The sequence below is a fragment of the Schistosoma mansoni genome, chromosome 1, assembly GCF_000237925.1.
Source record: "Schistosoma mansoni strain Puerto Rico chromosome 1, complete genome".
In the NCBI taxonomy this organism is placed as follows: domain Eukaryota; kingdom Metazoa; phylum Platyhelminthes; class Trematoda; order Strigeidida; family Schistosomatidae; genus Schistosoma; species Schistosoma mansoni.
Window position 1 is genome coordinate 17,592,039 of NC_031495.1, and position 113,441 is coordinate 17,705,479.

At 34.2% G+C, this 113,441-nt stretch overlaps 2 protein-coding genes across 2 annotated transcripts; one reads left to right on the forward strand and one right to left on the reverse strand.

The window, feature by feature from the left end:
- Nucleotides 1-40,713: 40,713 nt before the first annotated feature.
- Smp_133040 (hypothetical protein) lies at nt 40,714-82,184 on the reverse strand (the record flags this gene model as incomplete). The annotated part of the gene is made up of 30 exons (XM_018793494.1): nt 40,714-41,028; nt 41,326-41,498; nt 41,687-41,749; nt 42,711-43,210; nt 44,040-44,109; nt 45,738-45,843; nt 46,139-46,156; nt 46,506-46,558; nt 47,915-48,076; nt 49,452-49,654; nt 49,879-50,023; nt 50,922-51,053; nt 52,429-52,539; nt 53,281-53,336; nt 56,070-56,111; nt 56,708-57,067; nt 58,062-58,433; nt 59,356-59,533; nt 61,163-61,569; nt 64,929-65,004; nt 66,323-66,448; nt 67,609-67,788; nt 68,835-69,052; nt 69,697-69,785; nt 75,570-75,768; nt 77,710-78,256; nt 79,947-80,114; nt 80,153-80,273; nt 81,580-81,702; nt 81,736-82,184. The coding sequence occupies 30 exons, from the start codon at nt 82,182-82,184 to the stop codon at nt 40,731-40,733; spliced, it is 5,745 nt and encodes a 1,914-aa protein (XP_018648000.1). The 3' UTR covers nt 40,714-40,730.
- A 20,217-nt stretch (nt 82,185-102,401) lies between these two features.
- Nucleotides 102,402-102,857, forward strand: Smp_172790 (hypothetical protein; the record flags this gene model as incomplete). The annotated part of the gene is made up of 2 exons (XM_018793495.1): nt 102,402-102,493; nt 102,527-102,857. The coding sequence occupies 2 exons, from the start codon at nt 102,402-102,404 to the stop codon at nt 102,855-102,857; spliced, it is 423 nt and encodes a 140-aa protein (XP_018648001.1).
- Between the last annotated feature and the right edge of the window lie 10,584 nt (nt 102,858-113,441).

Genomic DNA, 113,441 nt, shown 5'->3' on the forward strand with positions numbered 1-113,441 from the left:
AGATTTAGCATCAAGGAACACTAACTCGTACGATTGTGTTACATAATATCCTATCTTAAAAGGCTGCTAAAAACACCCAATCATCTATGAACTAACGTTTTTCATTATATATTTCTATATTCTGTAAATACATCACCCTACTTACAGTCCATTTTATTGCTGTCTTGATTGATAGCTTTGTATATTTTCGTTTTTCCAACAGTTGTTGCAGATATCTTACACAGTTCATATATGTAAACAAATGTGAATGATCAGAACAAACTAAAACGGCACTTGAATACTATGATTAAAATTAATCATGAACTGATTTAAGACAATTGATAGTGATAATTAGAAAGTTGATTTTCACATAACTTCTGATTTTATCATGCACCTTCATATGATCATTGGTGATTGTTTACTCGTTTCATATTAAAATACCACAAGATTTATCTATTACTTATATAGAATAGATAAATCTTCTACAAAAATATATACTCTACATGATGGTTTGGCTTATCATTTTTTTTCCAATTTTCACTATTGTTATCGAGATTATTTTTCTAAGTGGATGTAGATATGTACAAGTAGATATTTTGAATAAACTTTCACTTTAATTCTGAAAAGTTTGTCAAGTTTTCAAATCTTTTTATTTGTCCTAATGTTTCTTTTACTTCATATGTATGTATGTATGTAATTATTCTTTTTGGGGGGAGGGGGTTACGAAATATGGAATACTTTTGTAAACGCATTTTTAATTTCTTTTATAATGTTGTTTTTCTACGTTTTAAACACGAATGTAAATACCCGAAGGAACATTAGAAATATTATTGAATGATGATTTTCTTCTGAATATTCGACTCAATAATTTTATCACTATTGATTTTGGTGGTCTAAAAGTAACCTGCAATTGAATACCAAACAAAGAGCAGTGATGATTGTTAAGATTCAATACCTGAATGAAAGTATTTTAAGTTTTAGTACAGTAGTTAAATAACAAGTGTAGATAAACTTTGAATCTTTTGAAATTGTCCTATAATTTCCCATATAAAAGAGAGATTAGAGAACTCTAATTTATAAAAAATAGAGAATGATCCAGTTGAAGGTAATTATTTTAAATTCTGGCTTCAATAAAATTTCGTTAAAAAGTGTCACTTTACTTCTAAATAACCCAGATTATAAGTGAAGATAAGTTAGATAAACCTAGGAGAGAAAAATTTTATAGTAATCAATTTGTGTTACTTATTTACTTACCTACGTCTGTTACCCCTCATGGAAGATCATAGACCAACCACCAACTTTCTCCATCCAACCCTGTCCTGAGCGATCCCTTCCAGTTCTTTCCAGTCCCCATTCATCCTTTTCATATCTGCTTCTATTTCCCAACATAATGTGTTCTTTGGCCTTACACTTTTTTGTTTCCCTTCAGCATTCCAAGTTAGGGATTGCCTCGTGATGCAGTTTGGTGATTTCCTTAATGTATGTCCGATCCACTTCCAACATTGTTTCCTAATCTCCTCACAAGCTCGAAGCTGGTTTCTTCTCTCCCATAGTAGGTTGTTGCTGATGGTATCCGGTCAATGAATGTTAAGTATTTTGTGAAGACAACTATTTATAAATACTCTTACCTTCTTGAGGGTGGTTGTGGTAGTCCTCCACGTTTCAGATCCATGCAGTAGGACTGTATTGACGTTCATATTGAAGACTCTCACTTTGATATTGATTTCCGAACAGTTGTTTTGAGTCCCATACGTTCTTTAATTGTAGAAATGCTGCCCTTGCTTTGCTAATCCTCGCATTTACATCTGCATCCGATCCACCTTGTTCATCAATGATGCTTCTCAGGTACGTGAATATTTCTACATCTTCCAGAGTTAATACATCAAATGTGATTGTGTTGGTGTTCTGCGTGTTGTATGTACTTGAGGATCTTGCTTTTTCCGTTGTGTACGTTGAGGTTTACTGCTACAGAGATTGGTGCTACATTAGTTGTCTTCATCAGTATTTGTTTGTGTGTATGTGATAGGAGTGTTAGGTCATCTGCGAAGTCCAGATTGTCTGATTGGTTCTAAGATGTCCATTGTATTTCGTGCTTCCCCTTAGATGTCGCGGTCTTCATAATCCAGTTAATCACCAGACATTTTTGTATCATATAAAATTTTAGTCCATTATGTATGAATGTTTGTGTGTGTTTGCCTGTATATTATTATTAACCAAAGCTTAGTGAATAAATGAAATCTCTCTCTGCGCTAAAATTTATGTTAATCGTTTCGTTTATTTTTAAACCATTAGTATATAAGAGAAGAGTTTTGATCGTCCAAGCTTGTGTAGACAGAATGGGTATTTATATATCCGAATCTCCATCACTGTTTGTTTAATAACCATTAGTTCATTTTTTGTTGGGACCAAGCTACTGGTTGTATAAACATACAGGACAATAAGATCCGATTATCTGCTAATTATCAATTGAGGTTGAGTTGGCTAACTGTATTGTATCTATTCTGTTCAAACTATTCTGATTAGCACATATATAAGAATGCCTTTTTGCAGCAAATTAATACTTATTTTCCTCTTGCTTTAATCAGTTTTTTAGCTTGTTCCACTTTTGTGGAGAAATATCTCTAGATTGGTGTCATGTAAAGACTGCTTCACTTAAATGATTTTTTACATTATCTGCTGAAATCAGCTGGTCAATACAACCAAACAAGAATCAGATACTGTGTGTTGACTGAATTTTAGGGTCTATTCTCAAAAAATCTAGTGAAAAGTCATAATAGGTGGTCTACAGCCATGTGAAATAAACGGTTGATCCACAGTTATAAATGTATGTACAGCATATGAAGTAAGTACGCAAAAATTGGCTTCACAAAATTTTAAATATATAGTCTAGACACAGAAAGCTAATACTAGTAATATTGAAATATTAACTATAAAACATAGTAGCAACTGTTATGGCATATCAAAGTGAAAAATATATTTCTACTTAAAACTTATATATATATATAGTTTTTGTAACAATACATTATTCTAACGAAGACATTCGTAGAGAAAATATAGTTGTTCTCCAATGGAAGCCTGCCTTTTGGCATAATTCTCTCATTTTCGAACAACGAGAGGAGTACTACGCTCAATAACTTCGTCAAAATCGTCCACCTGAGCCACATCATTCTTAACAACCATTCATAAATGAGTGTTAATTTAATATTATTTTATTAACTCAATAATCAACTTAATTAATTAAAATTCATTATTGAAAGGTACTTCATACAAAGATTATACAGTGGATTTATAATCACAACAGTAATCATATGATTTGGTCTGATATTAAAGCGAAAAGATAAATTATTCAAAATAAAATGGAACGTTGTTATAGTACATGTCCATATTTAGGATATCTTTTTAGGAATTTCTTCAATGTTTTATTTAATAGATTATGCACTTCAAAGGTACTTTGCAGTATTTCTACAATTGAAGAACATATTGGACTCAAAATAACTGTTCGTAAATCAATATCAATGTGAGAATCTTCAATACGGACGTCAAAACTGTTCTACTGTACGGAGCTGAAACTTGGAGAAATACTACAACCACCGTCAAGAAGGTACAAGTATTTATAAACAGATGTATACGCAAAATATTCAACATTCACTGGTCGGATACTATCAGCAACAACCTACTATGGGAGAGAAGAAACCAGCTTCGAGCTGATGAGGAGATTACGAAAAGATGTTGGGAATGGATCGGATATACATTCAGGAAATCATCAAACTGCATCACGAGGCTAGCCCTTACTTGAAATGCTGAATGGAAGTGGAAAAGAGGAAGGCCAAATACCACATTACGTTAGGAAATAGAAGCAGATATGAAAGGGATAAATAGGGACTGGAATGAACTGGAAAGCATTGCTCAGGAAAGAGTTGGATGGAGAATGCTGGTGTGCGGCTTGTGCTCCTCTACGAGAGGTAACAGGCGTAAGTAAGTAAGTAAAGGTACTTTGAAATGTTTCTATATATTTTTATTAGATATCAATATTTTTAATTTGGGGGATTTTCAGGTATCAGATAATTTTACTATGCTTGTCAATAGGAATGATTATTGACTGTAAACGAATGAGAAATCACTCAAATATAATTTATGTATGTTGGAAAAATTATACATCCTTTCTGTTAATGTACTTATGAGCATTCGTTTCATCCGTCGTGGAGTTGTCGATGTATATGTTGGTTTTTTCAGAATCTCATATTGGCAAAAAAATATCTCCACCGTAAACTGTATTATTCAGTGATTCTTGAAATGAAGCCAGTCCGTGATGAAAATTAATTTCAAAGTGAGTGATCACTACAATCCCCATTACCTAATGTCCATTTGTATCTTCGTACCACAGAATATTATATTCACATTATTTGTATTCTCTATTTTCTGATTGCATCATTCTACTTACATTTTGTTCAACTATATTAACTATCAATATATTCCACTTTGATCTCTTGTAATCGAATAGTAATTATTACTCTAATAATTATCAAGATCAATTTAGAAGTAAGTACACAATAACGTACCATTTATAGAATGTATTTTTTTCCATTAAAAGTTGACAAAATTCATTTATTTTACCAGTATTTTTAATGCACTGAATATAAATTAGTCTTCAAATAAACTGTTAGTTTTATAGGCAAAGATGGATGGTGGCTAGCAGTGGAATCCAGGACGCACGTTTCGTCCTAATTGGGACTCGTCGGCTGGGTGTACAAACAAACAATACTAAGTGAATTTAAACTGTAAGTTAGCTATATTTATTTAAAAATAATTGTCTTCTTTTGTATAAAAAGTAACAATGTATTATTATTTCATTTATTTATATTGACTCTGTTAACAAATGTTTCATCTCCCTTAAATTTTATTTCCATTACTTTATTCAATAGTCATATTACAAACAAACATATCATTTGATAATAGGTTAAATTCTTTTGAATTAAAAACTTGAAATTCTCTTAAGATGATATCAGATTATATGGCATTTATAACTCCGCCTGTAGCTCCTCCGGGGGCTGCTGCTGGTCCCAAGCCCGGATAAAGGAGGAGGGTTGAGTATAGGGTTAGCGACCTAATACCGTAGAAAACCAACTCGCTAAAAAACGCTAACCAGAAAAGTAAGTATATGATATTTATACAAAAAATGAAGTTATAGGAACAATTAAAAGAATGAATACAAACTTTAGTTTATAAACTAAAGGAAAAATTATTTTTATTCATAAAAATAACACATCGAATGTACAAAATTTAATGAATATTTGATATTCTTCGGTTATTCAGCGATTACATGATTAACATCTCTTTTCTTGTAGCAATTCATTAATCTTGGTAAAAGAAGTAGCTAACCTTAAAGTTCTTGTTTAAAATTAAGACAATCTACTTAGTAAGGTTTACCTGAAAGTTATTGGCATAAATTTGTCTAGACATAACATCATACTAATGAGATGGTTGATAAATTCATTGAAGCATATTTTCATATCGTTATATGCGTTGATTAATTTATTATCAGTAAACCAATAGTTTGAAGCAACTATATCTAAATTTTATTATGAGTGACTTTACAGTTAAGGTTGAATTAAGTTAATTCTAAAACTTGAATGAGAGGTCACTGACACTGAGATGCTACAGTTACATTTTACCTCATCAGTTAACAGGTGATGCAATAGAATAAGTTATAGCATAAAGTGAAAAAATGTAGACGTAACTACGTTTTCATTATCAATAATGAAATTTCTCTTATTGGAAATGAGTTTCTTTGTTTTGAATTCTAAGAATGTTTTGCAGAGACATTTATCTATGAAGCTAAGAGCTATTGTAGGTGTGAACTACACTAAAGAGATTTCCAAAAAATTGTGAATAATGACTTCATGTTAATATTCTAATCTTCGAAGACACCTATAAACTATTCAGTCATCAGTGTAAACGATGGTGCCCGGATGAACACAGATTTTAGTTATAGGAATTAGATCATCCACTTCCTGAAAAGAGCTTATGTAAGAAATCTTATCCGAAATCCCAAAACACTACTGCAATTAGATAAAAGTTGAGCAGTCAGCCGACTTTTAACATCTTTACTTTGTTATATTTTCATTTTGAAGATATTCACTCACAAAAAAACTTGAATTACTCATCAATTGATCTATAGAGAGTGTTCTATCATATAAAACTGAAATTATTGTCATTTTAGATGTGACCATGAAATGCGAATATTGCAGATAGTTTGTTTGGAAATATGGTTTACATTAAACAGTACTTAAATAACCGGTTGAAATAGATTTTCCCAATCACCAAACAGAAATTCTGTCAAGTTACAAAAACTTTGATTAGTTTTAGATACACTTTCGGTATTCATAGTAGACCAATCAATAACCATGTGAAGTATTGAAGGATTAAAATTTATTTATTTCAAAGCTCAGAAAGTCGGCAAAAATTTTATGCACATAAACTATAATCATAAATGATGACTTTCTTGATGAAGAGTATCTCGTTATGATTAGATTGCAACGAACCCTATTTGACGGAGAATTTTGCAATTATTTTATCCATGATAACTTTTATTTTCGTTTTAATAAAACTATCATATGCGAATGAAACTGTTCATATAAATAATACATAACTATACAAGTGTCTGTTTGTCACTAACTGATCACTTTCAAAGCATTACTTGACAGAAGCATAATGATTATTTTGGTCCACTACTACATAATCATTTTGTGGGTAAAGATACTACGTTTCTCTTCACAGTAGTTGGCGGTAACAGAGTAACTCATGATGAAATAAACTTTAATTTCAGATCAATTGACGAAATGTATGATTTCAACCTCAAAATCTAAGTCTCTTACGTTTAATCCGAAGTGTTACTGTGGATTTGCTCTGCTGAATGATCCTAAACCTAAATAAATGATTGATTTCGGTGGTTTTATTTTTCGATGGTTGATTAAGCTGGTATAAGCCAGTATTAAAAATTATCAGATAATATCAAGTGGTCAAGTCAAGACACAAGATGTGTAAGTTAGAAAACGTCTAGCGGTTAATAGTCCAGTTGGTTTGTTATTCAACTGGATGAGCAAAAGTGTAACGTAATTAAAAATCTCATTGATATGTACTGACATAAGAAACGGGTTAACAGACAATCATAGGATAAATAAAATGCCCTGTTAACCGAAATGACCATGACATTTTTCGGAAATTTCAAAACTATGATTATGGTATTTTCGTAAAACTAGATCAGTTTCCACTTTTAAAGTTTGATTAGTGTCATTTGTTTAGACTAAAATGAAGAATTTAAAAAAAGCGTTTATCAATTTTTCAAAGATATATGTATTCTATAGTGGTTTATCTAATATAAAGCGGACCGTGTTAAAAAGCTGTAGCCAGTTGTTCAATAAACAATTAAGTATTTTCTACTTTTAAAGGACGTTTTTTATAGTTGTTATGACGATAAATTGCTAAACACTACTGATTCATTTGTGAAGTATTGTCAAAGTTAAGTACTTAACTTAGCGATGTATTATTTACACAGTAGTAGAATTTTTCATGCTTAATGTCACATATTTAATCAAATTTTGAAAAAAAAGCATATGGAGAAAGTAACAAGTACTCATTGTTCTGCTAAACATAGTCGGAGATACATATAGTAGTACAGAAAATTTTGTTTAGATCTTATTGTTCTAGGCAATGTTTTCTGGCTTAAATGGCATCGCGTTCGGCAACTTTATAAGTCACACGTGTCTGACAAACCAGTTCTATTAAGTATGCTAACGAGGTTTTGCTGTAATAACCAATGGTAATTCTTCAGAAATAGGCAGTTTAGAACCAAAAATGTTTTAGGATTGGTACAGATATGGTGGGGAGGATGGTTAATCTTTCTTGTAAAATTATCAATCCGAAATCGAATGATAATATGGTCATGGATTACTAAGTTGGTGCCTGGTAAATTGAAACGAATTTAATAGTTCTCCCTTGTTATTATCATCATACAATAATCTTTGTTCAAGAATATTTGTGAGTGGTATTTGTACACTGTAATGAGCATACGGTGATAAACTTATTAGTATATATTAAAATGGGATCCTTTGCATATTTTTGCACATGCCGTATGAAAGATATACATCATTAGGTTGTTGATTATGAGAAAAATGTAGAAAGATTACTATTTGAGTCGAACGTACGGAAAGTGATCATTTTATACGAGTACTAACTTCTTAAATAAGGTAATTTTTGTCCAATGCTTGATCTGAAAGAGACAAGGATAACTATCTGGAAAATTGTTATATTTATTTTGGAAGCCGTTAGATTTGATTTCTTTAGAAGGAACCAGATAAATTGAAACAGAAAGAACGGGTATCGTAAAGTTAATTAACATAGATATTTTTTGAAAGGTGAACTAATAAACTGAGATATTTATTTTGAATAGTGCTCATTTGTGATATGAATTCCTGAAGGTCAGAATTGAGCAGCAATCAGTATACTCTGAGTAAAATAGAATCTGAAAAGCAATTAAGTCGTTATTAGATGCCAACGACTATTGTATTTTTGCATTGATTTTCATACTGAATAATCGTAGCAACTGTAAACTTGGAAGCAAACTTTACTTAATAGATATTGATTTCAAACATTTATTAAACCTATACTTTTAATAAAAAAAGACTAGCGAACGGATAGTTTTAGACAATTTCTTCATCGGCCTCTACAGTTATAAATCCAGAGTTAACGGTTTGGGGTTTTGGAAATTGTTGAATTTCATTGAAACCATGAACTAATCAATGTTAAACCGCTTTTCAAAACGTGAACCAACTTGACAGTTGTTTCATCCCAGTATGAGACTCCTCCTCAGCAGTACGCATCTATGATCCCATACGCGGGACGTGAACCTAAAATCTTCAGTCTCGCGCGCGAACGCCCAACCTCTAGACCACTGAGCCCATATCCAACAGCATTATTGTTTAACCACACCCAGTTTCAAAAAGCTTCGAGAGGTTATTCTCGAATTTCTAGTGAGAAACCGTTATCGGTGGGTGTGAGGCAGTTACCCATCACAGACAATGTAAGATGGTCGCGCAATATCGTGGATTGATTGCAGTAAGACATTAGCACTGTCAGGAACCGGCTCAGTGATTTCCAGTTTGAGCGCTCGCGCGATACTGAAGGCCCCGAGCTTGAGTCCTTTGAACAGGATCGTCGATACACACTGCTCAGGAGTCTCATATTAGGACGAAACGGCTGTATAGAGCTTCTGGTTTCTCAACTACGTTCTAACATTGATCCGCTCATGATTTCATTGAAATCCAAAATTATCAATATTGTGACGCAATATACAAAGTATTAAAAACAGAATTATTCCATGTTATAAATTGAAAATGATAAACTATAAGTTGCCTGAATTTTAAATACTATAAATTATTAGCAAAACAAAATTAAGTGGTTTGTAAAGCCTGGTGAAAAAGTTATCGATCGTTCACTCTAATACTGTTGGTTGTCAAATATTCTAGGAGGATTTCAAAATATAATAGCTTATTAAGGTTTAGAATTGTGATGTAATCAGCAATATGTTAGTTGATTTGAATGTCAGTGATTTAGAAAATTGATTTTTCCAATCACTTTTGAAATGTAATCACATTAATTATATATGGTAAAATATACGCAAGTATGACGTAAAGCCGAAAACTGCATATTAATTGATAAAGACTTTTCATAACCTTATACAATGTTATGCTGTGAACATTTTCGTGTTATATATCATAATGTATGGCGATGTTATTTATGCATAACGGTAAAATATTCGAAAAAGGTCGTCTTTAGATAAGATAGTGGTTGGAAGTAGTCAACAGGAAACCCCTAGGTTTCGTGCTACTTGGTACTTGTGTGCAAATTGTACCTGCGATTTTGAGAGAACTGATGCTCTCTGACAGATTCGATTCCGTGTTACCCAGCTTACAGTCAGAGACGTTACCGCTTAGCTATCCAGGCTATTGAGTGCACTATGTTGAGATAAGATGTTGAGTCGCCTAAACTAGTGGCCACATTGTAACTTGATCGATAGGATTCGATCTGTACTAAGAAGGACCTGACATACATGACATTGATCACCACCCAGTGATCAATCAATTGTAAGGTTATCTACCACCATGATGAAACCATTTCCGAATAAAAAAAACATGACAAACATTGTAAAATTAACAGAACAAAAATAGTATCTTGAATTTAGTCTATGAAAACGTTTTAGCTTTTTTAAAAATACAGCATGATAGCTAGACTTCGGATGATTGGAAATAATTACAATGAACCCCAAAATTATATCTTGAAACATTAGTTAGTAGTTGGAATACACTAGGTGAGTCTTCTTTGTTTTTATTGTCTATAACACTGTTGATCAAAGATTCAAGTAGTTATTATTTCAGAAATTTGATATGATTGAGTCCTCACTAAAAATATATATAAATTAGTGAATGAAACAAAATCAAAGTAATAACTCTTATTCATTTTTTGTGTGTATTGATGTAAAGATTGAACTTGATAGTTTCAAATAAATTGGGCATTGGGTAAAGTGGTAATAATAAATATGTTTCTGGTACTACTCTTTGCAATATTGTAGTGGCTGACACCATGTCGAGCCATCTTTACTTATTCTAGTTTTCGGACAGACTAATTTATCCGTTCTTTATGAGTCATGTTTTGACTTTGTCAATTATTCGCTTATTAACCTTGACTGTTTTTATGTAAGCGTGTATGTTCATTTTTGTTCTTACTTATCACATGTCTGCAAGTTATTTTTGTCTGACTATAAATATCGATTCACTTCTTGAATAAATCTATTTGGTTTACCTGCTTTCTACACCACCCGCCACTTCGCTTCTCTTTCTTCTCTTCGCTTCCACTAAAATGTAACAAAACTTTTATTAACTATTATTATTTATTGCATCATTGATTCCCCTTTAGCGTTTCATAACTGACTATAATCAGATATAACAATTGAAACACATTTCATGAATAATGATTAAGTAGTAGTCAACTTTGATTTGTGTAGCAGGCATTTCAACTAGAATTAACCTATTTTACCAAACGAACGAAATCACTTAGTGAAATCATTTAAAAAAGTTTGGAACGTAAATAAGTTTCAAAGTGGTCTAAGAGTCACTACTTCTGCATGAAAAAAGGAAAAAAAACCTATCGTCATCGGATATCTTTCAGTTATCACTATCCAAAAATCTTATAAGAGTGTCATACATAGGAACAACGTGATTTGATTGAATAAACTCTGTTAGCAGTCCATCATCTCTAAATAACTTTGTCGCTCGTGTAAGTCATAAATAGAGCCTTCGCAAGCAATGCCAATATTGGCAAACTTTCAGGAAAAAAATGTGTGAAGTTTATTAAATTGTTGCTCCAAATAATGAATCTGCAAGTAGAGATTATTGACTTCTTAACTTTTTCTTGAAAAATCTTCACATTTTATCATTTCTGCTTGTACATTTTGTTAAAACGGTTGTTCATTCATTATGGAGCAATATCTGACGTATTCATCAACCAACATTTATTTTCACTTATTCTATTGAATTGAATATTCCTAACAAAATACTTGTGACATGACTTGGCTATTGTTTATGAACAATCGCCGCACTTTATAGTGCGGCTTCATTTTAACTAAGGGAAATTTACTTATCTGATTCTTACTTATTAACGGCGTTTGTGTATTGCGTAACCACTTATTTCTGAGAGTTCGGTCTTTGTTACTATCAGTGTTGTAGAATGTTCTACCATAAAAGACGTATATATTTATTTGCAATATTTTGTTTAGCCTATAAAGTTTTCCAGCCCCCTTACTATACTGCACTGACATGTCTTCGAAACGACTTCCAACGAAGCTCACTTATGCATCTTCAACTCATTTCGTATTTATGATTTTCAAATATTGCGAGTTTCAAATGGTTGACGAAAACTTTGAAATGAAACTATATCATATCACTCTACACAAAGCTTTGTTCTTGTTCTTTTTGCTAATCCTACGAAGGAAAATTGCATGCTTTAAAATGAAAAAAAGATTCTTAAAAATCTTAAAATCGAGAACAACTGAAATGTATCGATAGTGACTAACATTGAAATTAATTTCGTCTGAACGAAAGGAAATCAAAAACCACTTGGAATTTACACTACTGGAACCAACTAAGTAGGCAAGTGTGCAATTTGAACCAATCTGCCTCAAAAATATTAAACATATTCAATGATATGAATTAAATCAGTTGCTCACCAAAAAGCTCATATGTACATTGAGTGTATAATGTTTGTGATATTGTTAAAGTATAAATCGTGATTGACTTTCAAATGAAATGGTAATTTTATTGACTAAATGTTAAATAAACCTTTTTTTAAACAATTTGTATGTCACCTTGTATTAAAAACTATTTGTTTGACAACTAACAATTTTATTGTAAGTAGAAAGGTGTATGTTCACCTGACTTATGCGCATGAAAATTTGATTTATTGACCGAATTGTTAATTTTTTGTACAACGTTTCTCTTTCCATTTATAGTGTGAATAAGTAGTGATAGAAACACTTCATTCAGTATCTTTCAAAATGTTATTTACTAAAAACGTTTTACTTTATTGTTATTGGCTTTATTCAATATTATATTTTAGGTACAATATAGAATTCCCAGCACAAAGTATTTCAACAAATTTCCACTTCTTATTTCTTGGTCGATCCTGACGACGAATATTGAGTGGTCAACAGCTAAAAATTGGAAGTCCAGGAATCAAAATAAGGTTACCAGCAACCACAATTTCTCTGAGTGGGTTGTGCAATTAGTAAACATAATGTGTTAAAACAAGAGAAAAAGGATAACTTACTGAAATATCTAGAGTGCAGAAACAGGTAGTCCAGATGTTCAAGATGGCCGCTAATAAACGCTTGTGTCAGATTATTTTACGCTGCAGTATGCAATTTTGAAAATCAAATAATTAAATAATCTCAGTCTATTGTTAAGGAACTAAATATTAAAACGCAAATAAATGTGAAGTAATCAGGTCATAAATATTTGGAAAGGAAATCATATTAACATTTCTCCAATGAACGTCGGTATTAATGAAAACTGTTTTAACATACGATTTATATTTCAAATCCAATCGGTTGGCAAGTTGAATAAATAAACATTTGTAATGTTCTTGCTAAGTTCTTAAGTGTATGAAATAAATTGTCAACCATTTTATTGATGTTTACGAAATCCTAAGTAGGAATTACGGTATATAGTTTTATTAATTGTTCAATGTTAGGACAATAAAAGTTGACCTAACTCCCAATCTTGAAATCACGACATAAATTGTAATATGCCATTCTTATTTTGTTGCAGATATAACCTATCGATAAATTTTACTTTCGGTAAAGTTTGAACTTTTTAGTCTAGCTGACGAAAAAAGACTTAGAAAACGTAAAGGTTGACCAATTTAACCTGACATAATTCGTCCAGTAACTGTCCAGTAAACGACACCAATAACATTCAATTCCAAAAATATTAATTCTAGTTTATTACCGCATGAAATATTCGGAGAAGGTCAACATTCAAGCACCTTAACTATAGAAACCGTGTCAAGACCGTGCATTGTGTATAAAATTATAAAAAAATTGTTGAATTCCTTCACACCTCTTAGAAAAACTTGACCTTAACCAAGCAAAATAATGACTAGTGTTTCATACACTAAGTTTATTTTATCATTTTGAAAATAGTATGCATAATGTATAATACATATTCATATCTATCCAATTTCACTATTGTAGGTATGCTAACTCTGTGGTGATTATGACCTTAAGATGTTACAGGTTGTAAACAGCTGGTGTACACATCATTACGTAAAAGGAATTCATGTTATTCTGTTCAAGCTTTTGTTCTTGCTCTTTCCGAAAAATAAATAGTATCTTCATTCATTGACGGGTAAACTTTGACCGTAAATTGGTTTAATATAAAACAGTTTTGATTAATGACTGCTATCATTATGTTTAGTTTAATATAACTTTGATTGGCGAGTTGCAAACAAATATAAGTTGCTTCATTGCATTGAGAATTTTATAAATTTTGAAAATATGTTAGATTTCATCAACAAACTTTTTATTTGAATAAAGACACTCATTAGATTGTTAACTCATAGCCAGAATAAAACATGTGCTTTTTTAATTAGTGGATTGCTCAAAACCGTAACCTCATATCTATTTCTGCTGTCAGTTCGTGTTGAAGAAAACAAAAAATCAAATAGAATGCTTTATGATGATACATTTCGCAACGTTTTACAAGTTACTCCATTTTATGGTATGACTTGAGATAGATAATATTAATACCAAAGAGTTCATTTTATATTATTCCTATTTGATACTCTGTTGTGATATTGTTCAAGAAGAAACAAGTTCTAAGCACTAGTAAATCTGATAGAGAGAATGAATTGTGTAATTGTATCGTTTTATAGCAAAAATAGTTAAAGTAATTCTCTAAAACTTCTTGAACTGATATTATGTAAGTTCTAGTGGGATTCACTGTAGTACATCCAAAAAGTCAAGCTATTTATATGTGATTTTAAACCGCGATGAAAAGTAAAAAAAATTAAAATATTTACATTGTTATTGTTCCCATATACAACTACATGTATAAAGTCTATATGATAATTAGAGTTAGATATATCTCATTCGGTATAATTATATCTATTTGCTTAGGCATAATTTGATTTGTTCACTGATCAAATGGGCAAACATCTTTTAACTACTTACTGATGTTTATTTATGCACATTAAATGATCATATTTGATCACGATGTTTAGAAGTAAATCTTAAAAAGCAGTGAAATATTGTAATAGTCATTATGGGACGTATGGAGTATACTGTTCATAAATTAGAAATAAATACTTTATACTTTATAAAAAAGTATTTATTTCTAAGTATAACACGATATTGTAGCTGGAATCAATAGTGACCAGTGGAGTTCAAACCATGTCTGATGTAGAGATATCAACTCACTGAAGACAATTGGTAAACGGTTGCTCAAATTTCGTGAATTGGTTGAAGTTAGACATTAACACCGTTGGATGCAGGTCATCTCAGTGGTCTATCGGTTAAGTGCTCTGGCGAGAGACTGGTAGGTAATGGGTTCGGATCTCACGAGGCGAGGTCGTGGATGCGCACTGTTGAGGAGTCCCACAATAGGACGAAACGGCCTTCCAGTGCTCCCAAGTTTTCCATGGTGGTCTAGCTTCAATCGACTCATGATTTCAACTATGAAAATACTGAAATCTCAACAAAACCCCTTCTGATTATAATCATATGCTCACTAGTGACTGACATCAAGATACATGTCCTGGAGTCCTAGTGGGAAGCAGTGACCAGTGGAGTCCAACCACGTCTGTTGTGAGATAACAACTCACTGAAGACAATCGGTGAATGCTTGCTCAAATTTCGTGGATTGGTTGAAGTTAGACATTAACACCGTTGGATGCAGGTCATCTCAGTGGTCTATCGGTTAAGTGCTCTGGCGAGAGACTGGTAGGTAATGGGTTCGGATCTCACGAGGCGAGGTCGTGGATGCGCACTGTTGAGGAGTCCCACAATAGGACGAAACGGCCTTCCAGTGCTCCCAGGTTTTCCATGGTGGTCTAGCTTCAATCGACTCATGATTTCAACTATGGAACCACTAAATCCCCACAAAACACCACTTCTAAATACTTTATACTTTATAACAAGGTATTTATTTCTAATTATAACACCATATTGTAGCTGAAATCAACAGTCAAACAGCTCAATTTATATAAAAGATTTTTCTGTAAAATAAATGTATTTTATTGATGAAAAAACTTTATTCTAACTCATGTTGGTATTGAGAGAACATTTTAAAAAAGGATGAACTTTTAATACAAAACTATAAGTCGATTCAAATAAGTGAAATATAATATAATGATTCAGTGAATATTGACGATTAAAAACATTTACCATAACTTTCCATCAGAAACAAGGGATGAAATCTATTTCAATTGATCTTTCTTACCAAGATTCTCGTAAATTGCGTTATATTTTTAGGTGATATAGCTTGATATTGATTGAAGCAATTAATTTTATAATTGAACAGTTATTCCTCCTAATAAGCGACACTGCAAAACCAGGTATTGAACAGTCGAAACTTTAGGAATCGTCAGATTGGATTGAGAATAACAACAGTAAAACTAAAGTCTAGCAAATAAATCATTGCATTATAAGCAAAAGTTTTGATAGACAAAAGCTACTGACCTTAATTAACAATACACTTTTGTGATAAATTATAATTCATTAATACCTCACGCACTGTTGAAAGTAATCTACTTTTGACTGTATTATAAAGAGTGAATAGCTTAATAATTTTAAATTTTGATTTATGATGCTTAGGTTTACTTACGGAGATCATCTATATTAGTTGTATAAAAAGTGATGTAGATCCCCTTAGTTTGTTCCAATTTATTTAAAACTATAGATTTTTTTTAAAAATTCACTCTGCTTGGCCTTTGTACGTTTCCGTTTGAAAAACTCTTAGACCTTAAGGTGGATTTTTACTGGTTTATATTTCAACTGATTTCATTCAAAGAGACTCTTATTAAATCCGATCTTGTCTTTTTCTTTTTACTTTGTGACATAATTTGGCGATTCTCAGCACAATCTTTTTTGGGTTCAATGGCAATTTTTCAGTGTTGCTGTATAATGTTCCAATACCTTGGTTACTTCGAACTCAGTTCATTTTCGAAAGAATATCAGTTTTTTTCTATCACAGAAAGTCATTTTTTCATTGATATATATAGACCAGAATTTATATTTCAGTTATTGTTTTCTACGGCATTTTTATCACTCTATAAATCATTGTTTTCTTTCTTACGAATCAAATGAACTAATCTATAAGTATCATATGTTTGAATTAAAAATTTTATTCTCAGCGTGATATAAATACAATCCGAATCTTGGAAATGAAGTAAATTTCACCATTTTCTGTAGCATTGATTGTTCTAGATCGTGTTCAACTATATCACAGTCAATTTCACATAAAATTTGTGTCTCAGTACGTTGTCAATATCAATCATTAATGGTCTATAGTTCTATTTGTATATATACATATTTATGTCAATATTGAAATCTACCTTTGACTTAAAATTTGTAGTTTAATTTAGAAACAGTTAACTAAAACATATGTTGATGTACTAAATAATTAAAACAAAATAATTTTTAATAATATCATTCAAAATATAACATTTGTTTTAATGAAACAATGAACATGTTAATGAGCAGGCATCCCCAATATATGATATATATACCGTCAAAAAAAACTCATGTTTTAGAAAAAATAATTATAATTGATTTCATTAAATTCACTTCAAGATAGAATCGTTATGATGGCGGTAAATAATGAAAAGAGGTTGTTAATAATTTTTGGTGCATGATAAAAATGTTTTCGACAAATCATATAAGACTTTTGCTTGTGCAGAGCATAGTGCTTTGTTAACAAAGTATAGAAAACGATTCAAACAAACAATACTAAGTGAATTTAAACTTCACCCCATTGCACAAGCAAGTGTCTATCAGGACTCAGTAGCTGAGTGGATAACGCGATGGCGTTTGAAGCGTAAGGTACCGGGTTCAAGTCCCAGAGTGAACATCAACTCTGAGATGCAGGTAAATCCAGCTGACGAGTCTCGAATAAGACGAAACGCGCGTCCTGGATTCCACTGCTAGCCACTATCCATTGTTGCTTAAAATTATAAATGGTTTGTAAATTTCAAATATAATAATATACTTTGTAGGTAACTGTTGTATCCCGAAGAGAATTACGAATGGTAACTTTTGAGGACTATTTATTGGTCAATATAATATGTATATTTCCTATTGTAATTAACCTAATCATATTTGTTTCCTCTTATCACTAACTTTATTTTGACCTTTGAACTATTATTATACGATCCTTGAGTTATCATCAGTTTATTGATTACTATTCACAGCCACATTCGGCTAAATATTGTACAAATGTTATTATCTATTTTGTGGGTCGATATGGTCTGTTTGTTTGGTATATAAACTCAGTATGTTTGAAATACAATGATTCATACCACTGAGGCTGTTATTGGTGTTTTGGACTTAACTGGCTGGGCTAAGCAGATCGCAGGGCCGATACGTACTCTAGACTGCTCGTACGGGTTTCGTGTCACTGTTCCAATCGTCACACATTAACTAGTCATCCACTCGGCCACAAGATATAACAGTAACTTAGTTTGGTTTTAATAATTTTTTCTGGTTAGCGTTTTTTTTTAAGCGAGCCCACATATGTAATCCTGAAAGCCAAAAATAGAGGCACACTAAAGAACACATTTCACCGAAAAATGGATACAGAAATGAGAAGAATGAAGAAAAATTGGATAGAACTAGAAATGAAGGCTCAGGACAGAGTGGGTTGGAGAATGCTGGTCGGCAGCCTATGCTCCATTGGGAATAACAGGCGTATATACGTCAGTAAGTAAGTAGCTTAGTATGGAATTGATAAATATTTACAAGTATGTGAGTCTTTGTTATAACCGATCTAGTACATAGATAATGTTTTGCCATTATGGTGTTCGTTAGTTTCAGCTAAATAGATATGAAAGTTTAAAACTACTGTATTCAACCAGTATTCGAAGATCTCAACTACTGAGAGTTTTTATTATATTATATCAGAACTTTGCAAAATCTACTTTTTTCAGTTTTGTAAAACTTATTATAAGCTGAAAGATCGTATTTTTTTGTATCAATCCTGCGTATACAATAGGAGCTGCATTTGTCTATAAATTTCTAAAAACTATAATGAATAAGTTCGTTATGATTAAAATCATAAACGTCCCTGAAGGTAAAATAGTTTAAATGTATAACTTCAGGTTAGTTTCAATAATTGTGGTTTGCATGTTTCTTAAAAAACTAGTTCCGTAACATTTTCTATTTTAATCAAAAGTTTCCTTTAAAGTGATGATAAGCTAAAAGATATGATAAGTAGACTAAGAAGATTCATCAGAGAAAACCATAATAGAAATACTCTTTAAATAATCATTTTAAAGAGTGAAGCAAAGACAATTAACGTTCTAGTTTTATGGGTAATATAGATTAAAAAGCTACTACTACCAGCTCAAGAATACCTAGAAATAAATAGTAGTTTTAATAATCAAGTTCACTGGTTCAAATTCACTTCTATTAGTGAATAGTCTTAGTTTCCCATTCAAAAAAATGGTAGAGTGAAATGAAAGTGTAGAACCCTTTACCAAAATATACAATGATGTGCTGCAAGACGATAAAGACTTCATGGTTATGTATCCATTTAGTGATTATTTAAATAAACTACATTAAGGTGTTTTGATAAAATAGTAGTTAGCATAAATAAAATTATGTTCACGTTTATGATAAGATTTAATGGTCTGTATCATATAACGAATAATGTAAATCGATTGACTTCAAATTATTAGAAAATATCATTAAGAAGCTTACACACAATTTAGTAACATTTATGGACAAATAAAAATGTTTACGCCTTTCAATATGATCTGGTATGTAATCTATTGTCCAGGTTTGTGTGAAGTTTTTCAACATCATTTTCTTTCATTAGAAGTGATAAAGAAATGTATTTATGACAAACATATAAATAATTTATTTTTTGTGACTAGTTATATTGTTATACTATCAACTACTTACTAAAGCCTGTTACCTCTCATGGAGAAGCATGGGGCGCTCACCAGCATTCCTCACCCAACCCTGTCCTGGACAATCCTTTACAGTTCATTCCAGTCCCCATTCATCATTTTTATGTCTGTTTCCGATTCTCGAAGTAATGTGTTTTTTGGTCTTCCTCTTTTCCGTTTCCATTCATGATTCCAAGTTAGCGATTGCCTTGTGATACGGTTTGATGATTTCCTCAATGTGTGTCCTTTCCACTCCCAACATCTTTTCCTAATTTCCTCAACAGCTCGAAGCTGGTTTCTTCTCTTCCACAGTAGGTTGTTGCTGATGGTATCCGGTCAATGAATGTTAAGTATTTTGTGAAGACAACTATTTATAAATACTCTTACCTTCTTGAGGGTGGTTGTGGTAGTCCTCCACGTTTCAGATCCATGCAGTAGGACTGTATTGACGTTCATATTGAAGACTCTCACTTTGATATTGATTTCCGAACAGTTGTTTTGAGTCCCATACGTTCTTTAATTGTAGAAATGCTGCCCTTGCTTTGCTAATCCTCGCATTTACATCTGCATCCGATCCACCTTGTTCATCAATGATGCTTCTCAGGTACGTGAATATTTCTACATCTTCCAGAGTTAATACATCAAATGTGATTGTGTTGGTGTTCTGCGTGTTGTATGTACTTGAGGATCTTGCTTTTTTCGTCTTGTATGTTGATGTCTACTGCTACAGAGATTGGTGCTACATTAGTTGTCTTCACCTGTATTTGTTGGTGCGTATGAGATAGAAGGGTCACGTCATCTGCGAAGTCCAAATCGTCTTATTGATTTTGAAATGTTCATTGTATTCCGTGCTTCCCCTCAGATGTCAAAGTCTTCATAACCCAGTCAATCACCATAAGAAAGAGGAAGGTGGATAGTAGACAGCCTTGTCTGACTCCGGTCCCTACTGGAAATGCATCTGTCAGCTGTCCCCCATGCATGACTTTGCACTGTAGTTCATCGTATGAATTCTCGATGACATTGACGATCTTCTCAGCTACTCATTCCATAGTGTCGAAGAAGTTTCCATCATGTTCTCTTATCCACATTGTCAAACGCTTCTCATAGTCAAAGAAGGTGATGTATAGTGACTAGTTCCACTCAACTGATTGTTCGACGATGATCCGTAGTGTCACAATTCGGTCTGTGCATGATCGATCCTTACGGAATCCAGCCTGTTGATCTCGGAGTTGAGCGTCCACTGAATTTTTCATCAGGTTCAGCAATACTCTGTTGCAAACCTTTCTTGGTACTGACAGTAATGTGATGCCTCTGTGGTTCTCATTTTCTCAGATCTCCTTTCTTTGGTATCTTGATGAGGTATCCTCCTTTTCAGTTCGTCGGCACTTCTCAAATCTTCCTGAATAAAACATGAAGATTATTTACAGTTACTTCTATGTAAGTTTCGATAGGAAGTTACAGCAGAGACCTACATTAGCCGATTGAATTCTTGAAGAAGTGTCAATTATTACACTTGAGTAGTCTCAGAACTAATTGGCTTTTTTCAAAGCTTGTGCTTTGTTTCATTATGTTTCTATAACTTTGAAGTAGTTTAGTAATAGCATTAATCCTTATTTTACTGAAACTATGTTTCGAACATTTACACATTATTAGTTGACAGCTATTTGTGCTCATTAGCTTAATGTAAAACCATTAGCGTTTGAAATATCGTGTAATGGGTTCAAGTTCCACTGTGGACATCAATACTGAGATAAAGTATATATATATGATAAACCGCCAAACAGGACTAGAAGTGAGCGTTAGATTCCACTGCTAATCTCGACCCAAATATACTAATACGTGTAACTGAAAGAAAATATCGAAATATTTGCTTTATCTGTTCCAAAAATAAATAATTTAAGTGTTGACTATGAATTATGAGAAAATTTGAGCCCATACGATTACTAAAGATTATTGTTTAGAAAAAAGACTGTCTCGGCGGAAATGTTGTAAAATCAAAAAACATCCTTTACATTTTTCACATCATCATTACATAACAACATGGTTCAGTGTATGTACCTAGATTTTTATAATATAAATCACTACCCTAAATATAAGCAACGTTTCAAAAAGTATCTAAGATTAAATTCACTAATACAGTCATTGACAAAATCGAAAATTTCAATAGATTATGCTGTTTGAGACAAGTGACATTTCGTTTTTTTAAAGTAATCGAATTTCTCTGTCTCTCTGATCAGTTATGACTATCGTGCATCACTCACGATCTGTAAAACGAACCCCCAGAGAATGCATACTTTATAGTTAAAATCATGGATTGTCTGAGTTGAAGAACTATTGGGAACAGGAAAGCACTGGACTACTTTTTCTCCTGGATATGAAATTTCCTAGCAAATGCACTCACACGACCGCACTGTAGAGTGAGCCAAGGAGCTTCAGATGTAAAGTATGAGATGGTAATAACTGATGACGTAGGAAGACGGCTAAACAGTATCTTTAATTGAGTGAAGTTTAACATGTTGACTATTGGATGCCTGCTCAGTGGTCTTAAAGTTAGCCGTTCGCTGAAAGACTTAGAGGTCTTATTTCGTTTCCTAATGGGATTGTGGATGCTCACTACTGCTATTACCGCATACGTTGAAATTATTTTAATTGATCTTTGATTAAAAGTTGACGGATTGAACATTTTTATGTCATATGGTGGCTTCATTATTGTTCCCAAATGCTATGAATTCAATTTCAAAATGGCTTTTACATCATGAAGCCAAACAATATGTCACTTATGATGGGTATAATGTATCCATTAATACTCATATCAAGAGATTAAGTATTGTAGATTTGAAATCAAGATGATATATAGAATTTTTTTATGACCAAACTAGATATTCATTTGCTAGTAGGGAAGAATTTTATAATTTCACTTTGAGTTAATCTCTAGAGCGTTTTCCTTCTGAGTCTAGAACTTTCAATTATGTGCAAACTTCAGTGGTAGAGAAAAACACCAATCACTTAGGGAATGAGCATGTTCTATGATAGTTTTACTTCCAAAACAAAGTAAACTAGTATTGAATATTTAAATACATGGATTATACACTCTGACCATGAACTGCCAAAATTTATTTGATAAATCTATACAGTAAACTTTTGTCCATTGATGTACGTTTTTGAAAAGTAATAAGCTTTCTCATAAGCCAAATTAAAAGTTGGCAATTAACTCTTTCAAATTTTCAAACTGCTAACAGATGTAAGCATTGAGATTATGATAACTCAACAAAAATAACTGAATGGTCACAACACAACCTCATCATTGTGGCTTAAAAATAGATTTGTTTACAATTGGTTTTCGTTTGGTGAAATGATATTAGTTTTCATCGCCCAAAAAATATATTTTAAAAGACTTAATGATTTTAAAGGTATTGAATAATTTCATCGATACACATTTTATTGAGTATTTTGAAAATAACGCCATGATTTGAACTTTTAAACATCTAGTTTAAGTTGATATGAAACATATAACACCATGTTAACATAATATTGATGTGTTTGTTTAAATTTCATACTTAATATTTTAAATCTGAATTGTTTTCGATTGTTTACAGTTATTTATTGTATTTGTTTACCTGACTAATTGTACATAATAAAAATGGTACGTAGTCAAACCGAAGGGATGTTTAATAACTTATCACACTGAATTGATGTGTTTTGTACAAATTTCCGTTAAACGAACTTCGTAGTTAGTCCGAATCAGAAAAATATATGTACTAAAAATATTTGAAGTGAACTTTGTATGTCATTTAGGTCTTTTGCTCAATATTTTTGAAAAATTCATATGAAGAATGTTTAGTACATAAGAGTGTCATCGATAACAGTTAAACGAAGAACTGTTCTAACCAGTCAATTAGTGATGATTATTACATACATTGCTTTTTTTGTCCAATGGTGTTTATTTATTACCGACGTATGACGATAAATCTGGCAACAATATTTCATATGTTTAAAGATATTACTGATTAGATTTCTTAAGTGATAGAAGTAGAAAAATTTTAGTGAGTTACAAATCAAAGTAAAAATAGGTTACAAAGTTTTATTTTTTTTAAAAAAACTGTCATAAATTACAGATTATCATTTTTAATTTCGATGACTTTGTAAAAACCCTGTGTGCACACATTTGAATTAGTAAAGTTTACGCAGAATTCAACGTAACCTTCTATTGAAAGTATTTAGAATAAACCCTACACCGGTAAATAAATAGCTGTAAGTACTAATACACAAAATTTAAGCACCGTAAATATTCACCAACAGAACTGTTTAAACAATAATTATCTCTGTTAATATTTTGTCCAACAACAACACTTTGCTTAGATTCGCCAAATACAACCAAGATTGTACATACATTCTGTGATTTTACGTCCCGTTTGAAAACGTTGTGGTCGCTTGCGATAAGAAGGGTAGTGTAATAGGTACTTTGATAACAGGCAATGAAGTTTTCTAACTTAACTAGACATTTTCATTTCACCAAATACTCTCGTAAAGACAAGTTGTAGCATAATTAGTCATTTAATAAGAATTATATTCCCATTAAAATTCATATCATAATACTAGGCTAAATCAAAGTGTGATTGAAAACGTATGTGACTTATTTATATGTTATATGAAAATAAGCATGAAATAACTGAACTGTGGTCAAGATTATCCTGTATACTCTACGTCAAACGTTCAACTTTTTAAATGACTTTAATTGATAGGATTACAAACATGCTGACCCATTAGCATTGATAGGCATTTTCTTACTAAGTATAACAGGATCTATTTAACAAAACCCACTGGGATGACAATCGTATACAAACTAATATAGTGAGATTATATAGACGTTGATTTCATTCTAATGAAAACACACAAATAAGGCTAACCACATATTTGTTGAATTTTATCATACTTCAAACTGATATTTCCAGAATACACGGTTATTTATTTACTTTTTAAAATTATCTTATGGCGTAAATTGATAACATAATGAATATCAGTAAAAACATCCAAAATGTTTCATTAAATCATATACGAATTATTCCAGTTATATATTGTTATTTTCTATTGTTGTTAACAAGGTACGCAATAGCTTCCGAATTCAAACATTTTTACAGTAATGCTTAACAGTTGTATGGTACCTTGTGATTTTTAATGATTCTTTCGTCCATATCAGTATAGTTTAAAAACAATCTTCATATAAATCTCACACCACATGGATGCAAGGCAGCATTACAAAATAGATTTTTCTTTATTTCCTACAAGACATACTGTTTAACGATAAATAAGTGAAGAATAAAGAGAAAAAACTCATACTTGCACAGAGTTTTTTCGACTTGTTAGATATGAAAGTACTTAATACTGTTAATAAAAAGTTAGCGATATAAATGACTTCAAAAGTGATTAAAGCATATAAATATGCATGAAATCATAAACTAATTCTGTAAATTAGAAATTCAAACACTTCACTTCTACCCGAAGTTTGTGCTGATGATGTCTTCCAGAAAGATGGTGAAAGCTCCACGACCAAACCATCCATCTCAGAGAACAAAACTCCAGTAAAATAGTGTTTTTAATTCACTAGAGAGATGTTAATCAACAAGTAACTTGCTTTGTCATGTAATTTTAAAAATAATCAATGACATTTAAAGGCGTTTTATGCATCAGCGACCAAACTTTAATAATTCTTTTCATAAAATGAATGATGAGGTTGATTTCACAGATTTCTACAGAACAATCCAATCTAGAGGTGATATAACTCAATGACATTGTATGTGAAACTTTATACTTAATAATTCATTTTAGATTTCGAATAGTTATTATAGAATCTTGACTTGAAAAGACATTTACCACACAAAAGTGAAGATAATAAACTAAATTTTCATTAAATCAATCTAGTAACAAGGTTATCTCCCTTAAATAAGAAATTAAACTTTGTAGTGTTACTTAGAGTGAAATTTAGAACACAAAATAGATTTCTCTAATGATTGTACTACACGAAAACTCAGTAGTATTTTACATAGATGTTGGGTTTGAGCCCGAAACAAATAAAAATTCTTGTCTTAACCTTTAAAGTTCTTTTTTTATGTGAACATTAATGAATAGCTGATTTGTAATACTGGTCGGCGGCCTATTCTCCATTGGGAGTAACAGGCGTCAGTAAGTGATTTGTAATACAGTAATTCAGTCATTTTTGAAAGATAGCAGAATAATTGTTAGCATTTGTTTTAGTCATTATTAGATTTTAATTATACGATACATTTATCTAACATTTTTTCTAGACATTTCATGGAGCTAGTTCATACAATTAGTTTACTGTTTATCCTAGTCATTCATTCCTGCAACTATTAAAATATTGCATCATTTTGACTTATTGCTTACTCTCTGTATAATATTCAATTAGAATACATTTAGTAACCATACACTTTTAACTTATGTATTTAAACATTTTATATGGTTACAATTAGTTTAAAAATAACCAATTTCATTGGTTAATTTCGAAAATTGTTTTTTGTTACGACAAACTTGTCTACCATTTAAACCAAAATTGTTTACAAACTTCACAAATGTTGAATTAAGAATTTAGTAGTTTAAATGGTGTCTTCAATACATTTTAACAGACTATGTAACATGACCATATCAAAAATCTTATACCTAATACTTCACACCATTCAAAATAAGTTCAGACAATTAACTAAAACAACTCATATAAATTATTAAGTAAATATTAGCTTTTGAAAAGACAATTCTATCTTAAGAAAGAATTTCAAATAAACTCAATTTGCATAGTTTAAATCACGAGTCAATTGAAGCTAGACCACCATGGAAAACCTGGAAGCACTGGACGGCCGTTTCGTCTTATTGTGGGACCAGATTTGTTGTCAGATATCAACTCACTGAAGACAATTGGTGAACGGTTGCTCAACTTCGTGGATTGGTTGAAGTTAGACATTAACACAATCGGATGCCTACTCAGTGGTCTATCGTTTGAGTGCTCTGACGGGGGATCGTGGATGCGCACTGCTGAGGAGTCTCACAATAGGACGAAATGGCCGTCCAGTGCTCCCAGATTTCCCATAGTAGTCTAGCTTCAATTGACTCATGGTTTCAACTATGAAAATACTGAAATCTCCATAAAACCCCTTCTGATAAACTCAATTTGTTATAAAAAGGTCAAACTTTGTCGTTTAGACTTATTCTGTAGTAAACTTAGCATTTATCATGTAAGCTATGCATTGTGTTCTTCATGTGATCATGTTGAATATTCTATGGTGAAATATCAACACAATGATAATTTATTTACATAGATAAGATGGAATCTCATGAAATGTCCTTTAGTTTTTATCATACACAAACATAATTCATTATTAAATGTGGACTAATTAGAATGGATTTATGAAATTAATAATAATTTGTTTTCGAATTTTTTAAACGTGACCTTATTTTTTCAGATAAAGTTCAACTATGACAATCTGTTTGCTTTAGGAACTGTTACAGTAAACTTCATTGGTTATACTCATCTTAAAACAATGGTTTCTATACCCAAAAGATTCATGATTTATGAAGAAAGCGACTCTTCTAAGATTGTTACTAAAAGCTCCTGAAGGTTTATGCTGACTATATACTACACCACTATAATAATACCAAGAGAATTTGTATGACATCTGCTATAATAAATAGTAATGAAATATGTAGGAATGGAATATTTGTTATCAAAGAATGCTTGTGATGAACTAATCAAAGTTAATTCGTTATATTTATGTGCATAGTTACGGTTTAGGCTGAAATATACTAGGAAGCTCAATGAAAACATCATATTGTGTCAATGAGTAATAGATAGGATTTAATAAGTTTGATTAATAATCAGAATTCATCAATAAGCATTTACATCTTCTGTCGGCTTACTGTATCTTGGAAACCCTAGGTCGCCAACCTATTTATATCTGTGTTGTTTGGAGAGTACTTCAGTAATCTGCTGCATGATAATTGCATTTTACTACGTATTTTTTAGTGTCTAAATAGTATTTTTAACAAGAAATGTTTTGTGATAGGTAACCACTGGTAACTTGTATCATAATCAAGTGACGCCCTTATATCATTCAAATGATCAGCTGTTTTACGTGAGTTTAGAACGCTTCAAAGTTACATGTTCACAATTCCGTACGAAACTATGCCCACGCTGGATGAATCCAGTCATTAAGACAAATCTTGAGAACTTGGATGTGTCTTGGTGAATAGTCACAATTGCGTGAAAAGTCTTTTTTGGTTTTCTTTGCTTTTCAACAATTTCTTCACTAGTATCCATCTCAGATGAAAATCATTTTCACAACCTTTGGTTTCTGTCTTAACAAACCAACTATAATGCTATAACAAAATGAATTCATCTTAACTAACTGGATTTTCATTTACTTCATATAATCAGATATTTTCACCTTACATATAATATTTTCTTAAAATAAACACAAATTCCTCACTGTTTATCAGTGAATATTCTTTTTAATTCAACACAAATCAGGAAAATGTATGAAACTATTAAAGTAACCAACAAATGAATTAAAAACATTAGTATTTCATTGCATTATCAGTTTGCTGATAAACCAGATAAATGTCTCAAGAAAATTCTAGAATATACATCAAACTTGCATAGACTTAACAATCAATAAGAATTGTTCCTGGTATTCAACAATATGTTTACATTTTGATAAGTAAGAATTACACACGGTTAGTACAGAACTGTATTATCTGTTTTATAATTTATTTTGCATTATAATGTGACAAAAAATATAAACAAACTACCAGAATTTTTAAAGTAAAACTTATATGTTATGATAAAAGATACGGATATCTTTGTTTACTTTATACAATGAATAATTGTATTATAGTACTTACTGGATAACGTTTACAAATATAACCTAGTATTCCTAATCATAACAAATCAACCACATAATCTGACTTGGTTTCATATCGTTTATAGACAACTCTGTAAAGCAAATATACGAGATTTAATAACGTGACATAATCGAATGCTGAAGTTTATGGGACTCATTCAAACCATATTTAATAAAACCAGATCATTAATCGTATTCGATGGATAGTTTGGTTAGATAAAAACTAGTAATCTTTAGATCTTTTAGGATTTTAGAATAATGGAGATGATTTGTAAATTAAGTGAATACTTTGGGTTTTATTACGGTCGCTTAACTCAATGGTTTAATGGTGGAACTTTTATTATAATTCTGAATAATGTCACCAGAGTTTGCTTCACTGTTGAACTAAGGATAGGGAGTGAAGTAGTCAAACGCGTCGACAACTTCACTTATCTTGGAAGTCTGATCAGCCATAATGGGTTGGTGTCTGACGAAATCTCTCCACCGATTCAAAAAGCTTGTTTGGCTTTTGCCAACTTACGTCACGTATGGCGAAGACGAGATATCTGTCTATCAATTAAGGGAGGAGTATACTGCTCAGCAGTTCGTTCTGTTCTACTTTACGGCTGTGAAACGTGGCCATTGAGAGTAGAAGATACTCGTAAGTTACTAGTATTTGATCACAGATATCTTAGAAATATTACTCGCATCTGCTTGGATCACCGGGTAAGTAATAGTAACGTTAGACACAAGATATTAAGGAATGATGTTAAATCAGTTGATGAAGTCATGAATCTTCATCGACTGAGATGGTTGGGCCACGTGTTACGTATGCCTGAACACCGATTAACACGACGCGCTATTCTGACTAGTGTAGGGGATGGTTGGAAAAGAGTTAGGGGCGGCCAAAACCAAATCGTGGCATCAGTGCTTGAAGTCACTAACTTCTAGTCTGAGCGATGTTGGTAGATACAGACTACTTAGTTGGGATCCGCTTGACTATCGTAATCAATGGTTGTAGACTATGTGTAACATGGCTGATAATCGATCACAATGGAGTAGGTGTATACACTTTCAGTCTTCCCTTAAACCTTGAGATTAAAATTGCTTCATATCTGTCTTTCTTCTTGTACTATTTCCTTATATACAATCTTTCTTTTATATATTACCACCACTAACTTAACTACTCCCATGAATTCGGTGTTCATCCTGTTGTGTTAATGAGCTATGACAACTTGGACCCATGCATATGTGTGCCTGATCCTACGTTGTAGCTGACTGACTGCTTCACTGTTCGAGATTTAGTTTGAATAGTGAATATTGGAGATCAACGTAAAGAATATCCACTAATAAGAAAAGCATAATGAAGTTTAATTGCCAACTTCATTTATCAAAAATAGACCTAAACATTAAATGAACTAAGAATAGCTATCTAATTAAGAAGAAAAAAGTTTTACCTATAGACTTGACTGATAAAAGATGTAAGTGATAATGCCTAAATTTTGAGACTTAATAAGGGATTATATAAGCCGTTCAGAAATACCGCCCATTGTTTAACATCTTCAAATGCTCATTTTCCAATGGGCGTTTCTATTACCTAATTTTTAAAATCCATTTTATCCACATTAACTACTCTACCATTAAAACTAATGTCCAGCTTAAAATCAGATCCATTATTCTCATTTTCTTCACTTACTAACTACTACGATTCAACTATGATTTCTAAATGAATAATGATCAACTTACGACAAATCTCTTTATTACGATTTTTTTAAAGGTGACGATTCCGTACACTATGGAGTAAATGAGGTTGATATAGATCATAGAAACATTTAAGTAAGACTTTCATTTTCGATTTTGTAACTCTTGTTTGTGTAAGGCCTCTAAATCCTTCAAAACTGTATACATTGGATCAGTGATTCGATTACGTACTTGTCGGTCTTTCAAAGATAAAAAGCACAAGATAGTAGTTTTATTCTGCCTTTATATAACAATTAATATTTCATTACAAATTAAAAGATCTACCTAACTTTACATCACTAAGGCTCACTAGCACTTCATGTTTTTCAGATCATGAAATTTCGTTCATTTCCATCAATATGTAATCATTAACGAACAGATCAATGTTGGAATTACCAAATCTTTGCTTGTCAGACATCCGTAACTTTTAAAGTCAACATACGAAGCTGTTGATAATCACGAATTCACGCTTTAGTATGACTGTAAACGGTCGGTTTTATATTTGGAAACTATAACTAAAATTCCAGGCATATGAAAACGGCATTTTTCATAACTGTATAAACAGCTATATTAACTATAAGGCATAGTACTGATTCGATATTATTATAAGTAACTGGCATTACTTCTTCAGTACTTATAAAAACTTTCGGGTTACAAATTTGATTTTCCATGGATTCATATTCCTCTAATTTTTAAATCTATACTTAGAACGGTAAATATAAACTTCGGAATAAGTTAGCTTCATTTCATTCGGATTAACATTTTTACCAGAAATTAGACCTACTCATGATTAAATTAATAACTTTCAATCTAATCATTTTATAAAACAAGCGAAACTGCAATTTATTTGTTTAAAGAAAATTAGTGGACATCTGAAAACCAAGGTAGTGTTCATACAAGAATAGAAAATGTCGGTTTCTTCATAATCGGATGACATTGATAACAAGCTTCAATCATTATATTCTATTTACGCCCAATCGAAATGACATAGAAATGATAAAGTATTTCAAACCATTGATTTTTCAATAGATAATCCTTTATTGCTTTAAGTGGATGAATAAATACTGGTCTGGATCGAGCAGTATGTTTATTCAAGAACAGAAGTAAGTGATAGTAGCAAGGTTTTGTTTGACAAAAGGAAAATGAAAAGATGTACGAAATTCATGTTGATATACCATAAAGGGTTGGTTGTAGTTTAACTTCTTAAAATTAACGAGGTTTGTTGTCTGTTGAATAACTAATGCATTATTTATTTGGGTCACTGTGCACTTCTGGAACTCGATAAGTGCCAATATATATTATATCATTTCAGCATTTCGAAGCTGAGTTACTTTAAGTTATTACTTTAAAGTTAATTCATCTACCCCAGAGTGAGCCAGGTTGGCGTTGAATGATTGATCATCTACACAACCCTTATTTTACAAAATTAGTGACAATCACCTACAAACAATATATTTTCAAATGTCTAAATTATATCCTAATTTATAGTAGGTGGTTGGTCAAATCCAAAGAGGTAAGTACAAGACGAGAAGTTAATCATGAAATATAACATCAGTTTGATAGTAAGCATTTTTTCAGTTGCTTGGATACTAAAGTGTTTTTCACAGACAAAAATTAATTAAATATTTTTAAAAGTATCTATGGGACATTGTGAAAATGATTTAGTGAGTGATGATGCCTATAAAACTTAGTTTCACGTTGCCCAGACTTGAAATTTCAGTTAAATGATATTGGTCAGATTATTAAAACCATTCGGTCGTGGTATGTTGATCTACATATCAGAAATTAGAAATATAAGTATCACTCGGACTGCAGTACACCAGTTTTTCTTTTACTTAAAATAGATGTCGGCTTATCCTTCTATTAGCTAATATTCCGATTAGAAAAACTATGACAATTTATTTACTTAACCTTGTTTTCGAGCATAATGTAACAAAGTTAATTATCACACCTCGCAACAAAAAAGTATTCGCTTATTAAATATAAAGTGAGATGGTGTTCATACATCTTTAAATTTAACTATTTCAAATATCTTAACAGAATTATTTACCTCTTCGAAATTAAATAAGTTCGTGTTATTCTGTTGCATTAATTTTTTTAGGCACTGTTTAAACTAGATAGACGCCTCTTATTAACAAATGTTTTCGTTAATTTTATGTACTCAACCCTAAATAAACGAGGTACTTACAAAAAAAAACAAGTTTCATGTTTTATTTCATGTGACTATGAACAAACTAAATGACATTTTTGTATTAGACTTAAATTTCAGTGTGTACATGATTTATTCTCACACTGAATATTTATTCAGCTGGAAATAAAATTTGTCAATAATTTAGACACTATCATGGAAGATTACAGTGGTTCTGTAACAAATAAATACATATATTGGATTCTTGTTGCGTGCCATCTTGGAATTGATAGACACGGTTAGTAAACTCTAGAAAAAGCTCGATTTATAGTCACAGAAACAAAGCTACACATCACTTATCTAAAATAAACCAGAATAAACAAGGACTATTCGCCCGAAATAGTTGTTTTCACCCGGAAAATATTTTAGTTTTTCAACATGAAATTCCTGTCATTAACTGTAAGGTAATGTTAGTTGTTAAAAAAAACGATACTTGAAGGTGAAGACACTGTTTCACTCTTCTTATTCAAGAGTTATATAATCAGATATATCCTTTGAATCAATTATTCAATACTCGAGTTAGCTGCTGGATGGTTGAAGGTATTTGGCAGGAAACCTTGTCATTTTGTAACTTGGCTATCGAAATTCAATCAGCGTTAAGAACTAGACAAACACGACATTCGTTACCATTCAATGATCAACCAATGCACTTCAGTTAACTGAGAGGGGTCGGTATTCACTGCCTATATTTAATTTAGTGTAATACAGATTTAACGAGGGTCAAAATAACCAACTTGTAAGAACCCTAGTTGTGATTCTAAACAACTCAAATGAATTACATGGGGGGCATTACGTTCAACTGGTTTGTATTTACACTTTCTCGACGATAGGGAGATAAATGGAGAGAACAAATACCAGTTGTTCAAGTGCTCTTAATATAATAAAAATGAAGTGATAAAAAATTATAATTTTTAGTATTCCAGTAGTTGATTTATGGCAGTTATAACGTTATCACAGAGAGACAACATATTGAAAGATTTTCACCAATAAACCTATCAAGATTGCATGGTAGGAACACAATATGTAATCTTCGTTCAAAATTGCTGGGCGTTCTTATCATCCTGATATAAGACTTGATATGTGCTCAAAACCTATACACGGACGGCTCTCAATGAAAAATTGTGCTACCCATCAAAACACTGATGATTATTAACACTGAGCATTAACTCATATTCATGCATAAGGTGTCTGTTGATCCACGTGGTAGGTTAATAGAAAAAAACTACAAGACTATTCCCGTTATATATAATATTTAACAGGCAGTCAATCAGTGATAATCAATGTGGGACCTAGAACAAATGTACTTCAGCTCAGGTCTTTTCATATGGAGTAATGCAGTTTGTCTTAGTTACCTACTTCAAATTAATCTATGATATATCGGCTTAAAGTAATCCACAAGTTCTTAGGCCATTGAGTAATATTACGAAATGCTTAAAGCAAACTTGAAACATTTACAATTAAGCACTCGTGTATATGCATATCTAAACGGATTAGGAGACACTAACAACAACATACTATTTAGCCTCAAAGTTATTATTATTGAAAAATTGTCTATTCACTGCATAGATCAAAGAGAAAGAAACCAATTGAATTTACATTTATATTTTATAAGGTATTCGCATAAACATATGTATATAATAATTTACACAATGGAAATGGTTGAAAACCCACTTCCCGACGATCGTTGTGTAAATAATAAAAACTAGTAAGAAAAAAATCAACACAAAAGGAATTGAAAGAGAAAAAAACCTGAATTTACACTCAAAGAGAAAACAACTACACAGATGAACAAAAACAATAATAATAACAATGAGAAAACAAAAAGAACAGTTTCATTTCAAGTAATGTTATCATAGCAAAAAGATCAAGTATGAGGATATACATATATATATGCAACAAGAATAAATAAACTAGACGCTAATTAAAATAAATATTTCGTGGAATACAAAAGATATTTGTACATATATATACATACCAAAGTTAATAATCATCACATTCATGTGTATAAAAGTGATACGCAATATTGTTATCACCGATGTATACAGATATTTAAGTTATGCTTCAAGAAAAAAAAAACTATTTGATTCCATGTACTACCATTGTCAGCAGTGTTATCAATTAAATGCAAGTTTACTTTTGTGAATCATGCACATATATTGATATTTATTTGTTTATTTACAAGTTCAGGTAGGGTAACGTTTCATTTATGTCAACTTATTGTTGCAACCACTGTTGTTGTCGCCACTGTTCCTGCTGCTAACACCGGTAATATTATTATGTTGTAAATACAAATCTGTGAATGTTCCAATAATTGTTACGTAATTTGGTTCAGGTATTAGAGTTATTTCTTCAGGTGATGCCAAAAGTATGTCATCTAAAATTGAAACAAAACAAAACGTCACAGGTTAATACCATTATTATCCAGTCATTTAGTCTCAAAATAGAACCTAGCATGTACGTATATCGGTTCCAGTTACCATACCCGACCAGCACAGAGGGATGAAACTATCAGGCCGAATCCCAAGAGCTCAGAATCCCGAGGAAGATAAAGAACGGTAGTAACCGCGCCATTACGGACGATTTTGAGTCAGATCATTCAGTCTCTCACTATTAGTAACGACAATTATACGGTTCTCAACCAGGTAGTCTACAACCACAGACATAGCTCAGTCCGACTGCTAGTGACCTCGTGGACTGATGCTATGTTTTGGCCCGACCTCCTCCACTATCTTCCAACCTGCCTCTACACCAAGAGACATCGCCTGTAGTAGTAGGCGGTGGTTGAGTATACGTTACACATATCTCAACCATCTCGGTTGATGAAGATTTACTACCACAACAATTGATTCCCGATACTTTTCTTGTATGCTATTTCTAACCCTGGCATTGTTTGGTCCGTGGTTCCAAAATACACGAGGAATGATTCGAAGACACATGGTGGAATACCAGTAACTTACGAATATTCTCTACTCTTCATAGCCATGTTTCATACCCATAAAGTAGGACATAGAAAACTACTTGACAGTAAACTCGTCTTTTGGTTAGCAGACAGATATCTCACGCTAAGTCACGTAAGTTGGCAAAAGCCAACCGAGCGTTCTGAATAAGTGCCGAGATTTGATCAGACACTAGATCATCAGGAATGATGAGATTCCTAAGATAGGTGGATATTATTATTATTATCACTGTATACTCTGGAAACAAGAGAAGAATATGTGTGAGCATAACATAACCTCCTATTATGAAAAAGTCTCATAAGCCAATAACCAAATAAAATTTTGTTAATTAATTAAGCCAGAAGAGTGAAAATGTTTCGTATTTTATTGTTTTCTATTCAGTAATGAACAATTTGCTTATCTGGAAATATTAATCCATATGAAAGTTTAAAAGAAATTATCTATCCATCGAAAAAAAATAAAATGTTTAGAAAGCCAAGTTGTAATATTTAATTATATGGCATGATGAGTACGGAATAAGTATAAGAGTCAGATTTTAATTCATTGGCAAGTGAGTAACATCTAAATGTATCATTTTTATTTTAATATTTTGTTCTTAGTTGTAAAATCTATTCTTCTGGCTAGTGTACACGTCTTACTATCAGTTAATTTGGAATGTTTCAGTCAATAAAACCACTTTTTTGAACATCCATTAGTGGACCATCAAGCATAATTGAATTTCATCTAATGATCAGCATTTTATTCATTCATTTTAACAATTACAAATTTTATTCAGTTTTTGAATCCTCTTCTCTACACAATATGTAAAATGGATTCATGACATGTATTTAGTAAGTAGTGTGTAATCAAACTATTAAAACTATTTGTCTGCAGAGACGTAAGTACCTTTGAATCCTTTCAATAAAATGCATAAATGTTTCCTTCTTTTTTTAATAACTACTTTTGAATGTACACATAAACTAAGATAAGCAAATAAGTATAGCATATAATGAATATTAATGCTGACTAGTGTAGGGGATGGTTGGAAAAGAGTTAGGGGCGGCCAAACCAAAACGTGGCATCAATGCTTGAAGTCACTGACTTCTAGTCTGAGCGATGTTGGTAGATGCAGACTACCTCGTTGGGGTCCACGTGACTATCGTAACCAATGTTTGTAGGCTCTGTGACATGGCTGATAATCGATCACAATGGCGTAGGTGTATACACTCTTTATCTTCCCTTAAACCGTGAGATTAAAATTGCTTCATATCTGTCTTTCTTCCTGCACTATATCCTTATATACAACCTATCTTTTATATACTGCCACCACTAAATTAACTATTTCTATGAATCCGGTGTTCATCTTGCCGCGCTAACGAGATATGGCAACTTGGACCGATGAAAATGTGTGCCTGGTCCTACGTTGTGGCTGACTGACTGACATATTAATTCATTGTTTGAATTACTTATTCTACAAACTTGTTTTCGTTTTGACATTTATTTTGTTATATATATAAATTTTTTGATCATTGTCAAAATTCACTCAATTTTAATTTGAGATGTCAAACAGTAACAAATGAACATTGAAATTAAGAAAATATTAAATTCCTGTTTTTTTTCTTTTTTTTCAAACGAGGGGTTATTGAGGAAGAAAAATAAAATTCAACTATAATGTAACGTATAGTTTTAGTAAGATGTTATAACATTTGGTTAATCATTTGTTTATTCATTTATTTATTTTTTGACGTGAATAACAAGAATAAATAAATAAATAAAACTTTAACTACAGGATAACTTCCACTTTTCTACGACTGCTGTTAGTTTTAAAACTTAAGAAGAAGAAAACACAAACACTTGTAAAATTATTGATAGAAATGCTTTTTTTTCTCCTAGGAAAGAAACAAGTTTTAAACGTGATATTATTAAAGGATATATTTGACACTTAACATTGTAAAAACAATATTGTTTGCTTAAAATGATTTAACAGATTTGCTTTGTTTTTGATTTAGGAAACAAACTAGATATTTCGTTTATGATGGAGTAATGGGCACAATGTTTTAAACAAAATAGAATTTACATAGAAAAAAGCTACACAATTTCATCGAAAATATAGAACAATCCTAATCTATTTTCTCTATACTACTTGATATTGATCAATACAAGTATGTGTTACACTGACTTTATGAGCTTTTTTATGGTTTAAAGCTGTTCACATTGTTACAGATACAATGCAAAGTTGCCCCCAGTCATTTACTAGTTTAGGGCCTGTATTTAAAACAACGAAACACCTTCGTACTGTAATAATATGATATACGATCGCACATACTATTTTCTTTGAATGCTGATGCTAACAATCGCCAATACTTTGCTGTTCTTTATTTTTACTGTACTAATTCAACATATTTAAGTACAAAAGTAAACTGTTTTATCAAATTACAGTTTAAGCTATTAATTAAACATTGACGAAACTGGTGTTTCGAAATGGAATTAAGGATCGCCTAGCTTATTTTAGAAGAAAATTGCTATGGACATTTTCATTACTATGCAGTGGTGACTTATTTTATAGTTTCACAAATCAAATGAGAGTGTATGGGACAACTTAAAACGGTAGTGGTATCGCAGTTATGATTTAAAACGCTAAACGAATATACATGTCGAGAAAAAGATCATAAGTAACTAGATGAGGAAACTTAGCCATAGACCAACAAATGCATAAATAACTAATTTCAAGTGATTTCTTTTATGGGCGTACAACTCAGAAAGTAACATATGACTTGTTTCTCATCTTCATAAATAAACATAGGTTGAGCTTTCTAAAGAGAAAAATGTGTAAAAGGAGCTGAATTTTCCACATAGACTCAGTTTCCGAATTTGTAAATAAATTCCGGATGAATAGCTGACCAATATGGTTTTAATGCACTACAAAATTTTGTTAAAAACGCAACAACAACAAAACAAAATCATTTTAGACAAACTAACCTGAAATAGTGTATGTTACTCTATCAGAAAACAAACACGGTTGTGATTTTGCGAATACACGAACCATACGAATGGCTCTCATATCTCGTAAATGCTGATGAATAAGATAGATAAGTAAATACATTAATTCAAAAACCAATCCATAAATGAACTGAAATAAAAAAAATCTTCAGAAAGAGATTTCTTGCTAACAAAAAAGAACTGAGTCTTGAAACAGTAGTTTAACATGGTATATTATTAGATGAATTTCTTCGTTTTACTGACTCATTCGTAACGATATTAAGATGTCTTCGAAGCATCGTTTAGAGATCATAAAACTATGAGGTGAGGAATAGTGAGGTTGAGCATAGAGTACTAAATAAAGGTAGTAAAACCGTTAATGAGTCTTCATCGAATAAGTTTTTCGGGAGACTTGTATTTCAAACCTGTCCATGGAGATAAATTAATTTCTAACCTTTGCGGTTCTAGTTTTGTTTCACACATACATTTCTCTTACTTTTTTCGAAATAAATTCCCAATGGTTAGGCTTCCTTCGACTCCTTTACTAATTGTTGATTTGATTCTTTTGTGTTAATATGCTACGGTAACCCGGGCAAATGCAGATTTGTCCTGGGCTCTATGTTAATCTTAATTGAACCAGATAGTCGACATCATAGAGGAATATTTGGGGAACTAACCAGGGTGATGGACAGATATAAGAAGAACAAAAGTTTTAGAGTCAAACAACACAACGCGTATTAAATAACACAATACAAAAGTAGATTTTCTAGTTAAAAAATTATTCTAAGGCATACAAATAAATAAATAACCACAATATTTAATTAAATACAAGAGAGATTGTATCTCGAACAAAAAACTCAATTCAGGTGAGTTTCGAGAAGACTTCAGCAACTTGATAAATCAAGCATTTCATTTATATCTGGGCACCAGACAATAATAAAGTTGCAGGCATAACTTACTCCTCGATCACAGATACACTTAATTTGTTGGATTCTAAACATGAAAAACAGAAACATGACTGAAAATGTTACGGTAAAACTAGTTTATGAGCACAATGGTAAGCTGGTTCACATTACATGTGATTTTATTCATTTAAGGGTTGTCAGAACACAATTAGGTGTAAAATGGGACTTCTGGAAGACGCTTCTTGTTTAGTATACATAATTATGACATTATACAAAACGTCTTTTAATCAAAGCTACTTTTTGCGAGGCAGACTGTAATTGACTGAGCTGCATTATTTCAATGACATTAAATAAACCAGTATATGTATACAAGAGAGATTTGTCACAGAAGAATGATTGAATAGACAGTTCTCAACCACCACCCACCCTAATACCCTTAGGCTAGGTGGGAAAGAAGTGTATTGGAAAACATCTACTGGAAGCTAGACTAAAACAAGACATTAGTCCGTGGATTGCTGATTAATGTACGAGGAAGAATATAGACCTCTTGACTGGGGGTCACACAGTAGTCGTAGTCAGTGGTTCGAGATGTTGAGTGACATGATTCGAAAACAGCAGCGCAATGACACAGTTGAATTCAATTTTTCTTTAAATGTTCCACTGTAATTATTAACATTATTACTATGCTTTTGTACGTCATCTTACTAACTCCTTTAACCACTGTCATGATATACGGTGTAGTAAGCTAGATTAATACATATTTCTATTAAATTCTATGTTGTCTAGGACTGACTGCTACAAAGATATATTAATTTTAAAATTCCAAATGGATACGACTGACTTCGCTTTTTAGAGCAAAGGCGATCAAGTAAAATCGCATTTTAAATTAACTTTACACATTTCATTCATTTAGAGCAAAACATGATAGTTTAATTCCTTCATTAAGCTGACATGAAATAATGGTTTAGAACTACTCATATGATAGAACACTATGAACGAGAAGTTGAAAATTGAACATTTACATCATAGACGAATGTGGAAAAAAACTGTAACACTAGAGTATGAGAAAGTTGTGTGTAAGGAACTACTTGTATACTTAATTTATCACTTCGATGACAATAATTAATCTTAAATGTGCTAGAAGTAGTACACATTTAGGTACACTTTAATAATCAAATTCAGTGATCATAAAAGTTAACGAAATAGTATCAACTGGGAATAGAAAATAAAGTAGCCCCATTACCTGATTACTACGTATATATTTCAACAAACATTTTTGATTTCTTTAATAATGGTTATATTACCACTCTGACATTAAAACAAGCAATGAGGAAAAAATCCAAATATGAGCAGTTGTTACAGACCATCATTTTTTTAAAAAATCACTAGATGTAATTAGTTATTCGACAGAGATATGAAAACTTACGTATAATAATTGACGAATTGCCTGCTGACCAAATAAAGTTTGATGTTGTTGAGCGAATAATGCCAGTGTAGTTCCACCACAGTTAGAAAGTTGAGCACATAAACTTTGTAAAACATCGCAGAACAATCTTGGTTTAGGAGATCCAACTTCAGAGAACCAAGGTTGTGGGAAGAAATAACCTGTAGGGACAGTGTTCGTATTGGAAGAGTCCTTAATTGAGGTTTTGGGATCACTTTGGTTCTCACTGTTATCGGACACTGCTGAACCTAATCTACAAGTCATATAAATGTATATTGAAATAAAAGTTCGGGAAAAATAGTATTATTACTGACAACAAATGATAATTAACTATCGCAAATGATAAATGAATATAAAAGTGAAACACAACCCTAGCAGGGTGAAGTGAACAAAACTCTCCAGGATTTCTAGAGCAGAACACAACTACTATGAGGTACAAGTCGTGGTCGTTGATAATACGTTTACAGATGTGAAATGTTTATGAAAACTAAATTAGACAATTGGGTACAAATGTGAAAAAAGTAGTATTGTTTTAAATGTTAATACTTACCTTGGTCGCTTTGGTGGATGAGTAGGTTCCAGTCTATTATCCTTAGTCAATTGTGCCGAATTTCGGATAACAACATTAGAACGAAGATTCATATTCGGTTTTAAATGGACAAGCCAAAGGCGTATATGTTTATGATGAACAAATCGAGAATAAATGCTGCCAACATTGAATACCTAATTATAGAAAAAATTCACATGCAAATGAAAACATTAAGAATTCATTCTGATTACATAGAAGAAAAAGGAAGTATTAGAAGCTTTATATCGCCATGCAATATATCTATAAATGTCATTTTGGTGTATTACAATTTTTATAAAGAAATTAGACAAAATAAATACACAAAACAACTACGCAAACTAACCATGCGAGAGTCCAATAGATTTTGTAATGCATTTGAAACATTGCTTCGATCACCAATATTTTGCTAAAAAGGTATTTTAAAAAATAACACCATTTGGAAATACGTTTCACTAATACTTTAATGTATTGAAATAAAATTTTCAGAATACATCATATTCAATGGTATATCTACAGTATTTTCCAATAACACGAGCACTAAGAAAATGCTATATCGATAAACACGATAAAAATGATTTAAAGCTTCTAAAGTACTGAGCTAGTGTTCTATTGCTTAGTTGATTGTCTTGAGTAATGATAACTCAATTGAGTAACAAAATATAGACTAAATAAACTCACAAATACTAAGATACATGTACTGAAATACTTATAAACATGTCAAAATGGAAATTTATGGAGGGATTAAGCTTTTCAATACACTAGAATATAGTTCTTTATAACCGCTATAAACAAAGGTGAGTCAGTCAGTAAATAGGTAAGAAGGGGTTATCAAAATTACAAAGTGCCATGAAAGTAAACCTATTTTTGACAATAATAGTGAATAATAAATAAAATGTGATCAGTAGTGGAATCCCAGACGTGTTTCAGCCTAATAGTAAAGCACTAAACTTTAATAAGACAATAAAATTTGACAAATGGATTTAAAACGAAATAATCCTCAATGATAAAAATCTCTTCACCAATTAGATCTTAGAAGTCATCCATCAACAGTGATCGACATATGTCGTTAAAAGCAATATAGTTATCCTGACACTAAGATAAATGCGAAAATTTTGCAAAACTTGTTTGGTGATCTGTATTTAAGAACCAACTTGTAGGAAGTTTTGAATGAAGTTTGAATATTTTTATCCATGAGCTAGCAACTAAGTTACTTTGTAATTAAGATATATAGTTTGCAGACTACTTATTAAACAATATTTTACGGTTTATACTAAGCTATAGCGTTAACCTTGGAGTAACTAACCGATGACAGAACACATATACAATCAATAGAATTATTATAATTACTGTTATTGTTATAAACTGACTTTAATTTCCATGACAGAGCGACCACTAAATAGACTTGTTTGAATGTATTCTTCAAGACGATATGATATACTATTTTCTAATTTGACATCCATATCCACATCGACTCCATTTTCATTTTCAATTAAATTACCATCGTTCGAAGAAATCACACCCAGATCATGCATTTGAAAAACTAGTGATTTACTAGTCTGCTTAACTAATGGCTTTAATGAATTTATAAGAGATTTCGACAATTTCGGCAAACTCCAGTCGGTTTTTTCCACGTTATTATTATTTGTTAAAACTGCTTGAATATAACCACCATTAAATGATAAATGATGATCGAACCAACGTGAATGTCGCATAGAACTATATTCACCAACAAACAATGGATCGTTTAGAAGTTCATTAGACACACCCATGCGATATAATAGATCTTTGCGTAATTCAGTTGGTTTCATTTGCATTGAAGAGTTTTGTGTTGTTGGTGCTCGTAATGGTAGTGAATCGACAGTATCATCTGTAAAATATGATCAGTAAAATATTATCGGAACTAAAAAATAAACTACAATACGCTGACTGATAAATAAATGAACTCAATGAATTATTTAAAAATAATCGTATAACTTGTCACTAGGATAGTGAACTGCAAAATAAGAGAATGATGAAAAACAACCTTGTCTGTTCTCTTTTACTTATTTAGTTAATTAAAGAAATTTAATCACTAAGTGTAGGTTTATTTACTATTACTCGAAATTTACGTACAGTTTTAGAAAAGAAATTTAATGGCATAGCTATATAATAACCCAAAAAGTTAAAGGCAAAAAAAAGATGTTTCTCACTTATTATTTGAAGATTGAAAATTGAATTTGCTAACAAGTAATCTACTATAACACAACAGCGTGGTGTATATTACAGGTTAAATGTCCAATAAATTGATGGGGGAACATGAGATAACTTATGATTGTATTTTATTTTAAAGAAATAATCTTAAAAATAACCCAAATACAGAAAAAAACAATGGTGAGACTCTAGACTCTTCTTGAAGAATTTATACATGTTAAATTCCCAAAGTACATGATGATAATGAATACGATCATTTTTAAAACATAATTTAGTAAGCACAAAATATATGTACATATTATAGTCTGCTTAAAATATACACTGGCGTAGGTAAAAATGCAAAATAATATCAGAAACTTTTAGGAACTCCAATATCAACTTAAAGTTCAATAAAAATTATTTCGAATTATGTGCAAATTCTTCAACTTATATGATCAAATATTATAGAACAAACACTCCATTATATTTAGGTAAATTATATATATATATATATATATATTACTCACCTGAATATGTTTGACCATTACCAACTAAACAAATATCTTCCACTTTGATGGATATTTGAACATCAACAAACTAGATGAAACAGATAAAAATGAAAAATAATATATAATAATATCAAATTATAAAGAATAATGTTAGCTAAATGGATATGGAGTTGGACTTTTAATGTTTATGATGGGACAGACTAATAGCTAATTACTCTTTGAAGTATGCTGTTTAAAAGGATAATAAAAGCTTCACGACTAAACCATTCGGCTTAGAGAATGCAACATCACCAAAAATAGACTAACTTCATAGAATCCCAAATAAATAAGTGATGTGATAATACTGAAAACAGATAGTTATGACAAAAAATGTGGTGACCATTACATCATGAGATAGAACAACAACATCAAATATAAGTTACGTTAATAATACTTAGCATTACAATAAGGTAATTGATTTATACCTAACTAATGATACAAGCTCTTAGAAAAGCTGAATAGTTTATATTCTATTGTTTATGATATAAAACATCAATGCAACCTAACCAGTTATTATAAAGTAAATTTTTATCATAAATCCACTCTTAGGACAGAATAACCACCGAGAAAACTATTGGATTGATAAACAGACATCCCTAAATATGCATAATGTAACTGATTATGTAAATCAAAACAATCTTATTTTCTTTCACATGATACTAAATTTTTGTTTTCATATATAACCTATTTTTTATCATAGAAAATGTTAGTGATCATGTGGCGTAAGAATACAACTACCAGCCAACAGGTCACATGTTCGAAAACCATTAAACAACTAGTTCCGGCTAGACGATCGGATAACAACTATTACGAACATTCAATGATTTAGTCGATAAACCTACAGGAAGTTGTGATAAAATGGTTGTGAGAAAACACTTACGATTCACAAAATTTCAGATCAAACTTAGACAAAATAATTAATTATTATGCTTCTCTAGATTATAAGTAGTTTAATAACCCTGACAACTGATTCATATCAGTTACTAAGTTGATTGTCGATTGTATTCATCTAAACATTACAAATCAGATGTCTCTATAGTTCTATTTAGAAGAGGTCAATAGTTTCTACTGGTACTAAAGAAAATGTTTAAATACTGTATTTACTACCAATGAACAATTTTCCATTTCCATCCTTCAATTTCTTTTGGAATACAAGTATACAACCTGATTTGGATTAAATTCTAAAAATTTATAGTTAACAAACCTTCACAAGTGAAAACAGATTATAATTCATATAGTTTCCAAATTTATCTAATTATATTTAATTTGATTTTGTACTGTTTATACAGACAGTATCGTAAATGGAATTGTTATTACTTTAAGATACCATGTGTTAAGGAGCATTTAGAGAGTATAGAAAAATAACTTAAATAATCTTTAATGAAAGTCAAAAAGACCAATAACACAATAATTATAAAACACAATAACAATAAATACATAACATTAACATTCTGTTTAAAATAGAGGGCAAGTATTTACACTTACTGGATAAAATAAGAATTGTTCCAAAAAGAAAGCTACACAACCACCGGTTGTGATGTCAGAAAATAAATGTTTGTGAATTATTTTTTTCAGTTCTGGTGTTTCATTGTCAGTCATGCTTTCTTTTTCTTTTTCCTCTTCTTCTTCTGTCTGTACGCTCGAACGAGTTTTTCTCCTTGATTTGTTTTGAACTACATTACGGTATAAATTCAAATGGTTAACAGAACTAGTCCAAATTGAATAAGATTCTGGAATATATTTCACTTGTGTAAAAAATTCACCATGTGTCCAACGTGAAAATCTATTTAGTATTGAAATACAAAGTAACAATAAGTAGTAATTGACAGAAACTATGAAATGAAAGTGAAGAAAACAATGAATTATTAGCGACTTGAGTTACATAAGTTATTTGTCAATTAAATGAAGATTACCATTCAACTTGTGATCAAATTGTGACCCATTTGATTAGGTTGTTCGAATACTCAATCACAAGTAAATCAAACAAAACTTAGAAGAGGAGAAAAACAATAATATCACAATCTATAGATTAAAAAATCAGACAGATTTTTAAATGAAAACGCAGTAAACGTTCTTACTTTAATAAAATGTGTAAACTATTGGAACAATATATGATATAGAAGTAATAAGCTTAGAGCCATAAATTTCCGTACATAAGAATAAGATCAAACTTTCAAACAGTGCATGATCACACTGTATAAATATTTCGGCTACAAGCAATTCATATCACACTCACTAAACGAAGATATACGTTAAAAACCCGGAAGTTTTATGAAAATAAATACACCATTTGATTTTAAAAGAACGATTAACCTATCAAACTATTAAGATAATACCATATAACTAAATCACAGACTAAAGAGCATGCATAACTCCAAAAGAATTAAAAGTACATTAGTACACTAAATAAAATTTATTAAGGAGAAAACATAGAAATTTACTTACCTATGAGTAAGAGCAATACAAATAGAATTGACAAGACGAAAACCTGGATCAGACTAAAAGAGATAAATGCAACAAGAAAAAGAAATAAGTGAGAGAAGAAAAACACAACCAATGTTAACCGATCACATTATATGTTGTGTAAAAAAGCAAAATCAACACATGTACAGTTAATAAGTGAGAATAATTTACAAAAATCAAATGAATACGTAAATAACTTTGATGTATATAATTGTATATTCGCCTACAAACTTAATGGTAATCGTTTAGCGGAAAAGACAATAATAAATGGAGAGAAAAACGTTTGTAGTAATTTTGACAAAGAAAAATGATGGTTTGGGGAAAAAAGAAAATAACTATAAATCGATATTGATTTTAATCAACCAGACAGACAGAAGATGTACAAGATAATATATATATACCTTTATCAATTATTGGAAGGTGAAAATTTTTGTTTATTAATCAAGCAACAGATAATTATCACAGTCGGCCTTAATTAGGAGAGATGATTATTATTGAATAATAGTGACAGTAATAAATGATATAAAAAAAGATCTATTAAGTTATTAGATTCAGATCACTTTCATGTTAATGTCAACACATAACTGAAAAGCTTTTATCTATCTATTACTGATAAATGGTAGGACTGACTTTTTGATGGGGCATTAGTAACAATAAAAATGGAACGACAAAAGTAAATTCATATATACATTTAACAGAAATTATTATGGAGATTTTCAGCATCAGTAATTTATGTGATAAAAACGGAAAACTCAAAACTTAATATGCTTGATATTACTATTAGGCATGACAGTTAAAAACTTATGGTTATAATGTAGAACTAACTAGAAATCAAATCAAAACGACTTAGACACTGCTGAGTTTATGTTAGACTTCAAACTGAATGAAATGCTGAAGATATAAAACTTTTGGTGTAAATCAACTTATAATATAATAAAGCTAACATTGAAGTATATCTTACGTGATTGCCTCCAATCAGCACTTGATCAAGAATCAGTGACACATAGGTAAATCCTAGACACTTATCCTAAGATAAACACCAACCTTAATCTTGAATTTTTTTTAGCTTAAATGTCGTCAAAAATATACTCAATAGGAGACTTTAAAAAAGACGATGTAAGATAGTGGTATTTAAGTTAGCAAAAGAACTAAATCCCGAGAATCATATGTTAAATACTCTATTTCTCTTGCCTTGGTTCATTTAAAGTCATTTACTATGTTCTCTAAATAGCCCAAAAAATGTGACATGAAGAAATATCAAGCAGAAGTAAATGAAATTTATACGATTGGAGACGAAAATAAAGCTTTTCTCATTTAAATTGAACAGAATACCAAACGATGTTTAACAAAATTATCACTCACTAAAGTTAACAAAATAAATTCTAACTTACTTTTTTCTCATATGCTTTGGGACGTTTTACAATATGATTTTTCATCAGTAATGCTAAAGCATGATTAACTTGTGGTTTTGGATAATATTTAATAACCCAAAAAAATACAGATTCATTGAAAGCTGGTGAATTCGATGGGTTAGAAGAGAATCGAAAAGAAGCCTGAAAGTAAATATTCAATCAAAACAACAATAGGGTAACAGAAATTCGTAGAGATAACTCAACTAAAACGAAATAATCGCTGACGTATTAGTTGAAAAAAGCAGTATGATAAGTATATCTCGCTAATTATATTATTATTAAAATTGTTATAATTGTGATAGGAAAAATTGCCACAAATGATTGATGTAGGATGAGGCATAATACTATAGACAATAATATTATAGATAAAACTTTTACTTAAAACTGAAATTATCTCAGTTGAGGACTCGATATTTAAATGTATATTCGACAAGAGAGCTTAACTGTATTGTTACTAGGTGTACTATTTGAAAAGCACAAGCCTAATAGGATTTAAGTGTCTTTAGATTCGGGTGGCGGAATCCAGGAGGAACGTTTCTTCCTATTTAAGACTCGTCAGCTGGATGCAGGTGTATTGGAATTTATGAGATTTTAACCCTGTATCTTTTATTGTAAGTGCCTAACTCACCATCTACTTGACTACTGAGTTCAGATAGCCACTAGTTTGTGTAACGCATATGAATTTTATTTTTGGTTTGCATTTTCGATTGTTAAGGACTCCCTATTGGCATATATCCATTTTAAATAGATTATTTCAGTATTTTAATTTATTCACAACTTTTCATTAAAGTTGGATAATAGTAAGCAGGGAAAACCAGGACGTCGTCATTAACATCAATGGGAAAATGTAAATCCTTACAAATAAATTTATTATTGATCGATAAATTATACTATCGAGACACTTTTGACAAGCAATTGACAGAATGACAAATGGTAACCAAATTATTCTGCTTCATTATATACTATCCATCAATGGTTCTCCTGTCATTATGATGAATAATCTTATCAACTTTTGATTCAATAAAATGAACAAACATTATAGTATGCAACTGGATCTAAATGATCATGTATTTTGTAAAAAAAAAATCAAATCTACAAATTCCAAATTACTGCCATATGTATCAGAGCTCATAAAATCCCAACATTGAAGATTTATCAGTTAATGGTTAGTTAATTAGTTAAATCTGTGCAAGGAAACAAAAACCTGCATCTCGTCAACTAAAATATAAACACTAACAGGTTATAATTATCACAGTGAATATATTACTTAGAACTAGTAATTAATAACATTCTAATACAAGTTTTTCCATATTATTCAGAAGATATAAACCTTTATCCAATATTCAGGTTTCATATTAATGTGCATACAGTGATAACATTGTTCTAACCTTAAATTGTAACATATTTACGCAGAAATTACATTATTTGCATTCATTCAAATATTTGACTCTATTGTATCAATACGAAAGACTATCCGCTCAATTCTTGATTGACATCATAAGGGCCATTAACTTACGAGAATATAATTATACATTGTATACAGCACAATCAAGAGACGATCATCCCCAACTTCAGGTAACACATTTTGATCATTTGAATCATATAAACGTATCAATTCATAGCTAGACTCCAATTCCGATCGACTCGATCCAATTGATAAGGATTTATCTACTCCTTGGTTGGCCAGCTTTTCGAAATTGTCAATTGAACGACAACCACCTAATAATATTAATAACAATAATAATAATAATAGTAATAATAATAATAGTTATACTACTAACAGTAGTGGTAGTAATAACATTGGAAGACAGATCATACAATAACCATAAGATAAAGACACTGAAGAGGAGGAACCTATTGACATAACTATTACAACAATACAATATAATAATCAATTCTACGACCAAAAAAATCCTAACAAGGAAGAAGTAGTGACAACTTACGTTTTGCATTTAAACTAGTCAATCTCACTAGAATTTTTGGCATAAATGTGATCAAAATATTATGCACTAACTCTAGAAAAATAATTCTAGCCTTTTCTATTTCTTCTTTACACATATTACGCCATTTCTCTCTTCCAAAATTATACTGGATTAAAAGAAAAGCGAAATGAAAATGCTTGAATGAATTTTTATTCACGAAAATAAAGTGGAAAACAAATAATCTGTAGATTAAATAGAAGTGTAAAACGACTATCGCAAGCACCGACGTACTAATAACAAATTTTATAAAAAAGTGTACACTACTGGAAAAAAGAAATGTAAGCATAAAATCTGTCAAACCTCATTGATTTTTTCACACAGCATAAATTTTACAAGAATCCATGGTCTACTATCATTATTACTATTATTATGTTTTATATGACTAGAGGAATGGATCAGATAACATTTAATCTACGTATTACAAGATGTATTCATGTCTAGCAAGACCTGAGTTCGTAAGAAATGAGTTGGTGTGTTGTTTTCTTTTTTACTGTTTGAGTAACGGTTTATTTCTAATGCAAAAAACGAATGACTGCACATATTACGTGAGAAAAAATTAACGTTCGATAATATTCACTAAATCATTGAGACATTGACGTAACGGAATTATACAGATGAATAAAGATGGTTGAAAAATTTAGTAAACGTTTCGATATACAATCTCAGCTACTTGTAAGTAGCATAAAATAAATACATAAAACACATAACGGGAGCATGAAAATACAAAAATACTTTTGAGAAAACAGGATAGTATCAAGCGAAAAGGTAATTTTGTGAGGGCTTCAATGAAAAGGTATATAGTCTTAAAATAGTTTTCTTCATAAACAAACACCATCTTGATTCAACTTCGTGCTAAGTTAAGGATAAACAATACCGAAAAGTTCTATACTACAATAAAACGATGTTGTCTAAAGTTCTTCGAACATGAGCAGATTTCAAGCTGATGTTAGTTTATAATGAATACTATTTTTATAAATACAAAACAAAAAACAAAGATGATTTACCTTTGACTGCCAGTCCGGCCGACTACAAACACGTGTGAATAGTAATTTGCCTGATACCCATTCAGGTCCTTTGCTTAACAAAAGATTTTTAAGTCTCCTGGCACAAGTTGCAGGAGTTTTTAAGCAGTGCAGCTGTTAATAAAAGCAGAAAGGAAACAAATGAAGAGTGTGACGATAGCTAGAACGGGCGAAGTCTCACTAAACTGATCAACTACTTCGTGAATGGCAGGGATGTTTCGAACCGGGACGCTTATCAATCAGAAACCTGTGTTAACCTACTGCACTAAAGCAGCAACGGAAAAATTCTGTTGAATGAATACATGACACATATAAAACTGACCTTTTTAAATAAAACAACGGGACAGCACAATTTGATTGGTGTGACATAATATTAGTATACAGCACAATAGTTAGAGCATAAAGTTTTAGAAACAACTGACGAGAGGTTAATTATTCACAATATTGAAAGCAATCACAACTAAGGATAATATGATGATGAATATAAACACAGGAAAAACCTTATATTCAGATAATAAAATTTAAATGAATGGTGCTCTTCAAAAAAAATGGTCACAAGTGACATTTCAAAAATACAAGAAAAACTATGTTGATTATTTTGAACGACATCATGTATGATATTGACTTGGCGATGCTAGTTGATGGATAGATGATCAGAATACATGGTTTTCCTGTATGACCAGTATTAATTAAGTGTGGAATTATTCAAATGCTGACAGCAGATAAAAATATAAAACGTAACTACTGGAACTGTAAATCATCAGACTAAATACAAATTAAATGTTTCCAACCTAAACAAACAAATAATCAAGAAATGTTGAATTTTTAAACTGTAACTAAACAGAATATTAAAGGGAAAACTTTAAAATTGACTTAAAATTGACTGTTCCACTATTTAACATACACTGGATTGTTTTACTGAATTCATAGGTCGAAGAAAGTAAGGACACGATGGTGATGCATAAAATTTTCCCATTGATATGACTGATCAAAAGAAAAATATGTCAAATCACGGTTCCCAAATATGTAATTCAATAGCAATCTCAGTGTATACTAAAGCCCATTAGAAATAACATTTCTAGACAAGTATCATTATTTTTAACCACTAATTTTTGGTAGTACATTTGATTTCTAAATACAAGACTTTACATGTATAATGAATGATGTTAATGATTAAGAAGTTTAATTAATTTGAAAAGTAGTCGACCAAATCTAATAAACCTGTATAAATTGATGTTGAAAGATGTGAACACCACAGATAAGTGTCATTATAAAAACCAAAACTAGTCCGTAGAAAAATGATCTTAAGTGTGTATTAATATGAAAAGCGATTACAAATACATATTCTTTACATACTGTAAGTAAATTATGAAAATGAAAAATAGTGTATGGTCTTGACGCGTTATTGATTGTTGATGTTCTCTGATTGCATGATGAAAAATAGGTGTATAAAGATTACATAGTGCAAAAATAAAGTTTGTCAGTTTACCTGAGGGATATAACGATACAGTACATCTCGGACGAATGCATAAGGTGCACTAACATACTCTCTACGATTTTCTCCAGCGATCAACAAAGATGCAACTCTACAGGTAACTAACTAAACATAAAAACAAACTGGCGCTTTACACCACGAAAATACATTATTATTGGAAAAATAAAAAATATTACCATGACGAGATGACAAGCATACATACATATTATTTCCTAATAAAAATGTATTCAAAATATTATGGAAGTATGGACTCATTACTTTATCGAATACTTGAACTGCTAAGTTTAAAGCGAACTAGTTTGAAAATTATCGGAAAGAAAAATAAGTTCATTTGTCATTGATATCAAGGACCGATCAAAGTTAGGCAAGCATTGGAAACCTGAGAGACTGGGTGGCCGTTTCGTCCTAGTATGGGACTCCTCAGCAATCAGCAAACATTACCCAGTGCTTCCATGTCCTCGGTGGTTATCTAACTTTGATCGGTTCTTGATTTTCAATGAAGTTCAACGATCTCCACAACCCTATACTGACAGTTAATTCATTTATTTTTCATTGAGCGAATACGCATAGACAAAACCATAAGCTAACTTAACACGGATTTACATTCTCATTTGTACATTTATTTAATTTACTTCTAAAATAAAAACGGCAGAACAACAAACTTGACGTTAGGATAAGATGAATGTGAATAACGCATCATATGAATTATTACACTGAAATATAAATGATTTAGTATACGTACTATGACGAAAAGGTAAATTTCTCACTCTCTAGTTTAGTAATCTTAATATAAACAGAGAATAAATAGACAGGGTGAAGAGAAAATCTTAATACAACATAACTAACCAAACGATCTTCCAACTTAGACCAAGTACAACGAGGAGCACGAAGATACAAATCATCTGTTCATGAAAAAAGAACAAGAACAAATCAGAGAGTAAGCCAAAAGGGCAACAAATATTTTTATTACGAAGAATTATATACTCGTTTGAATAATTATTACCAAAATTAAAAACAGATAAAATTAAGTTTCTGAGTATTTATTATCCCTTAATATAATAGTAACTGATACAACGATAACTTACCAACAAACTAACATCAGTAAACATAATTTTATGTCTAGAACATTTTCTAGGAAAATATTATAAGGGATTTTGACTCCTAGAGTTTGACATAAACCAAATCAGAAATTAAAGAACAGTCTATATATAATAGTTATTAAGAATAATTGTTCTATGATTTTAATTAAGTTGTGCATACAGGATGACCTCTACGATTTTTTCCAACTTTTTAAATTGTAATAGATGAATAGAGGAATACGCTCTTACAATCTTATCGACGAACTCCTGCTTCAGTTTGGGCTCCTGGGCAGTATCACAGCCCTCACACAAATCAAATGAGATTTGTGTGGCGCATATGTATCTGGTGCTTCCTTGTACCAATATTTATGTGTTCAAATAAATAAATAAATAAATTGACGAACAAGCTTGAGTTTCAAGTGATTTGAACATCACTTTTGACTACATCCATCATACAGATACTTTTCTTAGTGAAATCCTTTCACAACTAGAGCTAAACGTATTCATACAGAAATATGGATATTCTATGCTTATAGAAATAAAGATTACCTACTGAGGGCAAATCCAATAACTCAAGGTTATATAGTATTAATTTTTCCAATAGATTCCAAGTTTATGACAACGTAATAATATACGCCAAGTAGATAATATAAACAGTATTAACTGATTAAGGTTTGTAGATGAACTTCGTGATAACATTAAATTAATAAATACAATGAAACTTGGTCTATTGGATGAATGACGATTTGAATAATGATAGACAGTTATGTTTTGCAGTTATAATATCAACAAAAGCATTTTTCGAAAGTACATTCATGGCTACATTATGCCAACACACATTATTACTGATAAGTAGTAAGACTGTTATGGCTGAATAATTGAGAGTAATAATGAAGGCTAATTATATTCAATTTAGTTTAATTTGAAACGGCAAACTAGTCTATGCTTAATTCGAAACAATGCCACAAATATTAAATACCTATGGTGGCCGGATGGCTCACATTTCACTCCAATTGAATATGAATATTTATTCAGTAAAAAGAGCACATGGACGTCAAAAACAAACGATGAACTATTGAAACACTTACAAGGACCCGACTGAGCATAACTCGGTTTTTCTGGAAAGAAAGAAAAATATGTGCGTACATCAGTTAGGGGCAATGTCCTATGATTTTCATAATCTCTTAATTACCAGTTAGCTTAGCTGGAATTACCCACAAGATTTGTGAATTTCTAAAAGTTTATAATGTGAGATAGAACTACCAATCAGCAAAAGACATTCCGACCCATTGGACACTGAAATTTAACATCCAGTTACTTCAAGATAAATGTTAAATTTAGATCATTAGATAGTAAAGCAAAAGTAATCAGAGACTTAATGAAGTGTAACTATAATTTTTAATGTCAATAACAGTCAACTTAGTTGTCCATAAGATTGACATCACAATTAGACTTCTAAACAGTTACATTCTTCAGAAAACTGATATTTGACTTAGAAATTCTGGTGGGACCTAATGCATTTGTAAACTTTTCCAATCGCTAGGTTACACAATATAGTGAACTAGAAAGAACTTTATGATGCAAACAGAGCGCGTCACATACACACATTATGTAGTATTTAAAACCAATATCTATTATTATTCAACAAATGAAACAAGGCAGTTTATATGGAATCACATAGTGTTAACCATGTTTTAGGACTATAAAAGAACTGCACATACTTATAAAATGTTTATCAATATAAGCTTAACCGGTTTTTATTATTTTAATTGCTTCTATTTCGTGAACTATTAACTGACAAAACGTACTTATCAGCTATCTATAGGCTCTAATTTCACTTATAACTCATTCATTAAACAATGTCTGTCTGGTTGAAATCTGCGCGATTATCGTAACTAATGGCTTGAAATGTTGAGTGACGTAACGCATAATCAGTCGTAGGGGTGCAAATGAATTCGAGCTTTGTCTTAAAAATACTCATACTTTTTAATCCATTTCTTCTTCTCGAATTATCTTGTTTATGCTTAATCATTCTTACCATCACTGATACTTCTTCGATTCTTGCATCTATCCCGATAATTCCAGTTCACTCAGATGTTATGTTGTGGCATCTTGAGCAGATGCATATATCTGTCAAGCTCTATGTTGGTTATAACTGACTGTGATTTAGTATACATGTTTATTTTCCTCATATGAATTATTTATTGTCGCAATCAGTGTACCAAATTTCTTTTATCAACATGTTTAGGAAAAAGAAGTTAGAAGTTTGATCACTGCTTTCTCTAAAGATCTGAATACTCAATAAATGCCACATAAGTGTAGAAATAATGATCCACATTCAAAATTAGTCCAACATGGGTTCACGAAGAAATGTATAAAATCTACTTTCGAATAAATATAAATAATGTTCCACATTCTAATCAGATATGAATGAATATCCATAGAAAGGGATTTGATGAAAAATGAAATGTGAATCTATGCACATAACCCATTGGTTGAAGTTAGCTAACTATTAGAGAATTACAATTATAAAGCTAAATATTATAAATAACTTACTTTTAAATTGTCTCAGAATTCCACGTATTCGACGTACCACAACTGAAAGAAAAGTGAAACAAATATGGCACTCAGTTTCTTGTATTGGTTTCATGGTTGAAACAATTGCGAACTAATTATTGTTGATTTTAATAAAGTTGTATTTAAAAAAACTCAGTAAACAATAGTTCAACTTAGTAACACATATAATCAACTTGGTACTACACTTTCGTTTATGGGACATAATGGTACTATCCGACAAGCCATATCAAAGCAATTGGATTATATTCTGAAGCTGTGATCCAATAGTGAAATGTTGCATATTTTAATCAATAAACTCTAACACCATATTTAAAAGTAATCTTAAAACTTAGATTTCAGTCTGTAAATAACTTCAATTAATTTACATGTATGAAGCAATTACTTGGAAATTTTGTAAAGGCTATAAGGATATGTAGATTAATCGGATGCTTTTGTTTGTATTGAGTTTTCTGAAGTCAGTAGTTTAATTATGAAAATTCGATTCTCATTTTGCGCAATATAAAACTGGGGAATAAATTAAATAGTCTAAAATCTAATTACAGGAAAGTAGTGCAAGGTTAAAGAATGAGAATATAAAGAGTCCTAAATGAACATGAAAAATATTAACTTCCGTATACCTGTTTTACGAGGAGCGAAATTAGAAGATACTTGCGAAGGATATCCATTGATTACATTTTCTTTATTTTCAGATGATGACAACTGTTCAGATAAATGTTGACTTATACTCCCAATATTTCCTGATGCATCTAGAACATTTTGCTGACATATATCTTTTAGGATACTATCAGTATCGCGAACTTCTATCCTTTGTTTATTATCACGAGATAAACGATTACCTTCTTGAAAATCATTCTTCTTATTCATATCTTTCTCACAGAAACGAAAACGAATATTCCGCAAATAACGGGTGTTATTAGATTGTCTACTTATCGGTTGTGGTGCATTCACAGGTTGTAAAACAGAAGGTACATTGAGATCTGTAAAAGAAATAAGAAAATCTACAATAAAACTGCACACACAAAAGAACTGTATAGAAATACGAGCCATAACCACTTAGTTAACAAACTTACAGCTTTAGATAATCAAGGTCCATCAAGCAGACCTTTCATGTAGCTTAAATTACCAAGAAATATGACTTGTTATTTATCGAACAAGAGATACGAATATTGTTATTGGCATATGTCATATCGTCAGTTCATTCTTGACTTTCCAAACTAATTAGAAAGATAATTTATACAAATATTCGTCAAGGTTAGAATGAATAGCTTGACAAAAATTGAGCGCCGAGTATAGAGAAGTCATTATATGTCAAAAATTATATTTGAAATAGTCTCAGCGATTGAAATTTAAATAATTCCAATGTTTCGTCCAGCTAACTTGTCAGGACTTCTTCAGGGAAATAATCTTGTGAATGCTTAGAAACTGATTAGTCAATATTCAGACTATTTAAACAGATTATGAAGAAGAAAGATGAAAAAAATCTTTCGTTATGAAAGAAGCCCTGATACTTCAGTCACAAAAGAAACTATTTACTCGAATTAAATTCGTCACCCGCACACGTACAAATCAAGCGTTGAACAGCAGACAATCATGACAATGTAATGAATTAGCTAATTGATAAATTTCCTTCCATTTGACACAAACCTAAACAATAGACAACAAGTGCCAACTAATGATTCACCTCAATAAAAAACTATCGCATCTTCGTGAGTTGATAATCCAATAGAAAAAGAGCGGAATCAAAGAAAATGTTATCAATGCTGGTTTATAACAAATAACAGTTAGACTAACATAGTTTCGTCAAATCGATTGTATTAACATGTTATTCACACATTTGCTTTATATTACCTAACATAAAGTTTAAATATTAAGAAGAAAATGAGAATGTGAACTACGCTCACTCCTTCTTTATAATTTCTTTTTAACGAATGAAAACATAAAAAACCAGTGATCACAAAATATCAAACTTACCAGCAAATAAACTGGGAAACCAACGCCAGAAAAGTTCATCACTTGGAATAACAAAACCATAAGCATCATCTAAGCCAGCTAATTCGTCCAAAAGATTTAAAATTCCATCTATATCTCCTTTGCGCTTTGATTTATTGTGACGTGTAGCACCCCAATTCCGTACATTATAAGTACAGTCAGCTGGATGATATCCACAGACACCACAAGGAAATACTTCTGTACCATCAGCTAAAACAGCTCTAAACTTAGACATAATATCTTCTGGCCATTGTGGAATAATCAAAGAGCCATCATCTATAGGTTCAAAAGAAACTTTTGGTACTATTGGTGGTACATGTTCTGAATCTATTTCATCCTTGACTGAATTATGACCTGGAACAGAAAAAATATATATGCCATATATATATATATATATATATATATATATATATATCACTGTGTGACCAATTTCATTTATATCGAATCCTCCATAGTACTGGCCGAATTTTATAGTTCAAGTTCCAATGTGGCCACTACTCTAAGTGAATTGACATGGCATGCGCTATCCTGAGATGTCAGGTGGTGGTCGGAGGTAGTCAGCAATGCCAAATAGCATGAAACATAGTTCCAGGGTATCTTGACGACTACTTTAACCACTTAAATAAATGGTCATACTGTAACTTGAACGGGAAAACATTTGATAGATAAAAAAACCTGAATGACTTCAAGTCTAAATTACTTGGTTAAAAGCTCCAAATTGATCGGCCGTCAATTTACTGGAATTGGCAAATAATATTGTTCAGAAGTCTGTACTACCGAGATTATAACATCGTAAATTTACTTCAAACAGTAGAGATAGTTTAAATCTGACAAGTATTAACATTTCCTTAGTGGATAGGACATACATTAATGAAATCACCAATGTGCATTACAAGGCAAGCCCTAACTTGGAATACGGAAGGGAAGCGGAAAAGAGGAAGGCCAAAGAGCACATTACGCGGAGAAATGGAAGCGGATATGAAAAGGATGAATAACAACTGGAAAGAACTGGAAAGGAAGGCCCAGGACAGAGTTGGATGGAGAATGCTGGTGAGCACGATTAGATTGTAAACAAGAGTAGTATATAAAGAAATCAAAAAACTACTTAACCTTTAATTGAGGTTCTTCATGAAGTTAACCAATCAGAAAAGAAAGTTATGAGTGAAGTCACCTATAGTTAGATGTATGCGCATTATACAGAGGTAGAAAAAACACAAATATGATTAGTGTAATACACATAAGTAAATTGTTTACTTTATTATAAATAAACATTTACCAAGGGGAGAACTGCGTGAAATCGTTTCACTTGTCAACCAATAACTAGCAACATCTATAGAGGATTGAAAATCAAAGTGTATTATATTTGTCTGCGACAAATTAGTAAAAATTTGATAGGCTGGCATAGCAAAACGAGTGTCTAGCAAACTTGCTTTACGATGAAGAAAACCAAGCATCTATAAAAGAATAAGATTTTTGATTAGTATACTTGAAAATACAATGATATATATTTAACTACATCAAGAGCAATCAACGTTGTAGAATAATAACATGAATTTATCATACTTCGCGATTTCTCATCATCTGCTTACAACCTCGAAGCATAATAGTATGCATCATTAAAAATCGGCTGATATGCTCTATATTTATAACACCGAAGTTCTCATCAGTGGAGGTTTAATGTAAAAGGCAAGCAGTATGGAAGAACGATAAGAGATACGCATGTGTTGATTAATGTCAATATTTATAGGTTGACTATGAATTGTCACTTCTTATTTGGTTTCTAATCAGCTAGTCAATTTTAATTCAGTCAGTCACCTACAACGTAGGACCAGGCACACATATGCATGGGTCCAAGTTGTCATAGCTCATTAACACAACAGGATGAACACCGAATTCATGGGAGTAGTTAAGTTAGTGGTGGTAATATATAAAAGAAAGATTGTATATAAGGAAATAGTACAAGAAGAAAGACAGATATGAAGCAATTTTAATCTCAAGGTTTAAGGGAAGACTGAAAGTGTATACACCTACGTCATTGTGATCGATTATCAGCCATGTTACACATAGTCTACAACCATTGATTACGATAGTCAAGCGGATCCCAACTAAGTAGTCTGTATCTACCAACATCGCTCAGACTAGAAGTTAGCGACTTCCAGCTCTGATGCCACGTTTTGGTTTGGCCGCCCCTAACTCTCTCCCAACCATCCCCAATACTAGTCAGAATAGCGCGTCGTGTTAATCGGTGTTCAGGCATACGTAACACGTGGCCCAACCATCTCAGTCGATGAAGATTCATGACCTCATCAACTGATTTACCATCATTCCTAAATATCTTGTGTCTAACGTTACTATTACTTACCCGGTTATCCCAGCTAATGCGAGCAATATTTCTAAGACATCTATGGTCAAATACTAGTAACTTACGAGTATCTTCTACTCTCAATGGCCACGTTTCGCAGCCGTAAAGTAGAACAGAACGAACTGCTGAGCAGTATACTCGTCCCTTAATTGATAGACGGATATCTCGTCTTCGCCATACGTGACGTAAGTTGGCAAAAGCCAAACAAGCTTTTTGAATCGGTGGAGAGATTTCGTCAGACACCAACCCATTATGGCTGATCAGACTTCCAAGATAAGTGAAGTTGTCGACGCGTTTGACTACTTCACTATCCTTAGTTCAGGTGTTGACTCAGGCCAGTCCTGGAATAACAATTTGCATTTAGAGGGGGAGAAACGCATTCCAAATATCCTTGCATTGTTGTTCAGTGTTAACAGAAGACTCTGCAGTTTATCAGCGTCTTCACCAAACAGGACTATGTCATCTGAGTATTCTAAGTCGATAAGTGGACTTCCTGGTAGGAGATCAATTCCTGAAAATTTAGTCGATGAGAACGTTTTTTCCAGCAGTAGGTCTATGATGAAGTTAAACAGCAGATGAGAAATCGCGAAATATGATGAATTTATGTCATTACTTTACAACGTTAATTATTCTTGATTAGGTCATATTTATTAATGGGAAAAATCGTATGAAACCAGATATACTTTGCTGTTAATTAATGACAGGACCAATGAAAACTTACACTTGTTTTAGCTTGTGAATTAGTTTTCTTTTGCATAGAGATTAGACCAGTAACACCGGAAATATCTTCAATTACTGAACATATTGATCTTAGTTTCTTAGCAGATAATAACCAATCATTAAGAGGGCCTCTTGATCCACCTGGTAATTCAACATATCTTAAAGGATATCGTAACAATTCTTTAGGTGGAATATCTTTTTGATATAACATGTTAGTATGGCGAAAACGTGTTAATTCTGAATCTAAATGTTCAATTTCTTCTTGTGTTAAATTAGTTAATAAATGATCAAGTTTAAGCCATCGACATAATATACGCGGTAATGAAGTAGTGATTGTAAGTCTTAAATATAAACCAAACGGTATACCACGTAAAACTTCACCAATCAGAAACCAACCCCTATTCATATCTACAAAGAAAATATGTAAGTTGTGAAGTATTTGGCAAACTCAACAATAAATTTTATATATATATATATATATATATATATATATTATATCGTAAAAATACTAAGATCAATCAAACAATTAAGAGCTAAATATAAGGTGACAGATACCAAAAGTAAAATATGAACTTTTGAGATATAAATAAAATTTAATTTAATTTACAATTGTTAGAAACTACACTTGAGTACTTACTTACGCCTGTTACCTCTCATGGAAGAGCATGGGGCGCTTACCAGCATTTTTCATCGAACTCTGTCCTGAGCAATCTTTTCCAATTTTTTCCAGTCCCCATTTATCCCTTTTATGTTTGTTTCCGGTTCCCGAAGTAATGTGTTCTTTGGTCTTCCTCTTTTCCGTCTCCATTCATAATTCCAAGTTAGCGATGGCTTTGGATGCAGTTTGATGATTTCCTCAATGTGTGTCCCATCCACTTCCAGCATCTTTTCACAATCTCCTCATCAGCTTGAAGCTGGTTTGTTCTCTCCCACAGTAAATTGTTGCTGATGGTATCCGGCCAGTGAATGTTCAGTATTTTGCGTAGACAACTGTTTATAGAAACTTGTACCTTCTTGATGGTGGTTGTAATAGTTCTCCGGATTTCAGCTCCGTACAGTAGAACTGTTTTGACGTTCGCATTGAAGATTCTCACTTCGATGTTGATTTACGAACAGTTGTTTTGAGTCCCATATGTTCTTCGGCTGTAGGAATGCTGACCTTGCTTTGCCGTTCCTCTCCTTTGTCTGCATCAGACCCTTCTTGTTCATCGATGCTACCCAGATACGTGAATGATTCAGCCTCTTCTATAGTTTCCTCATCAGGTGTGATTGTGTTGATGTTCTCGGTGTTGTATGTACTTGAGGGCCTCGCTTTTTCCCTTGTGTATGTTGAGGTCTACTACCAAAGAGATTGCTGCTACACTGGTTGTCTTGACCTGTATTTGCTGATGTGTATGAGATAGAAGGCTCAGGTCATTTGCGAAGTCCAAACCGTCTAATTGCATCCAACTTGTCCATTTCATTCCGTGCTTCCCCTCAGATGTCGCGGTCTTCATAATCCAGCCAATCACTAGAAGAATGAGAAATAATGAGAGTAAGAGGGCCAGTCGAACACCGGTTCTCAACAGAAATGCGTCCATCAGCTGTCCTCCATGCACCACTTTGCACTGTAGTCTGTCGTATGAGTTCCAGATAATCTTTACAATCTTCTCAGCTACTCATACCATGGAGTCGAAAAAGTTTCCATCATATTCTCCTGTCCACACCGTCAAGCTCCTCATATTCGATGAAGTTGATGTATAGTGACGAGTTCCATTCAATTAATTTAGTCTGTGCACGATCGATACCTACGGAGTCCAGCCTTCTGACATCGAAGTTGGGCGTCTACTGAATTTTTCATCCGGTTCAACCATACTCTGTTGAGAACCTTTCTTTCCCTGAATTTCAGTGATTGATTCCTTCCCAGTTGTCCTCCATAGTAGTTTCTGCTTCTTACAGTAAATCCTATAAAGCTTGGAACCTGTTGTTGAGAGTTATCATGAATTCGTTGAGTTCGTCAATATCTCGAAGGAAGGATGTATTGACCCTTCGTAATGCTGTTTGTCCAGTTTTCCAATGCCCCTTTAGCTTCAGTTTCATCTTGGCAACCACGAGGTGATGATCTGAAACTATGTCAGCTCCTCTTAAGGTTCTCAAGTCTTCCACTGACCTTGTGAATTTTTTAGTGATGCAAATATGTTCTATCTGGTTCTGTGCAGTGCGATCCGGTGAGATCGATGCAGCTTTGTGTATGCGTTTGTGTGGAAATATTGTAGCACCTATAACCAGTTTGTTTAATGCACATAGATCTGCGAAGCTCTCCCCATTTTCATTATTTTCTCCTAGTCCATGTCACCATATGATATCTTCATAACCGTTGTTTTCCATTCCGACTTTGGCGTTTAGATCGTTCATCAGAAGTGTTAGGTCGTTTATTGGGTACTTCATTATGATTGATTGCAGCCTCTCATAAAACTGACCTTCATCGTCCTCATCGCTATCATTGTTGGGTGCATAACATTGGATAACATTCATTGTGACTCCCTCCTTTTGTTTTGAAGGAGGCTTTGATGATCATGGGTCTATTAGACTTCCATCCTATAAACGCATTTCATGCTCCTTTGAACACCATTAGAGCAACTCCCTGAGTTTGTGGAGCATTTTCCTCTTCGTGACCGGAGTACAGTAGCATCTCCCCGTACTTAACCTTTGCTGTCTAGCTTGAATCCAATGAGTGTCACTGATTCCGAGAACCACCATGTTGTGTCTCCTCATTTCCTCAGCTTTTTAGTGGGTACTCTAGATCTCCTACATTGTCTAGACGTTCAATGTACCTATAAAAATTGTTGTTGTGATTGTGAGAAGGGGCATTAACCTCGTGATTTCACAAGAATCTCGGTTTTTATCATGATGCGTGATTATTCTTCCTTCAAATTCCAGGGCAGTATTTAAATGGTTTAAATTGTCTATTCTGGTTGGCGTTTTTTAGCAAGGTTGTTTTCTACGGGATGGGATTGTCGACCCTATGCCCAACCCTCCTCCTTTAGCTGGGCTTGGGAAAAGCATTAGCCCTAAAAGAGCTACAGGCGGAGTTAAACCTACATGCTGATTAGATAGTTTGTTTTTGTTTTTACCTATGATCAACTTTTATTTTCATGTTGATAAATTGTTCAAAAGTACTGCATCTTATTATTTATACTTCTAAAATGTAACACTCAGCTATGATATAGGGTATGATTGTATTGTGGTGTATGCTACTTATGTCTGTCGACACGAATGGTATGTAACACTGATCAGAAGTGGAATACCTGTCAAAAGAAGGTTGAGAGGAATGAACTAAAGAAAACAGGAAGGGAAACATAGGGGAGTTGAGAATTGAAAGAATTGTGAAAGATATGAAGGACACTTGATGAAAAATTTGCAAATGAAGTATTTAATGTATGGTTTCCACATTTTACGAAAAAACTCTGTAAGTTTGTATAAAACAATAAATTAGTTGTCCCAACCTGAGTTCCCGTTCAATACGATATGACCAGTCATCCTACCTATTTGATGATTTTAATTAGAATGAATATGACCTGATAGTCATCCCAGTATTTAACTAATTAGCATTTTCGTCATTACATAGTGACTACAAATAGATATTTATATATTTCCTTCAATTCATCTTTATACAACCAGGTACTAAAACAACTAATGATTACTGACTGTATTAATCATTCTAGTGTCACTATCATCAAAGCAGTTATCTCAGCAGACATGAACACTCAGTAAATCCCGACTTTTACCTTTTAGTGGATCTAAAGGAGCTACATATCGACGCCAAGTATCGTCATCCACATAGACTGGAGGTTCACTTTTGGTCTATAAAACAAAAGATAGTATATGTAAATTAAATGAACTCAACACAAAAATGAAGCTGTTCGCGGATAATATTTAGTAGTGGATCGTTATGAAACCAAACACACAGCAGTATTTACGAATAGTCAATTGAATTTATCTGGCTACTAATGTACTTTCAAGAAGCAAATTAAGAACTTATTGTCTACGACGGTATCTTAACGAACATTAAATATCATTAAGGCTTTGATTCCCGTTAAATTTGTGAATGAACATATTAAAAAGTGTTCTTAATTCCATCACCTAAGCAATAACCAATAATATTAACATATAATTCGAAAGTATAGTTAATAAACCCCTTCAACGACCTATGTACCAAACAATATTGATCTGCTATAGCTTATAAACCATAGAGAATTTCAATCTCGACCAACAAATACTCAGGAATATTGTAAACATATGTTTGAGAATAAAGGTGAGCTATATTTATTCTATGCAAAATGAGTGTACTACTTAACGGTCAGTAAAAAACACAAAACAAATAAAATTCATCTGAATAAAGTTTGTAGCAACCGAAAAAGTTTCAACCGACAGTTAATTTCTTCCTGGATTAAAGTCACAATTCGATATGCCCGCCCGTATATTTTTCAAGCTCATCTTTAAAGAAATACGACTGTATAGTCACGTTTAGTTTCGACTACTAAGCAATGGTTTACCCAGATTAGGAGAGAGCAAACAACAATGCCCTAGCCTAGGCAACAGAGTAAGTTTGAATCTATGATTTGAGGGCTGAGATACAAACAACTACAGATCCATGGTTATAAATCTTATGATTGAACGCTTGAATCGGTTTCTTAAGCTCTTCTAATAACCCCAGGCTAACTATACACGACAACCTGAAGACGAGAGAAAAGGCACGTAATATGGAAAGAACGCTTTATTCCAAGGTTAGTTTATGTGCAGAAAATCGAGGGTATTCATAGCATTTCAGATGGCCTTGGATTTCTGGAACCCTAGTAAACATGGAAGCAGGTTAGGTAATCATCCAATCAGAAATAAGACACGTGACTCTCCACTTTTTGGGTGTTTATGAAAGACTTCTGTTCAAAGCCCATTAGATAAAATATTTCCCAGTGTTTTTAGGGCCCCTTAGGGCTTTTTTTGAGGAATTTTCCGGGTCTCCCCACACGCGGCTTGAAATGCTAAATTAAATTCGCAAGTATTTCATTAACGCTAGTAAAGTTATTAAATGGCCAAGAGTAAACCAAAACGATAAATAGTATTGTGTGCAGTACATGTAGAAATGTGAGACATTTACAGATTCTCGAATACAATAATTTACCTGAGGTTTGACAGGGCGTGATTTGGTAGACAGACCATATATTACGTAAAATAAATACTCATGAATTATTGAACGTCGACGCATTTTTGGTAACGCTGGCAATTTATGCAACACAATAGTCATAGCCTAAAGATAAAACAAATAAGTTAAGAGATTTGGATATTAAAACTTTTGTGTAGATGCGCTCATTATTCACCAGTTTACTTTTTTTAAAATTAAAACTGTGGAATTATGGGAGTAATCGATCAATTAGAAAATTGTATTTTCTAAAATGATAACTCACTTTAACGTTAAGAAAAAACTAAATTAGTTCATCCATAGATAAAAAGTTCACTATAGTCCTAGGTTTAAACTCGCTCCATCTACTTCGGTTTGGATCACTGGGTAGTATCATCAGTCTTCACAATTAGAATGTGACTCATACCCAAGTACCTGGTGATGTGTCAACACATCATTATGTCTATTGATCGCATAACCTATTCAGGTGCGTTTATGAAAAGTTTACGACCTTTCACTGTACAAGTTACAGAAAAATACAATCAGAGACATTGTGATGGCTGGCAATATGTATTGAAAAGAGCGAACATTATTCAGATCTCGATTCCTGCTAACACCCAACTGGTGATCACTCAATATTTATCGTCAGGATCGATCAACAAATAAGGAAAGGGAAGATAATGTTGAATAAAGCCATTAATAATAATAATAATAAATGTAAACCAATACTAGTAATCAACAAAATTTTATTCATTATCACTAACTGGTGTCGACAGTTTTAATTCCAACTTTATGGTTGGAAACAAGAGATAGAAGAAATAGCGGATTCTAAGAGAATTAAGTGAAATATGTCAAATTTGGAAAAGTCACATTGCTATTATCATAATACGATTTAGTCTTTATAAGCGGTTCCATAAAGCAGGTGTGTACGTAAACTCCATAATTAAATTACTGGACATTCATTCTATTTCCAGATACTTGGTCCTTGGACTGTGATTCACATTTAAAGCTAGTCGATCTATAAGTGTTAAAATATTTCATTTCAAAATCTCAATATCTTTGTGTATTTGTAACTTAATTTCAGTTGGAATATATTAAATGAATTGAGCTTCAGAAAAACGTGGTTGTGTAAAAGATGTAAAAAAAGCATATGGCTATAAAGCTGACAACCAGAGGTGGTTTACACTGTTGGAAAACTTATTGATGAAAACTATGGTAACTAAAAGAGTATAGGTATCGATGAAAATAGTATGTAATTAAAAATGATATAGTTATTAACAATTCCATACCTCAGATGACAAATGGTCAACACCTTCAATCATTGAAACTTGATCAGCACTGAATATGACAGGTGAAGATTTCTCATTTTGTACAGGCAAATTACGAAGAGCTGCTAAATCCATATTTTTAATCGCTGTTAGTATTAATGGATCATCTTCTTTGACATCCGGTTGGCAAATAAAAGTAACCTATTATGAAAGGATAAAGTTTGTACCTTAGCCATTCATTTAGAACGGAATTAACGAAGTGGACAAAGTATAAGTCAAAAAGAGAAATAAATAATATCACAAGTACATTATTGGATCAGATCACTGATTTTAGAGTGCAAAAAAGATAGAATAAATAAATTAGTATGACAAATAAGTACCATACCTTACAGTATATAAACTAAAGAAATGATTGAATCTAAACTCAAACTAGTGATGGTATGACACAAAGAAACGGGAAGTAAAAAAGAATTTGTTTTAAAAATGACATAATGAATCATCAAACACGCGGAAATCGCATACGTGATCTGACCATTAAGCCATTGAAGAATCAAAAAAAGGATTCTGTTAAAGTGCCTTGAACTGTTTAATATATTCAATCAAGTATTTTAAACTGTGATTCTATGCGTTTCAGTTACATCTACTTATGCTTACAAAGAAAGGTATGTTTAGCAAACTGAAGTCTCAATAAGGCACCATGAAAATATTTGTATAAATGTTTTGTAAAAACAAAGGACAGTAATGTATAATACTAAATTATATTTTAAATCACTGAGATAGATTAGCATTTAATCTAGCTAATATAATATGGGTTGTTAAAATACAACACAAAAACTTGAAAATACCTTTTCTGGAAAATGTAAGGCTAGAGAGATCGCCTGAACCACAATGAATCAAGGTGTTTCAAGTGAATTAATTCTTGGAAATAAAAAAACCACAAACTTGCTGTCATTTTTGTGATTTTCTACGGTTAATTACATCCTACTAAAATTTATGACTCTAACTGATGTGCTACTATATTTTAGTCAATCAATTAGTCTGAATTAATGATATTCCATATTTTCAAGTTTGATCTTGTTGATAAACCACTGTCTGATCATAAGTGAACGCGAAACTCGCTTAAATAAATGTTATGGTATTTCAGATTTAAAAAATCTGGTAGAGAGCATTGTTTATGCGTAAAATATTTCAAATAAATCCACTCTAAAACAAAGAGACGTATCATATACAACCTAGAATCAACTTACGTCTCCTTTCAGTGATTTCGTTTTGATTATGATAGCCAGTTTTGATTGAATTAGTTCATCCAAAATTCTGCGTAACGATTTGCGGTCCATACGAATTTTTAAGCCAATCGAACGTTCATGATCCCATATCAACTGACGCAGTGAGTATTCAGAAGCAATTATACGATATTTTGACAAATAATTGAGGACGAATGCTCGACGGTTTTGCCGTTGTGTTTCTGAAGAAAGTTAATTACGCAAACTATGGTTAATTAAAATAGATAAGGGGAAAATGTAATACAGCTTATTTATAACAATAATGTGATGGAAAAATTGACGTTTCATACGATCAAAGGAACAGAAAACATTGCAGGATGAAGTCCATTAGCTTTATCTATGCACTCGAATTCTTCTATATATACATCAACTTTTAGATAAGATGTAATTTACAACGTAAACATCATAAAATTCAAAACTATAATCCGTTAAAAATTTATTGTTACCCAACATATTTGTAAACAAAAAGAAAGACCAAAATATAACTAGGATGAATAACTTTATCTTCGAATGTGGTTACAGGGCTAGAAATGAATAATACTTATTTACGCATAAATTAATTGAACAAGATAGTTTTCTGATCCACGGTTCAAAGTCACAGTGTACAGATAATATGAAGGTCTAACAACTGGTTAACACTCTACACGCTCACTCATAAACTAAACATAATCCTAATTATTTAAATCGACTTTTAAGTTAAAGTTACGTAACAGATTCTTATGCATCTACGGTAACGCTAATAATTGGAATTAACGGTTTCCCTGCATCCTATAGAAAAGTAGAGAAATAATGGTAAATTAAAATAGCAAAAATGACTACAACTTACGAACGGTTGGTAATATTTGTAAAGTTGAAGACTTGGTTAATTTATCTTTCCGAGCTTCTATTCTGTCATTATCAGTGAATAGGCTATAGCTATCGATCAGAAGTTAAAAGAAAAGAATTGACCAGAATATCAATAAAAATAAATTGACAAAAAAGAGTTTATGTTGATAATGTCTATATTCACATACATGAACTAATTAATAAGTATAACATAATACGTTTATTTTTCATTAATTAATTCCATTATTTTCTTTTTAGCGTAACTGTTTAAAAGAATTATAAACACAATATATAAATTGTTAGTAAGAAAACAGCCCCCAAATCCCCAGATACGCCGAGAGTGGGGAGAGTCAGCTCTTCTTCTAGAAATGCTCTTACATGAACACATGCATACAACCACACGGGCTCCAGGATTCCGAGAGAACAAATGGCGTATGAACCAATTGTTGGTCACTGACTTCCATGGGACTGCATCTCCCAACGTTGCTCCACTGCCTTATGGATGAGACCTTTAGGTCGAAGACTCCGTATATAGCCCCCTAAGAGAAAACCACCTGCTTCGGTTCGAGCAGTATCCCAGCCCTCACACAAATCAAATGATGATTACTACTGGGAAAATTATTCTCACTTTAATTAGCATTCAAACAATTCACATTCACAATCATCTGATAACATTCGTTTTTATTTTTTTTACCAAGTCACTTGTTTACCTCCTTTTATTCTCATTTTTTGTATTGCATTTTTAAACTTATAAAGCAGATCGTCTATGGTGGAAACCCCGTCTTATCTAAACGATCTCAAGCCATTGACTAGTGAAGAGTTGAATGCTACTGTGGTGTATGCTTATTATTATTTAAACACATAAACATTGGTACAAGGAAGCACCAAATAGATATGCACTACATAAATCATTCGATTTGTGTAAAAAAATCGAATGTTATCAGATGATTGTGAATGTGAATTGTTTGAATGCTAATTAAAGTGAGAATAATTTTCCCAGTAGTAATCATCATTTGATTTGTGTGAGGGCTGGGATACTGCTCGAACCGAAGCAGGTGGTTTTCTCTTAGGGGGCTATATACGGAGTCTTCGACCTAAAGGTCTCATCCATAAGGCAGTGGAGCAACGTTGGGAGATGCAGTCCCATGGAAGTCAGTGATCAACAATTGGTTTATACGCCATTTGTTCTCTCGGAATCCTGGAGCCCATGTGCACCATTGGTTTGGAATTAGGGTTTTCCAACTCCCCTGGATGGATCCTCCATATCCACCTACCCAGTTAAAGCTCCGGACATTCGATTTTCGTTCCATCGATTTCGTAAGCAACATCCCCGTCACAAGAAGGCAGTGAGTAAAACTTCCTTGGCGGTGTTTTTGGTGTATGCTACTTGTGTCTGTTAGCACAAGTAGTATGTAACACCGATCGGAAGTGGAAAACCTGACAGCAGGAGGCTAAGAAGATCGAGTTGAAGAGAATAAAAGTGAAATTAGAAAGAAATCGTGAACTTGAAGAATCACACAGAGTGTGAAGGACAAATGATGGAAATTTGAAGATGAAGTATTCAGTGTATGGTTCTTATGTTTTACCAAGATACTCTGTAATTTTGTATTAAAGTGTAGTGGTTGTCCCCGCCAGTTTTTTCGTTCATAACACTACCACCAACTACGACTACTGAACCAACCTTCTTAAAACCACGTATACCATTAAAACTGACCTCCTTCAATGTTCGCACACTAATGAAAATGAGACAACAGATAGGGTTGGCTGTGTCCCTGAAAAGACTCAACATCGATCTCGGTTATCTATCTGAGAGCCGTATTCAAGACTCGTGAAGAACTATGAATTCGCTTCGAAAAGCTTGTTTCACGTAAGCTTACCTGGGGCCCCATAGTGTATTCGTCTGCTTCTGCTGGCGTTGGTATTGAACTAAGCGCTAGAGCTGAGGCAGCACTAATCGATTGGATCTCCACTAACAGTTGGTTATGTGCTGTTAGATTGGTAAGTTCCATCATAATCGGTCTTGCCATGTGCTGACGATGTCAACATATGGGGAGCGATAAAAAGTAAAGGTGAGAGCTTAAAACTTCAAAATGACCTGGAGGAATTATCTGAATGGTCTCAAACTTTGCAGTTGCCGGTAAATGTTTCCAAGAGTATTGTGATGCATATTGGTCATCAAGGTACAGATACATATATGGTAAATAACATTGAGCTACCTGTTGTCCAGACACACAATGACTTAGGATTCCTCGTTAGCTAAGACTTAAAAACTATTGCACACTGCCGTGCGATAGCCACCAAAGGTTTTAGAACCCTATAGTCGATCCGTAGGGCCCTTTAGCCATGTCGATGCTAGAACTTTTTTTGACTTTTTATACAGTATTCGTGCGTCCTAAACTTGAGTACTGCATACAAGCGGCTAGCCCTTGCTTAAAAAGACAGTGAACTTTTGAAACAAGTTCAGGGAACAGCGACTAAGCTGATTCCCGGAATAACGAAGCTCCCGTATCATGTTCGACTGGACAAACTTAACCTATTCCCGTGGTAATATCGAAGAACTATAGGTGACATGATTACGATTTTCAAATTACTTAGTGATAAATTTGCACCTGGTATGCCCTCATTTTCCTTGTCTTCTAAAACAGAGAATTTACGAGGACACTCCAAAAATGTTCACAAGGCCAGAACAAATTACTTGTCAGCTGACCATCGACTTTCCTATCGAACTATCAACGAGTGGAATTCATTGCCCCAACATGTGTTTGAAGCTCCATCTGTCGATTCTTTCGAAAAAAAAGTTGGGTCAACTGAGAGACCATCATTGCCAGGACTAACACAGGCCATTTAGCCTTATGTCCTTTCCAAACTGAAACTGAAACCAGTGTAAGAAACGATATCTTTGCGTCATCGCCTATGACCTGACAAATTACAGCCAGGATGCAGTCAAGGATGGTTCCGACCACCAGTTAAGTGTTCTTTTACAGGAAGTGCGTCCGACATATACTATAATACTAGCCGGAGACTTGAATCCACAGATCGAGCGTCTAGGCACAAAGGAGAGTCGTTTAGGTGGCCAGTCGGTACTTTTTGGCCGCAGGTCAAATAACGGTGACCGTCTACTGAAACTTTGCGCAGACTACAACCTGTTCCTAGCTAGCATTAACTGTCGGCATAGTCATCACCGATGTGCTTCCTGGTTTCCTTCGTCTGCATCTTCAACCTGGACTCAGGTTGATCACATCGCGATCAGCTACCACTGGCGCGGTTGTGTACAAGACTGTCTCTTTTTTTGGAGTAACTATCTGGACTCTGACCATCCCCTTGCTTGCGCTAATCTTATCTTACATTTCACTGGCCAACAAATTCATCACGCTAAACGGATCGATGTCAGGAAATTGATTTCAGCTTTCTGTGAAGTTGACGGGATACCAACCAAAAACATCTAGTGACGTCTCGGTATGCGGGCGGATTCTTTCGAAGAGCAGTTCAACTGTTTGTTGCCCCGGCGACATTGATCAGACTGTCTTGTCCTGCATGACCGGTGACGACTCATACACCTAACGAGGCTGAAGTACGCAAGAAACTCCATCTCATGAAGCGCCACGAATCACCAGGCCCAGATGACTTGTCTCCTGCCCTTTTTAAAGATGTTGGAGACCTTCTGATCATGGGACTGAGTTGTTTACAAATTCCTGGCCATTTGAGGGTGTCCCAACATCATGTAATGAGTCGATAGCTGTCCCTATCTTTAAAAAGGGTTCACATCGTTTCTGTAACAACTATCGGGGGACAAGTCTACTTCCAGTCGCGTCCAAACTATTAGCTTCCATCATGCTTCATAGATTGTTCAAGACCTGAAAAGAAATGTTACACGAGGAGCAGGCTGCTTTCGTTGTATTGATCACATCTTCACCCTCTACAAAATTTTGAAACTGCACATTACTTATTGCAGGCCAACAGCCGTTGTGTTTCTCGATATCCGGGCCTCTTTCGGTTCATTTGACAGGGCTGTTCTCTGGGATTGTCTATTGAAGAAAGGTTTGCGTGTGAAGTTTATTAACATCTTAAATGCTCTACATTAAACCACCTCTCTCCATTGTTCTATCCAAACAATGAGTTTAGAAAGGTTTGCCCAATCTCACCATTCTCCTTTAGTCTTACCATCGATAACGTTCCGGAGACAACTCTGATGGATGTAGATAATGGTGGTTTGGATCTGTCGCCCGGAGAAAGACTTTTCTACCTTGATTATGCAGTTGACGTCTTACAGTGCGATGATATCCAAGCCATGCGATCCGCATTTATTCAGTTGACAACCAGTATCCGTAGGTATGACATGTGCTTTGCTCCTAAGTGCAAAGTACTTTTACAAGACTGTGAGAAACTAGTGGCTGCACTCAAGCTTTATAGTGAGCAATTAGAAATGGTCAAAAAATTCATGTATATGGGTAGCTGCGTGAGTGCTGGTGGTGGTGTGAGTAGTGAGATCAATTTATGTATACGGAAGACCAGAGCGGCTTATGCCAATCTGAGCGATCTTTAGCGCCTCTGTGATGTTTATCTGGTTTTAAAAGGTCGGATCTACAACGCATCGGTGAGAGCAGTTTCGCTTTATGCTTGTACATCCTAGTCTCTCTGAATTGAGGATGTCCGACCACTCTCTGTGTTTGATCATCGTCGTCTCCGAAGGATTGCTGACATCCAGTGGCAACACCATGTTAGTAGTGCAAAGGTTCAGCAACGTGTGTTTGGCAACAGAGACGATACTTCAATTGGTGTCACCATATTAAAACACTGACTTCGATATTTTAGACATGTACTACGAATGTCATCCCAAGTAATTCTACATTGTGGATTATTTTCCGACACTGGGACCGGTAGAAAAATGCGGAGAGTTGGTCAGTGGATGACATCTTGTCGTGGTGTGAAACAAAGCTGCACAGGATTGGCTTCCACCGGTCCTTCACGACTTCCTGGTTGGGGTTCTGAAGATGGAGGAACACAGTGGCTTGAGACATTATCAAACATGGCTCAGAATAAAAGACAGTGGCTATCCCGTTGTAAATTTTCTTTATTTTCTTTATAAAAGTGAGCGTACCTTCATTAACTAGAAGTCTTTCTGGTCATATTTTTCCTTACGGAACTGCTTCTCCCATTATTATCATTTCACTCTCATACACTAATTTAACAAATATGTATAGGTTTATGTTGTAAGTTCGTAATCGGAAACCAATGATTATCTGGTTACTTCAACTCTTGGTAAATAAATCAAGGCTTTAGACCAAGATTTAACGGTTAAAATTGAAACCTCTACCTATGTATTAAGGTGAACTGAAAAGAATATCAGTATAATGTGTATATAGCATTTATAAATCACGAAAAGTAACAGAGAAACATGAATGATCATTGGCGGCTATCAGCTGAGAAATTAAATTATACTCGTATATGAATATAAACATATTTGAAGTGATTTTTCACGGAGTTTAGCTCTGAAATTTAACATCCTGGTTTGTAAAGTTATGAGTAAGAGATAATAGGGCAGCAACGTGAATATGCATCACCAGTTACTAGAAAAGTTCTTTTTGATCCTGCCTACTGATTTAAATTAAGTAGTTTAAGCTTGTTGCACAAAATCATTCCCACTTTTTCAAAACGGAACGATTTACCAGTATAATATCCGAGTTAAAATAGTGATAGTCTCTGTCTTCGCAACAATCCCTGTGGAAAGCCCTAATTTTTTACAACTTGACTATAAACTAAACTTAAAAACAAATTATATGTTCATTTCACTTCCATAACTAACCTAAATGTGTTAAACATTTATCATTATCATATATTCTCATATAAAAGTATGCATACAAATGAACAACGTACTAAAGAACAAAAGTAGAATCCATAGACCGTTTCACTGTTTTTAACGCGCCGATGGTAACCAAACTTTTCAGAGTACGACGTATATTGCATAAACTTGTTTTCGTTATTGCTAACAGTTCACCCATTGTGTGTTCATGTAAAGCGAGGATACGAACTATTTGGACTGTTATAGATTCATCAATATTAAGTGAAGGAATAACTTGTGAAGAAAAATAAGGAAAAAGCAACAGAGCCTACAGTTAGAAGACAAACGAAAACTATGAATATCAAAAAGTATACTGATAAATTAGCATATTAAATGCGTCATCATGTGCAACATTTTTTATTTTGATGTATTGATATTTCGCACCGAGTTTTGGACTGTGATCCACGTCAAAAGTATGAGAATTGAGGACACTGATCAACTGTTTACGGTATATCATAGTTTTAACCTACAGTATAAGTTCCATATTGAACCAACATATCAAAATGAAAGCATTAGCAAAGATAATCTTAATTCAAAAAAGGTGAACAGTAATGTCTATTAATTAGTTAGTAAGGTGTTTCGTTAACAAAACTCTAACCAATGAAAGCAATCACTTGTTCAGAGTTATCAAACTAAAAAAAACTTTACTCGAAGATGGTAATCGGTATATCCTTCGTTTATGAAAAATATTTATCCGTAGTTTAGCACCTTATTCAAACTGTTTTGGTGGTTCTCTTAACAAATTATGGTGTGAATATTAAAATCAAGAACAAAGTAATTATAAAATGCCTTATATCTTTCTTAATATTTCTATGTTAATTCAGTAAAAAACTAGCAAAATGATTTTTGTTTGACGGAATGGCTGAACATTCTGAATAATACCCAGAAATTGAAATCTAAAATGCTTTACAAAAAGTAGTCTTTAGTGAAATGGTTAAATTAATCGATGAAAACAAGGCTCATATTATTTACTCTTATTATACAGAGCTTCTCAAAACAATGCGAATGACTAGAACAATTTAATTCAATGACCACAAATCCATGTAAGAGTGAATGAAGTTTGATATAAGTGGCCTTCTAGATAACAAAGATGGATTTTAACATGTGAAAAACAACTAAACACTACTAAAGACTAATTTTAGACAGCTGTGAATAGATTAAGAGTGGTATCAATTGCCCTAACTTTTCTTTGAATTTTATTAATATTATCGCTGATGGAGGTGGTATACATAACCAGGGTTCTTTCTACAATACCTGACCATATTTTGATTACATAGTGTTTGCTTATTCTATAAACTGATAAAACATCAAAATTCAACATAAGGTAACCAAAATGGATAAAACTTTTACGAATGAACAAATCTAGAATGAAGATAAAATGACTAAACAAATGAGTGACCAAGTGAAATATTTCTAACTCTATGATCAAGGGCAGCCGTTATATACTTGGCTTTGAACCAAACTTCTTTTATGAAGGCCTAGTTGTGAATTGAAGTAGGGTCAGCGGAGTGGGTCTGAACCCGCGATCCAACAACTGAAAGCTACTAAGATATTATTTCAAGGATCTGCATAAATTAGCAACGGTATTCAAGTTTACTGAAGTTTGTGACAAAAGAATGGTATGTTTACTGAATCTCTGAAGTTGATGGAAAACTAATATACAATCTGAAACAGTAAATTTTATCGAAAACACTTATAGAGGATTTCAACATTTTATGCTCCCTAGGTTTAAGCCCATAATACTTGCAGGACTATCTGAGATAAGAAATAAAAGACAAAATATAAGTTTCCTTAGAAATTGTAATAAAAACACGAATGGACCACCCTATCCGTTATTGAATAACAAGTGAACCTAGTTGTTTCCTTGAACTTCAGTAGATAGAGAAGAGTTTTAAACTTACTGAAGGGATAAGACTTGACTGTCTGAAACAGTACATTACACAACTCAGAAGTTGTAACTAATGAACACGTTCGTGCCTTTCCTGACTATCTTCTCGGAAACCTCACACAGAGGTCGTGATATCCAACTAACTTACAACATTTATGACAGTGAAAATAGTCTCCAGAGAATCTTTTAAATTATGTCACTTAGCTCTTGCTAACAGTTCTTAATTTTTGAATTAGTGAAGATTTGCAAAAACATTTGGTGATACGAAGATATTGAGGACCACTTACATGCGAGTAATCTTTTAGCGTAGACAAGACATTGAGATTTGTTGGGTGGTGGAAGACAAGAAGAGGTGTTTATAGATGTCTGAGTATCACACACGATGGAAGCAGACGGGTGTCCTTTCAACTTTAATTCGGTAATATTATGATCAGGAATTTCACGTTTTGTTGAAGATAACTCTGTTTGATAATCAACAGCTTCAAAGTCTTCATCTAACGCATCATCAGAGTCAATATCATATTCTTCTTTTTTACATTTCTTGAACCCAAAAGCATTCTCACTTTGACTACATTCAGATATCCACGAGTCCATGCAAAATTGTGTTTTAAGTGATACCAAATTTACCATGCAAGGATACCGATGATGTGGGTCAACTGGACAATCTGTATTTTGAAGTATACTAAGCATATCATCATCATCTACATCATCCTCGCTCTTACCCAGAAGTATAGCACAGGCATCTCTGAAACTTGTGTTGATAACATTTAGCCAACCATGTTTCACACCAAAATTTAACGTCCGTTTTACGCCTTTGGAAGTAAGTCCAATTAACTGAAAGCGAGATGATAAAACATTAATCTAAAGAACATGGCACCAATACATAACTTTAGATATCCAACAGACTTAATGAACTATGGCTATCCTGAAGTAAAGTTAGGAATCAATTATACTAGTATTATTGTTGCTAACCTGTAATACAATGATAGGAAATGTGAAAAGCGTTCGGATCCTCCTCCAAACAGGGTTGAAGTGTCAAGTCATTATTAATACAATTCGCTAACCAAGTACATATTCACGTAACCGGATTCGAACCACAATTTCTAGTCTGTCAGGCAGAGCGATGCCAAACGCATCCCTAGACCGATGCAGCAGAACTATGTTTAGAATGATATGATAAGGTAAAAACGCGAAATTCATCGTGATTCCTGTCCAGCTCTACTACCATTTTACCATTCAGAGTCATATTTATCCAGAATTATTTATTTGAACACATCAATATTGGTACAAGGGGGCACCATATATATATCCAGGATACTGTTCTTTGTATTAATTCAGTATGTAATTCGACTTTGCAGTAACTATGTGTTTCCCATATGTGAGAATTTTTAACTACCCAAGTGAAAAATCAATATATACGACCAGGGGATACAATATAGAGACTGCAACCTGAAGACCGAAGATTAAGTTCTATAGCTACTACAGAACAGCTTAGAGTACAACTTTCTTGAAATGAAAAGTGACTGAACTCAGATTTAATAAATCTTACTAAACAAAGAGAGACCATTTCTATGACAGTGAATTTCATCTGCCACTAGTCACAAGCAAAATACTAGCTCCACACTAACTGAGGCTTTACGCAGTGAGAAGTTTACTACTAAAATCACTAACCAAAAATAAATATGACAAATAGAAACAATCGATGGGGAAAAATATGACAGCAAAGCATGATCTCTAGTTTCAGAGCTAACCAACATTATTCAAATTATGATAAGTTCTAGGATTGTATAAGACGGAAAACACCTTAACTACATATACTTTGACTACAAAACATGAGCCCATAGATGTGAGCATAAAAAAGATCTATGCGAATTATGCGATGACAGAAGTGTTGTGATGATGAGCATAAACCAAACAAGCAACAATGTCGAATCTACCACCTGACTGCCCCCAAATGCCCTGCTACGGCTGAGAGTGGGGAGAGTCCGCTCTCCCTCTCCAAATGCTCTCACATGGCCACGCGCATATAGCCTCTGTCAGGGAAGTCCTACTCACTGCCTTCTCGCACCACGGGTGTTGTTTACGAAATTGAGAGTACGAAAAGCGAATGTCCGGAGCTTGAACCAGGTTGGTGGACACGGATGGTCCACCTAGGGGAGTTGGAAAACCCTGATCCCAAACCAATGGTGCACATGGGCTTCAGGATCCTGAAGGAACAAATGACGTATGAACCAACTGTTGGTCACCGGCTACCATGGGACTGCATCTCCTCAAGATGCTCCACTGCGTTGTGGATCATACCTATAGGTCAAAGGCTCCGGGTGTGGCCCCCTAAGAAAACCACCTGCTTCAGTTTGGGCACCTGGGCAGTATCACAGCCCTCACACAAATCGAATGAGATTTGTGCGGCGCATACATATCTGGTGCCCCTTGTACCAATATTTATGTTTAAATAAAAGGAATAAATAAACCACCTAACTAAAGGGTACCAGAAAGTATAATGGAAAGAAAAATACTAACGAACCTTTCGAATCTCGAATCCAAAACATTTGTTCCCAGGTTTACTCAGCAAAAACTGAGATATCCTTTCCATGAAAAGTGCAGGTGGGAACGGAAAATGCAAATAATATTTACGATGGTGCAGTAGTAAACCGGGCATCACAGGCTTTTTGCCTACTTTCGCCAAATAAGGCTAAAAAATACTTTGAAATTATTTTAGAACTATATTACCTGAGACTTGATAATACCCATTTTCTCCAGCTTTTGGCGCATGTACCATATAGTACCAGTAGTCAGACCAGAAGATAATAAACCATCATGATGAGTTGTAGATAATCCGTTGTACTTTTGTCTGAAATAGTAAGTCGTAAAGTAAGAATTCTTAGCGAACTTGAGTTACATACACACTTTTTTGGATTTAAGATCATCCTAACATCCAGATAAAAAAGCCAAAATAAGTACTCACGTTTATTAAAAATTTATTTTAGCGTTTAATAGTGATATAGTGGTTGGTGTATACAACAAAGGGTAGGTATATGAAATGCTTGAAACTAATGTTTGTTCAGACAATCACTTGAATTTTTAAGTGGGTGAGCAAATTATAAACACATCAAATGACTGCCTTTTTGTCTTCTTGAAAGTTGACGTAAAAAGCTCTAGGACAGTTCAGAGCAAATGCTTTTAAGACAAGATGTTTTACATTTATGCATTTGTGTCAGTAATTGAAGAGACGAGGCATGTTATGAGAACAAATAAATAGAACAAAATATTCTGGCTTGAAAACTACTAGGGACGTACGATTTGCCTTGAAATTACCAAATCATTTACTCTGGTTCTTAGTGGATATGATTACTCTTATTTATCCAATATGTTTTAGTAAAGCTTTATTCAATACGTAATACTCACCAAGACTTCATTTGCTACCACCTAATAGTTAGACTAAAAGCTAAATCTGGTTGACGGGAATGATTACCTTAATAGTTTACAATATCAGATTTCCTATTTTGATTTTATACTTTGATGGAAATGGTTTGGTTTTAATCTAGACGGGATATAATTTAGATACGAAGGCAAGGTAAAATACGAATCCTAATCTAACCACCGAAAAAGTGCACTTGAGTCCATTGTAACCCAGGAACATGAAGAAACGTTATCGAAAACAATTGCCTTGGCTTTACTGCGTGAAATATGAACTGGCCAATAGATTTGCTACCTTACCTTAGTGATCAGAAACATCCACCAGGCTAAAAATAATAACCATTTAATCAAAATTAAGCTTCTGAGTAAAAGAGCTTAGGGAAATTATCTATAACAGACGATTTACGGTATAGTTCTGAGAGTTCTGGTTACTCAATATGGAGTTTATACGAAAAAAGATGGATCGTACGACCATACGCAACTCATTTAATGTGAAAAACTTTTGTACGAACTCAAGACTATTCTCTAAGATGAACTAGAAAATTTCAGAAATAGCTGCTTCACAATATTCCCGTTGAACAATGCGGTCAAAATAAGTGTATGTGGTAACACACTGGCAAGATATATGCACAGATGCTAATTTTAACACATGACCATATTATTACATCATACGAGAAAGCTTCGAGTTTCCAGAAAATCAAAAACAGTGTCATACAAATTTTTGTATCGAAAAGTCTTACTTAGCGATTGCCTCTAGCATTACGTATAAACCTGCAGAAAAATCACGAGGAATATTTGGATTTTCAAACAGTAATCTGTTCCTTTCTTTCTGTGAAGCTACCAGAACTAGAGTATTACCCCACCTAAAGTATGAAATGCAAGCTACAAAAACAAACTTTTTCATGACATTTTCCAATACACTGAAAGCCACATCATTGGAGATAACATCAGTGATATCCGTTCTTCTATCGTAGAACTTGGAAGATCCCAATTGGTTATTTTTTCCCACTGGGAAAAACTCAACACGTGGAAGCGATTCCTTAGTTATTAAGAACAAGTTGACGTAAAAACCTACAGGTAGCTTGTAATACGTGCCGTCCTTTGTTTCTACGAGACAATCTATACGACTGAACGTCTCTTGCGTAGTAAGACAGCAAGGCAGTTCGAAGTATTTTATGTTATTCATTTTTATTAGTGTGGACCAGATAAACTGCTTTGAATACTCGTCAATTTTCCATGGGAATCCGATTCTACTGTCTTGGAGATTATCCCAAAGCTGATCGAGTGTAATTCCCTCTAGCCCACTAACAGCAACTTCGGAAAGCAGTATATCTGCAAAGTGCATCACGTTAAAAGACGTGACCTTCGAAAATTAATTAAGGCTCTTCTTAACATATATATCCTACTGCTATTAACCTTCTTTCAATGCTCAATCTCTTAATCAACATTCAGTAACAGGGATAGTGGTATGTTGAACCTGTGTTAATCCTAAAAGATTGACTTCCAGTGAAAAATCGGCTTTTCGTTGAATGTTCACTGATGGGGCTGACACAACTTGTTCGGGTGAGGCATTCCATTCATTGACCACTCGATGAGAAAAACGGGACCCCACCTTAAGTTTATTAGATCGCGTGTTATGAACCTTTTTGCTATGACCTTGGAGATTATCAGTGCTGGATGGAGCAAAAAGATAAGACATATTAACACCCAGATTATAATTAAAGATACGAAATGCCAGTATAAGGTCACCTCGCGTCCCACAATAAGACAAGGGGAAAATGTTTAGGCGTTTTAAACGCTCATCGTAAGGGAGTTTAGAAAAACCCTTCACCAATTTCGTCTCCACACTCTGGACACGCCCAATTGAGTTAATATCCTACATCAGACATGGGCTAGCTGCTTGGATACAGTACTCTAAGTGTGGTCTTACGTAGGTGGGATATAAAATTCGAAACATCTCGTCAAAGCATTTGAATGCTCGGAGAAGTGATCATAACGCACGATAACCTTTGAAAGCAGTTGCGTTGCAGTGCCTGGTTGTTTTCAAGTCATGACTTGTTATTACTCCTAAGTCTTGATGTTCTTGAACGCCTGGAAGAGATGTGCTATCAATGATATAATGGCAACTATAACCGTGTCCGATGTGCATGAGCACACTCTTCTTAAAATTAACAACTAAGCCCCGACATCGAGCCCATCTGACTCATCCATCTAGGTCAAGTTGAAGGTCAAAACGATCAACCTCACTTCTTATTGTCATTCAGATTTTGACATCATCCGCAAACAATAACGTCGACGACTTAAGTCAAAGCGGTAGTTCATCAACATAGAGGAGGAAAAGTAGAGGGCCTAAGATGGTGCCTTGGGGTACACCACTTTTTGCCGACTTCCATTCGGATAGCGTTCCATTGACCCTCACTCTCTGTCCGCGGTCACATAAGAAGTTTCCTACCCATTCATGTATAGCACCTTTTATTCAAAAGCTCGAGAGCTTCTGTATAAGGCCTAAGTGTGAAACATTGTCAAACGCTTCGCTAAACTCTATCAATATCACATCGACAGACAGGCTGCTATCAAGGGCTGCTGTCCAATCCTTTCTCGTAATAATTAAGTTAGTCAAGCATGAACACTACACGTAGAGTAGACTTCACCAAAATAGTTTGCAAATGTCTCAGCTTTTGCTAGACATGAGTCAGCCAGTAAATTCGAATTTTCGTGTAACAGTAATAAGGGAATACCATCACTACGTTTTGTTCGCCGTAAAACGTACGAAAACAATCGCTTCGGACAAGTACGGCTATCATATGCCAACTGTCGTTTGTATTTGGTACGAGATTTAGCTGTGGTCTTTTTACACACATTCCAGATATTTTGTACTCGCACTTAAATGATACCTGTCCTGTTGACAAGGATGAGTCCCATAAGTGTCTCCTATTCTTCAACAACTTCCGGGTTTCCTTGTTAATCCATAGAGGGCAATGTGATAGCTTGCGTGCTGACCATGGGATAAACGGTCGTGTTACGGACTCGAATGTAGCCTTAAACTTATTCCATTTGTCTTCGATCGATCCATCAGCAACGACCGACCAGTCAATCAAGATAGCGCAGTCTCTGATTGCCGGAATATTGGCTCTCCACATATTGGGACGGGGTGTGGCAGATGCTAACTGTATGTCATGTGTGCGGAAGCTGTGGGCTATATCCAGTTGATTTGTGGTGCGTTGAAGTCTCCAACGATGAGACAACATTCTGCTTTACTCCAAGAACAGATATGCCTTATGATGAAGTCATCAGCAAGACAACACAGACTATGATATATTCCTCCTATCGTCACTAACCCATTTCCAGACCTAATTGTACAACATGCTACCTCACATGTACCACCAACATGCGCCTCCGATATGAACGATTGTATGCGAAAGTTGTCCTTGATATATAACATTATGCCCCCTCCTTTGCGACTTATAACTATGTCACTTCTGATACAGATGTAGTTTTAGATGACGGGAGAACTGCATAGATCTACAGTGAGCCAAGTTCCTGTGACAACAATTACATCGAGACTTAATTTATCCACCACCGAACTTAGCTCAGACATTTTATTTCGAAGACCACGGGCATTCGTGTAACACACTTTTAAGGTGTTTTCGGGATTATACGTTCTACCCATACAGGCCTCGGGAGCATTGGCTTCAAAAACCTGACTACCCGGAAACCCTTAATCGTAAGATTCATTTCACCCTTTAGATTCTGAGTCTTAAACTCCGTAAGAGCATTCTTCCACTTCGCTCAAGCCACAAGCGGCCAATATGGTTGAGTACGAATGTTTGAACCATGAGTTTTGTGTGCGTTATTTAGTATTACGTCTATTTCCACGAAATTCCCGAGTACTAAATCCAAGATCCTTCGTTGTTGGGTCTCGCCTCCAACCTATTGACCGAGTCTTATTACTTTCGTGATATGTACCTCTGAAACCTCTTCAGGCAGTACATTTCTGATAATAATAATAATATATTTCTGCAATAGCAGGTACACGCCATTTTTGCAGGCATGATCTACAAGTTGCAACATTTACTGATTCACGGTATGCATCCCAAGCAGGGTTGTTTAGTAAATATAATCTATAAAAGTTAATAGCGGCTCATTCGTTCAGATATATTATGTATTCTTCAAAATATTTTCTAAAGGGGTATCACGTCCAAGTTACACACCAGATCCAATCTCCGCAAAAAGTGTATTAGGGTTTCAGTCGTGTTAAGTATTTATGTAATGCAGCTTTTTAAGTTTATAGTTGTTATAAAGTAGGCTTGTGGAGCGCCTGGTTCGAACAAATATCGCGCGCTATTTAAAAGGACAGTGGTATTGTTTCTCGTTGAGTTAAATTCACTGTTTTGATCGTAAATTACGTATCAAAACTACCGTTTACACTTTAATTGAATTTATTTCAGTTAACGTGACATTGTATCTGTGTGTTTTGATCCTGCTTTTGTGTGTTTACTGCATCAAAGCATTCTTGGTCGACTGCGGCTTGTTTATTTGATTAAGGTTGTGATTTATCTTACATATCTACCTTGCCTATCATTTTGCTTCATTCTAAGATGGTCGGCTCTGCACACAAGTGTGGACAGCCATATTGCTTATTCCCCATGGAAGAAGGGATGCAATGTGACGAATGTAAGAAGTGGTTTCACAAAATGTGCACCCGCTTAAGCCCTGCTGCCTATAAAAGGTGCTCGAAACCCAATTCTCATTGGCTCTATATGTTTTGCTGCTCAAGCAAGACATTACTCATTCAGGAAGCCATTAGCCTCCTAGCGTTAGCTAAAAAGGTCAACGTAGGCCGTGAAGGCAACATGGATACCGATAACGAAGATTGTATCAGTGTCGTAAATGTTGCCATGGCGGGTACCAGACACTCAATTTTGCAACACGAAGCAAAAATTTCTACTCCGATACAACCAATGAAAGACATGCCATTAAGTAGTGAGGGACAAGTTGCTCTAGCAGCGACTGATGACCCGGCTAGAACCACTATCGTCCAGAGTAGTTCCAATCTGGATGCTGAGACTAGTGGGAAATGGATTACGCGGAAACGTAAAAGAGACGGAAAAATACCCAAAGAAAGCGCGCGTATAGTCGAAAAGTCCTCGTTGGACTCACGTCCTGCGCATCAGGCAACTCCGCTCAAGTCCAAATGTAAAAAAATATTTAGTACTGTTGTGGATGGGAACAGTTTAATTTCACCAAATGTTGTTGTGAGTCACTCGCTCGACCCACATGACACTGTTATAAAGAAAGCTAACAGTAAGAAGCCGGTAGCTAACTGGCAGGATCTGACATCACGGTCGAAGGCCGTGAACACGACTTTTAAGGAAGTTAAACAGGCCCCTGGTGTAATCATCTGGAACTTGGAAGAATCGAAAGACACCGATCCCGCTAAGAGACATGCCCACGACCTGCACTTAGTGGGATCTCTCATCAGAAATATACTGCCCGATGAGGTCCCAGGGGTACATATCTCGAAAGTCATCAGACTCGGTAAATATGTTGGAGGCGAAACCCAACAGAGAAGGATCCTTAAATTAGTACTCGGTAATTTTGAGGAAAGGGACGTAGTATTAAATAACGCACGCAAAACTCGTGACTCAAACATTCGTATTCGACCTGACTGGCCACTTGAGGATCGGATTAAGTGGAAGAATGCCCTAACAGAGTTAAAAACCCGAAAGCTAAACGGTGAAGCGAACCTTACGATAAAGGGTTTTCGGGTAGTCAGGTCTTGGAAGCCAATGCTTCCGAGACCTGCGTGGGTAGAACGTATGTCTCCAAAAACACCTTAAATGTGTGTTATACGAATGCCCGTAGTCTTCGGAATAAGATGTCTGAGCTAAGTTTGATGGTAGACGAATTAAATCCGTATATAATTGTTATCACCGAAACTTGGTTCACTGTAGATATAGACTGTTCTCCAGTCATTTCAGGCTACATCTGTATCAGAAGTGATAGAGTTAGAAGTCGCAAGGGAGGAGGCATAATATTATATGTTAGGGACCACTTCCGCATAAACTCGATCATATCGGAGGCGCATGTTGGTGGTACATGTGAGGTAGCATGTTGTACAATTAGGTCTGGAAATGGGTTAGTGACGATAGGAGGAATATATCATAGTCTGTGTTGTCTTGCTGATGTCTTCATCATAAGGCATATCTGTTCTTGGAGTAAAGCAGAATGTTGTCTCATCGTTGGAGACTTCAATGCACCCCATATAAACTGGACAGAGCTCACAGCTCCAGGTGGGAGTTTCGATAGCGTCCTTCTGTCATCAATTATTCAATGTGCACTTGTACAATGTATCGTTAAGCCGACGCATATAGACTTGGAACATAATCCGTCATTGATAGACCTTGTCCCCACACACCACTGTGAAGATATCGTCGACATTCAACACCTTCCCCCACTGGTGAATAGTGACCATGTCGTACTTCCCTTTAAGTTCCGGATACATGGTATAGAATTTGCATCTGCTCCACCCCGTCCTAATATCTGGAGAGCTAATATTCCGGCAATCAGGGACTATACTATCTCGATTGACTGGTCGGTCGATGCTGATGGATCGATTGATGATGCATGGAATAGGTTTAAGTCTACGTTCGAATCCGTAATTCAACCGTTTATCCCATGGTCAGCACGTAAGCTATCATATTGCCCTCCATGGATTAATAAGGAAACCCGGAAGCTGTTGAAGCGTAGGAAACACTTCTGGGACCTATTCTTGTCAACAGGTCAGGTATCATTTAAGTGCGAATATTAAAAAAATCCGGAATATATGTAAAAAGACCATAGCTAAATCCCGCACGGCTTACGAACGACAGTTGGCATACGATAGCCGTACCTGTCCGAAGTGACTGTTTTCGTACGTCAAAAGGCGGACGAAACGTAGTGATGGTATTCCCTCGTTACTGTTAAGCGAAAATTCAGCTTTATTGGCTGAATCTAATCTAGCGAAGGCGGAAACATTTGCTAACTACTTCAGTGAAGTCTACTCTACGTGCAGTGTTACAACTACTTGTCCCGTTGACAATGAGATACCAGCCATAGGACCTTTACACGTGACAGAGGATATTGTTCTTCCTTTGATAACTAACCTAAAACCTTGTAAGATACCGGGCCCCGATGGGTTACACCCACGTTTGCTGTCATCGCTTGCGGACATTATCTCAAGACCGCTCACGATGCTCTTCAACATGTCCCTTTCACAGGCTCAACTACCTAGAGACTGGAAAGACGCCATAGTTAGTTCTATATTTAAGGATGGTCAGAGACGGATCGTATCTAACTACCGGCCTGTTAGCCTAACCAGTGTAGTAGTTAAGTTACTTGAAAAATTAATTCGGGCTAAGCTACTGAGTCACATAGATTCGTACAATCTGTTAACTCCCGAGCAACATGGGTTTCGTAACAAGCAATCATGCTTGACTAACTTACTCATTGCGAGAGAGGATTGGATAGCTGCCCTAGACAACGGCCTGTCTGTCGATGTGATATTCTTGGATTTTAGCAAAGCGTTTGATAAGGTTTCACACTTAGGTCTTATGCAAAAGCTCTCGAGCTTTGGAATAAAAGGTGCTATACAGGAATGGATAGGAAGCTTCTTATGTGACCGCGGACAGAGAGTGAGGGTCAATGGAACGCTATCCGAATGGAAGTCGGCAAAAAGTGGTGTACCCCAAGGCACCATCTTAGGCCCTTTACTTTTCCTTCTGTATAATAATGAACTACCTTTATTACCTAAGTCGTCGACGTTATTGTTTGCGGATGATGTTAAAATTTGGAGAACAATAAGAAATGAGACTGATCGTTGTTATCTGCAAGCAGATTTAGACGAACTAGTTAGGTGGGCCCATGATTGAGGCCTGGAAGTTAATTCCAGGAAGAGCGTGTTCATGCACATCGGGCACGATATTAGTTACCACCATACCATTAATGGTACATCTCTACCGCGCGTTCAAGAGCCCAAAGACTTAGGAGTAGTTATAAGTCACGACTTGAAAACTACTACGCACTGCAATGCGGTTGCTTCCAAAGGCTATCGCGCGCTATGGTCGCTTCGCAGAGCATTTAAATGCTTCGACGAGGATATGTTTCGAATTTTATATCCCACCTATGTAAGACCACACTTAGAATACTGTATCTAAGCAGCTAGACCTTGTCTGATAAAGGATACTAAATCGCTTGAGCGCGTCCAGCGTGTAGGGACAAAATTAGTAAAGGGTTTTTCTAAACTCCCTTACGATGAGCGTTTAAAACGCCTAAACATTTTCCCCTTGTCTTATTGTGGGACGCGAGGTGACCTTATACTGGCATTTCGTATCTTTAATTATAATCTGGGTGTTAATATGTCTTATCTTTTTGCTCCATCCAGCACTGATAATCTCCAAGGTCATAGCAAAAAGGTTCATAACACGCGATCTAATAAACTTAAGGTGGGGTCCCGTTTTTCTCATCGAGTGGTCAATGACTGGAACGCTTTACCAGAACAAGTGGTATCAGCACCATCAGTGAACATTTTCAAAAAGAAGCTGGACCTTCACTGGAAGGAAATCTGTCAGGATTAACACAGGTTCATCAACCTACTATCCTTATTACTGAAGACTGGACTATGACCTTGGGAAAGCGCGTTCGCCGAGCTTGTTCGAGATGTCAGAAGTTAAATAGCTTCACCCTCAGAGCAAGATTCTGAAGAGAAGAAAAAAAAGAAACCGACGAACAGCAAGGCATTTGGATATGAACGATAACCAATGCTTAACATTTATTAGTGGAACAGATGGAGGTGAGACAAATTATTAGATTAAATTGATAGTAGCTCATGTTGCAAGAGTGAACTGTGATTAGGGGCTCCAGAGGAGAGAATGCAGTAATAACGAACAATGAGTTGTGATATTTATCAAGGTGGAGTAGGTTCCAATGAAGGAGGGAAGGCAAGGTTGGAATGAGGAAGAACAGAGAGTGCATATAGAGAGTAGAGTGTTGAGTAAAATAGCAACCATATCCTTTACAGTCTGTTTTTTTCATCATCCGATGCCTGCCACACAGTTTTCATGTAAAAGTCCGAGTTAGCATGTTATAGGTTGTCTTAGTAGAATAGTTAATCCAGCACAAAAATTAGAAACATGAGTCTGAATGGTGAGTGTAGGAGAACAATCTCAATATCACAGATTGATTGACTTGTTCTCATCCATAAAGAGCCTGATACAAACAAAATGTTCTGCCCCACAAACACGGGTGGATTGAAATCATCGCCCTCACCATCAGTGCTTGCTGGTCAGTAACTCCACCCTTTCCCCTTTTGTGATGTTAGGCTCATTTACGCTTATTTTTTGGATACATATCATACCTCACACAATGCTCTGTGTTTCACATCCTTTTGGAAAACACCATTTCTATAAGTACCATGTTACAAGCTTATCAGACAGTTACAAATTATGGACTGTGGGTAGGGCTTCGATGCAATGTTTTTATTGACTATATAGTAAAGTGTAGGTTACGAATCAGAGTATAGGCATTAGGAAGGGTATAGTGTAGGATATTTGTTTACCATAGTAGGCGGAAAAGTGGACATTTATATTAGTTACAGGTAAGGTAAGATAACGAGTGGTGAAATAATAATAATGGCAAGGCAACATAGTGTACAGATGAGTAAAAAGCTGATAAATAGACAAGAAGTAACTCACACTAAATTCACGCTGAGGTTGTTTTGTTCTATGCTGACCGGTTGATGGGTGACAGGTTCTGTGGTTGTACGACCACTGGCAGTAGGCAGTCGGTTGTGCGTTTCTTCTGACGTTTTAGGGTATTTATAAGCGTCGTTTTGCGACCGAGTATTGATAGGTCCAGTGAGTTGCCTGTCTACTTCAATTGAAAAGAATTAGTGAGGGGAAAGTATCTAATACAACTACAAGGTAGGGAAATAAGGCGATTCAGTCTATATATGTAGAGAGCCTATGATGTCTGTGTGGGACGTGGATGTGTTCGTTTGCACCAGATCTATGCAGGTGAGGGCTTGATCAATGAGTCTTGCAAACGCATGTAATTTGTCTGCCATGCGTATTTCAGAAGGCAGACTGTTCCATATCAATGCGTACTTGGTAAGGAAGAAGTTTTCACGTGTTTTTGATCTGTGTTTTTCAATTTTGACAGTGGATACTTTGTCTCAAAGGTTGTATCCATGTGAGTCTTGGTAGAGAGCTATATTACATGTGGAATAAGTAAGGTTTTTAAGGAGTTTGAAATAAAGAATTAAGTTAGACCTAAGCCTTCTTTCCCAGAGGGGTTCTAGTCCTAAGATATGGCATCTGGATTTGTAGTCAGCGAATTGGTCGTTCTTAAGTATTTTGCGAGTGAAGTCTCGCTGTATTCCTTCCACCTTAAGTATATCAGATAGGCGTAGGTTGGAAAATAAGAACGAGCAGTATTCGACGATGGGTCTTACGCAGGCTTTATACAGGATGATTTTAGTTTCGTTTTGAAAGAAATTACGAAGGATGAAGCCAAGCAATCTCCGCATTTGAGATCCTATAGTTGAGATATGTTCAGAGAAGTTAAGACTGTCAGAGTAATGTACCCCAAGGTCAGTTACTGATGTCAGTCTGAGCAGTGGGTTTTTGTTAAGTGCTAGTTTTAGTTTGAGTGACGTGTTTCCAATACATAGCCAACCACATTTCTCTGTGTTGAGCTCTAGCCCCCAGCGTTTGCACCAGTCGTCTACTTTGTTGAGTTCATGTTGGATCGTTCGCATAGTATTACGTACATCACCAATGTCAGTTTTATAGATGACTTTTAAGTCATCAGCGTAGAGGTAGGTCTTACCTGTGGTAAAGCACTTGCATATATTGTTGATATAAATTATAAACAGCAATGGACCCAAGACACTACCCTGCACAACACCACTGGTTATTGGTCGAGGTGTAGATGTTGTAGAGTTAATCTTGGTTATTTGGTATCTATTTGTGAGGAAAGACTTAATCCATTGCAATAGGGGGTTTATAATTCCAACTGACTGGAGTCTGTTGATTAGAAGATTATGGGGTACTTTATCAAAGGCTTTCTTTATATCGAAATAAAGTATAATCACTAGCTTTTTCTGGTCACGTATGCGAGTAACCTCGTTAAAGAAGTCTATCAGACATGTACTACATGATCTTGTTCTAATGAAACCATGTTGTGATGGGTCTATTAGTTCTTCCTTAAGTAGGTGATCTGATAGTTGACTTTGTATCACTTTTTCCATTATGCGCGAAATAACTGGGGTGATGTTTGTAGGTCTGTAGTTTCCGACCAGGTTTCTCGATCCTGATTTGTGTTTGGGAAGAACATACGTTACCTTCCTGGCTTCAGGATATGTACCCGCCCCTAAAGATAGTGTGTATATTTTGAGCAATAATGTATGTATATCCGGCCCCGACATTTTATAGAGAATTGATGGTATATCATCGGCACCAGAGCTCGCATTCGGCTTAAGGGTTTTGACGGCGGTACGTATACTCCTAATGTCAAAGTTTATGGTGCTAATATAGCTTTCGCTTATGCATTTTATGTTAACATCTGGGGCATTAGATTCCACTGCTAGCCACTATCCGTCTCTGCTTACTAATAAACATATGTTTTATCGTCTGTTTTTAAAATTCTCTTTTTGCATCTAATTCAAGTCACTAGGTCATAATGTAAGACCGTGAGTCAGTATGTTGTAGGTTGTCTTAGTAGGACGGCGAACTCAACATAAAATTAGAAACACGAGTTTGAGTGGCGAGCGTAGGAGACGACTATATTATCACCGACTGATTGTTTTTTCCCCAATCATAAAATGCCAAAACAAACAAAATGTTCTGCTCCACAAACATAAGTGTACTGAATTCATCGCCCTCACCATTAATGCTTGCCAGTCAGCAATTCCACCATCACTGCTTTGTCATGTTAGACTCATTAAGACTTATGTTTAGATAAAACACATTTCATACGAGCTCCTTGTTTCACATCCCGTTGGGAAACACTACTTCTAAAGGTATCATTATTCAAACTTCTCTGGAGTTTGCAAATTATGGACTTTGGGTCTTTCGTCGATGCAATATTTTAAATGACTATAGTACAAATTCTGGGTTGCAAAATAAAGTATAAGCGTTAGGAAGGGTATAACTCAGGATAAATATTTGCTGAATTAGGCGGAAAAGTGTAGGAATATAATAGTTATAAATAAGGCAATGGTTGATGAAATAAAACTAACGGCAATTCAACAAAGTGCACTTGAATGTAGTAAAATGCTGAAAAATGAACAAGAGGGAACTCATATCAACTTGGTGCTTGTGGCATTTTATGATATCCCAACCGGTTAAGGAGTAAAAGCTCCACAGATCTAATACCACTGGTAGTGGGCATGAAATTCTGAAGTTCGTTTGACAATTCTTTAGGATAATAGTGGGCGTCCCTTAAGACTGAATATAGTTGAGCTGTGCCGGTAGGTCCAGTGAGTTATCTGCCTGCTCCAAGTAAGAATGAATGAGAGACATATAACTACGTGGACATATCTAATAAAACATCAAAGAGGAGAAGCAATGGAAACTAAACTTAGAGTCTGATATAGTTTACACATGTGGAAGGCCTATGATGTATTATTGCATACTTGATGAAGAAGTCCAGCGTTTTCATTTTGTATTTTTCAAATTTTGCCTTACATAATTTGTTGCGAAGGCCGTGGAAGTATGGGCCTTGATTAAGTGCTATTTTACAAGTGGGGTCAGTACAACTTTTGAGGTTCTTGAATCAAAAAGTTAAATCAGACCTAAACCTGCTTTTTAAAGGGGTTCGAGTATTAGGATATGGCAATGGGAATGACAGTCGATGACTGAATCAGTTTTAAGCATTTCGCAAGTGAAACCCAATGTATCCCTTCCACTTTCAGTAAAACAGCTAGGCGCGTGTTGGAAAACAAGAATTAACAGCATTCAACGATAGGTCTTACGCATACCTTGTAACAAATGATTCTAGATTCATCTTGAGAGAAGTTAAGAAGAATGAGGCCTAGAGATTTTCTCACTTTAGAAGCCTTTGTAAAGAAATATTCAGGGAAATTTAGGCTGTGGGAGCAATGTACCCCGAGGTTACTTGTCGGTGTGATTTTAAGTAGTACACTCGTTAATTTTTAATTTTATCTTAATAGACATGTCTTCAATAAATAGTCACTCGCATTTCTCCACATTGAACTCTACTCTCCTGTTTCCAGAATACCATCTTTATTATTTGTAAATTAAATATTAGGCAGAGGGTGATCGAAAGAAATGTTATTAAGGGATAATCCATAGTTTCAAATAGCTTTATATGTTAAGTGAGCAAACAAGATGAATTAGGCTCATAACTATCAATTCCTTGCTTATATCAGTTGCCAGTCTATATGCGGTTACGTCGATCAAGAGTCACATTTGCTAGTGCTTAATCTTTTAACAGGTCTATTTCATTAAAGCACGTAAATGATACTAAAGTATGTTAATGAACTACCATAGCTTAACATAAATATAGATAATCAGCTATTAGTATTGATTGAGCCAGTAAACTGAATACTAATCATTATTACAATACGATCAAACACGTAGGAATTAATGAACAGAATACTGGATTAACATATGTACAAATCAATAGATAGAGTTGAAGTAAATACGAGAATTGATATCAGGCTGCATTTCCTTAGTCCGTCTCTCTAGTGCAGAATCACGATCTAGTTAGATATTAGTACATTCGTCCATGTTACTGGGATAGTAGACCTAACTCCATGATTGTAGATTTGTTATGATGTGACTACCTAATCTGTAAGATCTTATATGGAAGATTTTGAGTTGTCCTATCATGACAGCAAACAATTTGATGTCTAGCACTTCTGAGGAACACATTAAGGCTGGGAAGAGAGTAATATATCCAACACAAGAAAGAAGACGTTACATAGGGGGACCACGCTTGTATGGTGGAGCAATCCCATTTGGATCAATTATACCTGAGTTCACAATTACTAATCTTCTCCCCGTGTTTAGTGTTGAATGTGAATTTTCTCACTTATTTTATCTTCAACTTCAAGTATTATGTGTTAGAACCATTAATACCAAACGTCTTTATGGTCCACGTGCACATAGCCTCCATATTGAAAACGCGTACCTGTTGCCCGGGAATTGTTGGATTTTGCGAGAAACGATAGAATGAAAACGGGTTTCATGTGATTGCCGTTGTCAAACTCTTGGCCAACCACTACAGATGCTGGTGTGACAGTATGACAGAATACCAAGTTGGCAATGTTGTGGTTTCATGTAGGCAAGAGTACATGTTTTTCGACAACCGTGTATGTACAAGTAACTTATTATGTTTCAAAGCAAAATGGGCCAGATTATATCTTCCAATCATTGCTTGCATGGTTTAAATCATCAAAAATAATTGTGCAGGAGAAATCAAAGGAGGCAACCCTAGCAAATACCAACTTCTATTAGTATCGGTTGAAGTAAGAGTTTTGTTACTCCATATAAACATGCAGTCAATATTTCACACTCATGAGAGTGTACAGTAAGCCACATCCAATCAGGCACTTTTCTGAGGACAGAATCGCTTGCATATTTTTAGATACACATTTAGAACAATCACTACTATTTTTAGTGACTAATCTAGAGCGGAAGAGTTCGTAGGTGTCCGTTTGAATGTATGAACCTGTGAAATCAGAGGACAGCATACTTTTCGTCATCAGAACAAGGGAAGGATTGTTTAAACGTACTGAGTTGCGTAGATGTGACATTTTATTTCGTACAGATCGAGAATTGATTAACTCAGGTGTCAGGCACGGTGAATGGTTACCGACTAGAAGGGCGTGATGAAAACGTATTGGGTTTGTTTTGTCATAGGAAGAAGAGGAAGGCGTAGGACTGTTGGCTTTATATTCATGTTCGTCTGCTTTGATATCAATATTGCTAATAGAAGAGATATATTTTGAGGAACGTTTAGCGACAAAAGCATGTTTATGAGTGACAGGTAGAGTAGAGTGGGTTGAATGGATAGATGGTGTATTTGAACAGTGTTCAGAAGGGTCAGTCAAGATTTTGAAGCTGTCAAGTTGAATAAAACTTTTTCAATCCCCACCAGGTTGGAGTATATGAAGGATAACCTTAAGAGTTAAGGTTTATCGCCCTCAACATTTGACACATCCCTTAACAGCTGTTTACGCCTCACACTTACAACAGTGGATCAAATAAAGCAAATACTGACTGTCATCAATGACCCTTGATGCTACGTAGATCTCAAACTGTCTTATAAACTTCCAGCACCCTCTTGTCTGTTCATCGAAACAACTCAAGCTATCTTTGGTAGTTCTAAACCTACAACAGACGTCTGAGGCAATACGCTCTTCCCTGATATTTCAAGCCTTTGCTTTTTATCTAAACTAGGGTTTTTTTACATCACCTACCATCGAATCACACCTAGAGTCACTGTCATGATAATAACCCTTATTTGAGTCTGAAGCATGACACTCCAGGACATCAGAAGGCACTTGCTTTTTAAAAGGGCATCCACTATTTAGTTCGGCTCCAAAACACCGACGAGCCTTGAGCTTGACATTCTTAGACCAGTGTTTTGGTATAACGAGCAAAGGAACAAGACGTTATCAGGCATTTTACTTGAAATCCGCGAAACATAAGTCAAATAAGGTCGATTAATCCTAGATATTTGTTTAGAATTGAAGAATCAAAACTACGGTTTGGACTGGAGAATAACTGTCTAGGTAGTTTAGGTACGCGCTATTGCCCAGTTAAAACCCGAACAAGGTGATTGGGTAAATGATGATTCTAGATTACATTATAAGTATAAATGTACATTATTACCTAAACAAATATTACCACCCAGTTATTCAGCCAATAACTGTCACCTCAATAATCGATCTGAATTACGATAAATAGACAAATTGATAAGAAATATAAGAAAATTACCGAACGCGCCAAATAAACGTTATTCTGTGTTTTCTGGATAGATCACGTACAGATACGTTCGAAAGATAATATCTGGTTTCTTTATAACATAAAGTGTTTTCGATTCTGGAAGAGTGCTTTGGTTCACAATCAAAAATGTACGATTCCAGTCAATGCAAGCAACACAATCAAAGGGGGGGGGGCAAAACAATGTGGCTGCCGCCAAGACTAATCAACAACTAAAATAACACAGATACAGTTCAGTAAGAAACATGGAGACTCACTGAAGGCGTGAGGAAAATAAAAACTATGACAAAATACAAGTATTACCACCTTAAGTGGAATCAAAAAGGCTAACAAAATGTACAACTGAAAGAATCAATAGTAATAAATTAGATGTCGGAATACTTACGTACGAGTTGGGAAATTCGATGCAAATAGCGAAATCCTGGAAATTCGAAAATATTTTGGTCGATCTGAAAATGTTTCTACGACCTACTTAGTGTGACCAAATCCATTACAGCATCAAAGAGTCTCTTTACAATAAAACTAATTTACGCACACAAATCGAGTTGCTTTTATGAGAATATACACACCATATTATTATGCTAAAACTATAAATGCCAAACCGAAAGGAAGACATATAGCACCCCAGACAACCGAACTAGGTGAAAGAAGTTGCAAAGATATTTTGGTGTTTATGAAGTATGGTAGGTTTGGTTACGTGGTGTCATGAAGTGAAAGTAATCTGAGTGAGCCTGAACTACAAGAGGACGCAAAGACGCGTTGACAGTATGAGAAGAAAGAGATCGCGAGATATACACGAAATATGAAATTGGAGAGATCACATTAATCATCGGTCGTAAAGGTAAGGCTGAACTGAAGTGGTGAGTTTTATTTCACAGTGGTGATGGTGGTAGTAGTGACAAGGTACGAGACGTAAATTACAGCTGTTCTATTTCCGCCTGCAGGCGGACAGCAAGCCATGAGTCTGTACGTGACCAGTGAACCTATAATTAACAATCGACAAACTTGATCGCCCCAGCATCAACTTTTTTGCAAGAAATGTGTGTAATTTGCAGCATATTTAAACTTTAAGTGGGGATTCGAAATCGTAAAACCATCCGCAACAAACCTATATACACACCGCACCAAGTCAAGCAAGCGCCAAAATCTGGTGCACAATGTCTAGGAGCAAAGATATATGGTTGAGTAACCCATGTTACTGTTCACCGACTGCATAACTATAAATATTTGACTTCTGTTTGGCTTTATTAACAAAACCTGTGGATAAAGTCCATTCTGTTTGAGGACTAGAGAAATTCGCATATAAATAAGGAAAACCAATCTCCTGACATTGATTTTGTTTTTCAAAATTCCTAAGAATATGCTCTCAGACTATCACTCATAAATATGAGGGAAAGAGAACTATTGTTGTAACCAAAATTCTTTATTTCGTCGAGGTAAACTACCATTGCACCAGAACTTAACCTATTGTAAAATAGTGAAAATAGGTTAGGACGTGTAGTTGTAAATAAATCCCCAAAATCAATAGCTCTGTAAGTGTTCGACATTGAATGCTGACCAAGTAAGTTTTAATGGACTCGTTTAGCTGAAAGCGCCCAGTCATGAAACCGCACCAGATCACGTTTTAGAACGGCGTGCGCAACATCTCTTGCGATCACTAGCCAGATTAGATCAGTCACTCCCAATATATTGATAACCCATCAAATATATCTTCCATCCTCCTCTTTTATGACTTTTGATTTTACTGGGTGGGCGCGACTCAACTATAGGTGTTACTGGTAAAGTGCTCTCAAGTTACAATACCTGTTGTATTACAAATATATACGTGGAAGGGTCTTCACACACAAAACCTTCAAAATGGACCTTACACCCTTTTTGTTCGATAGTATCATAGAAGCTAGTCCTCTCATCAATAATCAGTCATTTTTTAGACGCATTTTGATATTTTAAAAAATCGGAATCATCCATGACTGGAATGTTATCCATCGTCTAACCCTCAATGAACTGAGGACTAAGCAACTGAGTCTGTGCACTGGCAAGAGTAACGATGGCCACCACATAAATCCTGAAGATCTATCCCCCCCCTGAAACCGAAGGCAGTCTTAAGATCAAAACCGTACAATGAACAGTTGCAATCATTTGTCTTAAGCATGAACGCTTACGTACTGCTGAATCTCAAGTCAATGACACCTCTATTGTGCCCCAGAATTGCACTAGTAGCACCGACGGAAACCTAAGGAAGCCTAGACAGTTCCTGATAAAAATTGTTCTAGAAGCTATAGGTGCTAGGTCACCAGGATACCAAGTACTACTAAATCGTATGAATAAATTCACAGGCATTTTGGTGCACTCAGTCTACAATATGCATCTGTTCGGAGCAACAGAATGTCCTATAACACACACAAACAGGACTGGCGGTACCCAATCATCCATCCTACTCGTCACGCTTGCAGGCTTTTTGGAGTGGAACTCGACAAATATAGGAATCATGAGGACAAATCGCATGAACAAATTACTTTTAGGTTGCTCAAAGTGGCTTAGCTTTTGGTAGAAAATAATATGTGAAACTTCTAATACTATGGCCCAAGAATGTCTGACGTCATCTCATGAGTGTTTAAAGTTATTCGAAGTTACTTAGCTTTTGATAGTGAACTCGCCTGATATGGTCCTGAATACTCTTCAATCATGGTTCTGGAAGTTATTTTCTTCGAGGGGATTCATGAGAGCTGACTGAGACACCAGACGGCAGCACAGAAATTTAGTGTGAGGCTCATCAACAAGCTTGCAACTGATAACTGTATGATTCAGTGGAGAAGCTTGGACTTAGAACTAAATTAAAAAACTCCTGATAGTCGAAATGTCAGTGTAATAAAACAAATAATACAAACAAACACCATTGCTCTGAAAGATACAAATAAGCCAGATCATGTAGGAACTATCATGGGACTTGAAAATATGTCCTCCGACGTGACTCACCATTCCCAAGCAAAGCTCTGAAATTGCACCTCCCTTGCTTTTTATAAATTGGCTTCTGAGGGTTACCATAACAAATCAGTGGGCACAAAGAACTTCCAAGTTTACAAATATTGGCTTATGGAAGATGACAAAAACATCAGTTACTCTACTGAAGAATTCCGACGGATCCGTAAAAACAGATTTAAAACAGAAGGTAGTGAGGTTGTGCTTTGCGTTTACAGTTGTCACAGAGCCCCTGAAATTTTATCTTCCGAGAAATGTTACTGACACGTCTTGCGGACAGCGCGGAGAGTTTTTGTGTCTATCGTCTGGTAAACACATTTTGAAGGACACATATAAACTCGGCTCTCCTGGTCTTTTCACTTGTTGAAGCCATCGGAGAGGTAGTGACACTGATTTCTAATCATATAATCCTTGAAGATGAACATACAATGACCGAGAAAATTCACATTATTCTTTAAGTATTTTTTGAGGGTCAGGAAAGTCAACGCTGGAATACTTCGTCAAGACGGGATGGTTCAGTCATACAGGAATGGTTACTCTACATGAACTGTCGGCCTTCATATGAAATATATTTTACCACTTCAAGCCCACATGTGTTTCTGAAAGGTCATTACATGCATTACTGACCATCATAATAGGACTATGATGTGGCTTCAAATAAGACCATACAAATTATGCCATCATATCATGACAACTTCACAGCGTTGGATTCGGTCTTCCGTTTCAGTAGCATCGATGGGTGCATTTAAACTGGTCTAGGTCTATATTCTAAAAAAAAATGAATTTCTCCCATCCATTAATGATGGATGATCTTACTGTACATTAACCCTTCTCTCTAGGTGATGAGTTGGAATTAGTTGTTGACTTCAAGGACTTGTTTACTAAGTTGTAAGGACGCGCCTCCGAAAGACAACTTGATGGAAGTGACAGACTCCATTGACGTGATTGATTAGTGGAATTTTAAAGATGTTAGCCCTCCTAAATCTGTCTACCGACACGTCCATTTTGCCTGTCAGATGCTAAATTTCTCAGGCCCTCCTGGCTAAAGCCAAGTACAACGACTTATCGTGGTTAAGGTCATCTTTTTGGAACAAGTGGCACCGAGACTGAACACACTGTTGGGTATTATGTATCGAATGTGTTCAATTTAAATAAGATAGCTTTTCTGTTCCATTTGATAAGGTCTATGTAAGTAATACTAGGCGTTCATATAACCTCAGTTACATAAGGAGGAATATTCTGTATCAGGATTCCTTAGCAGTGAATAAGTAGTACAACAAGGTTTCTAAGCTACTAGTTAGGCAGTTCCAATCCAGTCACCCCTATTCTGTTTATTCTTCGTAAAATGACTCCTAAGTCATTCTTTCTCATGGAGATGTAAGTATGGTTAAGTTTAAACCACTGGAGTTCAAACAAATACCGAATCACCTTTATTCACATAAATCTATATCACATGGGATCCAACCTAAAGTCAAGAGGAAATGTACAGAGCTGATTTTAGTCTCTGCCGTCACCCTCTGTGAGCTCTTTTTAAAAAAATTTGACTACATTCCTATTACAATAAGGCTTAACCATATCTGCATAAAATATTAAGTTAGGAATACATTTTTCTGCTTAGTCATGGAAGTCACTGGAAAGGTTAGTTACTAAATCCCTGCTAAGTAATTAAAAATTCCAAGCTTTTCAAGTCCTAACATGGTCTTCCTGCAGACAAACCATGTTTTACTAATCTATTGGCTACCAATGAAAACGGTGCTGTCCCAACCAAACACAGCCGGACATTCCCCATAGGTCTCTCAGATCGTCTATAATAATTCGTTATAGTCGTTCATCATATTCTCCACCCAAAGTTGACCTCAAACGGTACTGGTGAGGTTTTGAAATAGTGACTCTAGGACCATATACTTCGCCACTGAAAAGGATTCAAACATCACAATCGAATTCCATAAGCTTCATCGCATGAAGTTTAGATGTATTTGAACAGACCAATATCATCTTTGTTCACAATTACATCTGAAAGCTGCTTTCTTTGGACATGTTCAAATAAAAACACAAAATATCTAACGGCAAACTTCATGAAATGTTCTGTTGGTTAGGATCAGTAGGTTACAAAACCCTCTAAAAAAACTGTAGTACTGACACTTTCTTCTGAATCTTTCTAAAGAGTACTTGACACTCATTTTGGCTCTGTAAGAACTGAGGGGATTACACTAGTAACCAATAGTCGAATAATTTTACTGAATACTTTGTATTTCGTCACCATTTCTGGCAAACGATTACAAAAGTCATATCTTTCTGTGGCAAATAACGCAAAAATGCTACCTACACGCAGGTCTTAAAAAACAAATAGTTCGTTAACTTTGCGTTACAAAAGTTCAAGTTTAAAATCACCGCTTTCATGAGTATTAGTATAACAGAGGGAGATTTGACTTTCAAGGTCGCCTTATGTGATCTTAATCAGAAGCATTTACTTGTCATCGTCAATGAGTATGATTTTCTCCCTGCACGAAAGTTCTATACGTGGAATCTAAAACACCCTATTATTCTCACTATTTAACAATTGGTTCAGCTGTATGGATATTGCTTCTCTCCTTGAATGGAAACTTAACTGTTCCGAACAATCTTTTAGCACCGTATATAATCTATCTAGATGTTATTCAAAAAGGTACTTTACTTGATCCTTGTCACTTCACTTCAGGGGAAATAAATGTGCATGTGCCAAATTTGAGGTTCAAGTTGATAACAAAGAAACTGTCAGAACCTATGACGTTGATCCTGACAGCGCACTTATTAGGGAAGTAGAAGAAGCTCTTAAAAAAGCACATTTAACTCTTTCTCCACCGAAAACAAGGAAGGAACCTATATTCGTAGGCAGGTCTAGCAAGAGTATCCCGAAAATGTGTCACGAAAACATTTGTATAAAGAAGTCGAAATCTGACAACAGCGCGACTTTGACAAAGCAGCGGAAATATATTCCTGCCCATTATAAAGCTCCTTATAAGACGGATATACATCCGTCAAAGCGGTAACTATATAATATGTAGTTTCACCTCAAGCATTTAGTAAGAAGTTACTTACATTAGGTCAGCCAGTGACATCATTTCTACCAACGAAGGACAGCAGAAATATAAATGATATAACCTTAAAGAAGGTCAACAAAACCAGTATCAAACAGGAAAACCACACACAATTGAATTTTTTTGAAGATATGTAGGTTATTATATAAACCTAATTGTAACAGAAAATTATTATGCTATCCAGCTTCTATATGTAACTGCTACCACTATCAGACCCACCAGCAGGCTGTTTTAGTCGAAAAATTTAATAAAAGTGTTTTACGCTTGTGGCTCTCGCTCTTACATAGCAGGCAGACATCAAGATCGGAAGATAAAAGTATCATGGTTCAGTTTTTTAAAAACGTGAGTATCCCAGTTGGACATGCCTATCATTTTTTACAGCCTACATAACCATGAATTAAACGGATGTGTGGGAAAATGTTCAAGGTGCTTCTTGTGACTTGGTAGTAATTCTAATTTAACTCCTTTTGATTCGTCTTTTCAGATTCTCGCTTGCCTTGTAGGATCACTTGTCTGTCGAGTGGTTTGTTTCTTAGAAGTGTGTGGATAGGTATCTCATGTGTTTGTTTCCTAAGCATTTGGCCACAATTTAAACCAATTCCTTTGCCAAATCCGGTTTGGTAGAAAGTTTAGTTAACATTGGGCTTTGACGTTCCATGTTACGACCACCCACAAGTGGTCTGTTATATTTACTCATACTTGTGGTTTAATCTCAACAACCTGGTAATTAATATATACAAGATGTGTCTGACTTTGAAAAACAGGCTGATCAGCCTTAGACATTTCTAATCTGGTTTTAAAAATTTGTCTACCTAGTTAAATGAGGCGGTGCCTTTTCCACCTATTTCGTGGATATACGTATTTGAAGAATAATTTTAAAAGATAATTGTTCACCGTGTAAGCTTTGAGTGGTATAAAAACCTAGATTTTTCAAACGAGCTTATTTACCTTGTGCAACTGTATATTTCTTACTGATTGTGGATTAATGTGTCATAACGTAGAAGCTAACAACATTTAGTGTGTAGTGATGGTTAAGTGATTTAGCACTTATCTTCCAACCGTAAGTTCTTAGGTCTGTATCCCACTTCATCTACCTTAATTTGAACAGATGATTAGTATCAATAGTCCTCAAATCAAAATAAATTGACATATATTTGGTGAGTTATTATTTTACTCATGGTCACTGTAATAATTTTAGATTGTAAGTTTTGGCAAAAAAATATTCCAATCGGTCTAAGGATACTCCCATCTTTTTAATATCTAGTAGGCTTAAGGACATCTGCACCACATTTTTACAATACAAACTGCAAGTTTTGGGAGGACTTTATTTCTTGGATTTATGATTTTAACAACGGAATCCGTCATAGAGTGGGCAAACTAAAATTTAGATCACTGGCGTCATAGTAAAGTGTAATGGTCTATCCGCAATAAATGTGCCAATATATTTTTCTTGGCTTTCTACATGAGGACGCAACGTAGATTATGTAATGTCCCACAGTTATTGCAAGTTTAATTTATATTTATGATTTCAACATAGTGTGATACCAATGAATTTTCTGAACGCCGTCGTTTTACGCTCTGCTTTTTAATATTTTCCTCAGATCCCCATAGAATCCAAACTGTTTTCTAGTATGTACTTATCTGTTCAAAAGTGTGACCTTGCCGTCGCTTTGTTCAAAAAATTCACTGGTCTTGTACAGTTCATTGGTGAGTATCCTCTATCACAGCTAAATTGATATATTTCAGCTGTTAAAATTTTATTTTACCAAATTTCGAAGATGTGGTTGTATCACTCATTGTTTTTTTCGTAACATGTAAAACTACTTAGTTTCAATGTTTTATATTTTATAAAACTTTTAGTGATCAGTTCGATATACGGTTCTTTCCCTCACGGTACAACTGAGCCATGATCGTTTGGCCAATACACATACAATTAAGTCTTAAAGGTTTCTCACAAATGAATCAGGACTTGTAAGCTCTCTAAGCTTAATGCAACTGTGGTTGTTGATAAGACAATCATCTTATGCAAAACGACCCCGAAAACGTAAGATTATCTGAAATTTGGCTAGAATATTTATCTAACAACATTTCATAAAGTTGTTAAGTTGTGTCAGAAAATTTAGAATGGTTTTAGTCACCGGTTGAAGCAAAGGGTAATAGTGCAAATAAATTTCAAGGGGATAATTTTCGCCGGTTTACCGTTTTTACTTTTTCTTGAGAATCGGATTTTTTTACTGTTATATATTCTATCTCATATGCTCCATACCTTTCACTGTACTACTACATAAAATTGTGAGTCGACTCATTCAATGTTGATACATCAGTCTTAACGAAGTCCATCTTAATGCTCGTACTTAGATAAACGACACTTCTGCCCTTCACAAAGTTCTCCTTATCTAATTTAAAACAACTTTTACGTAAATTGAATTAATTTAAAGAAGATGTAAACCGTTAGATGGAGGTTTTTAAATTTACTTCTTTGTCTCAGCTGCTTTGATGTAAGCTAGTTGTGCTTCAGTTAACCTCTTCAAAGAAAGTTACGTAGTTTGTTATTTTATATATAGTGATTGTAAACCTTAGAGAATATAAAATTCATCAGTCAATGACTCTGCTTCACGGGCGAATGGATTTATACTCAGTTTTCCAGGGGCACTACTAGTCTCAATATCATTCGAAAGTGGATGGTCACACTCACACTGTTGATAAAAAATATCGGTTAATACCACAGAAATTTTGTATAAAACCAACAATAATAAAAGTTTTCTTTATTTCGCTTAGTCAATAACAGAATTGTACACAAAAAGCAATACTGAAACTTCTATACCGTGGTCACTCCAGTTAATAATACCAAACTATCCAAATGAATGTTTAAAAAATAGACTGGTTGTCAATATAATGTAGCTATTATGTTACTCGCGGAGCTTTAGTAAGGAGCAAAAGATCAAGTACTGTAGCGATATGAAACAATTAAACGCACATTTCACTATAATTGAATAACCATTACAGCAAAAAAGATTAACTGTCCCTACCATCAATCAATTGCTAAATACACACAATGTATTTAGTTACTTTATTCCACATTTCCATAGGGACGTATAGAATCTGCTTGCCACAGCGAAAAATGTGTTGGTGACATTTTTTGTATCAACCTTATAAATTAAAGTTTAGAACGCATGAGTCATCAACCAACAATGTGAAACACATGCTTTGTTACCATCATTAGTCTGATAGCCGTATTTGAGTTGTTTTTTAAAAAATGTAGTGATATATAAATCTTTATGCTTCAACAGAAAAATGTCAAGAGATAACCAATTCAGTTTTTCAAATCTTAATGTTATAAATTTCCTCGGGTATCCATTTTTTCATGAGATGCTTTTCGAAAATAGCCGATTCCTCACTTATTTTGCCATCTGAGGATAAAATCCTAGCTATATTAAATATCATTCTGACTAGACACCTTTTGTTACCGATAGGACAAATGCTGTTCAAATACTGTCCTATTCATGTTTCCTTCCTATATATGCTTTTCTCAAGATGTCCATCATGTTTCCATCTTACACTACGATTTAAAAAACTGAACTCGTTATCTCTTTCATATTCCATTGTAAGTGTTATTTTGAGAGTTTTTGGAGTGAATAAGTGACCGAGAAGCGTGGTCCGTGTCATCATAGATAATGAACGTATAATCAACATAACTGGTGTATGTTTTTGTGATGTTTAAGAGTATTTGAAATATAGTACAAACTAGTAATCCCACCAATAACGCAATTTAATGAAGAAGTATTAAATGAGCACGAACGAATGTACTGTATTTGGAATTTAAAGTCAAAACAGTCATCAATACAAAGGAGTCATTGGTTCAGTCAGTGATCTTGAGTGCTGTTAGAGGTATGAGGGCGATTATCACTTTCCGGTTGCCCACACCGTGGAAGGGTTCTTCTAGAGGTGCCTGAAAAGAAAATTGGATTAGAAGTGGTCTTAATGACCTGAGAGCGTGATCGCAGTGCCCAAGGGACAACTGCTTGAGGTCGTTCACAACGACCTTTTTGTGGGTAATTTTTGTGTTAGCTCCGTAATTGTTAGGACCTTACCGCCAGAGACGGATATCCGTGGGATAAGGCGAGGTGTGCATTTTTAGGGTTGACCTTTTCTAACCCCACCCCTCCTTGTGGGAAGGCAGCATCGCTGTTATGCTGGTTGTCTGAAGGAAACACCTTACTGCCGTCACACCTCTGTAAAGTCAGCAGTACGACTTCGCCTCCAGACCTTAGATTTGTTGCTTTTAGTCTTACCACTCTTCAACCGACCTGTCTGGCATGGTAGGACCTTGAGGAACTATTGTTCCAGCTAGTATAGCTTGATTGGTTCATCACGACAGGCAAGCCCGACCACCACGTCAAGGTAGCACTGACGGTCGGTAGTCATTAGTTTATTCAAACATCACATCCGTCACAGCTTAAATTAGAGTGTAATTTTCTGTAATCGATTGTACGTCTTCTTAAGTGTTCATATTACGTCTGTCCGACAGTGTATTGGATGTAGATTCTGTATTATCTGATTCCTGGAATTGTATACAATCATCATGTCGGTTGTGTAGTGAAACCACTGATATCTAGAATTTGCATCATAGACTTTCCAACACTATCATCCCCTACGAAATAATGTTGGGTCCTGACGTCGCAATGTTATAACCAATTTGACGTTCCCAATTTGCATTATCTTATATCTCACACTTCGATTAGTATATGTATTTGGGGATACACGCTGACACGTAATTTGAGGCATTCCATCAATTGACGTTGACTTGCATAAAAATTATGATGCATATTCTTTTTGTTATTCATATTAGAATACACAGATAGATGTGCATTGGTATGTGTAATTAACACATGTGATTCATCTAGGCTTGATTCACCTGCGAAACAATCAAATGGAAAACATGCATCTGCCTAATACTCATTAGGATAATCTTGGACTTCATTCGGATTCTCTGTCTGGGAAAACTGGTTCTTTGATTGCTTCAGGAAAACTTGCTATTCCCTCTGATTCATCATACCACTGACTAGGGATTCTATTCAACATACATTGTTCTTAAAAAATATCCAACATCTGATACAATAACACCACAAATATGTCTAGAATTCGACTCATTCGGAACATATTTGTCACATTCATTACTGATATCTCTAGAGAGAAATCCATTATGAGGACCGCTGACATTAGATATGACATCAGAATTCGATTCCTCTGAAATATTTTCTTCAAATTTACTAAGAATTTCATTAAAGAATAATGGATCATTAGAGATATTAGCATCTACCAAAACCACATCAGGTTTTCCATCATGATCCGATCCACTTAACATATTTTCCTCAGATTTGTAAGAAATCCCATCGGAAATATATGAATCATTATGACAAACCACATCTGGGACAATAGCACGAGAAATCTGACAAGAAGTTGGTTGATTAGAAACATTTTTCTCACAGTGATTCTGGGTTTCATTCAACTTTGGACTGCCATGTGACGTTATACTGCTTCTAAAAGTCTTGGATAAAGATGAGTGACCATTAGAAGCATCCAACTTAGTAGAATCACAAATTTTAGCATTAGTTTCAGCGAAATGAACCATGGTATTACAAACTGACTGAATGTGTCCAGTTTTACCACATTTAAAGCATTTAGAACTACAAAATACATATGAATTACGTGGGTGAAACTTACCACAGAACAAGAATTTATCAAACTTGTGCTCATCTTCGTGAACTGTTTCACAACTCAATGGATTGTTATCTGAATAACGTTGATTACGTATTGGACTGGGACGACGTAGTAAAGTAGTGAAATTCCTGATGTTCTGGCGAGTCATTTCATCGAGTTTTTCTCCCTTACCGCATTCGAAATTTGTATACTTTACATGGTCCAGCAGTAGTTACTTGAGAGTTGCATAAGGGAGTGAAATCGGCTTGTCTGGAAATGCCAATGTCTTTACTAAGCTGCATGCTTCTTTTCCGATGAACCTAAGGTAATGAGCCACAATATTAGCATTCTCAATATCTTCCTTAGTCATAGCCCAGATTTCGAACCTTTCAATGTAATCCTCAAAAGCATTAAAATCTGAATGTATATCCAACCAATCCAATACAGACTCCATCAATAACTCCACCAATAACGCAATTTAATGAAGAAGTATTAGATGAGCACAAATGAATGTACTGTATTTGGAATTCAAAATCAAAACAGTCATCAATACAAAGGAGTCATTTGTTCATTCAAACACCACAGTTTTTTATGGATTCACGGTTTTAGTTTCGTTTGTTCTAGTTTAGCCATGAATATATCGGCCAAGATATGCCCTAGTAGTGATCCCATGGCCTGCATGTACTTATTAAGGACAGAGAGAAGGTTCTTTACAAGGCTTTCTAAACACATTCCAAGGAACCTACGGCTAAAAGGCAGTAAAGTCTTCACAAATGCAATTGCCAGACATCTCGATAGTGGACATGAAGTGAACGTAAGTGATGCATTCAAAATAATCAACGGACGGAAAATGCCTATCTCACTCCGTTTTGCAGAGGCGATCGCTATCAAATGTTCCCGACCTGACCTATGTATACAGAAGTAAAGTTTGACCAGCCTTTCCCTACCATGGTGATTGGATATTTGTCTAGTAACTTTCGTTAACTTTATTTTCTTTCAATCCTATCCCCAACCTTTTCATTATTTTTTCGTCTCCTGATATTCATCTCTTACATAATCTGATGGATGTTCACATATATTGTTTATTTTATCATGTTCAGCGACTACCCAATCAATTATTAGTTTCATTACCTTTACATAGCCTCTTAATTATTATACTTCCCAAAGTATAAACACACGTCATCCCTGTGCTTATTCACACACTTTGTATTCTTATTCTTATTATTACGATTTTGGTTACGTTTTGAACACTTATCTAAACTTCACGAACTGAAGTATGCTAAACATCTGTTAATAATTATACTTATATTAGTAACTGTAATTCTAGGTTGTATGCAGTTAATGAAAAACCTTCAAGAAGAATGAACTCATTTTACTCTGCAAGCCTTGTTCTTGCTCTGTCAACGAATGTTTATTGATTTTCTCACGAGTTCTAATATCTAGTTATCTTTTGATTGCTAATTTGTATTTAGATGTACAGAAAGCCAGTCAAGATGAAATTAATTGGATTAAGTACGTTTTTTCAAGATTCAGCCTCATTTTGAAACTGTTGGAATTACTGCTGACAAAGGTGAACCATGGGTCAAGCGACTTGTCAACATTGAATGTCCTCTACGATCCTCTCACTCATAATGATCCCATAAGTGCTTGGTTTGCTTCAAAACATTCTGTTAAACTAGTTACTCCTCCAAGTCCATATGAAGCGTATCTGACCATAGGTAAGAAAGTGACTGCTTTCACATCCGAATTGCGTTTCTTATACCTATGATTCTACTTAAAGTAAGGAAAAGTTGGCAGGCGTTTCCTCGAAACTTGCATTATCAGGTTTGTAATGACTGTATAATTTATACATGTAATCAATCATACGGTTGTAGGACAGGAATTATGAAAACACATTTGTCAAACTTAAGCTTTCATGGCTCCTAGTTAGAAAAAATATAGGATCTATGGGTAAATCACCATATTTAATCTTATCAGGTTGAAGCCAGCTGTGATCTCACAAGTACAAATGCTGTTACTAGTTGACCTCTTTTTTATATACTAAAGATTGCCTATTCATATGCTGTAATTGAAACTTACTTCACATTGATATATGTGCTAGTGCCGAACCAAAATACTATACTCATTTCCGCAGCAACTGACCATTTAGCAACCAACTGTTCCATCCTATGTTTTAATACTGAGCATTACATATATGTATGCAGTAAACGAGATCAGTTGATCGCAACATTCGAATATAAAACGGATACAGTAACTCCGCATATAATACATTACATTATATTTTCTAACTCCTTTGTCAACCCAAGGTGAAAGTTTAACGTCCAAATTTATTCTCATAAGTCTAATATAGACAGGTACTTATTCTAATTGCTGATATTTCGTCAATTATCATGACATTTAATTTAAAATAGTAAGTGTCCAAATGAAATTTTGAGATAATCAAAGACCCAATGGTGTACATGGGCTCCAGGATCCCAATGGAACAAATGGCACATGAATCTATTGTTGGTCACCGGCTACCATGAGACTGCATCCCTTAATGTTGCTTCACTCCCTTGTGGGTTAGACCTTTAGGTCGAAGGCTCGGGTAGTGGCTCCCTAAGAAAACCGCCTGTCTCGGTTTCGGCAGCCGGGCAGTATCCCAGCCCTCACGTGAATCGGATGATTTATGTGACGCATATCTATTCGGTACCTCCTTGTACCAATGTTCATGTGTTTAAATAAATAAGTAAAATCAAAGACCCAGTTACCCGAATTAACGATGATGCTCTGAATGTTGAGAGCAGTACAAATTGAGAGCAGTACAAATTGAATGAATGTAAACTATGTGATTGAAACACTACTGATACAATATGGTTAGACAAGGAAAGTTCAGTAGCCTTATTCGCTCGATTTTAATGTAAGAACAGATTCCCAGTTCCTAGGACTAGTGACAATTCTTATGGTTTTGCTGATTCAAGTAAATGTTCGTTTTCTCACATACACCTAATGATTTTCATCACTTTTATATACCGAAGGCAACTGTCCTAGTACTCCAGGAGCAATTTCCCGTCTATTAGCGTTAACGGCATGGCCTCAAATGTGTGTATTCAACGGCAGTGCGAAACAAGCATTATTGTTTACGAACCTTTGGAGTGAGCTTGAATCTGTTCAAATAGAACTCGAACTTTTAAACACTTTTAAAGCAAACCTACCTAATTTGCTTGCGGACCATCTGTTCACGAAAACGATGTAAGTCTGTTATTGTTTGGTAAGGAAGTGTGTTTGCAGTATATATCATCTTCTGTAACCAATAATAATAACAAAGTAGTTCTCATATTAATTACAATTTTAACTTGGTTACTAGTTAAACATTTCATAGCAAATAGTGTTGTTGGTTTTTTGCGATTCTCTTTTTACGAATAATAATACTGGAATTTAAAGAGATACCACTAGTAGGTTAATCTATCAGTCTCTTTTGCTGTTAATTAAATAAATTGATTTTGTGATACAACTATGACTTTAAATACCCCCCTTTGACAAAAATAGTATTTATAAACCAAGTATTTTATGCATCACCTGAATCTGCAAATAGCACTTTTTCACCATTGAAACTAGTCAATAATATGCATGTATGTTATCACCAACGAAGCCACGCTTTCCATATGCCTAATCTGTTTTATGTCTTGTCCAATTAAATCAACAAAATACAGACAGTACTCCTGAAATTGTAAGTGTATTCATGACACCGCATACCAATGTGCTCACGCAACACTCATTTGTTTTACTGCTTTTCTATGCATCAGCTAAGAATACTTTAAAAGGATGGTATTATATAGAAAAATTTCATGTTTAAAGTTTTATTTAACTAAATTACAAGCATTCATCTAAAGTTCCCAAGGTGTGTAATTTAAAAATTACGTTAACTCATTACTTGTTAAGAAATTCATGTTACTTTAAGTAACTGTACAAAAGTATACTTCAAAATTTATTAGGTAATTGTTTATTTGTTCCTTGCCAAATCGTGTAAATTAGCACAGTGCTTTTAAACAGATGAAACAAACTTTTCGAAGTTTCGCTGTACTATGTCTTCAAAACAGATTATTATTTTAGATAAAAATAAAGGTCTAAGATACGCTTATATTGCTAACGATTGCACTTGGTTCCAAAGCAATTTGTATGAATTTCTTCCAAATAATTAATTACTTCGTAAATAAAATACACCTGAGTACTACCGAAATGTGATTATTATTTTCGTTCGTTTCGTCCCGAAACACTGCAAATGGATAAGTTCTTGTAAATTGAGTTAATATGCTATTCAGTAATTTATATCGTTTTTTGTCTATTGACAAATCTTTTTAATGTAAAATATTAGCGACCCGTTGTTTAAATGTGCACGATTGTTACTTTTTAGGAACTGTAAAGAATTACAACACTAATTTGTTTGTATCGAAGCAATGGTTTGTTGTCGTGTGTGTACACTGTTACATTAATTTATATTCTAGAGTGGTTTGTGTTTTTCACGAACACTTAATAAGCATATTGATGTACCAAACGTTGGTAAAGATTTTGTAAGTTGTAGTCATCTTAAATCATTGGTTAAAAAGGTTTCAAGGACTATCACTAACCTACTTTTTATACTATGAATTTGATCAAAGTGAGAAAAGTCAAATAGTATTATTATTAAAATAATAAACCTCTTCTATTACTCTTTTTCCAGCAATCATGCCTCGGCTTTCCGTGATTTATACACACTCGTTTGTGGAAACAGTCCATCAATTTTGAAAAGCAACGTATAAATAACATTCTACACATTTCCATATCTTGTATATATCATATCTACTATAGAAACAGATT